Source organism: Mus caroli, unplaced genomic scaffold (assembly GCF_978045245.1).
Source record: "Mus caroli unplaced genomic scaffold, Mus_caroli_1 scaffold_17, whole genome shotgun sequence".
Lineage (NCBI taxonomy): Eukaryota > Metazoa > Chordata > Mammalia > Rodentia > Muridae > Mus > Mus caroli.
The window spans coordinates 33,482,400-33,604,295 of record NW_028227272.1 but is presented as its reverse complement, the minus strand read 5'-3'; the positions used below and the strand labels follow the sequence as shown (position 1 = coordinate 33,604,295).

The 121,896-nt window shown below is 44.3% G+C and overlaps 2 protein-coding genes across 4 annotated transcripts; both read left to right on the top strand.

Annotated features, from left to right (window-relative positions):
* Positions 1-2,645: 2,645 nt before the first annotated feature.
* Positions 2,646-77,714, top strand: Casr (calcium sensing receptor). Of its 3 annotated transcripts, none has more exons than XM_021185270.2 (7): positions 2,646-2,733; positions 47,534-47,960; positions 49,809-50,115; positions 55,306-56,190; positions 67,897-68,127; positions 70,484-70,607; positions 72,347-77,714. In XM_021185270.2, exons 2-7 carry the CDS (start codon positions 47,776-47,778, stop codon positions 73,852-73,854), a joined length of 3,240 nt encoding a protein of 1,079 aa, XP_021040929.1. In that variant the 5' UTR covers positions 2,646-2,733; positions 47,534-47,775; the 3' UTR covers positions 73,855-77,714. The 3 variants fall into 3 exon arrangements, with proteins under 3 accessions (XP_021040929.1, XP_029326637.1, XP_029326636.1); XM_029470777.2 differs by lacking the exon at positions 2,646-2,733 and adding an exon at positions 2,761-3,165; XM_029470776.2 differs by lacking the exon at positions 2,646-2,733 and adding an exon at positions 32,198-32,553.
* A 36,935-nt stretch (positions 77,715-114,649) lies between these two features.
* LOC110311869 (stefin-3) lies at positions 114,650-119,331 on the top strand. Its single transcript, XM_021185441.2, has 3 exons — positions 114,650-114,733; positions 117,790-117,891; positions 119,206-119,331. Exons 1-3 carry the CDS (start codon positions 114,650-114,652, stop codon positions 119,329-119,331), a joined length of 312 nt encoding a protein of 103 aa, XP_021041100.1.
* The last annotated feature ends 2,565 nt before the right edge of the window (positions 119,332-121,896 follow it).

Genomic DNA, 121,896 nt, shown 5'->3' with positions numbered 1-121,896 from the left:
GCAACTGCAGGCACCACTCTGCTAACTATGCAGTGATCACATTGTGATAACTGCAGTTGCAGGAACTCAGATTTCTGGGAACTTTCCTTCCATCTTTGTCCTCAAAGGGAGCTAACATAAGCGACTCTAAAGTCCGTCTTTCTAGAGCCAGGCTCCTGGATAACTCTGCTGCCAAGACTGGGATTCTCCTGGCTGGCAGGAACTTAAAGCCTCGCCCAACATAGCATTATTGAGCAGCATCGGAAACATCTCAGGTGGTAGAGGCAGGTAGATCTCTGTTAGTTTGTGACCAGTCTGGTCTTCAGAGCGGGTGAGTTCCAGGAAAGCCAGGGAAACTCTCTGTCTCAGATAAACAAAACAAAACAAACAAATGAGAGAGAGAGAGAGAGAGAGAGAGAGAGAGAGAGAGAGAGAGAGAGAGGAACATGCGCATGCGCACGCTCCTGTACACAGCAGCCCTTGTTTGAAAATACCATTCACTATGGCTGCTTCAGCCATAGCTTCTGAATACTGGGCTCAGTGGAATGTAGGGCAGTGTTTTCCAAATTTCAAGTAACAGTAATCCTTTCCATAGGTCATTTCAGTGACTCTCCTACTTATGTAAACTTAGCTCAAAATTAACCACAAAAGAAATAGGGTTGAAGAGTGAAGAAAAAGTGATGATATTAAATTCTACTTAGGAGCTGTTGCCTAGCAAAGGCTCTGAGGGAGGAGAGTCAAGCTCTGTTGTTAAATCAAAAGATTAGCAAACCTTAGGGAGGTGTAAAGATAAATAGCACAAAAATCATCCTTCCTCCTTGACCTAATCCACAGGAACAGAATTAGAAAAGATGCAACTTCTATGACTGGTAAGACACTATTCTTAGAGTCATGGTCCCATGCTACTCAAAACCAAGCCCTGTGGAGGATGCATATTCATGCACGCTGTCCAGGTGGCCACGCCCTTCACGTGTTCAAGCTGACTGAGGGTAAGGCTTTACTCTTCAGCTTCATAGCTTCCATCCTCCATACCGTCACCTCCACGGGCTCCAGTCTCCCATGTAAAATGGGCATAGCAATTGCCCCTGGGAGAGTCACTTAACCAAACCCCAATTCAAACATTATTGGAGAGAATTAATACAACCTGATCGATCATCTTGGGGTCTCTTTCTCTCAGCCACTGGGTTGAATTATGCTGTCTGGTCCAAGCAACCATATTGTTGAGATCCCATGGTTAATTTCTCCCTGTTGTGGTTAGGAAATACTATCTCATACCAAGCATCATGGGTCCCTGACTCTTACAATCTTCCTCCCCTTCCCCTATCTTTCATGACTTCCCATGAGCCTTAGGTGCAGTGGTTGTATGGCAGATGTATCAGTTAGGGTTCTCCATAGTCCCTTATTTTCTGTATTGTTTAATGAGCAGTCTCTATCTGTTGGGAAAAAAAAAACTCCCTCCCCCCTTTATTTTTTAAAAAAGAACTACACTTATCTGTAGAAACATGTCTGCCATGACATGAGTTCCCCTCTCAAGCCTATGACTTCTCTAAGCACAAGTAGTTAGGTTTATGGTACCAGGCATGAATTCATCCCTATGGAGGGAGTCTTAGTCGACTTAGACAATTGATGTTTATCCCCATGATAAAAGTACCATTATTGGACTACTGTGGATGTCTGGCTGAAACACTCATTGTGGTTCATAGGAATAAACACTATCTGTTCTAAGAAGACTGGGAGGCACCGAAGTCTCCATGCTTGCATTGTAATGGTTGTGTAGGATTCCATTAAGCCACACTACCTTAAGTTCTTTAACCTATTTCCTATTGGCAGGTTTGGTGTTGTTCACTTGTTGCTTTTATTTTGGTGTGTGTGTGTGTGTGCACATTCATGTGTGCTGACCTTTCACCTTACTCCAGAACAATGTCTGTGGCTTTATAAACATGCTAGCACCTTAAGGTCTTCCATTTTGATGTAGGAGCCCTGGGATTGCAGACACACTATGCAGCAGGTTTTATATGGATCCCAGGAGCTTGAACGTAGCTCTCCTCCATGCTTGATGGGCATAGCTATAACACCATTGTTTAAATATTATTATTTTATGTTAAAAATTTGCATTGCAACATTATTTTATTCTGGAAATTACTACAAATTACTGCAAAAATTGTTTTGACTGTTTCTATTTGTTTAGTTAGTTTGTGTCCGTGTGTTCGCATGTGTGTGTGTGTGTGTTGGCTATCAAATTGCCTACACAAAGGAGTTGATAGGCTTTAGGGCTGAAAAGCAAATGCTGGGTTTCTACCAAATAAATTGATTTTCCATTTCATTCAAGTATTATGATGAGTGGCCAGCGCTGAGCCAGAGCCTGAGCACAACTGTGAGCCAGGCTGGGCTCTCCTGCCTTCAAGAAGCACACCCTGATGCTGGGGCAAAGCTTACCAGATCTCTGGGGCAGTGGAGGGAGGGGGCTGTTTGTGTACAGCCCGCTGAAGCAACGCTGAAGTCTAGCAGAACGCCTAAGCGTATTTATTATACTGTGAGTTCTGGATCTTTACTAGGAAAAAAGTGCCCCATCCTCTGGCACAGTTGCCTTGTGATCCTCTTTCCATCTCCAGGGAGGAGCGGGAAGTGTGTGTGTTGCGGGGAGGAGGGGGTTGTATCTTCCCAGACCAACAGCAGGAGCAGGATCGGAAGCCTGGGATGGCTAGAGCCTAGTCGCAGACAGGAGGACTCCAGCGCTAGACCTCGGTCTCTCAGGTACCAAACCCGACGGGTGTCCTAGGGGGAGGGACGTCGCGCCCGCAGCGCCCGGCTCCGGAGCGCACAGCTCAAAGGCTGACCTGAGAGATCGAGGGAGCCTGGGAGATTCCAGGCGGGCTAGGGCACGGACAGTAAGTGTATTTGGAGGGATTTGGGGGCCGTAGACCCCAGGAAGCACGCAGGCGAAAGCAGGCAAGGGGCGGAGCCCCGAACCGGGCCACAGTGGCCGTCAGAGGGTCTGCTGGGAGGCAGTGGCTTGACCCAAGGCGAACAGGGAACTTTAGAGGGTAGCACGTTACTCAAAACAACTTAACTTGACATCGCAAGCCCGGCAGACTGGTACGGCATCCTGAGCTCAGCATCCATCTGGTCCTGGGGAGACAGGGCCAGCAGGTGTTCCTGTGGAAAGAGCCACGACAAGGACTCCAGGTAGGACTTGGGGACACCAGAAGTGCGGGCATAACGAACCCGAGTAGCAGAGGAGGCTTTGATGAGTTTTGGGGGCAGCGAACAGTAGCAGGTCAGACCTGTGAGCCCTGAATGCTGGGCTTCAGGTACAGCGGATCGGATGCCTACAAGGATGAATAGAGTTCACAGTAAAAAAAAAAAAAAAGGTTGTGGGGTGTGTCTTGTGCCTCCGGTTTATTTATCCCTGTGACAGTCAAAGAGAACTTTTCCCAGTGACAAGGAGAGAGGTAGCTTTCTGGCGCGGGCGCGGGAGTGTTGTGTGTGTGTGTGTGTGTGTGTGTGTCCGCGCGCGCGCGCGCGCGCGCACGCGCGCTACCCTACCAAAGTACTTGCCTCAGTGGCTCCAAATTAGGGTGTCTGGTCACCAGCCTCCATATTCCTTGGAGGTAAAAAAAAAAAAAAAAGTAAGTTGATGGAGTTATTGTTTTGATATTGTAAATTTTTGATTGACAATACACACGGTAAACTTGGAAATAACACCAGTGCATGTCTAGAGACCAGTTTCCTTTCTAACACGAGTTTACTCGTTGTGCTTTCTCTCTTCAGTTCTGAGTCTTTTATTTCCCTCCTTCCTCTCTTTCTCAGTATCCCGAGAAAGAGGCATGCTGGGGAAGAGCCCCTAACAAGTTCCCACCCGTTCTTCTCCAGGATTCCTCAGTGCAGTAAAGGGTACGGTTCACTATTGGGGGAGGTGAAGGAGGGGTGTCTCGCCAAACTCTCTGCCGCCCAGAATTCATTCCCCCTCCTATCTGGACTCCAGGATCCAGGTTCCCAAAGTGGCATGCTTGGGGTGTTCCCTCTGGAGGACCTGGAAAAGTGAGCTTTTAAATTGGCCCTGTGAACAGGGCAAGGCTTTGTGATAGGCAGAGGAAAAAGAAAACACAAAGGAAGAAATCCGGGGAGACCAGGAAACAGTGAGGGAGCAGGAGACCAACATCTTTGAGAGTAGAGGAACCCCGGGCCAGCCCTTGTCATTCAGGAGCTGACCCTGAGGAGTTTTGCTAAGGGAACACATGTGGTCTTCATGCGGATAACTCACGTCATCAACTCTTTTCCATGATCAACAAATCAAACCATGTTTGTAGGTTAAGACAGAGTAATTGGTCTTATTTTTTACCGTATGGGAGGTTCTTTAGGAGCTGTGCAAACTGTTTAAAGGAACCTCCATCTTATGCCAGCCTCCCTTGTTTTCCTCATTTTTCCTTTCTTGAACTGGATCCTGCAAAGTTCAGGCATTGGCGGCTCCCTCTTCTGCAGACTTAAGGATGACGTTGTAACTGGAGAATGGATTGGGCTGGGGGCAAGTGCAAGCCTGATGAGGGGGTAGTGTATGACTTATAAACAGAGACACAAAAATGTAAAAAACATCAGGATTCACTTAACGTGTTTGTAGAGCCTAGCTACACACCAGTTCCTGGGAACAAGATGGTAAATAAGACCTGACAAGGAACCTGCCCTCCTGGTGCTTACAGATGCTTGGGGGAGGGCAGCTGTCAGTAAAATGATTATCGACTATGTGATTGCAAGCTAAAATAAACCCTCTGAGGGAAAGACACAAAGTCCACTGTGGGTGTACATAGATGGGTCTGTGAGACTTGGGAAGGCTTTCCCAAACAGAGCTCACTGATCCTGAGGTTCTAGGGTGATCGGGATGAAGAAATCTGACTTTTGAGGTGAGGTCAGACTGTTTTGGTTAGGAATAGTATTTGGCTGCTGGTCACCAAACAGACTGGCTGCTATGAAACTTTTGTCCCTTGATGTGTGCCCACGTGCTGTTGGTGTTACCGGTGTGAGGGGAAAGAGTGTCTTGTCGTCATAGGCTGGATGTGTTGTCTGTTGGCCGTGGTTTTTCCATTGCTATATATAATTCTTGCTTTTGAATGAAATGTTCAGATTAACTTAATTCCTATGATTTCATTTTATTGTGTACCATAAAATGTACACTGCTGTATAAATGTGAATCATGCACTTTCCCATTGAGAAGGTAAATACGGAGGTAATACTTCTGCTGCTTATGTGGTGACAGTTCGGTGTTATCACTGAATAGCATCCCAGGTAAAAATAGCTGTGGCAGGTGGACTGCAAATATTGCCCCTCTATCCCTAGCTATTGCTCTCATTGGAAGGATGTGTCTCCTACACACACACACACACACACACCCTGGGAACTAATTCCTAGCCTTGTATACTAGAAGCTCCAACTCTGCCCTGAGCCACAGCTTCAGCTTGTGTATTTCAGAAGAGAGGGATATTTTAAAAGATTTAGAGTTTTAGTTAGTATAGATTTTCATAACCAGCTTTTTATTAAAGGCAAATATATTGTAACATATTAACAATTGCGGTGATGCTGTAAATGAATAAAAATCCCACAATGTAAGGTCACAGCACAGATACTCTAAAAAGCAGTGTGCTTCATGTTCGTCCAACACAGGCTTTCATTTATTAAATGTGATCTGCAGTAACATTTCTATGTGCACAGAACCACGCTAACCATTGTGGGTAAGATGGATTAGAAAGCCACAGCCCCAGCATTTAAGGAGTCCATCCCTCCTCTTAGGGACAGAACTCGTATATATAGGTGGAGGTATCACGAGCAGGGAAGAGAGTGATTAGCTCTACCAACCAAGGAGGAAGGTTCAGTTCATAAAGAGGCACCACTTGACTTGAATCTTGAAGGATGAGGTACCCCACCAGTTAAAGAAAGAAGAGAAAGATTTAAAGGGGCGAGAGGCAGGCAGGAAAACAAAACCCATTGCTAGCAAAACCTGAGGTCTGCAATAGCATGTCAATTCTAGGATTTGTCGGTGGTTCTAAACGAGGTAGAGAGAATAAAGGGGTGCTTCCATAGGGATTTACATGAGTCCATTTAAAGATATCAAAACCACCCTGGTTATGATGACTGTATCCCAAACTATGGGGGCTGTGGCAGTGGCACTGAAAACAATCAATATTCAAATGCTTCTTCCATGCAGACCGAGGCACAGTCCTCAGTACTCATTGCGAGTGAGAGCGGAGGGAGAAGGGGACAGAGAGGATGACCCCACTGTGCCGTGCCATCCAAGTCATCTTGCCTTAAACAAAGGGAATGTAGACATCAGGCAGGACTGGGAAACAGGAATCTAGGCAGTGCTTATATCAGAGAACTCCTTGACTGAGCCCCCCAAAGCTGCCTTTCTAACTTAGAAGACCTGGAAACCTCTGTGCCCATGTGTAATATGGTATCGAGGGGCTAGAGGGATGGATGGCTCTGTAGTTGGGAACACTTGCTGCTCTTGCAGAGGAACAGGTTGCATTTCTAGCATCTACACGGAGGCTCACAACTGCCTGTAACTCTACTTCCAGGGTACCCAGGGCTCTCTTCTAGCCCCTGAGGCACCAGGCATGCACATGATACACACATAGGCACTCGTACATATACATAAGATGAAAGTGAATCTTAAATAAAATAAGATCGAGAAGGCCTACTGATCCCCAATAAATAGAATCTCCTCCCCTCCCTGACCCCTGGCTTTAGCTCAAGTGCGTGAACATTTGAGTTCACCTACTGCTCATTGTCATGAATCATATATAACCATCAGTCATGCCTGGACTGTTCCCACACTTACACACCAATCTGACTGCCTTTTCTTCTCCCCTTATGTCTTCTTTTCTTATTTTTTTATTTTAATAAGACAGGGTCTCTCTACATAGCTCTGATTATCTTGGAATTCACTATATAGGCCAGGCTGGCCTCAGACTCCTAGAGGTGTGCCTACCTCTGCTTCCTGAGTGTTGGGGTTAAAGGTGTGCTCCACAACATGCAGCCCCCTTTTTTTCTTAAGTGACTCCACAGTCTAACAAGCACTGACTGAGATACTCATATGAGCTTGCTAAAATCAGTGAGAAGCTGGGGGTGGTGCTCACATCTGTAATCCCAGCACTTGGGAAGCTGCAACAAAAGGATTGTCACTTGTCAGAAGCCAGCCTGGGCTTCAGTGAAAGACAATAGGTAGGTAGGTAGGTAGGTAGGTAGGTAGGTAGGTAGGTAGGTAGGTAGATAGATAGATAGATAGATAGATAGATAGATAGATAGATAGATGGATGGATAGATAGATGATAGATTGATGGATGGATAGATGAGTGATAGATGGATGGGTGGATGGATAGGTGATAGGTAGATAGGTAGATAGATAGATAGATAGATAGATAGATAGATAGATAGATAGATAGATGATAGATGATAGATGATAGATGATAGATAGATAGATAGATAGATAGATAGATAGATAGATAGATAGATAGATAGATAGATAGATAGATAGACAGATAGAGCTGTTGAATTGAGTTGTTACTGTTTGAGCCACAGAAATGAGAAAACATTGTAATCAGGCAGAGCCGACTGAGGGAGGAGGTTAAATGGAAATAAGAAAAAAGCTATGGATGGTCTAGGATAAAAGTAGACTTTCCAGGCTGGAGGTGGGGCTCAGTAGTAGAGTTCTTGCTTATCATGTATGGGATGCTGGGTTCCACTTCCAGTGTAGCACCACTCTCCACAAAATCTATTTTATCGGGTGTAGTGGATCATGAGTTCAATGCCTGGACTGTGCAATGATGTGCTTTTAACTTGGTAAAATATTAACCTAACTGGCGCTGTTTGTACTGGTGACATCCCTTTGGTATCTGAAATGCCACGATAATGTTGTCTCCAAGACTAGATATATGATTTTATAAATTCTTAAAAATATGTACTTTGGTGTGTGTGGGGGAGGGAGAGATTGGTCATATGTGTGTCACAGCACATCTTTCTGAGGTTCAATGTCAACTTCTACATAGCTAAGGCAGAGTCCATTTCAGCTACTTCTCTGCATCGTCCTTCAGTTCAGCTGGTCAGCTAACTTAAGGAAACTCCCTTGCTTGTGCTTCTGACTTCCATCTTGCTATAAAAATGCTGGGATGAGGGAAGTACTGCAGCATTCAGCTTCTGAAGTGCATTCTGGGATGGAAGTTGGGCCCTCAGCTTTATGCGGTAGGGCTTTCACCATGAGGCCCTCTTCTTGGCCCTGGGACTGTAGTAAGCTATACACCTAGAAAGGGTTCAATGCACCCCTATGGCTAAGTGCTTACCTGGCCCTTCCCCTGAACCACATTCTGGCCTTTCATTCATGACTTTCCTTTCATTGAAAAAGCAGGAAGAGTGAAGATTTCTGAAGTTAAATAACCTGCATTAATTTTCCCTTATGTGTCTCAAATCTACAATTAATGCCCCCCACACATACACTCCCACCTCAGGGAACCTGGGTGGAAACCTGTTTTCTTCCAGTGCTTCTCAGGGATGACGGAAGCAAAGGTAATCCGATGCCTGCAGCGAGGAGACTAATTTTAGCTACTCTTCTGTCAACACATCTTTCACACACTAAGCAAAATCGCCACCAAAGAGGAAAATAAAGTCATTTGACTTCTTACTTCCATGTTGCCTGCCTGCCGGTAACGCTCGTCGTGACCCATGTTCCCTGGTGCTTTTTGTGTTTCTCACACAAAAAGAAAAAGCACTCAGGTGCAAGGAGACTGTAGTGCCCCACCCCCATCTCAGTGACTTATTGGCCCTTAGGAAAGTGTCCAGGTTTTCCTCTTCTTACGGCAATCTGGTGGTTGGGAGGATTTTGACTCGTCACATGGTCCTCCCTAATGTTCTGTAACATAAGTTCTTAGCTCAGTTCATCTTTTCTGGGTCTTCCAAGCAGAAACTCACTGCTCTGGAAAAGCAAGGGCAGGGTAAGGAATTTCTGTTCCGTGGTGCAGTGCCACAGCATTAGACCCCCAACCCCAACCCCGAGTCCACGTGATTGAGAACTCCTTCCCATCAGTATCTGAGATTGGGGCTGCCTATGCCCCAAACCGCTGCCCTGGAAGCCCTTTGGTGCTTTTTGTGGATGAGAGAAAAAGTGGTGACAAGAAGACCAGGTGGCTTCCTTCTATAATCCTAAGAGTCACCCATATTCCAACCCACGTTCTGTTCCCTGCAACCAGTCAGTTTTCACCGTCCTCTTTTATAAGGCAGTGTCCTCCGGCAGGTAAAAAACCTGGACTCTGGACGGAGACTGCCGGGGCCCCACAGTACTTGTGTCTCTCTGTGCCCAATTTTCTTCCCTCTGAACCAAGTCTGTTAGTTTTCACCCAGGACGTTGTTTCTCATGATTCTCACTCAGCACTGAAGCTCTAGGAGCCCACATAGTGTCTGGAACCTTGGCGGAGCCAGAGGAGTCAGTTAACCAGAGAGCAAGTGAACGTCTGACTTGCCAATGATTGCATCTCAGTAGGTAGACTTTTATGTTGAGATGTCAGGACGGTGACAAACAGGATTCTGTCAACTCACTGAGCAGCAGAGCAGCAGTGTCCCGGAAGACTGACAAAACGATACCATCATCTATCATCATTTTACATACTAGGACACCGGGGCTCTGGAAGGTAGGATAGCTTGCCAAAACCTGGCTGAGGGGGCTGACTCCATGCCATCCTAAGTGTCTGTCTCCTCACACCTGGTTGCCTCTTCATCTTATACAAATTTGGTGGAGTAGAATATTCATTCAAGAAGGGTGTTTCTGTAGCGTTGAGGACATACGCTTCTTGATGTAAATATACTCAAGTTGCTGATCCAGATTAAAAATAGAATTTGATTGTTTGGAAAGTTACTACCTAATGGAGAGAAGAGCAGCAGACACTGTATAAAGATGACGAAGCTCCCAGAATGAAAGTAATAGAATTTTGAAGGGAACTATTAATGTATTCTATTACATAAATATTTTAGCTACTTACAAATAATAAGTTGTATATTTTTTAAAGAAAAATAAGATTAAACTTTTGTAATGTGTGACCTGAGGATACATACAGCTCAGTTGACAGAAGGCTTGCCTCCCATGCACAAATCCCTGGGTTTGATCCCCAGTACCCCATAAGCCAGACATGCTAAGGCACACTTACAACCCCATGCCTCTGAGAGAGAGATAGGAAGATCAAAAGTTCAGGAGTATCCTTGACTACATCACAAGTTCAAGACCAGCCTGTGGTGTGAGACTGTCTCAAAAACAATTAATGGGTAAGGAATATATAGAATTTAACAAAGAACATTTAAGAACATGATTTTTCAAAGGTAAACAAAGGACATAACAGTTTTCAGAGGGAGAAACACTGGGTGGCAGAATATTAAAAAATATGTTAACTAAGAAGGGAAACAGGAAAGGGTAGAGAGTAATCAGAATAAGCTATATTCATGCATAAAATATAGAAGTATAAAAGTAATTAATTTTAAAAGTCCAGTAAATAAAACTAATAAAAATGTTAAGATCTACTGTTACATATTATTACGCCAATAAAATATAAATTTGGAAGTATTTTTAGGTGAATTAATTTTATTTGGATGAAAATAGTAAATATTCTTAACAATTGATTTTATTTTACGTGTATGGGTGCTTTGCCTGCACCACATGCATGCAGTACCCTCTGAAGCCAGAAGAGGGCACCTGATCCTCTGGAACTGAAGCTGCCATCAGTTGTATGCCATTGTGTGGGTGCTGGGAACTTAACCTGGGGTTCCCCCTGGAAGAGCAGCAAGTGCCCTTAACAGCTGAGCCATCCCTCCGGCCCCAGAAATAAGCAAACATTTTTAAGCGAAGATAGGAGTCAGCTTATCAAGTAAACTAAGATGAAAGACAATGCTGATCAAATGGGACAGACTAACCTCAGAACAGACTGTCTAGAAAGCACCTCCTTGGAAATTCTCTTAGTCTCACCCCAAAGGCTCAGTTCAGGGCTCTCTCAAGGAAGAAGAACAGAGATATAAGAGTGAAGGGAGGTAGAGGGACCACTGTGGACTGCTGACTTCTCGTTAGGCATGCTGCAGCTGTGATTTTCTGCACGTAGCAAAGCTCTGACAAATGAAGGAGGCAGGGGATCATGCGGTCCAAGCTCTCCCTGAGGGTTTGAAAAGGGACATGGTTGAGAGACATGTCTTTAAGTGCTATAGGCACTGGTAAAGTACCCACGCTCCTGGAAGCAGTCCTAATGAAACCCACTGAATAATGAGAAAATTAAAAAAAAAGAAAGATGCAAAAGTAGGAGAAGGATGGGTGTGTAGAGTTGTTCGCTCAGTGGTTAAGAACACCGGCTGCTCTTACAGAGGGCCTGGGTTCGGTTCCCAGCACCTGCTTGGTAATTCACCACTGTCTGTAATACCAGTTCCAGATGATCTGATCCCTTCTTCTGGCCTGCATGGCATTGATGCATGCAGTGCCCAGACACACATGCAGGTAAACTTCCTCTCATACACATAAGATACACATTGTTTTTTAAAAATTATACATATAATACATATTATATATACATATATATTATATATACATATACACATATATATACATATATACATATGAAAGACAGTAGAATGTGGCCAGTTGGACAGGAGATCAGCAACAGTGAGAGGGTACCAAAAAAGGAATAAGGAATGTAATTAAAATACATGATGCACATATATGGAAATATAATGAAATCCACCATATGTAATCAAGATATAGTAACAAAAATCTCAAAAATATTCATCACTTTTAACCAAGGCTTTATTTCTGAGACTCTACTGTAGAGAAATCATCAGAATTTTCCTTAGTCTCATGCCCAGAGGTTCTCTCCACAGGATGTTATGTGAAAGGGAAACACTGCAGGTGACCTGTGCTCTCAGAGTTGATGCGACGACTGACTGTGTTATAGTGGGTTGCAAAAGAACATTAACTAGCAACTAAAGTCATGGATTCCGGTGTCAGCCTCTGACTCACATTAGCCTGTAACCAGAGCGATCTCTCTATGCAGACTTCACTTTCCTTATAACCTGGGCATGCCAAGCATATTCTTTATGTGGGATTGCTATGTAAGTTTAATGGGTCAGCGTAAGTCTACAACTTAAAATTCTAAAAGCTCTAAAAATGTAAAGAATGTTTTGCAACTTAGCCCCCAAATAGATGGGACTTGCACAATTGCCCTGTGGCTAGACTCAGAGTCTGGAATCAACTGTGATTATGTTTCGTGCTGTTGCATGGAGACCCCCCAAAGCTTCTTTCGTAAATTGATAACTTTTCTCGTACAGGTGTGAAAATGGATTTTGCACTCACAGATGAGTGGAGAGTACCTATTTGGGATTAATCTCTTTACCAAGAAACTTTCTAAATCCTCTCTCCCAGTGCTTTCTAATTTTAAGGTGACATGGTCCGGTTATTCTAACAAGTAGATTACTGATTTCCACCCCTAGAAATGTTGATTGAGGCAGCCTGGGGTGGGGCCAAATGTCTGTTGTCCCTACGGCTCACAGGAGAAGCTGGTGATGCTGGTCCATGGGCCACCCACTCACAATCCTGCTCCGTCTCATCCTTTAGTGGCTCTAATACTGTCCCTTGTTTATTTCAACATTTTCATCCCTGAAATTTTTAATTTTTCAGGGTTCTCATTTCCTGTCGTCCAATTTCTAGCCAGTGCCTTTAGAGCTATAAGAGCTATAATTAACACCTGGGCTCCGGGCATTTATTACATATTAGGTACCTTTTTAAAAAGTTTATTTTGCTCATCCCTTCAACTGCCTTGAAGGGGAGGAGTTACGATAAGAGATTTGGATTCTGGCGCATCCCATGTGCAGGTGACATCAGACACACGTCCTTCTGGCCCCAGAGCCCAAACTCCTTATCTTCTGTCCTTCCTGTTTAAGTGGTGGCAGTGTCTCCACATCTGCACTCTGCAAGCCTTCCCAGCCTGGCTCCTCCCCTCCTGCCTCATTCACACTCTGGAACCTCTGCTCACTACACCGTTTGTCCAGAGGCGTCACAACCCACCTTCAACCAGGAAGCTGTCCGAGCAACACCTGCTCATCCCGCGCGCGCTCCAGCTGCGCTGTTTTTCCTACAAGGCAATTCATCACGTTTGTGTTTTTCAGGATGAGGGACTCTGTTTTCATAATTGGATTAGAGCTGCTCCAAGGCAGGGCTCATCTCCAGCATCTGCAGGTCTCCTTGGAGGAGCCATGGTGGAGTTTCTCCATTTTCCCTTCACTCTCAGCCCTCACTTCCTCTTCTCCCTTTCCTCCCATCTACCCCCATCTTGGTGCAATCAAGACACAGGAAAGAAGGACCAGGTTTCTCCTTGATGAGCCCCTCCTTGTGTTCAGCCATGTTTTGTTTCTTGGTATGTGCCCTGTTGTTCCGCAGTGTCATGGGGAGAACTCTTCCTTTCGATCCCCAGAACGTAACCATCTTACACAGGAAGTGTATAACGCAGCACCCTTCCTTCTGGATACGGCGTCTTTGGAACTCCATCTTGGTCATTCTCACAGTCTTTTGCAACAGCAATTCCACCGCCTTGCAGATTCTCTTTGCCACTGCCCTAGCAGGCAGAGCTTGGGAAATAATAATTTATGCTGAAAATATTTGCACAAAGCTAAGCTGTGGTGTGTCCTTGCCTCACTGGTTAGATCAAAATCCTTTTCATGATCTAACCGGTCCTCTCTACCTCCTCCCGCTAGCTAGCATGATCTGGCCCAGCAGGTCTCATCTTTTCCTCTCGAGTAGTAGCTATTTTTCCATGCTCTTAATTACACATTTTAAAGCAGTCATGATAGTATACAATCAAGTAAGTGCTTGCAGCCAGCCTGGGCTATGATGAAAGTAAGCTCTGACCAGCCGAGGATACACATCAAGAGCTTGTAACAATAAACAGTGAGAGAGAGAGGGGGGGGGGGAGGGAGAACATAGCTAGTGTAGGTCTTTGTACACTGTTCCTATTCACCTGGCCTCCCATTTTACCCCCATGAGGTTCCCACAACCAACCAAGCTCATATCTAGACACCGAGTGCCAGTCCCTCTGTGTCCTTAGGGCCCTTCTGTTTTCCTAATAAAGGCTTGCATAGTTTTGCCCTGTTGTCCCTGTGCTCTGTCACTTCCTAACCACCTCATGTCCTTGACTCAGGATCTCCACTTACACGCCACCTCTGGCGAGATCTTTGGGAAGTATCCCCTCCTCCACTTTCTCTGGCTTTACCTTCTCTCTTCACTTTGAGTGCATCTCTGATTGCTTCCTTCACAGATCTCGCTTCTGCCATTTCTGAATCTAAAAGTCCACTTCTGTGCCCCCTCTCTGACCATTTCCTCTGTGACTGCTTCTCTCAGCAAGCTTTTGTCCAGTCGTTCAAGCCTTTGATTCATACTTCCCTAAAGTCTTTTTTCCCCCTGTTCTCTTTATAACAAGCCTCACCACTCAGCCCCCTGGGGAGATGGCTGAGCAGTTGGGAGTACTTGCTCTTCTTGCAGAGGACCTGAGTTGGGTTCCCAGCACTCACCCTGGGTGGTTCACAGTTGCTTTAGACTCCAGCTTTAGAGGAACCAAGTCCTTTGACATTTGAGGGCACCTGTATTTTCCTAGCATAGATGCACACACCATGATTTTTAAAATAATTTAAAACTCAAGTAGTTAAGTTGTGTACACTTACACACAGAAAGGAACACGCAACGCACAGGCCTGTCAAGATTTCTTATTAGAAATTAGATAACTTATAGCTGAATTGGGAGGGGAACTGGAACACTAACCATGTTGATTCTAATGGTTCCTCAACCCAGGGGATCGCTCCATTTATTTAGACTTCTGTCCTATCTGTCCATACTTTCTGAATTTTTCTCCATTAAGTTCTTACATTTCTTTCATTTCTCTCATACCTTGGGATATTTACTTTTGTTACTATTACAAACAGTATCTTTTTGAATAATATATTTTTGTTACTGATGATTAATAAAAATTTAGGTGATTTTTTAAAAAATATACTATATACCTGACAACTTGGCTGAATTCTCTTATTAATTCTACTTACCTAATTCTAAGACTATTTCCTGTACTTATAATAATGATCACTTCTTTCCTACATGGCACTTCTGAGATCATTGGTCTACGACTAAACTGACTAAAACCTCGGAGGGCAAATACTAAAGAGCCTCGAGTGCGCTGAGGTGTACTGCTCTTGCTCCTGATTTTAAAGGAGGAGGTTTTGAAAGTTCAACATTGTTTAGCATAGACACTCCATAGACATTAAGATAGCCTATTAGGCTCCCAGCTTGCAAAGGTACTACCATGAGTGGATTTAAAATGTTGTCAAAATGAGTTTCTGCCCTGGCAGCTGGTGTCCTAGACAACAGAAAGGCCGCAAACACATACAGAGTCCATTCTCTCTGCTCCTCTGCCTCTAGTGCTGAAGGAGAGGAAACTGGGAGCATGCCTTTCTCATGCTTGATTGGAAAGAGGGAACCTCAAATTAACCTTGGGAAAGAGGGATGGCCTCAGGTATGTGCTCTGAACTGACTAGGTTAAAATAGCGGAGAGAAAGGGTTTTCTGTGTGGGCTGACCTCAGTCACTAGAGTTTGGCATTGTGGTTTGGAATCCATTAATATTCTCAGAAAATGCATTTTTTTCTCAGAAACTCTCAGTGCAGGACCTGGTAGTTCTCGGTAGCTCCAAACCACCTCTTAATGATGCAGTAGTTCAGTTTAGGGGGTTGTCAAAGTCTGTGTTGTCGAGCCTTGCCCTAGAGTTTATGGTTCAGAAAGTCTGAAGAAAACTGTTATTTCTAGAGAATTCCAGGCCCAGATAGTTTAATAGTTAAATCACTGGCAGCTCTTCTACAAGACCCAGGTTCAGTTCCCAGCACCCATGTGGGGTGGCTCCCGACTGTCTGTAACTCCAGTTCTAAAGGATCCAAGCCCTCCTCTGGACTCGGCAGACACTGAGTGCACATGGTGCACAGACATACACCCAAATAAATACATAAATAAATAAATAAATAAATAAATTTAAAGATAAATTCCAGGTGATTCCCATGCTGTGAAGCCTTGATGTCACCCTTTGAAAGACATTGTCCAGTTGCTATCTCCGTAGAGAATCACTGTGGTGTACAGTTCAGAGTCAAGGAACCAAAATGATTCCAGTGACTGAGAAAGAAGGGGAGTTACACAGAGTGACCATAAGTCCCACCCTCCCAGGATGACAGGTGACTATCTAGCATGGTAGAGGAAAGAGGGGGGAGCCGAGAAACCCCAGGAGAAGAAGGTAGGATAATGGAAGATACACATGAGAAAATATAAATGCAATCAGAGAGAAACCAAAGGCATCAGGAGAGCGGACTATGCAGTCTACATTCCACCACGGTCTGCAAGAGAAGAATGCCAGGGAGGCCTGTGTGACCCCTGGGAAGGGGAGGGTGGGATGAAGCAATCCTGTGAGGACTCCTCCCACACAGAGATGGTCTTCTTTTAAGAAAGACACTAAGGGCTGGACATGCCAGAAACCCATACTCCAGAAAGCAAAAGACAAGTTCCTCCTTAAGTGGATCGACTAGATTTGTTCTTAAAGAAAGGTTCTGTGAGCTAGAGAGTTATACTGCCTGGTTTCGTGTGACACAAGCTGGAGTTATCACAGAGAAAGGAGCCTCCCTTGAGGAAATGGCTCCATGAGATTCAGCTGGAAGGCATTTTCTCAATTAGCGAACAAGGGTGGGAGGGCAGGGCCCATTGTCGGTGGTGCCATCCCTGGGCTGATAGTCTTGGGTTCTATAAGAAAGCAAGCTGAGCAAGCCTGTTAAGTAACACCCCTCCATGGCCTCTGCCTCAACTGCTTCCTGACCTGCTTGAGTTCCAGTCAATAAAGAGTTCTTGGAGCTGCAGCTTCTTCTCCGGGATAGGTGAATCCATACTTTCTCTAGGCAGTTGCCTCCAGCCCCCATCACACCAGATCATCCAGCCCCTTTGTGAACATGACGACACCCCCACGGGTATCTCCACTATTGCCTGCTCCTAATGATTGTCCTAGGAATTTCTCTCATGCTGTAACTGAAGACTGGTGCATTAATGGACATTTAAAACAATGCTTTTGAGAATTTGATTCAGGGCTCCTGTATTTATATCACTCCCCTTTTCCCCACTTCAACTCCTCCCGTGATCCCAACTCCCTTTCAAATTCATGACCTCTCCTTCTATAATTATTGCTGTTGCATGTGTACATATACATATGGGCACCACAACAGAATCTATCATCCTGAAAGTTCTGCCTTTTGTTTCTGTTGCTGTTTTTGAGACAGGGTCTTACTATGCAGACCCATATAGCCCAAACTGGCCTCAAATTCTTAATCCTTCTGAGCCCTCCTGCTGGCTAGCCATGATTCCAGGCCTGCATCACCACGGCCGGCTTCCAGTGGGCAACACTGTCTACACTCACCTGGAAAAGAATCAAAGCCTCCTCCAGCATTCTGAAGCTTCCAGGGATGCCCCAACACAGCTTGTTTCTCCAGGCAAATGGCCAGGTTGGCTCTACAATGGAGCCCTTCTGCTGACTTCATTTCTGAGCTTTCACTGTCCTGTTTGTCTGGAAGACAATACCCCACATGCAATCTGGGCCAAGTCTGACCATTCTGTAGATCGTGGTCTTCCTAGACTTTTGGAATAGCATCATCTGTGGTCCCCTGACCCAGTGGCTCACATATCACCTATAAGCAATCCAGGCCTTACTATCTATTTGCTTGCAGTTTAGCTACAGTTGATTAAACATGTGTTTGGAATGCTGAAATAAGAACTCATTTCCATCAGATATTATTGTGATCACAGCATGAAGGAGTGATGGGTGACCTGGGGTAACTGCTCAGATTCAGGCTGGCTCTACCCTAGGGTTAGTTCTAAGAAGTAAAGTCCTTCTTGCTTCTTCCCTGTGGTAATTTGTCCTGACCAGGGCTGGCCTATTTCTGAAACTCCTATCAATGCCTTGTTCCACACCATTAGCTCAACACTTGATCCTGAGGCCTGTTTTCTTGGAAAGGGCTGGTGATTTTTGTTGTTTTATCCTGCTTTCCCGGTCCTTCATTTTGCTCCATGTGCCAAATTCTAATGCTTTGTCCGTTGAGATTTCATTCTACTTTATGACTCTGTTTCCCGCATCCATTTAAAGACTTGTTAATGGAGACTGTTAATTTATCATTAAAGCCTCTTATCTGTGATAGCTTCTAACAGCAATAATAAAAGGTTTTCAGAACAAGCACACAGATTAGCTAGCTAGCAAATAAATAGATAGACATCATATACATATTCATAGACATGACACATACACATATACAAACATATATTTGAATGGCTCAGGGTTTAGACAAGAGGATAAAGACAAACAGAATCACAGTCTCTTCTAATGCAAATGTTAGCAAGGCTCAGGGAGCTGGTGGGAGGTGTGGTGGATGCAGAGGACAGATCACTGGAAGTCATATAACATCGTAAATTGAATAGAACCAAGTTCCAACTCTGACCCCAGGGGAAAGTATGACTGCCATAGAGATGGATTCTGTTACCGCTCACTTTATACTCAGCATATACAGAAACTCTAATGACTAGAACTTAGTTAAATAAATCTTGAGTTTCTGCAGAGAAGACCATAGGATAAAGCTACTAAGAATAGTTTGTGTCCTCTGACTGGACAGGTGGCAGTGCTGTAGTGGAGCAAATTCCTGTTCTAAAGCTAACAGAGCACGGTATTGTTTTTCATTGACTGGACTAAGGGTCACACAAAGCCCATGATAAATGACTTGCTTTCTCTGGTCATTCATTAACTTTGAGGGTGTGAAATGGCTCACCGAGAGACTAGCCCAAGCCACACACTCGACAGCTAGAATTTTCTGGACTGGAACTTAAAGGGATGGAAGAAAAGTAGCAGGCTTAAGCTATAGCTAGAGTTTTCTGGATTGGTATGTGGGAGAATAGGTTTGTCTTTGATGCTATTAAAATCATGTCCACCTCAAGCATCTTGGATGGCCTATTAATCAGCTTTCTGTAACTATAACAACACATTTGAGAACATCAGCTTACAAAGAGGTAGAGTTTATGTCTATATCAGGTGTTAATATTTATTATTTTTAATTAGTCATAGAAAGCAATGAGCTTCCTTAACATTGTTTGTATTTGCCTCCATCATCCCCCCAAGTAATGCCCTTTCTGAGGCCTACCATACCTCCCCTCAAATAGTGCTCCATCTGCTTCCATAGTGCAGACATACCCAACCCATGGCCCATAGGCTTCAAACATCTGAAGATAGCTAAGTGTGGCCCAATACAACATCCAAAACTTACCTGAAACACTGGGGGTTTTTTATTTAAGAAAATTCATTCTTTCCTAACATTCATTACACATTCATTTAATGTCCTTTGATGACATCTTCTTTATTAAGTATCTTATTCCCTCCCCCGCTCCTGCAAAATTTATCGCCTTCCCAACAAGTGTATGTATGAGTGTGTATGTGTGCCTGAGAGTGTATGTGCCTGAGTGTGAGTGTCTGTGTGTGAGTATGTGTGTGAGTATGTGTGTATGTGTAAGACTGTGTGTGAGTGTGTGTACATGTGCATGTGTGAGTATATGTGTGAGTTTGTATGTGAATGTGTGAGTGTGTGTGTAACCTGATTGCATGGTTCTTGAGTATAAACTTAGACATGGCATGGCAAGTCTCAATGTCAGAAGGATGAGGTGCCTGGTTGTAGTTTTGGGGGGTTTTTGCTCATGACTTTGGAGGTTCCCACTCATAATCAATTGACCCTGTGACTTTACACCCAGTGAGAGACAGCACATCGTGGTGAAGGTATGTGACAGTGCAAACCACTAGGAAGCAACAAAGAGGAAGAAAGGACCCCGGGGTAAGATAAACCTCCAAAGACCTAAAGCCATCTTCACGCTCCACCATTTCCCGATAGTGCCACAGTGACAGTCTTTTCCTATGAGTCTTTGGGAGAGACTCAAGATTTAAACTATAGCAGATTCATAACGAGATGTCACCTACAGAGTTGGGGAAGTGATGCCCTGTATGCACTCTCTGACTTCAGGAGCCAGGAGCATGGCTGGGTCACTGGCCATAGGTGAGAAGCTACTTTATCTTAAACCAACATGACACCTGAGAGCAGCTTCCTTTTCAGAGAGAGAGAGCCCTTGAGTTTCTTTCTTACCCCATGACACATGGACAGGGCTCAAAAGATCATCTGGTAGCCTAGCAAAGAAAAATGTAAGAAAAAAGTGAGTGTCATATATATCCTCAACTCAGAATTGCCTGCTCTCAATAATCTGATGCTTCTGGTTTCAATGTTTTTCTTTAAGAAATCTCTCTGCTGGGTATGGTGGGGCAAGCCTTTAATCCCAGCACTCAGGAGGCAGAGGCAGGAGTATCTTTGTGTGATGGAGGCCAGTCTGGTCTACATAGTGAATTCTAGGCTAGCCAGAGCTACAAAGTGAGACCCTGTCTAAGAAAAACAAACAAACAAACAAACAAACAAAGACAAAGAAAGAAAGAAAGAAAGAAAGAAAGAAAGAAAGAAAGAAAGAAAGAAAGAAAGAAAGGAAGGAAGGAAGGAAGGAAGGAAGGAAGGAAGGAAGGAAGGAAGGAAGGAAGGAAGGAAGAAAGAAAGAAAGAAAGAAAGAAAGAAAGAAAGAAAGAAAGAAAGAAAGAAAGAAAGAAAGGGAAAGGAAAGGAAAGGAAAGGAAAGGAAAGGAAAGGAAAGGAAAGGAAAGGAAAGGAAAGGAAAGGAAAGGAAAGGAAAGGAAAGGAAAGGAAAGGAAAGGAAAGGAAAGGAAAGGAAAGGAAAGGAAAGGAAAGGAAAAATCTTTCTCATTGCTTCTCATTTAAATAATTCAGGATGGATAAGGCATACAATTATGGTGAAAAAGAACAAAGCTCAAAAGGCATTTTTTTGAAGCAGGTAAGAACCCATCACTAAAATTCTGTGGATATTATTCTATACATCCCGTTCTTTTCAAATCATTGCTTTGGGCAAAGCTCTTACTCTGTGGAGGGGATTTGAATTTTTGAAATAGTCCAGGTTGCCAGGAGGCATTTAGGTCTGGTGAATGGGTAATGATTAAGCTGAGCCCCAGGTTTCTAGTGCCAAGTCAGGTATAATTGGTTTTCTTGGACAGCTCAGAGACTATCATGAGGGGACCCATGTCGGAAGTGACCAATGAGTACTGCCCTCAGAGGGACTCTTTGTGAAGGACATGTGTCAGAAGCCATGGGGTCCACAACCTCTGGAATAGAACCAGAGCTGAGTTCCTTGAGGGCTGTGGCCTCTGTCAGACCCCCCCACCCCCGACAGAGCCCCGGCTGTTTACCTATCTCTAATGGGATGTTCATAATGTCCGCTTTCCATAACCTGTTATGAGAGTCAAATTAGGTCAGGGCATGAAAGCTCTTTTGCAAACTGGCAAGCACTATACAAATGCCAGGCTCGATTCTTTAAGCATATTTGTCAAATTAATCTTGTTTCTTGATGGGCACACAGTCCACAGACAGAATCAGTCAGATAGGTCATTGAAGCCTCGCCGGGTGGGGCTGTCCTCTCCCTTTCTGTTCTGTGCAGGTTGCTTTGCCCTTGACCTGACATCAGTTTACCCAGTTTATCCCCAGTCCTGACGTGTGGACAAGAAGGGGTGAGAATAGACTGGCGAACGCAGCGTGAGTTGGAAGGACCACCTCCCATTTCTGGCTTCCTACAGCCTGCGAAGTGAATGTGTTCCACCTGGAGTGTCCACTTTGCAATGTTGGAAGGACTGAGTCATTTTCCGATTTTCCCGGAAGTTCTTTGAGGATGAGAAATTCATCCAGACATTGATCGTGAGCCTGGCTTGGTGGCACGAGCCCATACCAGCCAGCACTCAGGAGGCAACATCAAGCAGGTCAGGGGTCCAAGTTTCACTTAGAAAGTGATAGGAAGGACTGATTTGCTTGCTTGCATTTTTTGTTTTCAATTTTTAAGATTATATATGTTTAATTCAATTTTAAAAATATATTAATATATATTAAAATTATATCTAGTTATAGATCTAGATATCACAGGAGAGTAGAATCTGAAACATAGAAAGTTGTGTTATCTCCATAACAGGATAAAGGATTAACAACCTTAGCAATTCTGGGCCTGAGGCGATGGCTCAGTTGGTAAAGTGCTCGCTTACATGAGGCCCTGAACTTAGATCCACAGCATTCCAGTTTTAAAAAGCCGGGCACTGCAGCATGTAGCTGTAATCCTAGCGCTGGGGAGGCAGGGGCAGGAGGACCCATGGGGCTCACCAGCCAGCCAGTGCAATTTAGCCTGGTGGTTCTCAGCCTCCCTGATGATGCAAACTTTAATCCAGTTTTTGTTGCTACTTTATAACTGTAATTTTGCTACTGTATTCTGAAAGTCTTAGGTGACCCCTGTGAAAGGGTCATTCAACGCCATTGGGGTGAGGACTCACAAGTTTAGAACTTTGGTCTAGCCAAATCAGTGAGCCCCAGCTCAGAGAACCTGCCTCAATAATAATAATAATAATGTGGAGAGCATTTGAGGAAGATACCTACATCGACCTCTTGCGTCTGCATACTTATGTACACATGTGCACTGACACATATATACCACACATATACACACAGACTTATTTAAAATGGTGGTAGTAAGAGAATCATTCTAATGATGTAGTGATGGTTGAAGGAATTAAGCGTCAGGGACTTGGTACAACCTGGCACATTGAAAGAGCTCAGTGGATTCTAGCTGTTATGGAACTTCCAGATTCCTTACGTTAGGAGGATGTCATTGACTAAGCCATTGGAGGCTCTGGACACACAGAAGCACACTTCATCAGCAACAAACCATTGTTACTCAAGTGTAAGCTTTAGGTATGATTTTGCCATTTGGAATATCCATTTTTAAAACTCTACTTGTTGGCCATGTATTTATTGAGCAATTGATATATGCCCAAGTATTCTGTCATGTATTATAAACAGAACAATGAAAAAAGACTTCACTTCATCCTGTGGAGAATCCTGTCTAGTGAAGGATACAGAACCACAGAGGAAAATTCTGTATGTAAGCAGAACTCCCTCTGAGCCGATGAAAGGATATTACTATCCTGTAGCTATATAGACCAATTCTGTATGGGTGGATGGAGAAAAGACACGGAGGATTCTTAGTAGAAGGAGCAGTGTAAGAAGGCATTGCAGCTGGAAGAAGTGAGGCATAGTAACATCTGAAGCAGAGTGGGGTGGGGAACAAAGAAAGGAGGCTGAGGGTGAGGGGGAACTCAGCCAGCCAGAAGTGTAACGATCACTATGAGTCGGGCTCTCTGAACCCTTAGAGCAGAGGGAAACCACTGAGGTGATTTGAATACAGCTGTCTGTATTCAAAAGCGGTGCCACCAGAGAAGAATGGGTTGAGGGAAACTGAGAAGGGGAGCAGGCAGTGACTGTAAAGAGGCTATCAGTGCCAGCGGGACTCATGGGGGAGCAGGCAGTGGTTGTCAGAGGCTATTGGTGCCAGGGGGACTCATGGGCTGATGGTGTTTTAACCTACAGTGCTATGGTAAAGCTAGAAAGAAGTGTGGGTTACGTCAGAGACACCACCTACAGGATCTGTCAGAAGTAAGAGGGGCCAAGGGGGTGGCTCCACGGAAAGAGGCACTTGCAGCAAAGACTGATGACCTCAGTTCAACCCCCAGGACCCACATAGTAGAAGAGAAGAGAATAACTCTAGCAAGTTGTCCTCTAACCTATACATGTACTCTGTAGCACACACACCCATGCATGTGCACACAATAAATAAATAAATGTGAATTTTAAAAACGTTTTTTAAAGAGCTAGAAATGTGAAGAATCGCTTATTCACTCAATGACTATTTATTGACCCCCCCCTACTAAATTCTTAACCTGTAACGAGGATTTAACTGTGGACAAAATGGACAATCCTCCCCACCCCCGACTCCCTTAAGGTCATATTTTGGGTTTGGAACTGGAAATTTGATAACAAACTACTAAATAGAAAATTTAGTTGTCTTCGTTATCAATTACATATTACAGAGCATGTGGTTATTAAAAAATAAAGGGGGTTATACTAGAAATACAATCTTGAGAAAAAAGTGGCACTTAATATAAAACCTGAAGGCTAGGGGAGCAGCCAGAAAAAATCAATGGAAGAGCCTTCCAGGTAGAAGAAAGAACAAGGTTAAAGAAGCCAGTGTGTTTCACAAGCGGGTAGGAAGCCATTGTGACTGGACACAGTGGCACATGAGCAAGAGAGAGTTGTTCCAACCTGGCCTGGCCTGGTGATCACTTGGGTCATAGCACAACGTCTGTAAAGTTCCCTCTTCATGCAGCCCCTGGAATGATCTGACCGATACCTCAAAGACTGCTCTGTTACATGGCGAGGGAGGGGGATGGATTATTTCAGAGTAAGAATCAAAACAGAGACCAGTTAAGAGCCAGCCATTCAAGATAGGACAGCGAGGATAGCTCCCAACTATGGCAGTGAATCAGAGGGTGGGCCGATATCAGGTGTGCTTCGTAGATAAAGTCAAGTGTGCTCCAGGAAGGTCAAGGCAGGAAAGTGGTGGGATGATTCATTTTTAGAGGTTGAGAGCCTGTGTTGTCTGTCTGGAGAAACTGGATCTGTGACGCACCTCATGGGCCCAGGCAAGGGTGTGGCTGTAAGTTTCTGAAGATCCAGAAGATCCATTCTTTAATATTAATGAGACATGAACCGTTCAGGAATCAGTAACTTGGTGCCTGGAGTAATAGATTAGATCATGGGTCACCAAGACTGGGATCATCAAAGTCACATGAGGGAAGGATCTGTGGAGCCACAGAAACTGGTTTACAACCTGGGTCTGGGAGGTGCTGGGCCATTGGAGAGTCACAGTGACAAATGTTAATGTAGAAGATCAAAGTCCTGCAACCTGGGGTGCTGGCTGGAAGAGATCTGTCCATAGAACAGAACACAGTGAAAGCTCAACAACGTTCTTCAGCATTTTGCAGGCTAGGACAAAGGAATCCTTGCCTTGCAGTTTGGCTTGAGTGGCACATTTGGAGGAAGTCTTTTTAGAACCTTGCTGGTTCTTATTCTCATTGTTTCTCTACCGGCTCCACAGTATCCTGCACATGAGGTCAAGCAGGTAGCATCCTATGGGAAATATCAGGCTAGTGCACCTGTGTGTTCATGTAGACGTGAAGGCGTCCTATCTACAATGCGCACTAGACTGTTAAAGACTCTGATAAAGGGGTTAGGGGATACAATTCATGTGAATACGTGTAGAAACTGAGCCATGAACAATGGCTGCCTTTGGGTACAACACGGTAACCGCAACGCAACATGTGCCTCCATGCTACAAGTTACATATGAAGCTAAGGGATTTCCCAATGCTCTCTAAGACCCAAAGGTTGGTAGCAATTGAGGATGTACTTGAGTGTGAGAGCCACTGGGAGGCTTCTAGAATGCTGGAAATGTTCATGGTCTCAATCTGGATCTTTGTAACCTGGATCCATTCTAGACAAAAACAACAACAACAAAAAACCCCAAAACCCCAAAAAAATCAAAAAAAGAGTTGTAACCTTAAGAACAACAAACTTGATTGAAGTGGGTTATTGGTTAATAAAAATCATCTTCAGAAAGACTAGAAACAGAAAGAAGAAATATTTGTCCACTGAGAATCTGTTCATATCTAACCACTCCTTGCTGTTCTTTCTCCAACCTCCATCCCCAGTCAATGCTGTATTCTACCCAGTGGCATCTAGAGGATGTTAGCTGTTCATGACAGCAAGGAGCCATGAAGGGCCAAGGGGTACTGATTCTTTTGGGAATCCAGCGTGACATGAACTGAAATTTTCTAGAAAAATACAGAGCAACATTGCATATCATTGGCATCGTTGGTGATTGTAACTAGCCACAAATGAATCAAGCAAACCACAATATTCCACAGACTTAACACTTTGAGGAGAATAGGAGAAGAGGTGTGTGTGTGTGTGTGTGTGTGTGTGTGTGTAACAGGATGGCACTTGCTTTTCTTGTTAACTCTCTGTTTTGCTTGCTTGAGCTTCTTGGAAATTTTACAGTATGCACTAGACTCTGTTAAAGACTCTGGTAAAGGAGCTGGGGATACAGCTCAGTTGGTAGAGTGACCAGGCATACAGGATTGAGACCTGACTTCCATCCCCAGCCTGCATAAACCAAGCATGATGCCACATGACTGCAATCCTAGCATTTGGGAGGTAGAGAATGAGGATCAGAAGTTCAGGGTTATCTTCAGCTGCATAGTGAATCTGAGGTCAGACTGGGCTGCAAGAAACCCTGTCTCAAAGAAAGAGAAAATCTGATACGTTTAGATTTATTTAATACATGTTGGAATATGTGCTTGACCCAAGGCTGTCACTCACTTTCTCTCCACTTGTTCCCTGCCTGGTTGAACGGTCAATCCCCAGTCTTCTGGCTATCGTGATGCTATCCCCTCACCTCAGCCCAGGCCCCCAGAGCCTGACTCCCAAGCCTCACTGCCCACAGTCTTCACTTGGATGGTCCACAGTGGGGCTGAGTGGAGATCTACAGAGGTTCAGAAGTTCTGAATTCTTCAGACTTGAAAAACCAAACTCAATGGTTGTTGAGCATTAGGGATGTAGAATCTTTAGAGATCTATGGTCAGGAAAGAGAGTGATAAAGATGATATGCACAAAACTCTCCGGTGTGCCTGCCAGGTCTTCTGGGAGCAGCAGCATCTAGTTTAAAACTCTCCAGCGTTCTCAGTGTGCCCAGCTGAGTCTCTTCACCTCTCCGAGTCTCCCCCCAGTTCATCCATTTAAAGCTAGGGATCACTGGAGGCCTTAACCAACAAAGCTAGCAAATACACAGTAGCTTTTAGCTACTGCTTACCCGCTTTGCCTTATTTATCCATTAAACACTCCTCTTCTCCCATGTCCACTTATATCCATTAGGCTAGCACAGTCCATGCAAACACCTGACTCCGCATCTATTGGCTCTGTTCCCTCTCACCTAAGCCCATTCACAGAGAATTCTCCAGAAAGGGAGAGTTGGCTCCAAGCTTTCCTCTGTTTGTGGAATAACTTTTCCAAAACAATAGCCTTATCTCAAATGAGATACTGTAAAAGGAGATCACTGGTCCTGGAAAGAGGCTCTTTCCCGTCTGATTCTTGTTTTTCCCTTCCGCTAAACAGCGGTACCCACCAATATCTCAGTACACAGTGTACAGAGAGGACCTGGCTTTTTATCAGATTGCAAGGTTTAGGAAGGGGGAAGACTGTCCATGACACTTCTTAATGCAGAAGCCATGCACACAATGGCAGCTGAGAGAGTGGGCAGGGACCACTGGAGGCTGCACCTTCCCCCAACACTAGGCAGTAGCTAACAAACACGTTAGCTAAGTGACCTCCAGGTCCTTTTCAGATTTAAAATTCTCTCATCTGGACACATCCTAATATCCCCAGGAGTGGGTGTGTTCCATTGTAGCTTGTTTCCTTCTGTGTAAAGTTTGCTCCGTGGTAATTCGTAATAAGATGGCTTCTATCCGTTACCAGTCATTCTACTCAGAACACTGCCCACCGCCCCCACCCTTCCCCCTATCATCACCACAAGTCTCTTCCCTCTTGGAACCTCAGTCCACCCACTTGTTAAATGGGACACCGACACAGAACTATTCTGAGACAGCTTCCGGGCAGTAACTTGGAACCTAAGCCTTCATTCGGTGCAGAAGTGTCTCCCTGGTCTTGAGGTGTCCAGGAAACAAACATTGAAGCTCAGCCTCTGTGGGCTGAAGAAGACTCAGGTGAGGAGAGGTCCCCTAGCCAGAGGGCCACTGCTACAGAAAGATGCCTTACAAACCAAATGGACCTCTCCTGCTGAAGCCAAGCCGTGTGGGGGTGTGGGGGGGGGGACTGCAAACTGCGCTGAGATCTTTCTGCTCCGGTGAGGCAGGTGCAGGCGGATGGGGGCTGCTGACGTGGGGAAAGGAGCTACGGGGAGAGGAACTGCCGGGCCCAGGGCGAGTGCAGCCCGGAGTGGGCACGGGAAACACGCAGAAGGAAGACCCTCACTTGCAGCAGGTGATCAGAGGGGACAGAAGGCAGCTTCTAACAGCCTCTGCTGAGAATCATCATCCTACCAAGAGACGGAGAGCCCAGAGCCAGCCACTGTCAACCGACCGTTTCTCTTCTGGTTCTTTTATGTCCCTCTAGGCCTTTTCAGCCAAAGGCTCTCTTCTTTAGAAAAGCATGTTTTCAAGGTGTTCCACAGTCCCGTTGAATGGAGAATCATTAAAGGGATGGGAAGACCCACCTTTAGAACCTGGAATTCACCGCCCCCCACCCTGCCTGCCCCCATCCCTACCTCTATCCCCACTCATCTCTCACCCTTGCCCATCCGTACAGCTTCGGACTTTCTCTATTGTCCCACTCCCCTTAAGTTCTCTCTGAGTGGCATCAGCCAGCTGCAGCTATTTTAGAGACATCATAAAATGTTCCTTTGGATCGTGACCCTATGGTAGGGAAGTGTCACATTGCTAGACCTTCCACACACATCTCACAACACTAACAGCACATGTCTCTGACCCAGTGGGTAGTTTGCATGGCTTTCTGTCTTGTCATCACAGAAGTTGGCCCTGCTAGGAGGGAATAAGCCAATAGCATCCTGTAGTCATTGGGGAGATGTTGAGTTGGTCCCCTGACCAGTTAACCCTAGGGACCCATGGGGAAGGTCACTGTCATATTCTCATATTAAGAACTACTGTTTATTGAGTACTTCCTCTGTGTTGGGTCCCATGCTAAATGCTCACAAGCATTATTTTAATGTAACTATTACTCCTGTGTTACAGAATGGGAAAGCAGAGATACAAAGACTGACTGAACAACTAGACCCATGTTCCCAGCGAGTCGTTGCTAAAACAGAGAGTTGAACCCTATCACCTGTGCCTTGTGCCCTGTTGTCCCTCAAGGTGGTACTGACATTTGGTATAAGAGATAAGAAACTTGCCTTCCGTTCTTTACCTTTTGTGTGTATAAGTGTTTTGCCTGCACATATGTCTGTGCATCACGTGAATGTGATGTCTGTGAAAGCAAGAAGAGACAGAGCATCAGATCCCCTGGAACTGGAGTTATAGACTGTTGTGAGCTATCATATGGGTGATGGGAATCGAACCCAGTTCCTCTAGAAGGCAGTCTGTGATACTCACCAGCAAACATCCACCTCATTGTTGCTCTGCCTATGTGACTTTGGGCAAATCACTTCATCTTGTTTTTCAAATACATGAAACACCCAATTGGATCAACTACACATATGAGCATTTTTCTGCCTTAGTTTTCATTAAACTGAAGAGACCACTGTCTGCTTCCACAGGTAGAATTGTGACTGCTCAGGGCTGTATCATCCTCCCACCTTGTTCTGCTGCAAAGCCAACCCTAGATTCTCTTCTAACAGGGGCTTGAGCATACCAGCTGCAGGCTGCTGCTGCCCTGAGCCAGAATCCCCTAGTCATAGCCAGTTCTTCCAGCATGCCCGCATGTCCAGATAGCCATCACAGGAAGGGTGGCCTGGAGATCATCAGATTCTCCCTGTACCTGTAACACCTCAGCATTTTTACGGGGCCTTTTGTGTTCGTTATTCAGTCTACTCTACGATTGATTTTTTTTTAAGTTATACTACGAAAAGGATGGTCCAAGCGCCTCCTTCAGTCTTGGGGTAAGGCTGGTGTGCATTATTACAGGATTGCTAAGAGGACATTGTATAGCTCTAAGACAGACCAGGGTCCTGACTGCAAGGCAAGAGACTCTGAAATAGAAATGCCAGGCAGAGAAAGGCTCAGAGCACTGAGAATTGGGTAGGGCTTTGTGGAGATGTGGATTCTGAGCCGTCCTGAAGGGTGAGGAGAAACTGTGGATCAGAGGGCTGAAAGGGCATTCCCAATCACAGACAAAGCCCTGAGCAGGCCCTTGGTTGTGTATCTCTTGGCTTACTGCTCTGTTGGGCTCTTTTCTGATCTTTTCTATTGCTTTGTTCTGAATAAAGTTATCTTGTTAAAAACAAAACAAAACAAAACAAAAAAACAAAAACCACAACACCAGCTGGTGAGAAGGACCGTGAAGATTTGGGGCTAATTAAGAACTATGTGGGCTGGAGGAAAGAGATAGGAAAGGAGCCCTGATGGAGCCAGGCCCATGCTGGCGGGGGTTCAGGGTTACCAGCCATGAGACTTGCTGGCTGCGTGACATTGGAACTCACATAACATCTCTGACCTTCCATTTCCTTGAACCTGGAGAGTTGGAACCAGATGATTTTCAAAGTCTTTCCTGACTCCATTGTCCTGGGATTTTTCGTACATCAGAGAAAGGGAAGCAGTCAGAGCCAGAAAGGAAAGTTTGGGCAACTTTCTGGGGTCTACCAGTTAGGCCTTCGAACTTTCCTGTAGAACAGGAGTGTGAAGCCAGGTGACCCGGTGTCTGTGATAAAGGCAGAGCCACTCTGTAATCGTGTCTGAGTGCACACAAAAACATTACATCATTAAATCAGCAGAAATCATTTCCCTGGCCTGGTTTCCAGTCAGTTCCAGCCCCAGCCTCACTCTAGCTTGCCTTCCTTCAAGATTGATTGACAACTGTTTCTCACAGCGTGCACAAGTCCAACTTCTGTAAGCCCTCCCACAAATCACCTAGGACAAGCCCAGTCCTTTATCTGGATGTTTGACCTGCAGCCCATAGGCCATATGCATCCCGGAATATCTAGGAATATATTTGTAGATGAGAACATATCTCCATATCAATGAATTGGACTCCCCTGCAAGCTCTTTCTAGAACTTTCTTCATGTGCTACCACCCCACAGTGGTCCTCCTCTGCCGTGAAGAAGAACCTAATTGGTCCAGGCTCAGCAATGGTACAGTGGGTGGCTGAGGGTGTGCCAGCATAGGGCTGGCTGTGCCAAACTGTGCCTCCCTTCATCTCGTCTGAGGGAGGTGTCTCGTCTGAGTCTGTTCCCCATCTGTCTAGGCAGACCCTATTTGAAGGACATTGATTGCTCTCCTCAGTTCTCTCCAAAGGGACCCTGCTCTGCACCTCAGGGTATTACTAAGAAGAAAACGAGGAAGAGAAACACAGGCCTGAGAGGGTTCTCCCCCCTCGCTGTAGACACGGCTTATTTATGTGTTTATCTCCTCCCCCTCACCACCTAGTTTTAGGTCATGCTTGGGCTCCTTGGTAAGTTGCATTTCTACTTAACAGTCAAGCCCCAGCAAGCAAACTATCCCTTAAGGTCATTGCACTGGAAGGCAACCAGTATACTACAGAACTGGCTCTCCCGGCAATCTCTAAGGGGGTAAACGCTGTGCCTGGCTGGTGAATCAGAACCACAGCTTGTTTTCCCTCTTTTTGCTGAAGGTTTTCCAGTGATGGGGTCGGGGAGGTCCCATCTCAGGCCTCTGTTCTGTTCCTGTCAACAGCCCAGCTCCAGGTGCCTGGAGTCAGATGACAGCCAGCAGAAAGAGCTGACCTCTATTCCCAACCCCGGTCAGACCATCACAGTCATTCCTCCTATTGAGAATCCTGGTTAAAAAAAAAATCAACTCCTTTTAAGTAGCAGAAAGTGCAGCTCTCTCCAGGTGCATCTGCTGTCAGAGCTGGGTTGTCTGGTGAGGGGAAAGAGTATGGGGTTTGTGCCTGACCACATGCAGGCCTCCACAGATTATTCTATAACGGGCTAAATTGTAAACATTTTAGACTTGGTGGGTAAATCAGCCTTTGCCATAACTAGCCAAACTACTGTGGCAACACAAAAACAACCATAGGCATTATGCATGGAAGCTGAGCAGCCTGCTTGTGTTTTAATGGAAAGTGTGTTTACACAAACAAGCCACCCAGGAGCTGAATTGGGTCCTGGTTTAATGAAACCAACATAAAGTGACCCAAAACTAGGAAAGTATATGCTGACCTTTGTAATTGACTTTTAGACAGCTTACAGGGAGATTAGGAGGCTAACATGCCTTTGGAAACTTCTGGAAGATAAAAGAGGGACAGAGGAAAGCAAGAGTGAGAAGATCAAATCTTATTTCAAAGGGGAGTGAAATCAAACCGCTGTCGGCAAGGCTTCCAAGTAGCAAGGCCACCTTGTGACTCTGGAGAGCTGGTCATCTGTTTTCAAGCTGGCCAGTTGTGACCAGAAACTGAGCCTCACGGAGGCCAGGTGCAGGCAAGGCAGAGAGACAGGGCACACTGGGTAGACAGAGACCACAGACTGCTAGCAGGTAGCCCTGGAAGGTCCTTAAGAAGGAGTCCTGAGAGACCAGACAGCAATGGACAGGGCTTTGCAAAGGGGACTTCTAAAAGCCCTGCTTAGAGTCTCAGGCCATCCTATTTGGAACCAGTGGATAAACTGTGAACACAAAGAAATGTAGTCATTTTGCATATCAGAGAAAGGGACTAAATAGTGAGATTCACGTTACAAGTAGATCTCATGAAACTTCTTCTGGGAAAGGGTGGAGGACTGTGACAACCCCACAGGTAAGTCCCTTCTCTTCTCCTTGGCTGCAGCTTCCCTTCAGCAGTCTTCGATGGGGGATGGGGGTGGGGGGTAGAGTGGCCTCCTGTGGGTAGTGGCTGTGTTTCCTTAGCACATAGCAATTCATAAGGCTGTACGTCATGTTTCCTGAGTGAGGTCCTGAGTGTCACTATATTCAGCAGCTTGTTGCATGAGAGAGATTAGGGAAATTGTTTTGGGGTTGGCAGGGACAGGAAATTCTTTTGTCTCTTCAAGGTGCGTCTTTTTTGTTTCGTTTTGTTTTGTTTGCCGGTTACATTGGGAAATTATAATGCTGGAAGAAAAAGATTCACTTAAAACAAAAAGAAGTCACTCTCGGTTTCAGGGGGTCTGTTAGAACAGAATATGACCTGGTGCAAAGGCGGAAAGGAGATATTTTGGCTGCAATGCTCAGACTTGAACGTGCATAAGCTACACACAGAGGGCTTGCTAAAGCCCGGGCTTCCTGTTCTGTGGATGGAGGGGACCGGGGACCCACAGTTCTAACCAGTCTCCATGCTCATACTGCTGCAGGCCCAGGAACTACATGTTAAGACTCAGTGACCTGCCCGGCCTGGTGACAGCTGCTCTTTTTAGGTTTCTGAAAGAAGATGCTGCTGACGCTGGAGCCCTGGCTCAGCAGCAGAGGGCTTTACCATTACGGGCTAATGCCCTAGATTAAATTTCTAGTGCTAGGGGGTGGGTGGGGAGGGGATGTTTTTCCATTTGCATTAAAGTTGGCTCTATCTAGGGAAGGGACAGTCATGACTGTCCTCCCTCAGGTACTGTCACTAATGGAGACTCTTCATGGAGGCAACTGATGCACTCCAGGGTTTGGTTTTTTCATTTGGTTTGTTTGCTTTAAAGGGTGACTCCGGGTACTCCTGGGAAAATCTGGAGAGGCCAGCTAATAAATCTATAAATATTTCCTGAGGGGGGTGGCATGTTCCTTTAAAACAGGGAACAACATTCAAAATGAATTTAATCAAGAGACATGGTTCCTCAAAAATACAATCAAGCTCACTTTTACCGGTTGCAGTGTGGTTATATTTGGAGATGAAAACACAGACAAAGATTCCAAAAGGACTTCCCCAAAAGGCACACAAACACACAGCTAGGAGGACCCAGGTGACAGGGATGTGGGAAATGGTCGGCCACATCGTGACATCATTGGGAACAGGCACACGTATGCCCGGAGATTAGCTAGGCTGTTCCTCTCAGACTGAGGTCAGTTGAAAAACCATGACACCCATGATGGTTAGCATGCCCTAAAAGATGACGGACAGGTCTATAGGATATTAATAGAAATCTCTAGAAAAAATATGAAATAATTTAAAGTTTTTGGAAATGAAGTCCCTTGAGTTCTTAGGCATGGAACAAGGAGACTGACCTAATTCTACCTCTACAAGAAATGAACATTTTGGCTGTTGTTTCACTGCAGTGGTGACCAAGCAAGAGAAACACCTTTAATTTTAAAAGACACGTGGTTTTCAGTTAACATTTCAGGCAATTTTTAAATTTATTATTACATAATTTCAAACACATTAAAATGTACTTTGGACCTGTTCCTCGAGTCCTTGAAATTTTGCAAAAAAAAAAAAAAGTTAATAGTATTTATGTTTCATAGAGGTGGTATGTGGAAGTGCTGCTTGAGGTATCTTAAATAGCCCTCAGAGAAAACATGAATGGGTGGGCTACCATCTAGTCACATAGTGAAATATTACACACCAGGCAAAATCAGGACTTAGCGTGGAAACTTACAGGTATTCTTTTATAAAATTTAAAATAATTAAAATGTTCACATGCTTTTAGGAATACAGGAAACACAATATAGAATATAAAAAGAAGGCAAATAAATTAAAAGGAAATCTAGAGGAAAGTGGGTGGAGCTAGAAGACATTATCTGAAGCAAGGTAACCCAGGCTCAGAAAGACAAAGGGAATCTGATACCTTCATCTGACCTCTGAGGGCACCAGGCACACACGCTGTACACAAACATACAGGCAGGCAGCACATCCACACACATAAAATAAGTGAAGAACTGTTTTAAAAGAAGACACATTGAGTGACAAGCCTAAGCCACTGTGACTGTCCTAACTCCCAGCATGAGACCATGCCCCACTGCTGACTGACACATGGTGGCTGTGTTACTCAATGGAGAAGAAAGTTAACAGGTTCCACAATACTGCATGGCTGGGTCCTGCAAACATATTAAAGAAGAAGCCAAGCACAAAAGAACAAAACTTAAAGCTGGAAGAGAGCTTACTGTGACCTTGCTGTGTGTGTGTGTGTGTGTCTGGCCACCACCACCCCCCCCGAGAAGTTAGAATACATAGTTCCATCTGTGTGAAGCACAAGCAGAGAAGCCAATCTGGTGGGCGTCAGCTCTGGTTCCCAGAGGAAACATCATTACTGGGGAGACCTGAGTCAGCCTCTGAGGTTCTGAGCTTGGAAGCCAATTCCATGGCTGTTTTCAGCCTGAGAATTCACTTATGGTTTGTGAGCATGTCTCGATGCCTGCCACATTTCAAATAAAAGTTTACTTTAACGGGGAGTAACAGATAAAGGAGAGAAGTAGGCAATAAGAAAACGGAACCAGATGCTCAATGCATTATCTACAAGCCTAGACCTCCAATATCCAATGCAATATCCATGTAGTTAGATTCCCAAAAACACATCTGAAGGCTGTGCCGTATAACTAGGCACAAGACCCTTTGGCTTTTTTTTTTTTTAAGAGGGAGTCAGATCTCGTTATGGATGGTTGTGAGCCACCATGTGGTTGCTGGGATTTGAACTCCAGACCTTTGGAAGAGCAGTCGGGTGCTCTTACCCACTGAGCCATCTCACCAGCCCAAGATTTTTTTTTTTAAAGATTTATTTATTATATGTAAGTACACTGTAGCTGTCTTCAGACACTCCAGAAGAGGGCATCAGATCTCATTACGGATGGTTGTGAGCCACCATGTGGTTGCTGGGATTTGAACTCTGGACCTTTGGAAGAGCAGTCGGGTGCTCTTACCCACTGAGCCATCTCACCAGCCCCCTTTGGCTTTTCAAGGTTGATATTTGTGTTCATTTATATAGCCATTTTTAATGGGGTGGGGTGGGGTGTAAGACTGTGCCTGCAGAGGCTAGAAGGTGTTGAATCCCAGGGAGCTGCAGCTATGTGTATTCATGAACCACCTATCATGGGTGCTGGGAACCAAACTCAAGGCCTCTGGAAGGGTACTCTTAGTCCCGGAGCCATCTCTCCAGCCCTATAGCCAGTCCTTTAGTAACATTTTACAGAATATCATTTCTGTGTAAAAGTAACACAGGCTGGTGGAGCATTTAGCAGAGAAAAGGCCATTGGTCCAAGCCTTGGCAGCTCACAAAAGGTAATACACATTATTTCTCATAACTTCACAAGCAACAATCAATGCTCATCGCGCAGTTCTATCACCCTTTGAAGTAATAAACTCTTCTTAGAATGTTTTTGAGGGACTTTAAAGGTATTCGTAGCACTGGATGAGAGGGAAGCAAGGTATGGTGAATCTACAGCTCAGGATTCGTGGCCTTCTATTGGGAAGAAGCAAGAGAACTCTTTCTTAAGGGCAGTAGATTCATTATAAAAATAACCAAGAAATACAAACAGGCGGCAGAGATTAGTAATCTCTGATTATTCGTAATCCAATAGTGTATACCTGCAGTCCAATTAAAATGGAAAGTAATCCCATACTGAGTAGATTTTATGCTGCAACAGAAGAGAACTTCTTTTAAGACCCAAACCGGCATTTTTAAGACATGCTACACTGTCAAATATTGCCCTTGGCCACTGTGGTTTTTGACATGATAAGCCAGTTCCCAGAAAGATAGATAAGCTGCCTGTGTCTCTTCTGCATGTAAACTTTTACATCTTATATTGACGATGTGACAAGATCGTCTTCTTAAATCTGTTCCTTCAGCTAATGAGGCCAGGGTGGCTCCTGTAGCCCCTGCCTGCTTAATGACACCGAGGCCAGAAGGCTCCTGTGTCCCCTGCCTGTTAATAACACACAGGTTTCACCTGATGATACTTCTCATTGCCCTTGGCAACACTCCAGATTGGCACAGTGACTTGTGTTTATGTCTCTATCACTGTGTATAAAAAGGAAAGATTTAATGAGGTATGAAAATGGGGGGTCTAACACAGCAGGAAGGATCACTGGGTTTGTTGTGGTCTTGGGTTGTGTTGTGTTGTGTTGGGTTGGGTTGGGTGTTTCTTTGTTTGTTGTTTTGAATCATAGTAAACTCCACAGTGCACCTTTCCATTTCTGTCTGAATGAGAACCGGGTCATAGAGCCAATTTGCAAATTCTTAGTAGGCAAAACAAAGAGAAACCAAGGGGTTTATGGTACCTGTAAAATACTTTGGGCCATTAAAAACAAACAAAACAAAAACAACCCTAGTAATTCCATGAGCTGCCCAGTCTCTGAAAGCCCTTGTATGGTAGAGCCACCAGGTTTCAGAAGATCCTTGCATGGGTGATCCACCAGATCTCTGAAGGCTCTTGCATGGGTGTGCATTCACGAGATGAAGCCCAACTGGACCCAGGACCTCTGTATACCCCTCATCCTGCACTTCCTAAGATCTAATGATGCAATACACAGGAATTTTGCAGTTTGGTAGTATACCATTAGCAGCTTGAAATTGCCCACAGTGGGTCTGCTGCACATACCACCTGGATCCTGTCTAAAAGCTGACCACCATGGGGAATATTTAGCTTAAGTTGTAACTTTTAATTTACTAGGTCTGCAGCATCTTTTATGTCCACCTCCTGATTTTCTCTCCTTTCCTCAGACACCTAGTTGTCTAGGACATCACTCCATGTGGGCCCTGCACAAGGTGCAGATGTGTAGAAGAAAGGCTCCTCGTGCAGGCTTATTGAGTGCAGCAGAGGCACTCTTGGGAAGCAGATGGGAGCTGGAACCTATCCTTGAAATGACAGGAAAGTATGCTGAGATATTCACCCACCCGCTTCCCTCCAGGGCTGCTCTTTGGGATCTCATAGCTGCTTCACAGAACATGTAGGACCCACCAAGGGAGGAGGTGTATCTCATGCAAAACTTGTTCAGAGAGCCCAGGAGAATCTCAGATTCCGGGATCTTAGGTTTTCTACCAGGTCAGCCTTTTCAAGACTGCATTTTACAGCATTGTAGATGGAGGTAAATGTCTATGTGCAAGAGGTAGTGATCTCTTCTGCCAGGGCCTTTTGGAGGTAAATTTACCCAGTGGCAGAGTGCATATCAGTTCCTAAACTTGTTTTACCCAGGACCCTAGAAGGTGGCAAGTGTTGGGACAACTGACTGAACTATGCCATCAACTATGTCAGGGACCGCTGTGGTTTGGAAAGGCAATTCTATGATGCTATTCCACAAAGGCATTTCTGTGTAAGACTGGGAGCTCTGTTATATTTATAAAGACACCTCTTGGGTATCTCTGCAGTTCAAATGAACCATTTCACTAACCCCATGGGTGTGTACACAGCCATCAGCAGAGCTCACTTGGGCATGAAGTGAAGTAGGGCAGGAGAAAAGACTTCCTAACTCTTGACCAGTGCCCCGGGTAATTCACCCTGGAGACTAGTCATCAGCAGGTTCCATGCAGCGGTCCCCATTACATTGTCTACTCTCAAAATTCAGGAGAGTCATGTTTTAGTCTTGAATTTACATACCTCTCACCTCCCAATGCTCTTTTTTTCCCTGTCATCTTGAGAGCATCATCACAAGCTCCACACATAGCACTTGTATTTTGGGCACACTAAGTGTGGTTGTGCACGCAACAGTCACTCATGTAGCCCTGCACCTTGAGCCACCTCTGCCTGTCAGAATGCTCCTACAGCAGAGCGGATGCATGCCAGCATGCTGGCCTGCTCCTCTCCTTCCTTTGCTTCCTCTGGTTCTCTCTATGGTGCTCCTTGTCCTGGGATGTCCCTCCCCACTCCTGGTCATTCATCTCCCTCCTCCTCTCCCTCCAGTCCCCAGCTCAGCTGGTTTTTTATCACGCTCCAGTCCTTGCATTTTTTCCAACTCAATTAAGCCATTACCGGAGCTAAATGAGGCGTGGGCTCTCCAAAAATCACACCTGTTGTCAGGGAGATTTAGAGGAGGGGAGAGCAGAGCCTGAGCAGCTGGCCAGCAGACAAGCCCAACTGGAGGGAGGCAGCAGAGTGTGACCGGAAGTTTGTGCTGAAAGAGGCCTCCATTGTAAGGCAAGAGATGTCACACCTTGAAATAGAAGAAATGGAGTCTGGTCTAGGGCTGGGGACAGTCATGTTGATGGGGGATGGTCACATGGATGATGACAGATAGGCTCTCCTTCCCTAATACGTAGGCAACAAATTTATACAGAACCCCTCACTGTGGATGCATCCACATCGAGAATAAGGAAAGCTGTAGCCAGAGCCAGGTACAGAGCCAGAGTTTGCCGATCATTGCTCGAACTCTCCCAATTACTTTTCCCTGTTCATCCTCGTTAAAGCATACGCCTTTCTCACCTTTCCACGCTAGTGGTTCAAACCCCACAGTCTGACAAAGGGGGCAAAGATTACTGTACAATCAACCAAAGAGACATCGGTGAGCTCAGCCTACAAAGACAGATGACCTCCATTGGAAATCAATTTGGCTTTGTGAACATTTCCTGTTCCGTTTTCTTTCATGGGCAATCTAGAAATGTTATTTCTACCACCCAGAAATTGAGAAATCATAGTTTCTGAGCTTGAATACACATGGGCTCTGTGTCTGGAAGATCTGTGCCTCAGCTTTCTCTAGGTGGACAGAATCATTTGAATGGGGAATTAAACAGTTACTACAAACATCGAAGCCAAAGATAGATAAGGGAGGATTTTACTTTGGTGAAAACTCAGTCAAAATGTCGATTACTAGCCTGTCCTTATCCTCTGGCAACTTGATCTCAACTGGGAATCTTAGATCAGACAAGGATCTCTTATATTTTTGCACAAAGGCAAGTTCAACTGATAGATTTTTTTTTTAAAGTATCCCTTTAGCTTCATTCAGTACCTTGTTCAATGCTATAGATGCAACTGCGATCATGGAGAAGCCCCACCCACAGGAATCTTGAGGTCAAGTGCGGTGACTGTTTCCCTACTCCCTCTGCAAATTGCCCAACCAGACCTGGTCTGTACCAGTCACCCTTTAACAAATATGTGTGTATTATCCACTACATTTCAGATGTGGTAGGCTACAATAATGAAGAAGAGACAGGCACTGCCCCTAAGATGCTGCATGACATTCAAAACCAGGACTCAGTTCATCCCCATGTCTGCTCACATCTCCTTCTCAAATCTCTTGGATAAGAACTTCAAGGAGAAATCACCTGTCTATTCTAAAACACCCCTCATGACATCCTCATCATGGGGAGAACCTTCTAACCAGGGAACCAGCTGCTTCCGATATGTGTCTGCCAGATAGAGGGGGGAAAAAAACAGAACAAATATTAGCATTGGCTTTGTGTGTGGTGCTTTTTGGAGGAAGGCAAACAGGATTGATGTGATTTAAATGGAATAAACTTAGTGCATGGATCACAGATGAGTCTGTAACTCAGGACAGGTACTGTTAGGAATAATTAGTTAAGAAAATAATATAGAAAAACCCTGGCTAAAACCAGTGGGGAATGTCTTCTCTGTCACATGAAGGTTGGGATAGTTCAGGGGTGTGTTTCTGATCCAAGGGATTTTTACCCTACAGAGCCACCATTCCTTAGAATGTTGCTCTGCATTCCAGCTGGGCCTCAGCTGTCAAGTACACCTCTGATCAGCAGAGCAGGGGTGAGGGGCTGGCTCTCCTAAGCAGGTTTCTTAAAAGCCCCCAGGCCTCCACCCTAAATCTTGTTGGCTGGAACATAATGCATGAACACACAGCATCAGAAATGAGGGGGAGAGCAGGGTAGACTTTATTTTAGCCACTTTCCAGAATTTGTTGTGGTAAAAACAAGGGAAGATACAAGATGCAAATATTAAAGCTGAACCCTGGGGCTGAACAGATGGCTCAGTGGTTAAGAGCTTTTACTCCTCTGAGTTTAGGTCCTATAAGCTATGGAGGATAACTCACAGCTGTTTATAATTCTTGCTCCAAGGGATCTGATGCCCTCTTGTGTCCTCCCCAGGAACACCACACACACACACACACACAGAGAGAGAGAGAGAGAGAGAGAGAGAGAGAGAGAGGCCCGTACACATAAATAAAATAAATCTTTTAAAAATACAAAGTGTTGTTAGCGATTATTCACACACTTTTATAGTCTCACTGCTACAAGCTGACATACATAAGCCAAAGTCACAACCATGAAGACCCAAGATTAAGTGGATGGACTTGGTTCTGCCCTCATTGTCATGCCTAGCTATGAGAGCAAGGGCTAGAGAGGAAAGAAGGATGCTCTTTGCAGGGAAGATGAGGGATGTCTAACTAAGGGACCACAGCAGGCAGGAGAAGACAGCGGGATGGATGAGTTCAGAATTGCAGAGGAGGGTCTGTATGCGAGAGGAGCTGGAGGAGAGGACCTAGGATGATTCTCAGCTCTGAAAGTAAACCAGTCACTGGTCATGACCCACAAGGGCTGCACAGAGACTACATTAGGCTGTCAGCCTTCACTGCTGCTACAAACGGACCCCACGTCTTCCAGAGTCTGTTACTTCTCACTGTGAGTTTTCTATTGAGTGAATTATTGAAGTTCATAAACTTCCCTTAGGAGCTAATGTGTTACTGGAAAACCTTAAGAGTTCTTAGTGGTTCCAGCCAGTCACAATGCTCTCACTTCTACCTAATTCAGGACACAGGACTCCTTAAAATTCTGAGTTCTTGAGGCATACTTAATTCAAGCGCCAGCCTTTTCACTTGAGTGAGCCACGTATACCGAGACCTGTTACTCACCTACAAAGTGACTGGGTGTTACCTCCTTTGCCAAATCATTACCCAGTTTAAAAGAGACTGGAGTTTGCAAGAGCTAACACAATAGCTCATCAGCACAGAAGTGTCTGTCTCTCTCCAAACACTTTCCCTTCCTAAGTATTCATCTGACAAACAGTTAGCATTTACTGGTTAAGACATTGTGCTAAGGACAGGGCCTGAGTTATGGTTGGATTTAGTCTGAAGAAAGAAAGGTCAGTTTTTTGTGGGGCAGCTCATTTTTCCCTTCTTTCCATTGAGCTGAAGCTCCTATACAGGAGCTACTGTTCCCACCCATGGACGTTGGACTAAGGACAGAATTATGCATGATTATATAAGTGCTTATTGTCTTTATACTACCAGGTCTCTGTCCACTTTTATATTAAACTGTATAGAAGAGCATACATGGCAGGTCCAAATGATGAAGCCAAATATCCAAAACTAAGATTGGAGTCCAAACACTCGAGTGATCGTGGGTTTTTGGGCATTTCTGGAGTTCATTTCATGGAATTTCATTGTCTCTGATTTCTCTTCCCATGTGAAGTCAAGAGAAACTGGCTAAATGACTGTCAGAGTCTCTTAGGAGGCCTGGGAGTGGAATTTCAGTAGGACTAAAGGCAGGGTTCAAAGCAATCACCAGCAGTCTAGAAAGCAGCTAGTCAGAGGTACAGCTAGGAAGGGTTTCTCCGTTCCCTAGGCTGCCTCTTTGCTCCATTTCCTTCGCTGTGCAGAAATCCCATTGCCCTATTGGTGGTGTGACTAGAGTGCCTGGAGTTGCAGCCACAAAGTTCTTCTCTGTGCCCAGGGGCCTAACAGTGTTTTCTGAACTTCTTCTTCTATCAGCTTTAGACTATTAAGTCTTAGCTTAAGGTCTTTGATCCATTTGGAGTCAATTTTTGTACAGAGTGAGAAATACTGATATAGATCCATTCTGTGTACAGACTATCCAGTTTTGCCAGCACAAATTGATGAAAAAGCTGTATACTTCTGACATCATTGTTAAAAAAAAGAATTAATAACTAGACCTCAAAATATTGAACACCAAACAATTAATAAACAGGCTAATGAGGTGGACTGAGAGTTCTCAAAAGATGAAATACAAATAGCCAATGAGCATATAATTATTTGTCAACAGCGCTAGCCATCAGAGAAGTACATATAAAAACTAAATTGAAAGCCTACCTCATTCCAGTCAGTACATCAGGCATCAAGAAAACAAGGAACAAGTATCAGTCAGGATGTGAAGGCTGGGCCTTTGTAGAGGGGGTGGGACTGCAAAATGGTCCTACCTCTATGGAAATCAGAGTAAAGTTTCCTCTAAATAAATAAATAAATAAATAAATAAATAAATAAATAAATAAAAATTCTGCCATATGGCTCAGCTCTACCACTCCTAGGAATATACCCCAAAGACCCCAGATCAGCATATCACACAAAGACCTGCACATCAGTACTGCAGTAGTATCTACAAGACCAAGGCATGGAGACAACTTCAGTGTACAACTACAAAGGGGTGGACTTAGAAATGTGGTTTGTGTACACAATGGAATTATTTCAGCCACAAAAAGGATGAAGTCGGGGGCTGGAGAGATGATGCAGCAGTTTGGAGTGCCTCCTGATCTTGCAGAGGACCTGAGATTCAGTGGCAAGCTCCCCAGCTGGGCAGCTCATACTGCTTATTGTTCAGTTCCAGGGAAGTCAACGTCCAATTTCTGGCCTTCCTGGGCACGCATTTGCACATGGATACTCACACAAACACACATACACACCACATATACTCACATGCACACACATACGCACCACATACTTTCACACACCACACATATATACACATACACACAGACATAGATACCACATATACTCACATAAACCTACACACACCACATACACTCACACAAACACACACACACATACACTCACACAAACACACACCACATATACACACACAAACACACACCACATATACACACACCACATACACTTACACACACACACACAATCACACAAACAACACATACATTCACAGACATGCTCATTCTCATCAACTTAAAATTTTAAAATCTTTTTAAAGGAACGAAGAGTGAAGTTATGTCATTGGCGGGGAAATGGGTGCAGTTGGACATACACATATTAAGGCACACATAAAATCATGTATGTGCAAGTGACACAGAAGCAGAAGGAAAACTGTCTGGGAACAAAGGGAGCCAATGGGAGAAGGGGGGAGGAGACAAGTATCGAGCAGGGTATAAGGACTGACAGACTGTGCTCAAAGTCCATCCTGTACCTGTATGAACATGGCTGTATGTGACCTTGGATAATACAAAAACTTCCAAGAAAGAGGTTTGTCACAGCTAGCCATGTCTAGAGGTTTACATGTGCTGCTGTGTGTCCATGCATAGTATTACTGGGTTCACAGAGATCCAGCAACTCGCCCAGAGTCCCACACTGGGACTGTAGAAACACAGTCAAAGCCAGGGCTGACTGTGAAAGCCTGCAGTGCTGACACTGAAAGTGGGTCTGAGAGTGGTGGTACATGCCTAGAAACCTTGAGGCTGAGGGAGGCAGGACAATCTCAAGTTTAAGGACAGCCTGGGCTACATAGCAAGTTCTAGGCCAATCTGAACTACCTAGCAAGACCTGTTTCAAAAGCTAAAGAAAGTAAACAATGAAACTAAAGATTCCCTTACGGTGGCAAGGCAAGTCAGGAAGAAATGTGTAAGTTCAGGTTAAAAAAAAAAAAAAAGACTTTAGATGTCCTTGAAAATAGGGAGAATTGGGTGGACTCCCGGGAGTCCCGGGAGACTTAGGAAGAAGACTCTACAGTGATCCTGATGGTGAGAGGGGCAAGGAAAAAGCTTGTTTCGTGGTGGGTCCCAAATAATTTTCTGTAATAGGAAACAATCAGGGAGGAGCAAGTTTTGGAGGGAGGGGCGTTTAGGGCTTGTTAAGATGTAGCATAGATGAAGATATCCAGCTGACAGCGCAGTCCTTGGCCCTAACCTGAACTTGAGAAAGATGTTATGGAGCCAACATAGAAAAGCAATCAGTATTCCCAGGAGGTCTCTGGATGTGGGGTCTGGGATGAACACAGCCCAGGCGTCTTAGCAGGCTGATGAGCTTACAGCAGAAAGGCTTCCCCAAGAGCCAGTGGTTGGTCCAGAATTTACCAGAATCCTCACTCGTCCCCACTCTTTTCTGAAAAAGAAAATTGATATGGCCTTAGATATATGGACATATAAAATAGTCACACAAATAAAATCTTTACTGATAATGAATCGGAAAGGAGGGTATCTAAAGCAATTATTTACTGTTTTTGCTTCATTCTGTTGCTGTGACTTTAAAGAAAAATCTGACTAAAAGCAGCTTAGAGAGGCAGGTTGTGGTAGCACATGTCTTTAGTCCCAGCACTCAGCAAGAGGCAGGTGATCTTTGAGTTTGAGGCCAGCATGGTCTACAGAGTAAGTTCCAGACAGCCAGAGCTATACAGTAAGACCCTGTCTTGAAAGAAAGAGGGAGGGAAGGAGGGAGACAGAGACAGACAGAGACAGAGACTTAAAAGAAGAAAGGGTTTATTTCATCTTACACTTGAAGGTCAAAGTCCTTCAGTGAGGGAGCTCAAGGCCAGGAACCTGGAACAGAAACCAGGAAGGGTGCTGCATACCAGTTCCCTTACAGGCCCATAATTAGCTGACTTTCCTGTACAGCCCAGAACCACCAACCTAGGAACTGTACCATTCACAGGGGGCTGGGCCAGTCCGTTTTCATCAATAAAAGACAGTCTCTCAAAGATATGCCCACAGGAAGACCTTATATAGCCAATTTCTAAAGCAAGGCTTTTTTTTTCCTCAAATAATTCTAGGCTATGTCAAGTTGACAATTTAAAGCTGATTAGGAGCCAGGCATAGTAGTGCACACCTTTGATCCTAGCACTTGGAGTAGAGGTAGGCAGATCTCTGAGAGTTTGAGGCTAGCCTGGTCTACATAGAAAGCTTCAGACCAGCTAGGCCTACAGAAAGACCCTGTAATTTAAAAAAAGAAAAAAAGGTAAAAAAAAAAAAACCACTATAGGACATTTAATATACATATAATTTTAACATTTACTAAAGACAACAGCAAATTTGCATACTGATTTGAATGTACTTGTTTATGTTTACATAAATCAATCTCAGCTAAAAATTATGCTTCATCTTCAACATTGTCGGGAGTTCATTGATGTTGGATTTGTAAATGTCAATGCTAAACATGCCACTTCATATAAATATGTAGTACAAAATGGCAGAAGTATGATCAGAAACATCTCAGAAATTCTTGAAAATCTGCCCCAATCCCACCCAAGCCAAAATCAATTGAATGGTTTTCACTTTTTCAAAGCATTCAAATCAGCAACTCAAATGACAAAGTTTAAAAACAAACCTTCTGACAGAATACAATCTGAAAATACAATGTTTCAACACAGGCCAACAGATGGCAATAGGGAAATAGAAAATGTCTGCTATCTGTAACTAAGCCATTATGGTTGTTTAAGAGCAGAAAACTTTGTGTGTTCAATAAAACACCACAGTTCATACCCACAACTGTCTAGAATCCCAAGCTAAGGCATTTCCGGAAACATCAGTTTGTCACCCAGTGGGATGGCAGGTTAGTGCCAAAGTACATGTGTGCTCAGAAGCAAGGTGGTGGTAAAATCACATGAGGCAGAAACCGGCTAAGCACTGCCAGGAGCACCTCAGATTCATCGTGCATTTGATTTAGAATTAATGTGTAGTCGATGCTTCTTCAGAAAATCTTTAATGTTGCCATTTTCTCCTTTTAAAACTGTATGGGGGGGGCTCAGAGGGGTAGTGTTTGCCACTGTGCACATATTAAGATCAAAGGACAACATTTAAGAGTCCAGCCTCCCCTTTCAGTAACTGAACTCAGATCCCCAGGTCATCAGCTTGTGTAGCAAGCACTTTTACTCAAAGAGCCATCTTGCTGGCCCTTGTCAAAATTTCCAGGATCCCTCACATTTCATTGCAAGTTCTACTATGTTGCAACCCACCATTTAAGGTGCTACATTCATCTTAATGTTCATAAAAGCCTTGTAAACCGTTATATTACAAACTGGAAATACAGACCTTCACTAAAAGGGGACGGGGCTATCAAAATAAATGAAGAATGGATGATCTTTTCTGACATTTTTGCTTGGTTCGAAGTCAGATTTAAACTTAAATGAAATTTGTTCTGTGTTTGCTATAGGAGCATATGGGTAAATAAAGCACCATTGTTTTTTTTTTTTTTTTGACATGGAAGTACTCAGTTATTTACTTGCATATGTCCTGCCAATACCTTACACTCATCTATCTTAAAAAGGCAGTACTGTCAACTTATAAACTTATTATGAGAAACAAATGAAGGACCATCCAATAGATGGGAAGCACATTGGATATCTATAACAGCATTCCAGGAATATACATGATAAATGTGAGCACTATTACCTATGACACTCCCTGTAATCCCCTTGCTCACTGCTGATCTGGAAAAATCAGTTCACGTGGGGAAATGCCCACTGTTTAATCATCTTGATTTCTGCTACTCCTCTGTAACCACACATTGCAGCCTAACTTGGTGACACTACCCTGGTTCTCAGAATGAAGCACTTGAGAGCTCCCAGGGAGAGCCTGCATAGACTTGTGTAGTAAAGAAGCTGTACCCGTACAAGCCAACCTGCACCATTGGTATTGTAACTGAAGGAGCAGCTACTTCTGGGACATTTCCACCCACCGTTCACTCGATGACTGGTTTACAGGCAGCAGCCACAGAGCAAGCTGTGCATGTTGATGGCCTCTTTAGAACGTTGCCTCTCGGAATTGGATACGGTCCTTCTGCAATATGGGCAACTGAAGTTTTCCGTATCTTACATGTGGTGCTGTAAAATTGTGATTCTAAGCCATGCTCCCCAATCTGTCACCCCTGAGCCCCTCTAAATGGAAACTCCGAGCTACCCCTGTCATTGTACTATAATGGAATATAGGTTTAGCTGAATCTACTTTGTCTCTTTTAGAAAACATCTCGGGCAGTCTCTACATGATGTCGCTTCTCAGGACTCAAGGACCAACCATCCTACACCTCTGCAATGGAGAAGGCAGAAATGGACACACAAAGGCCATCACTTCTCTTCTGTCATTAACCACTCTGTAGACATGTATCCCCATCAGAAGGTGTGAACCACACCGAGGGGTGTGGAGTTCTTGGGCCCCCAAACCACTAACACCTTTAACTGTCCCCTGGAGAGAAGGCAGAGCCATGGCATGGTTTGGCTACTGTTTGGCCCTCTTGGCTCTCACCTGGCACTCCTCTGCCTATGGGCCTGACCAGCGAGCCCAAAAGAAGGGAGACATTATCCTAGGAGGTCTCTTTCCTATCCATTTTGGAGTAGCAGCCAAAGATCAAGATCTGAAGTCAAGACCAGAGTCTGTGGAGTGCATTAGGTAAGGAAAGGCTGAATTGAGGGTATCTTCATCTTTGGATGGTTATAGAAAAAGCTGCATGGGACCCAAAGGAACATTAAAAACCATCTCTCTCCTTTTCAAAACCACTGGTTATCATGCTAAGGTTTATTGATCCCTCCTTTTCTTTCCTTAAAGAATGCTTTTCCCGAAAAGCAAAACCCCAAGGGTATAGAAAACACCAGGTCTGTCAAGGGCCAGTACTTTTGTAGCCAGAGCCCTCTCCTGTGTGACTTTTAAACCTCTCACCATTCTGCTTGCCCCCACCTGGAGCTACCTTCTTGATCGTGACCCCTTTAGAACGTGGCATCGAGACACAGACAGCTCCATAACAGGATGTGGTCAGCAGAGTGTCACCTCACTTAGATAGGAGAAGCTCAGAGGCCATGAGCTCATATTACATATGACTCTGCTTCTCTGAGAGTGTCACTTTCCCTCTGCACCCCAAAGCTTCTAGAAGGGACCCAGACTTCACCTTGAGCTTCATGATAGCTGGAAAGTGAAGGTCAACATTATCCCAACAAAACTAGATTTCTGTTCGTAAGGACAGCCAGAGACATTTTTCTCATGAATATGGAAAAAAACTAAGTGTAAGACTGCATCCAAGTTGACCATATCTTCATATGGCCCATGTTGACAAGTGCTGCCCATGTTGCTCCTTATGGAATAGCCTTGTGAATGAACAAAATGCTTGCCCCGAAAATGTGTTAATGAGAGCAGAACCAGTTGAGCAGTGTTTTTATTTTTTAAATAAAAATAACATTTAATGAATATTTTAAAAATAATCTAGTATCTCCCAATAATCTTACAAGTTTGAAGCAACTATATGTTGAAAGAAACATAAAGTGATATGGAAATTTTTACATCCAAGGTTAGACTAAGAGTTTTGGAAACCTGACTAGACAGTAGAATACAATGGAACAGATTTCCCCTCCTGTCGCTAAGTCTGAGTTGGGCCCACAACTCAGAGGAGGAGGAGCCAGCCTCTCTTGATGGCTTTTCTGCTGGACCCCTATTTGCTGAGTCAGCACATTTATCCAGCCTTCACCATCCCAAGCCAGTAAGAAAACTGACACTATTGATTTTATTTGATTTTTTTTCATTTTTACTTAAAATAATGTTCTTTTAAAAGCAGCAATGGTCATATTTTTAAAGCAAAAATTATAAATTAGCCCAACACATAGAATTCTTAGGGCATCTCCTACCCCTTCTGTTTGCAGTTCTTTTAATACCTAATTCTTATCTACAAAAGGGTCATCTCACTTTCTGCTTTAACCTCCAGGAATGTCACAATCTAAATTTGTGACAAATCTGCAAATCTGAGGTTATTTTTAGGTTCCCATATATTAATATCCTCATCTATTTACAGTCCCCTGGTGCTTTTGTGGGGGGGGAGCGGTGGGAGACTTGCTATGTAGCCCAGAACTGGCCTCAAACTCACAACTTTCCCACTCCAGCCTGATAATTATATATGACACAGGCATGTATCACCGCACCTAGCCAAGCCTTCAGTTCACACCTTCACACCCTCACACCAGCTACTGCAAAGTTTATGCTAGAGAATGCAGCAATAAATTATTCAACTAATTACCAATAACAGTCATTTTATTATTGTTCCCTAATTCAAAGGAATGCACTATGCTGAGAATTTTTACCTATCTCCTGACATGTTTAAAGGCAGCCTAATAGGAAAGTGTTTTCCTGTATTTACATGGAGGACCTTGAACCTCAAAGGGTACATCAGAAGGGTAATAGAGTCAAGATTCAAGTCCAGCTCTGACAGTCTTCACTCCAACAGGGTCTTCCACTGAGTCCATGTCTGTCTTCCAGGTATAACTTCCGTGGATTCCGATGGTTACAAGCCATGATCTTTGCCATAGAGGAGATAAACAGCAGCCCCGCCCTTCTCCCCAACATGACGCTGGGATATAGGATATTCGACACCTGTAACACCGTCTCCAAGGCTCTGGAGGCCACCTTGAGTTTTGTTGCCCAGAACAAAATCGATTCTCTGAACCTGGATGAGTTCTGCAACTGCTCCGAGCACATCCCTTCAACCATCGCAGTGGTGGGAGCAACCGGCTCTGGTGTCTCCACAGCGGTAGCCAACCTGCTGGGACTTTTCTATATCCCCCAGGTAATGCTACCTTCCTTCCTAAGACTTATTTTTATTACTTTAAGTTATGTGTGTGTTTAAGTATGTGCACAAGTGCAGATGCCTTCAGAGGCCAGAGGTGTCAGATCTCCTGGAGCTGGAGTTGCATGTGGTTGTGAGCCACCCAGCATAGGTCCTGGGAACCGATCTCAGGTTCTCTGACCTCTGAGCTATCCTCCACCCAAGTGACATCTCCTTAGATGAGCAACAGACTCAGGGAGCAGGAGAAGCAGGCTTGAGGAGTTGCACGCTAGCAGCATCCTCTGAGGTCTCCACAGACACAGAAGTAATCGGGCACTGGATCAGGAGCACTTGGGGTCTCTGCGACCTTTATGCCAATGAGACCGTCACTGTTCTTCCAATATTCTTTTTGTTTGTTTGTTTGTTTTGTTTTTTGTTTTTTTCGAGACAGGGTTTCTCTGTGTAGCCCTGGTTGTCCTGGAACTTACTTTGTAGACCAGGCTGGCCTCGAATTCAGAAATTCGCCTGCCTCTGCCTCCTGAGTGCTGGGATTAAAGGTGTGCACCACCACGCCCGGCTTCCAATATTCTTTTCAAACTAACTCAAGCATATATAACTCCACCTTTTTTCTCACTGTTATTTCCCATTCACTCCTTTAGCAGCTGGCCTTCTATTTTTACCAAAAGAAGTAAGATCCTATGATGTAAGTCTCAAATCAAAATCAAATCAAAAATATCGGCCCCGTATTCTTTTTCCTCAAAGTCTCTTTTTCCCTATTTTCAGCTTTCATTCAGGGGGAAATAAAGCCTGCTTCCCCATACTAGAGGCGTTTAATCACTGTGTCTGCAATGGAGCATACCTTAATATCCCCCAACAAATACTGACAGAGTGTATATGAACAGTCTCCATCCTGCAGGAGCTCAGCCTAGGCGGGAGGTGGGTGCATCTTCAAATACTAATCAATGACCAGAGCAATTCTTTTATAAGCATTGGTTCAACGTTGTATTCCACTTCTCCCACACCAAACTCTAAATGCCATTTTATTGCCTGATTTCTTCCGTTAGCACTATGGCCTATCAAGTCGACCTTTCTTTGGATTAATAACTACAGGTCTATTACATCACTTTGTCACAGCGAACATTGCAAGTAGCTTAAACGTCTCTGGATAAGAAAATAGATAGAAGCCGGGTGTGGTGGCGCACGTTTTTAATCCCAGCACTTGGGAGGCAGAGGCAGGCGGATTTCTGAGTTCGAGGCCAGCCTGGTCCACAAAGTGAGTTCCAGGACAGCCAGGACTATACAGAGAAACCCTGTCTCGAACAAAACAAGAAAATAGATAGAATCAGTTTGGCTGTGATATGGCCTTCAATTGTAAATTAAATTAAGGACCAGAGTTCAAATTTTTTTCAGTGTTTAATATTCAAAACAATATTCATAAATTCATATCAATAAATTTCCATTTCTCTTGTTGCAAAAGGTCTGCTTCTTTGCTGAGAGCCTTAATCCTTTACAGACTCGTAACAACAGAGGCATTCTTGTCTTATACTTCCTGGAAGTAAAGATGTTCCACACAGGAAAGCCGTGGCTTTGTCATGTTTGTACCAAAATGCTCTGAGCCAGTCAGCATTAGTCAATGTGCTAGGCATGTTTAAATCTGGTAGCCTGTGAAACAGTATTTTAAAAGCACTGTGAAGATGAGTCGTCAGCCCAGTGGTAGAGGAAGGAAATGACAACAGGTAAAGAACAGGAGGGGAGAGCTTCACTTCTGCATGGCTAGAAGATAAGAAGGGTATGATTGATCAAAGTGGTAAGGAGGCTGCAGCTGCCTGGGTGTGGTGGAACTCACACCTTTAATCCCTGCAGGTGGAGCTCTGTGATTTTGTGATCAGACTGCTCTACAGCATGGGCGGGCTACAAAGTGATACTCTGCCTCAACTTACCTTCATGATGCATTTAAAATAATGCTGCAGAGTCTGCCCGCCAGATTTAAACTTGCAGCACACTAATCACATAGAGAAACACTGTCTCAAAAACAAAACAAAACAACAACAACAACAACAACAACAACAAAGTTATAGAACTGATGAAGAAGAGGATAATGAGAATGACCAGGATGCAGGTGATGATTATTAGTGAATCTTGAGCAGGAGTTCTTTTCTATTAGAACTTAGAATCACTGAGGGAGCTGCTGGGGTCAACCCAGCAGAGCTCATGACCTAACAGGCTAGGATGCAGCCTATTTGGAACTTTGATCCTTCCCCAGTGGATTGCACTGCAGGGCTAGAAAACACTGCTCTGTTCGTAGGGTCACAAGCCCAGGGATGTTACTTATATGTCCGTCGTGCCACCAAGTGGGTGTAACAAAAAGACAAGCTGGAAGAAACTGGCCAGATGGTGGTCTGAATTTTCCATGTTGTTTTCCCCTCTGTCAAGGAAAGTTTGATATGGTTTTATAGGCTTTTTGTTTGGGGAGGACACTGAGTGACATTTGCTTGACTTTATAGGTTGTCTTTTGAAAACAGGTCAAATATTAAGTACATTAAGAGAATATTATCCACGAGAGATAGTATGAGTTATGAGTTTTAGTTTATATCCTTTTATAAACATTTTTGGTTCATTTTTCAAAAGTAAATAAAGAAGTGAGCAATGATGGTCAAATGTCAGAGCAAATCCCTAACTCTGAAGTCAGTTTCTTTTTCTTTCTTCTTTCTTTCTCTCTCTCTCTCTCTCCCTTCCTTCCTTTTCTTCCTTTCCTTTCCTTTTTCCCTTTCCCTTTCCCTTTCCCTTTCCCTTTCCCTTTCCCTTTTTCCCTTTCCCTTTTTCCCTTTCCCTTTCCTTCCTTCCTTCCTTCCTTCCTTCCTTTCTTTCTTTCTTTCTTTCTTTCTTTCTTTCTTTCTTTCTTTCTTTCTTTCTTTCTTTCTTTCTTTCTCTCCTTCCTTCTTTCTTTCTTTCCTTCTTTCTTTCTTTCCTTCTTTCTTTCTTTCCTCTTTCTCTCTCTCTCTTTTTTTAATCTACAAACAAAACTTTCAAAAATTAATAACGTGGAGCTGGCTAGGACATCTGTCACCCCATTGCTCATGGGGATTGATTCAGCTGCTCTGGCTGGCTAGGCAGGTGTACCCTTCCTCTCCGACCACTCCTGGTACATTCTTCCTGAAGCTGCTCACATGGTCAAGGAGGACCCCCAACCCCCCCTCCCCACACACACACACATGTGCGCGCACTCGAATAGAGGAAGGCCAGTCAGTGGAGTAACTGAGCTCCCCTGCTAGGACCTCCAAACAGATTCTCAAAAATTAGTAACACAAGTCACTTCATTTAATCACCTAGATCCTGAATTTCTATGGAACCAGGAGGGGATTATTCAGATTTTAAAAAAGTTGTCCCTTCATAGTATGGCCTCTAGATCAAAGCCCTTAGCAGAGTGGTTGCCTTTGCAAATCTGATTGAGTCTTTCATAGCCCAGTATCTTGGATATTTTTCATATTAAGACTCTAAATCAATGAAAAAGGTGCCTGTCTGAAAATGTTTATTTTAAAAGATTGCCCAAATGAAACTAATTATTCCCATTAGTAAGAAGTGTGTGAAAAGCATCCCTGTTGATCTCTTGGGCCTGTTTTCTGAAGAAGGTCCAGGGTGCCTTAGGGAACTAGAAAACACTGGCTGTTAAATGCTACTTCAGTTCCCAGAAGGACTCTATTAAGAGGAAAGCTGTCTGTTCATCAGAAGAAATGCTCTGATGCCTTGGGACTCCCAAGCTGGTGAGCTGTGATGACTCCCAGGGGTCCAAACAGGGGCATTGATTCTGTGACCCTTTCAGGCATTAAGTGGATCCTGGGGAGAAGAGAGCCTGAGAATCCTGCTAGTGTTAGTCAGCTAGTCCATTGCCCATCTCCTGTGCAGTGATATATATTTTTTAATGTTGCAGAGTAAACAGTGATCTCTGAACATCAAAAAAAATCTGTCTTTGATGGACAACCATGGCCACAAATGTGGAGCTGCCTACAGTGCAGAGCGGGGACCTATTTTTTTTTTCTTTTCTTATTTATTTTTTTATTAGATATTTTCTTTATATACATTTCAAATGCTATCCCGAAAGTTCCCTATACCCTCCCTCCGCCCTGCTCCCCTACCCACCCACTCCTGCTTCTTGGCCCTGGCATTCCCCTGTATTGGGGCATATAAAGTTTGCAATACCAAGGGGCCTCTCTTAACGAACTTCCTCCAGGCCTCCCTTTAAGCCTCTCTGAGACTCACATCAGAGTCTGGGCAAGTCTTAGTCATCACCTGCAGTTGAGTAAACAAAGGGGGTTTAGGTGGTAGTTGAAGCCCCGAGAAGAAGCCGGGAGAAAGAAAGGTGTTTTTCTGGTGATATTTAGTGAGGTTCGTTATTGCTATTGAACTGTGGGATAAACAAGCTTTACATTACTAAGCTTGATCGACTTAACTGAGCCTAGAAGCTAAACAGCTCTGGGAGTATACTGTAACTGGTGTTAGTTTTATCTAAAGAGCAAGGAAGGTAGAAGAGGAATGTTGGGAAATGGGAAGAGATAAAATGAGCAGAGTTGGAGGAGGAACCTCCTTGGGAGTCCTCGGAAGAGCCTAAAGTTTATAACTATAGGGAAGTTGATTCTCCCAGACATTGGATCATGGTCAAAGCATCCATAACAGAAAGCTGGAAGCTATAACGTTCATATTGGAACCTGAGCCCAACAGGCAAAACATGCGTCGAGTGAGCACATGGATCTAGTATAACCAAAGAGCTACCTCAAAGGAAGCTGGAAGGCACAAGACTCCTTTAGAGAGAAGCACACTCCCTCTCCCTCTCCCCCTCCCCCTCCCCTCTTCCTCCCCTCCCCCTCCCCTCTCTGCAGGATGGCTGACATTATCTTTGGAACTGGGTGAGCACAATTGCAGGTGATGACGACTATGGCAGGCCTGGCATTGAGACTTTCCGAGAGGGGTTAAGTCTATTGCTAGTCACAGTTTTGAGAGCATCGCCGTTAAGAATCACGCACTAGGAATTAGGAAGTTCGCCAAATAAACTAATAGGTGCTTGGGGGTTTGTGTTGGAGTGGAAGTGCCTGATTGTTCTAACACCTCCATCCTGCCCACATTGAACACATTTGATAAGTGACATTACTTTAATCCTTGAGACTGGCCCAGCACCACACTCTCACTCACTCATTCTGAGTTCTTGGTTTTTCCCAGGTGAGCTACGCCTCCTCTAGCAGGCTTCTCAGCAATAAGAACCAGTTCAAGTCCTTCCTCCGCACCATCCCCAACGACGAACACCAGGCCACCGCGATGGCTGACATTATCGAGTATTTCCGTTGGAACTGGGTGGGCACAATTGCAGCCGACGACGACTATGGCAGGCCTGGCATTGAGAAGTTCCGAGAGGAAGCCGAGGAGAGGGATATCTGCATTGACTTCAGCGAGCTCATCTCCCAGTACTCTGATGAGGAAGAGATCCAGCAGGTGGTGGAAGTGATCCAGAACTCTACAGCCAAGGTCATTGTCGTTTTCTCCAGCGGCCCAGACCTAGAACCCCTCATCAAGGAGATTGTGCGCCGTAACATCACAGGCAGGATCTGGCTGGCCAGCGAGGCCTGGGCCAGTTCCTCCCTGATTGCTATGCCTGAGTACTTCCATGTAGTCGGGGGCACCATTGGGTTTGGTCTGAAGGCTGGGCAGATTCCAGGCTTCCGAGAATTCCTACAGAAAGTCCATCCCAGGAAGTCTGTCCACAATGGTTTTGCCAAAGAGTTTTGGGAAGAAACATTTAATTGCCACCTGCAAGACGGCGCAAAAGGACCTTTACCTGTGGACACCTTCGTGAGAAGTCACGAGGAAGGCGGCAACAGGTTACTCAATAGCTCCACTGCCTTCCGACCCCTCTGCACAGGGGATGAAAACATCAATAGTGTCGAGACCCCTTACATGGACTACGAACATTTACGGATATCCTACAACGTGTACTTAGCCGTCTACTCCATTGCACACGCCCTGCAAGATATATACACCTGCTTACCGGGAAGAGGGCTTTTCACCAACGGGTCCTGTGCAGACATCAAGAAGGTTGAGGCCTGGCAGGTAAGTCTCTCACTTAGCTAGTAGTTTTCTGTGTGTTTTAAAGCAGAATTGGGGTGGCGCAGAAAAGAAACATGATGACTACATTATTTGCTTTTGTGGCACGGTGACCCCAAAGTACCTGAGAGACCAACTTCAAAAAGGATTCATTTGGACTCATGGTTTCCAAAGGTCTAGCCTATGGAACATTTGGTCCCATGTGCTTGGGAAGGGCATCATAGCCGTAATGGTATGTGGCATAAGAGAACTATTCACTTCTTGGCCAACCAGGAAGCAGAAACCAGAGAGAAAGGCCTACTAGCCATTCCTCATCTTCTTCTCCTTCATTCTCTTCCTCCTCCTGCTTCTCCTCCTCCTGCTGCTTCTCCTCCTCTTCCTTCTTCTCCTCCTCCTCCTTCTCCCCTCCTCTCCCCTCCCCCTCCCCCTCCCCCTCCTCCTCCTCCTCCTCCTCCTCCTCCTCCTTCTCTTCCCCTTCTTCCTTTCTCTCCTGGCCCTCAGGCAGGGGGATGGTGCCAGCATCAGAGTGAATCTTTCCCCCTCACCTAGTCCTCTCTGAAGGCACATTCATGTTCACACCCAGGAGTAGGCTGCCATCATCCGAGTGATTACGAAAATTGCAATATCAAAATGAGAGCAAAGTAGGACATTAGATTCATGAAACCTTTTCAAACGTCTGAGAACCCAACTGCTGCAAAACTGGTGGTGTTTGATTACCCGTCCCTGGAAAGCTGCAGTTCAACTGTCAATTAGCCCCACATCCAGAACACCTAAAGCATTGCTCCTAAAAGTCCTCAAGTGTCTGGGGACTGCTTTAGTGTGGCTTGAATAACATCCGAGTAAAAGATATTTTCCCTTGTGAATAACCAGCATTTGTCCAATATCTACTGCATTCCATGTGCTTACAGGGAGGAAAGTGGTGCTGTGTGCAGACACTGGGTTTGCTGTAGGTCACTCTACCTGTACTGGACTGGCTGACTGGCCAGCTCAGTACGAACTTGAGGCACAAGCATACAAAAGGCATGCCAAACCTAAAACAGTAAATGTTTCAAAGGGAAACACTAGCCATAACTACAAAAAAACAAAACAAACAAAAAAACCGCCAAACAACAACAACAACAAAACAGGACTTAAGTGAAGGTCTTACAGGTGTTTTATGGGTTATTCATTTAAGTGTCCAGGAGTTTTTAATTATACATAGAAGTGACATCACAATGTTTGTCATCTCATGAATTTCTGAAGGGAACAATCAAGTCTGGATTATATCCTGTGTGGCTGCTCATGCCTTGCATGTCAACTCTGGTTTTTCAATCAGACTGTCTGTGATGGTTTGTATATCCTTGGACCAGGGAGTGGCACCATCTGAAGGTGTGGCCTTGTTGGAATAGGTGTGACCTGGTTGGAATGGGTGTGTCACTGTGGGTGTGGGTATAAGATCCTCACCCTAGTTGCCTGGAAGTCAGTCTTCCACTAGCAGCCTTTGGATGAAGACATAGAACTCTCAGCTCCTCCTGCACCATGCCTGCCTGGATACTGCCATGCTCCCACCTTGATGATAATGGACTGAACCTCTGAACCTGTAAGCCAGCCCCAATTAAATGTTGTTTTTTTTTTTATAAGACTTGCCTTGGTCATAGTGTCTGTTCACAGCAGTAAAACCCTAACTAATACAGAAGTTGGTACCAGGAGTGGGGTTTTGCTGTGATAGGCCTGACCATGCTTTTATTTGAAAGAATGTGGATTTTGGGACTTTGGATTTGGAAAGCAGTGGAATGCTTTAAATGGGGCTTAATGGGTCATCCTAGTAGGAATATGGAAGATTTTGTTGCTGGGAGTGATTTGAACTGTGTTGACCTGGCCCAAGAGATTTCAAAGGAGAAGAATTTCAGAATGTGGCATAAAGACTGGTTTTGTGGTATTTTGGTGAAGAATGTGGCTACTTTTTGCCCTTGTCTGAAAAGTTTGCCTGAGGCTAAGGTAAAGAGACTTGGATTAATTGCTTTGACAAAAGAAGTTTCAAAAAAGCCCGGCAGAGACTTTGTTCTCTGGTTAAGTCTTATGAAGAAAAGTTTGAACAAGCATAGCAAGCTTAGAAAGGAAAAATATAAAATATACGGTTTGAGTATTAAAGGAGTACCAGGAAGTGAAATGGAGCAAAATCTTGTGTTCTAAGAGATAAAGATTAAGGGAGTGGGACCTTGGGGCAAGATCCTACCCAGCTAAATTAGATCCAGGCATGGTGGTACACACCTTTAATCCCATGACACAAGCATGCTGATCTCTACATTCAAGGTCAATCTACAGAGCAAGAACCAGGATAGCCAAGCTTAGGCAGTGAAGGATTTAGAAAACATAAAGCTAGTGATAATGTAATAATACAAGGGGATCATGTTCTAGTTCCTGTAAGCAGCAGAACTCGGCAGCTTCAGCCATGTGCCTCTGGCTCTAGAGTTAAGAATGGAAGGAACTACTGGGAAAATTGATGCTGGTTAGCTGGAGCTAAGGAATTAGCGGTGATTAAGAAGAGACCAGCATCGTTGAGATGAAATCTTTTGGAAATTGTTTTCTGGGATCACAAAGAAGCTGTGTTCCAGAGATACCCAAGGTTGTACCTCATGCTTCGGCTGGACTTGGTAATGTGTAAGAGTCACTCAGGTGGTACTGCTTGTGAAGGAATGCAGGGATCATGGAGAGAAGCTGAGGCTTAGCACTGTGAGAGGCCAGGGAAGCCCATTGGAGAAGGTGAAGCCTCAGCTGTAGTTGATGGCTCAGGATTGAAGGGGTCATGCAAAGGATTTGAGGCTTGGCACCCTGAAGAGAGCCTATGAGAGGCTATTGGTGAAGCCTAGTTGGAGTGGAACACCCCAGTGTATTGAAGATGTCAGTACCATGGGATGATCACCAAGAACAGCAGCCGTAATAGAGTGGATCAACCTGAGCATAGAGTGCTACAGAGGACAGAGATGGAGAAGTGATGCCAGCCCTTAGCATCAAGTGGAATCCCAGACACTGAAAGAAGAAGATGTAACATTGAAATTGCCTTGGAGACTCAAAGATGTTAAAAATGCCAGAGCCATGGGATACATGCTGAGGAAAGCTGCTAACAGGGAGTGGAACCAGCCCAGGAGGAAGCAGTTTGTTGCAGTCAAAAAAGATGAAAAAGGAGTGGAGATCTGAAGACCACTTTGACATCAGCCATGGAGATGCAGAGTTTGGAGTTTGCCCAGCTGGTTTCCTGCCTTGCTTTGGGGATTACAGATAATTAAGTTGAATGAATCCCAGAAGAGACCTTGAACTTTGGACTTTTAACATTGTTGCAACTGCTATAGACTATGAGGACTTTGAAAGTTGCACTAAATGCATTTTGCATTATGCTATGTTTAAGTATGGCCCCCATAGACTCATGTTTTTGAACAAGTCTATGGGGACCAGGGAGTGGAATGTGATGGTTTGTATATCCTTGGACCAGGGAGTGGCACCATCTGAAGGTGTGGCCTTGTTGGAATAGGTGTGACCTGGTTGGAATGGGTGTGTCACTGTGGGTGTGGGTATAAGATCCTCACCCTAGTTGCCTGGAAGTCAGTCTTCCACTAGCAGCCTTTGGATGAAGACATAGAACTCTCAGCTCCTCCTGCACCATGCCTGCCTGGATACTGCCATGCTCCCACCTTGATGATAATGGACTGAACCTCTGAACCTGTAAGCCAGCCCCAATTAAATGTTGTTTTTTTTTTTATAAGACTTGCCTTGGTCATAGTGTCTGTTCACAGCAGTAAAACCCTAACTAATACACTGTCTTATACCTTTTGTATGTTTTTCTCAGCTCCAGAATGGAGTAGAGAAACTGCGTAAGAATGGAATGAGGTGTCTCTTGACTCCAAATCAAATGACCCAGCTTCAGCATCTCAAGGCTAGCTGTGATCTTAGGCAAGCCAAGACTCTAAGTGATAGCCAGTTCCTTGTAACATGAACTTATGTCTAACTGGCTGTCCACACAAGTCTCTTTTAAAAAATGAAATGAGATACGAAAGCAAGTCACAAACTTGCAAGCTATAAACAAATATGTGACTATCCCAGTAATAATTTGTGTGCGGGGTGTACGTTCATGTATGGGTGTGGCCATGTGTGTACATGCATGCAGACATCAGCGATCAACTCTTGGGTGTCTTCAGTAGCTCTCCACCTAATTTTTGAAACAAGTTCTCTCCCTAAACCTGCAGCTCATTGACAGTCAATGAGCTTCCTGTCTCTGTCTCTTCCTCCTTCCCTCCAATGCTATGATCACAGAGATGTACCATCATGTCTGGCCTTTTACGTAAGTGCTGGGAACTGAACCCAGGTCTTCATGCAAGCATTTTAATGGCTGAGCTATTTTGGCAGCCCTTGTTGTGTGGGTATCTTAATATACTCATAATCAATCTGTGGACAAAAAATAGAAGTAAAACAACTTTGTATTCAGATCCCCCCCACCACAGACCTTTCAGGGAAAGATACTACGAAAAAGAGCATGTAACGTATGTGTGTTAATGTAACACCTCCCGAGCACTTGTAAGGAGAACTGTCTAGACTCATAAAATAAGTCAGGATTCACGGAGCCCTCCTTGAATGAGAAAATCTCCCTCCGACAGCACTGCCAACAGAAGTTTCTAATCTTTGTGGGTTGCCCTGAGCTTCCTCTTCACATTGAACCTCTACCAAAAGCCTTAAGCTACAGTGAAGACCTCAGGAGTTATGCTTCAAATGCAACATTTTAAATAAGATGAATTAAACACCAATATCTGGGTCATAAATATCTCCTCACACCTATAGCCCATGAAAGGAAGACCTTGGCTCTTGAAAATGCTACAGGAGCAGGGTGAGGTGGGAGGGAAAGAAGTTTTCTGTGGGAAACTTGACTTTCCAGTAACTCTTCTCCCAGACTAGGAAGTAAGATGACCAGGGCTAAATTTGAGTCAGGGGAGGGACTACAGTTATGATTCAAGCTCATTAGTAATATAGTAGAAAACCCAAGCCAAATTGACCTGTGCAGAAAGGGGGAAAGGAAATTTTGTGGCTAGTCTTGCTGCATAGCTCAGAAGTGTTCCCACCACAGGTGATTCCATCTCCGTCTTTCTGTTCCTTATTCCCTGGTGTCGATGTTTGCAGCTTCTACAGTAGCTTTAAGTTCAAAAAGGTTACAGAGGAGGGGTGGGTGAGGACTGGAACGTGGCTCCCGAGTGCTGAGGATGGCAGGCACGGGCACTTAGCTGACATGTCTTCCGGGATCATTACAGTCTCCATTGAGCCCCAGAAGCCTCCAGACTCTCTAAGATCTTGGCCGTGTCCCTCACTATAAGGAGATGTACCAGCAAGTAGTGACATCATCATGAGGGCCTAAATAGGTAGGAACCTGACACCTATATTCAGTCTCATCCAAGAATTAGCTTGCAGCCCAGTGTCTGCCATCTCTCAACTCTTTGCTTCTAAGCCACTTGCCCAGCACCATTCTTCAAATCCCGGATTAATTTTTGATGCAGAAATCTCGTTTCTCATTAGCTGTTGACATATCTTTGTTCCTCATCTCAAGTCGTCTATGTCCCATGAGAGGTACACCCAAGGAGGATCCTGTTTTATTTCTTAAGCACTATCCACCATGAACTTTTTTTTTTATCAGAATTCAGTTTCTCGTGTAAATCTTTTCTAGTCAGACTCTCACGTACTTCCATTCTGTTAATTTTTCTTCCTCATTTTTGCTGCCAACCATAAACTTCTTTCGTTAATGGAAAGTCCTACCTGTGCATGGACCATTCCTGGCTTCTTGACTCTGGCTAAATTCTACTGCCTTTTAGAATGTATGTAGATAGGGGCTTCCCACTGGTGCCTACAAGGCACACATGTTAGCTCTAGAGTCCTGTAGTGGGAATACCCTCAAAGACCACAAGATGGAAATATCACCGCACAAAAGAAAGTGGAATTCTCAGAACCTGCGTTCATTTACCTTTCTCTGAAATATGTGTGTCCTTCTCAGAGGGTTGCAAATGCACCGGGGATCCTGCTATGTCTCCATCCCCCCAAGCCCCTGATTTACTCATTCTGTTTTCCTCCCACCACTTGACAGAGAAAACAAGAAGCAACATGTTATGCTGATGTACAACCTAAAGAAGAACCGCACATCTTCTTTTTCAGTGGAATTATCATCTTTAGCATTCTAAAAACAAAAGGGTGCCTTCTCTGGGAGAAATACCTAAATACTTTTTTATGTTAATTGCTTCTTATTGACATATTCATTGCACATAGTGATGAGCTTCATAAAGACATTTTTATTCAAATAGGGCATGAATTTTGACCACATTCGCCCTCCCTTACCTTCCCCTTTCTCTCTTCTCCTGATCCCCATTCTTTCCCAGACAGTCTCACTTCTCTTTTATAGATGAGATTTATGTATCTGTATAAAATCTAGGATTCACAAATAAGAAAAAAACATCAAGACATGATAGTTGTCAAGCTGATTTTGCCTAATCAGATCATCTTTGTTTATATCCATTTTTCAGCCAATGACATAATTTCGTTCTTACCTGTGGCTGATTAAAACTCCATTGCATCCACAGGCAGGGTCATATGGAGGTTCTTCTTGCAGCTCTCTGGGGGAAATTCCATACTGGCAGTCATAGTGGCTAGTCTAATTTACATTCTCACCAGGAGCCTACAAAGGTTCCCTTTTCCCCACACCCTCACTAGCTGTAGCTCAGTGGGCGAGAACTTACCTAGCAGTCATGAGGTTTGTGGCTTCAAATCCCAGTGCCAAAAAAAAATGTTTTTGTGTGTGCCAGGAACAATCAATGTAAAGACTCTTAAATGTGAAATGATTTTCACTTCTTTCTTAAAGGTGAAGTATTATGCAGGATATAAAGTGCTCTAATATAAAACTTACAAGGCCGCATGCCAAAAGAGCGACTAAGGATGCTTAAAGAGATGAGCTTGGGCCTGGAGTGATGGATGGCTCAGTGTTTAAGAGCACCAGTTTTCTTCCAGAGAACTGGGTTTCAATTCCCAATACCCACATAGCTCACAACTGTCCCTAACTCCAGTTCCGGGGAATTTAATGTCCTCTTCCTGCCCCTGCACATGGTACCCAGACATGCATTCAGACAAAGCATCCATACACATACATTTAATTCATTGGTTATTTAAAATGAGAGATGGGACTCAGATGGGTGTAGAGATGACTCACACATGCCTATATACCACATTCACACACACACAAAAAAATTCTGGCTGCTCCGATCTACAGGACCTAGGTTTGATCCCCAACACATAGATAGTAGCTCTCACTAGTCTGTGGCTCCAGTTCCAAGGGATCAAATGTCCTCTTCTGGCCTCCTGGAGGAACCAGGCCTACACATGGTGCGCAGACATGGATGCAGGAAAAATATCAATACGCTCAAAACAAAAATAAAAATTGTTAAGAGAATAGTGGGTTCATCTCCGGCAGAATGTACCTGATTATCTCAGACTAATTTAAGGCTCGGCAGGCATTTTTCTTACATCGGTGTCGGCAGGATCAGGGTTTTAAACTCCGTGGTGCAATCTAAAGGTTCTGTGTACTTAGAAAGCTATGTGGGGGTGGAACAGGATTTCAGGGGCAATTGCAGGACAAATGAGAAAGCCACAGTGCAGAAGGCTGCAGTCAGATCCAACCAAACCCCTAGTATAAAAATCCAGCATGGCAGGTTCTTTAGTGGAAGCTTGAAAACTTTGAGGATATGATTTGGGGGTGCATCCTTCTTCCACGTTAGGAACATGGTTGAAATCACCAGCCAGAACCAACAATGACCCACCTGAAGCCAGTGATGTTCGTTTGTTTGTGTTATCTGTCTATGTGAAAGGTAATCAGCTAGTTATGAAATAATATCATTCCAGCTCTTATCCCCATCTTTGTCCCTACTCCTGGACACTGTTGAGGGTAGTGGACCTAAGAGAGAAGAGACGCTATCTGTTGCTTGCTGTGTGTCTTAGTCATTGTTTGATTTCCCGCACAAAACATCATGACCAAGAAGCAAGTTGGGGAGGAAAGGGTTTATTCAGCTTACACTTCCATACTGCTGTTCATCACCAAAAGAAGTCAGGAAGGGAATTCACACAGAGCAGGAACTTTGAGGCAAGGAGTGGATACAGAGGCCATTAAGGGGTGCTGCTTACTGGCTTGCTCCCTCTGGCTTGCTCAGCTTGCTCTCTTGTAGAACCCAAGACTAACAGCCCAGAGATGGCACCACCCACAATGGACCCTTCCCCCTTGATCACTAATTGAGAAAATGCCTTACAGTTGGATCTCATGGAGGCATTTCCTCAAGGGAGGCTCCTTTTTCTGTGATAAATCCAGCTTGTGTCAAGTTGACACACAAAACCAGCCAGTACAGTGTGTTAAGACCCACAAAACCTAAACAAGAGGAAAGAAATTGATGGCTCTAGTTTTCCTATTACATATGATATTATTCAGAGTTCTCAAAGAAACAGGACAATGGGCTATGGATATTCATACATGTATTTATGGAAGATGAGAAGTCCTTAGTCTACAGGCTAGGGACACAGGATGTCGGAAGACCTTATAACTAGAGAAGTCAAAAGTTCAACTCTCAGCTGGAAGATAAAATCCTGAGATCCTGGGAACACAGCTGTTGGTGAAGCTCTAGGGTCCAGAGCATGAACTGACATCCAACAAAAGACAAATGTATCCTCAGTCTTGGGGAGAGAGGCCATGTTACTGTCTGTATTTGTTTTCTATGATCTTGCTAAGGTTACATGGTGTCCACTGAAAGCAGGTGTGGCTCTTTCCCACCAGGCTAACTGGACTCACATGCTAGCCCCCTCTGAAGCACACTAGGTGTCTCATCCAAATAGCACTTTATCAGGTTTGTAGGTAATCAGCAACCCAGTCAACTCACACACACACACACACACACACACACACACAAAGGATTCTTCAAATAAGAATGAAGGGTTTTTAAAAATTCATTTAATAAGGAAATTGTATTGACCCCTTCACCTTGGACACTGCACCAGTTCTATTGGGGGCAGCGTGGAGCAGCAGAAAGGCATGTTTATATCCCAGCCCTAACCTTTATCAACTGACTTCTGCAAGGTACTTAGCCTTCTATGTTCAGTTTCATTGAGTATTAAAGGAATCCACAGGGTTGTGAGACATCAGTAGAGCTATATTCATAGACACTTTCTAATCTCCTTTAATGGCAAAGCCAGAGCTGGTATGGCAAGTGGAAAAGGCAGTAGCAACCATAGCATCTTCCATGATAAAGTGATCACATGCATAGGAGATTAAGGAAAGGGGCTTCTGGAAGCTTCCTAGAGAAGTTTGAAGAATGTTCATCTGAGCCATGGAAGGTCTTCAGCCAGAAGTGGGAGGAGCTAGGTAGCCTCAGCCAGAAGTAGGAGGAGCCAAGTGTCCTCAGCCAGAAGTGGGAGGAGCTAGGTAGCCTCAGCCAGAAGTGGGAGGAACCAACTAGACTTAGCCAGAAGTGGGAGGAGCCAAGTGTATTCAGCCAGAAGTGGGAGGAGCTATGGCCATAACACAGAGGTCTCAGAGTCAGAAGAGGGAAGCTCTGAGAGCTGCAGGCGGAGACTGTTAAAGAGCTGGGAGCTGTGTGCTCCAGAGGGAACGATGAAGGTGAGCACACAGAGATGCCTTTTGTAAAGGAAAGTAGGAAAGGCAGGTGCACTCTTTAAAGGGGGCACATGTGGCTCCTTTCTAGTTAAGACTGATTGAAGAAATAAGTAAAAATAAAGACAAAGATGATGAAGACAAAGACTGACGTCCACTAGGGAAGTCTCAGAAGAAAATGAGAGGTACAACACCTTGGTGGGATTCATTCCCCACTAGGTTTGAGGATGGTTCTGTCTGGTTGTAGAACTGGCTGGTGTGAAAGAAACAGGTTCCTGTTGCTCAAGGTCCTGGAACAAAAGCCAAGACATCCATAGGAGCAGTAAGGACACACACACACACACACACACAGAGAGAGGACCATTAAAAAGCAGGCCTGGCGAAGCAGCCAGGAACATGCCTGAAGGTGAGCAGGTTTCCACCGTGGACTTCTGCCTCCAAACGTCTCTGAGTTCTTATGAGTAAATGCAGGCCATTCCTGGTCTCTGTCCTTACAACAGATGCAAATTTTAAAATTCAATCAATGCAAGAATATGTTAAGGAGCAGCATCAGCTCTGTGAGGTTCTCCTGGGGCCCTGGCCAGGCCAGCAAGGCTTGACATAGTTTGTGACACACATCAGATATCTGTGAAGAACTGGTATTGGTCTGGGCCTCAGCATGGCCGAGGAAGCCCATGGCCATATGAACTTACACTAAAATTTTTCCCGATATCTAATTAGATGCTGGATTTTTAAGTACTTTTAAAATAATGATAGGCTGGGCATGGTATTGCGTGCCTGTAACCCCAGCACTCAGAAGACAGAGGCAGGGAGACTGTGATTTCAAAGCCAGTCTGGGCTATGTGGCAAAACCATATGACTCCTCCCACCAAAACAAAAGAAAAAAAATCTATGAAAGTGGATGTTGCCTCTAGATGTTCTCTAATACACGGACCAGAGGACTCAGTGCTCAAGCTGAGATACTTTAGCCAACCCAACCAGGCCTCACCACACCTCAGGCAGGAAAGTGGGACCTGCAAGGGACAGGGGTTCCTGAGGTACTGTGGGAATGAGTGCGTCATATTCCTGACTGGGCCTGTCTGCTCACTTGGTGCCTCCATAGCATAGAACAGGAGCTGCATCAGACTGTGGTGTTTACAAGCATAGGCTTGTGATTCAGGACAAAGTGCTTCAATTTTCTGTACCACAATTAATAAAATGGGGAGTGGAGCCAGGCACGGTGGCACATGCCTTTAATCCCTGCCCTCAGGAGGCAGAGGTGGTCGTATCTCTTAAGTTCAAGACCAGCACAATCTACAAAGTGAGTTCCAGAGCTACACAGTGAATAAGACCCAGTCTCAAACAAACAAACAGGGGCAGTGGAACGGGCGTTCATGTTATTTTTGTGACTAAATAACATGAAACACTATGGACCGTGCCTCAAAGGCAGTAAAACAATATTTAAAACTTTAGATGACTCATATGTAATAGTAATTACTACGGCAATTACTTGCTTTTTTTGTCTGTGCAAGGCCTCTGTTGACCCCTAAGATCTTGAATAAATTCAAGGATATGTCCTGACGGTCAACAGTGGTGCCCAGGGCTCCACCCACAGTATCTCTGTTCCTTCTACTCCACACTGAATTTTGGCAGCAAGACATCTCTAGAGACTCAAAGCCATAGGGAAAGAAGGTGCAAGGATGAAGAACTCCCAGTCTTCCCTCCTCTCCTTTCCCAACATCCAACTCAGGAGATACCAGGAAGGGCCTGGCCCTGCTGGTCAAGGTTTGACAAAGTCATGATGAACCTAAAGAGGCTTTCATTTGATGTGATCAGGGAAGATGTAGTCTTTTCTCCTCCCTATCTTCAAAAAAGTGTTTCCTACACCACTTACATTGTGGGTAATCAATAAAGCATGGCTTACCAGAGCTACCACAGGCACAGTAAAGAAAAGTAGAGGAAGACCACTTCTTCAGTTTCATGTTTCTTTCCTTGATGGAATGAGATATTCACAGCACACAACCAACATAGCCACAAGTAGCTATCCACAGCTCTTATTCATTCATCTCTGTCCTCTTTAGGTCCTGAAACACCTACGGCACCTAAATTTCACCAACAACATGGGGGAGCAGGTGACCTTCGATGAGTGTGGTGACCTGGTGGGGAACTACTCCATCATCAACTGGCACCTCTCCCCAGAGGACGGCTCCATTGTGTTCAAGGAAGTTGGATACTACAATGTGTATGCCAAGAAGGGAGAAAGACTCTTCATCAATGAGGGGAAGATCTTGTGGAGTGGGTTCTCCAGAGAGGTATGAGTAAAACACACCATGTCAGCACTACAGACAGGGAACTGTTGGCTTAGGAGGGTGTTGGGATTTATCGCAGGCCCCCTAGGATAATATCTTTTAAAAATTTATTTATTTATTTTGTGTATGTGAGTATACTGTTGCTCTCTTCATGCATACCAGAAGAGGGCATTAAATTCCATTATAGATGGTTGTGAGTCACCATGTGGTTGCTGAGAATTGAACTCAGGACCTCTGGAAGAGCAGCCAGTGCTCTTAACCACTGAGCCATCTCTCCAGCCCCATGGATAATGTCTTTTCCTAAGTTCCCCAGCTCTGGCTATCCAGAGTTGCCATGAACTATAAGAGTGTTTTAGTGATGAGAGGAAGCCCAGGAGTCTGAGCTTCATGACTGACCACTAGTCATAAAGTTTCCCAGGCATTACTTCCCCCAACCAGAACAAAATGTTTAAGCAAATATTTCTCAGGTCAGTGGCTGTCAAATGGCACTGAAAGAGACATCCTACCAACCTTGCATAGGGGATTCAAGTTTGAGATGGAAAGGGTAGCTTTTTAGGTTGTCACAATGACCTGGAAGTAATAATGGCTTTCAACACTTGGGGTTCAGGGATGCTAAATGCCCAGCATGCATGAGATAATCTTTGATAGCATTTACCATCCACCCCAATCTCCATTAGCCATGTAGGGATGTGAGTCCAAAATAGACATGGGTGCTTTAGAAGAAGGATATTCAAATAGCTCCAAGCTGACCCATACAAAAATCAAAAGGGTCATTCATTCTACTTTGGAAGCCCCCCTAACCAAGAGGAAGATGCTTGTGACTCTAGCCAAGATGTCCTGTCCATATGTGAAAGCCTGACAAAGGATATGCTGAGCATTCTGGATGGCTGTATATTAATGTACTGCTTAGATTTTTTTTTGTCAAGTTGACACAGCTAGTATCATCTGGAAAAAAGGAAACCTTAATTGGGAAAAGGAAATGCCCCATCAGATTCACTTGTGTTTAAGTCTATGATGCATTTTCTTGATTTAGTGATTAATGAGAGAATGCCCAGCCCAATGTGGCTGTTGCCACCTTTGGGAAGGTAGACTTGAGTGGCATAAAAAGCAAGCTGAGCAAGCCAGGGTGGGGCAAGCCAATGAGCAGCACCCCTCTATGGCCTCTGCTTCAGTTCCTACCTCAAGTTCCTGTCCTGGCTTTCCCTGATGATGAACTGCAGCCTAAAGGAAGGAAACCATTTCCTCCCCAGGTTGTTTTTGGTCCTGGTGTTTCTCACAGCAACAAAAGCATAATGAGGCTGCTAGAATAGAGCAAGATGCGGAGCCCTAGCCCCTCTTCAGAAGCAGCCTCAGGACCAGGCATCCTCTACAACATCCCGGGATTCTGAGATCCACTACCTTGCTCTTTGTAGTGCCTTTCTGCTGAGCATTGTGAACTACTTTTCATGATATGACCAAGGAAGAGTCAGCTTGTTCTTATTGCCAAATTGCTATTATTTTGCTGTTTCCTGGTCGGTGGGATGGCTTCACCATGGGGAGGTCTCCTGGGACAGTGAATCTCATCCACAAGGGGCAAGTCCTCACCTCATTTACAGCCTGTGTCATGATCTTCTCAGAATGGAGGTGTTGGGATTCCACAGGTTAAACTCTTATGCCCACTAATTACATTGTTGTCTGCTTTTCAAATGACTGGAGCCGCTATTGTGTTATCAGCTTATCATGTGTCCTCATTACCTGTCATTGGGGCGTGACCCATCTCCCCTTCTCCTTGGAAGCTATTTCCTGTACAGTTCTCTGTAGTCCTAATGTCCTCTATTAGGCTATGGGCATAGCAGGCTTAAACATTAGTAAATGTGTAACAGAAATAATCCTTATAAAACAGTCATCTATGTCCCTGACTAGTTGACAGAATTATAAATTAAATTTCATTTTTTTTAATCGAAACATGATCTAAAAGCTAGCATACAATAGGCATCCAACAAATCTTGGAGTCAAAGTCACTTCTGAAAAAATTGTAGAAGCAACTACAAAAATACCATGTATGTTTAATTCTGAGTTATATATTAATAGTTTCTTTACACATCTCCTGAAGTTGCTACTGAGATCAAGTGAAATCTAGGACTTTGCATGTGAATTTGAAACAAACCATCAAGTATGTCCACACTTGGCCTTACCACCTTTTGCTTTTACAAGAAACAGGATCAAGGAGCCCGGCTCTATCTCTATCTGGAATGGCCCAGAGTTGGCCACACCAGTCCTTATACCCAAACTCCTCACTTGGTCCATGTCAAAGGAGTTGTAAGACTGACCCTTGACACCCCAGTTCCAAACCTCCATCTTTTATGTTCTCTGCCACCAGGTGCCCTTCTCCAACTGCAGCCGGGACTGTCAGGCAGGGACCAGGAAGGGCATCATTGAGGGAGAGCCCACCTGCTGTTTTGAGTGTGTGGAGTGTCCTGACGGCGAGTACAGTGGTGAGACAGGTAAGGGATCAGCCCCTCACACACCCTGGGCAGGACTTGGGCTGCCTTGGGGGTCAGCAAAGCCCATGGGAAAGCTGGACAGAGCTGGTGCTTAGAGCCACTGGCCTTCTAGGAAAGCACTCTTAAGCATTGCATCCGCTGGGCAGGAGGTGAAGAGAAAGGCCTCATGGGTATTGTTTTAATATCCCAGGTGTCTCTCCACCTCCAATCCTGCCATCCAATAGTGTGTTCCTTTTCTTAAGGCTCCGTGGCCCTAAGTGGACATAGTGCCATCTGCTCCAGCTTCAGAGTCAAGGCTGTGGCAGATTGCCTCTGGGTCTATGTGCACCACATGCATGCCTGGCGGCTACAGGTGTCAGAAGAGAATATTAGGTCTCCTAGAACTGGAGTTAAAGATGGCTCTGAGCTGCCATGTCAAGTGCTGGACTCAAACACGAGTTCTCTGCAAGAGCAACAAATGCTCTTTACCACTGAGTCATCTCTCCAGCCCAGGCTCAACTTCTTCTGAAAGAGAATCACAATTAGACCCCTTATGGGGCTGTGAGAGTTAAACAAATTAATATTAAGATACATATATATATATATATATATATATATATATATATATATATACTGTGCAAAGGTCAAAGATATATATATATATATATATATCTTTGATATATATATATATACATATCTTTGATATATATATATATATATATATCTTTGACCTTTGCACAGTAGAAGTACTAGATACATATTGGCTATAATTCCTTCTCTTTCAGCCTGACCACAATGATGGCCTCATCCTTCCCTCCATCTTAGGAGTGAGGAAACTGGGGCTTGGAGAACTAACCATGACCAAAGTTAAGCAGCTAGCAAATAGCATGGCCAGGATCCCATCTCAATCTCTAACTGAAAACATTCATGCTCCAAACTGCCTACTGCCTGGCAGGCCAGAACAACTTAGTAAATATTCATCACCTAGAGCAATGGTTCTCAACCTGTGGGTTGTGACCCCTTTGGGGTGGCATGTCAGATATCCTGTGTAACAGATACTGACATTATGATTCATAACAGTAGCAAAATTACAGTTATGGAGTAGCAACAAAATAATTTTATGGCTGAGGGTCACCACAACATGAGGAACTGTATTAAAGGGTTGCAGCATTAGGAAGGTGGAGAGCCACTGATCTAGATAAATATGTGATCTCTCTCATTGGCAAGTTCAGAACATAGATATGACTGGCCACATGCAAGGAACACTATGCCTTCATCTAAAAGGACATCTTTTCTGGCATGGTAACAAAGCCTATCACATATCCAAAATAAGCCAGGCGGTGTGAGAGATAGTAGCAGTGTTAATAAAACTCACTATTACAGCCATGTTACTATCCGTTTGCATCCCACAACTCCATCCTGAAAACCTCAAACATGAACAACTTAATTCGGTTTTTATTTTTATTTATTTATTCATTTATTTGTTTTGTATAAGTCAGACAGAACTTAAAACAGAGTGTAGGGCCTTGTTTGACCTCTGGGTGCAAGGTACTATCTGTTACAAATGGTTGCAGACCGTGGTAAAAGAAATGGACTATTCCACAATTGTTGGGAAAGGGAACAGTTTATTCTTGATAGATGTAAAACATAGCAATAATACTATCGATAAGTAAAATACGAAGTGAGCACATCTCCCCTCCACATGCACACTTACATTGACTGTGCCACATGGTAACTGAGTCTGCACTGGTCATTTTCAGATGCGAGTGCCTGTGACAAGTGCCCGGATGACTTCTGGTCCAATGAGAACCACACTTCCTGCATTGCCAAGGAGATTGAGTTCCTGGCGTGGACTGAGCCCTTTGGAATCGCTCTCACTCTCTTTGCTGTGCTGGGCATTTTCCTGACCGCCTTTGTGCTGGGCGTCTTCATCAAGTTCCGAAACACGCCCATCGTCAAGGCCACCAACCGAGAGCTGTCCTACCTCCTGCTCTTCTCCCTCCTCTGCTGCTTCTCCAGCTCCCTGTTCTTCATTGGGGAGCCCCAGGACTGGACCTGCCGCCTGCGACAGCCCGCCTTCGGCATCAGCTTCGTGCTTTGTATCTCGTGCATCTTGGTGAAGACCAATCGAGTCCTCCTGGTATTTGAGGCCAAAATACCCACCAGCTTCCACCGGAAGTGGTGGGGACTCAACCTGCAGTTTCTGCTGGTTTTCCTCTGCACCTTCATGCAGATTGTCATCTGCATCATCTGGCTCTACACGGCGCCCCCCTCCAGCTTCCGCAACCACGAGCTGGAAGACGAAATCATCTTCATCACGTGCCATGAGGGCTCACTAATGGCGCTCGGCTCCCTGATCGGCTACACCTGCCTGCTGGCTGCCATCTGCTTCTTCTTTGCCTTCAAGTCCCGGAAGCTGCCAGAGAACTTCAACGAAGCCAAGTTCATTACCTTCAGCATGCTCATCTTCTTCATCGTCTGGATCTCCTTCATTCCAGCCTACGCCAGCACCTACGGCAAGTTTGTCTCTGCCGTGGAGGTGATCGCCATCCTGGCAGCCAGCTTTGGCTTGCTAGCCTGCATCTTCTTCAACAAGGTCTACATCATCCTCTTCAAGCCTTCACGGAACACCATCGAGGAGGTGCGCTCCAGCACTGCGGCTCATGCTTTCAAAGTGGCAGCCCGCGCCACTCTACGCCGCCCCAACATCTCCCGGAAGCGGTCCAGCAGCCTCGGGGGCTCCACTGGGTCGATTCCCTCCTCCTCCATCAGCAGCAAAAGCAACAGTGAAGACCGGTTCCCGCAGCCAGAAAGGCAGAAGCAACAGCAACCGCTGGCCCTGACCCAGCAAGAACAGCAGCAGCAGCCCCTGACTCTCCAGCCACAGCCACAGCAGCAGCCACAGCCGCCGAGATGCAAACAGAAGGTCATCTTCGGCAGCGGCACGGTCACCTTCTCTCTGAGCTTTGATGAGCCTCAGAAGAATGCTATGGCCCACAGGAACTCCATGCGCCAGAACTCCCTGGAGGCCCAGAAGAGCAATGACACCTTGAACAGACACCAGGCCCTGCTTCCCCTACAGTGTGCGGAGGCGGACTCAGAAATGACCATTCAGGAGACGGGCTTGCAAGGTCCAATGGTGGGGGACCACCAGCCTGAAATAGAAAGCTCAGATGAAATGTCCTCAGCGCTGGTCATGTCCACCTCTCGGAGCTTCGTCATTAGCGGTGGAGGTAGCTCTGTGACGGAAAACATACTGCACTCCTAATGGAGGGAAAGGTTATCCAGTTGAGAGTTTTTCTTAGAGTCCCAGGAAAAAGGATGGGTCTTCCCAGGAAGCCAGGGATAGTAGGTGCATCAAAGCCTGTACTCAGTTGCACTGCTTTGAATGACAGTGAACTGACTGGTGGGCTCTTTACAAGTTAGAAGAGCCATGTTTTGGGTATTGTTTTCCAGAGCTCAGTATCATACCTGGATTTGCTGAAATTTTTTCCTCTGCTCCATCCACCACCAGCTCAGATGAAAGCAAGGCTATAAGCTACCCACCTGCTTCCCTCTAAAAATGCTTATATCCAGAAATCCCTACCCCGAGGCACAGTCCAGATACAGATGGATGGGACATCAGATCTGCCACCATTAAAGTTGAGTCTAAAAGCCAGATAGTCACCGGGACTGTCTATCACATTGACAGTGGACAGAACTATACATTTGCAAGACATCAGGCAGACATGTCCTCTCCTATTTATAAAGACCTTAAGAAGTGTGGCCTCCCTGTTGCTGCTATTGTGTGACATCTGTTCCATCTGCATCCTTCCTGTGACATCATGCATGGGTGTGTCCAGCACCTGAAGGCAATGCCACATTTAGATCTCAGGATCATAAGCATCACCTCTAAGCACCAGGAAAGGACTGACTCAACCCAACGAGCTGTCTCTGTAACTAATATTGATGTACATAGCGTAATCCTTAAGAAACTGCTTCTGTTGTAATAGTCCATGGGCGATTATAAACTGAAAAATGTCGCAGTCTAGATTCTATAAGGCAGTATTATTGAGTTCTGTTTTCCTTTCCCATCCTGTACCCTCATCCTGGTGAGCAGAGCCCATGCAGTCCCTACATAGACCCCATGGCTCTAATCACGCCCCAAGCCCCATCCCTGAGCTAAAGGTTTTATGAAGCCAAATCCTGACCCTGGCTCTATGGAGAATAAGCTCCCAGAAGAAAGTGTGGTTCCCAGTGAGTGCCACTGTTCCCTCAGCAATGAAATTAACGTGCCCACTGCTAGGAACTCAGACTCTGGACGACAGAGACCAAGGTTCAGGCTCTGGCTTGGTCACTGACAAGATGGGTGGTTATAAGGTAGAAACCACAGCCTCTTTAAGCCCCAGCTTCTTTGAGTGTATAGTAGGGAATTACAGTTCTTTTCGGATGAGTTAAGCATGTGTACATCACACCTTAGCACAGTGTCTAACACATCATACACATTTAGGGTTGGTAAATACGATTAGCGATATAGTAACTACTAGTTTCCACTTGCTCAGACTATGCCATAGCTTGGACTATGACACTAAAGGTCCTTATGTTAACAGATCTGTCCCTGGGGTGCCCCTCTTTGAAGGTCATGGTGCCTTCAGGAGGTGGGACTTAGTAGGACATCATTCAGTCATGGGAGGTGTGCCTTTGAAGGGGGTTATGGGACTCTGGCCCCATTCCCTTTTTCTTCTCTTTCCTGGCCATACGATGAACAGTTTTCTCTGACACAGGCTGACACACCATTGCCATCCAGCATCCCACTAAAGAGCATGGACCAGAACCTGCATAAACAAAGCATCAAGATAAACCTTTTCTCTCTCCAGTTATCTGAAGTATTTGATTACAGTGAGAGAAAGCTGACTACAGAAGATAAAGCAAAAAGGCTTACTAAGAATCCAGATTTTAATGTCTAATCCACTGATTACAATAACTTTCTTCAGAGTAAGTCCCAGGTCAAGGTGTCAGCAGAAGCCAAATGCTACCCCCAGCAAACCCAGTGTTTGGCTTCTGTGGCAACAGTACCAACTCGAGCACCATCGCTGGTTAATAATTTATCAGGGCAGGTTTCACCAAGCCAAGCCACACTGTGCCAAGACCAAGCCATAGAACGTAAATTCATCAGTGGTCAAGATTTACAGTCCATGGCGAGTCTTCCTCTGGCCACTTCCTTCTGAGGATTTTTAAAGTAATGGGTTGGCATTATGACCATAAAGACAATGAGTGTGCAGTAGAGAGCACAATCCTGTCCCAGAACACAAAACTGTCCCCATGAGCCACCAACACACCAACCAGAAAGGGCGCAGCCTGTCAGAGCCTGCTGCCTTCTGTTGTCAGCCTCTGAGCAAGGCAGCATGCTGAGTAAAGATTTACTTCTAAAATTTCACTTGGCAAATAAATAAATAAATAAATAAATAAATAACACAACTGCAGCCAAAAGTTTAATGACTTCAAAAACCTGTCACAAAACTGTGCAAACAACTTCAGTAAAATGTCACACATTCATCCTTACTAGTCTGATTTCAATGCATGCCTTCTGCAAATAATCTCCTCGTTCCATGATTTTTTTTTTTTAAAAAAGAAAGAAAACTGAGAATCATCAGGAAAAGCATTGCACAAAGTGTTCATTTTGCCGGGGGCTTACACATCAAGTAATGTCTTTGAACATCCTCATCAGAAAGGTAGATAGGAATTCTCATTATGTCTCTATAGCAACCTAACATTTATCTCAAATTCCTATTTGGCCAGCAACCAAAGCTATAGTTAAGTCAAATTAGGGGTTTTCCCTGGAAATCCAGAGTTTTCTGATTCACATTATATTTTTAAGTTCAGTTCAGAAGTTGTTGGGTTTTTTTTTTCTTCCTCTTTCCAGGTGAGTTGTAGCATAAAGGAGGTGAGGGTCTTCAATCAGGGGCATGTCCTCTTAGCGTTCCTGAAGCCATCTTGTCTGGCTCTCAGTAACTGTGTCTCCAAGCTGGCTTCCTGTAATGTATTTGTGGCAGTTCACTTTTTGTTACTGTAACAGAATAATCAAGCAGGCTAACTGTATAGAGAAAAGAGGTTTATTGAACTCATACTTATGCCCACTCAAGGGCCAAGACTATACAATTACCCACTGGTCACCACAATGACAGGAAAACACTGGTAGGGACAATTTCACCTCAGGATAGGAAGTGAGAGGGTGATTCAGGAGTCAGCTTTACTCTTATAACAACTTAGTCTTAAGACTCCACAGTCCCCATAAGAACACTTCAATTCCTCAAAAAGAAGATGACCTATTGACCGAAAGTCCTTCCACAAGGCTACAACTCTCAGTGCGACCACACTGGGGCCAAGTTCCTAACGTGTGGAACCCCTCCCCCTTCAGAAATTATATCTAAACCACAGAAACAACATCTCTCCATCCAGTTCCCACAGCAGCATCTATGGTGGTGTTCATGGATGGATCACTGTCTCAGACAACTGGCCCTTCCTAGGCCTGCAAGTGCTTTCAGCTCCCTCCAGGTCCATCCCACGGACCAGGAATCCCTCTGAGCTCTCACAGAGGTTACCCCTTATTGCTGCTGCCCAACCATGCCAATGCAGAGACTTCCTGTACTTTAGCGGGTATACAGCGCACACGTGAGTGAGAAACGGGGTAAAATGCTGACAAACCTGTGTGGACCTGGGCGCCTAGACAGAATAACGTTCAGCCAAAGATGCTGAGAGTTATGTATGACACCCAGAGCCTGTGATTGTGTCAAAGTAACACTGGTCTAAGATGCTCATTCAATTAAGATTCCTTCCGATTCGCCACAAAGTAAGAAACCGCAGAACCATCAGTGTCAGGAAGATTCCGGACAGCATCCCTCCTCCATCGCTTTGTGTGTGGAAGCGCAGGAGAGGCAAAGGGATGCAGACTGTTTCTAGAAGCTGGACAAACTAAGGACACTGATTTTTTTCCCCTGGGAGTCTCCAGGAAGGAATGCAGAACTAGAGTACCTTGGTTTCAGCCCAGTGAGACCTTTGGAGGGCTTCTGACCTCTGGAGCTGTAAGATAATAATAAATTTGTGTTGTTTTAAGCCACTGAGTTTGTGGTCCTTTGCTTTAGCAACTATAGGAATCAACTGTTTTTCTGTGACAGGAAATAAACTCAGGGCCTTTTTCACGAAAAGCAGGCATTCTGCCCCTGAGTTAGGCTTTCAAGCCAAAGGTTACGACTTTTCTTGAACGTTTCTGCTTCAAGACATCAGACCTTCTCACACCTCCCTTCCTGCTCTCACCGTGACCACCCTTCCTTCCAGCTAGCTCACTCTTCCCCAGGAACAGGTCTTAGCCAGTGTTCTCCTCTCCAGCTCTGCGTACAAACTGTAAACCCTGAGCTCTGACTCAGGTTGCCCTGTGGCTACTGAAAACTAGTAGCTAAGCTGGCCCAACCCATCTGTTGGCAGCAGAAACTTGACAGTAGCTTCAACACACTGGTGTTCAATTTCTCTTACATAAAAGATTTTAAGAGATAAATATTTAATCACTGTCTTAGACACTGTTCTAGTGTTATAAAGAGACACCATGACCAAGGCAGGAAGAACACATTTAATTGAGGGGCTTACTTACAATCTCAGGAGCTTAGTCCATTATCACTCATTACTGTGTCAAACTTGGGGAAAGCTGGGCTATCCTGATACTATCTCTCTAAAAGACATAGTTTGGGGTAATATTGTCTTTTGACCTGAATAAAGCACACGGCTGTGGCTGTTTCTGCCTAGAGCCTGAGTTTCTTTTCTCTTATCATCCATCATTAACGCTAAACTGGATGTGGCGGTATATTGTCTGTAACACCAAAACTCTGAAGGCAGAGGCTGGAAGATTGGCCAGCCTGAGCTACATAGCAAGACCCTGTGAAAGGGGGACTTAGAATAAAAATCAGACCTGGAGGGACAGAGTACCAACAAGGGTTCGGTGTTAATCACCAGATGAGGCAATGAGCATTAGCTGGTCACTCTGGAATTCATTAAGGACAAAGGCAGATACCAAACGTGCATAGAATTTGAATGCTTTGGAGGCAGTCGTAGTAAAATCTCTGGTTTCCAGAAGAGCCTGGGTTCCTGGCCCAGACAGAGGAAAAACGTCAAGGGTTGCCTGAGACTGCTGATGTCGTGGCTGTTCAGCAGAGTGAGATGGGGCCACCGGCATGCAAGCACAGGATGGGACCAGTCTTGGAATATGTACATTTTGAAGATAGACAAAAGAGTATTTCACTGGACAGCAGGTAGCTCAAGAGGCAGGGAACTAATAAAGGCCCATAGGGACAGCTGGCCTGAGCCAGCCTGAAGACATCCACACCTAGGGGCTGAAGAAAAACCCCATCTCAAATATCAAATGAGTTCCCTTTGGCCAGGGACTACTATCATAATCCTGTTCTCCCCTAAGCCCAGAAGGAATTTGGTGTGGAAGAAAACGAGGCCATCTGTTTATATTAAGAGCTGTTGGGGCTGGAGAGATGTTTCATTGGTTAAGGGCACTGACTGATCTTACAGAGTAGCAGAGTTTGATCCCAAACACCCACATGATGCCTCACAATCTGTACCTCCACTCCCAAGGGTTCCAACACCCTCTTATGACCTCCCAAGGCACCAAGCACCACAGTGTACAGACATACATGCAGACAAAACACCCAAACAGAAAATGATAAAATAAAATAGCAATATTTTAAAAATAAATAAAAAGAGCTCCTAACAGACGAGTGGGTAAGGGGTACAGATGAGGACGGAGCGCTAGTGACGAATCAGCGGTTGCCTCTGGACCGAGGACGAGCCACCTGGGTGACTGACTACACAGGGGGCTGGAAGCTGTAAAAGCCTCTAACTCTATCTGAAGTTCTCAAACTTGAAAGACAAATGCCTGCCTGTGTGGTCACTGAACACAAAGAAGAGAGGAAATCCCAGGGAGAGCCCTTGGGATTCCTACAAGGCTTGAAGGCTGGCAAAGGCGCCTGGAAACGTTGTAGAAAGGAAATAGAACCCAAGCCTGCAGCTGTTGTTCAAAATGCCCCGATTCTCTTCTCTTTGAATGTTTCCTTCCCCGTGACCGCTGGCAGCATTCACATTATACACAGAGTTTGTTGAAAGGCTGGTATCACGTCTGTCTTGGATTTTGTTTTGCCTCTTGTTTTTATTTCAGGACAGGGTCTCATGCAGCCCAGGCTGGCCACAAACTCACTACATAGTTAAGATGACCTTGACCTTGAACTCCTGGTTCCCATGCTTGTGCCTTCCAAGTGCTAGGATTACAGGTGTGCACCACTATGCCTGGTTTGTTTTGTTTGTTTTTGGTTTGGTGTTTGTTTTGTTTTGTTTCTAGAATGCTCTAAGTATTTAGAAAGATGAATGAGTCTAGAAAGTTATGTCCAGCACTAGCATACCACAATGTCTGGGATTCCTGTTAAGTGAATTTATTTTGGCTGCTCTTGCTAAAAAGGGAGAGGGGGAGAGAAAGAGAGAGAGAGAGAGAGAGACAGAGAGAGAGAGAGAGAGAGAGAGAGATCGATCCATATCTTAAATATGTCTGCCCAAGTTCACATGGTAAAAATTCACACCCAGAGGAAACACTGTTTAGGAGGTAGAACCTGTAGGAGGTTCTAAGGGCTGGTTGTGGTGGCACACATCTTTAATTCCAACACTCTGGGGCAGAAGTGGGTAGATCTCGGTGAGTTCGAGGCCAGCTTGGTCTAGATCTCGGTGAGCTCTAGGCCTGTGGGAGTTACATAACAAAAGCCTTTTTAAAAAAGAAAAAGAAACAAACTGAAACAGGTAAAGTCAGTTCCTGGTGAGGCTTTAGTGCTACTACCTTTGAAGTGAGCCTGGTTCCTACCAAACAGATGAGTTTTGGCCAATCTTCTCTCTTCCTTCCTGTCCCGACTCCACCCTCCCTGTTCATTTGTACACCTGTGTAAGCATAGATACACTCCCTTATCTGAGCTCTCACCTCCCACTTCAAGGCGACAGGATAAAAAGGCCCTCATCAGGTATGGGTCCTTTGACTCTGGACTTCTCAGACCCCAGAACTGTAGGACATAAATCTCAGCTCTTTTAAATCACCCAGTCCCCAGTATTCTGTTACCATAGCACACAATAGATTAAGGGGGCCTTGTGAAACAATGACTATGTTTATTTGATTCATGCTAATAACCGTCTCGCTGTTGACATCCATCCTATAGCATCGTGCTGCAGACCCGGTATAGACACAACAGACTTTATTTAAAAATAAAAAGAATTTAAAGGAGACGTGTAGCTGAATTTTAAACACACACATACACATATTGTTTAAGATAAGAATCACTCTGTTTGAGCAGTCATCCCTGGCCCCCTAAAGTTTTTCTGTACTCTGAATGGCTCCTGAATGGTCTATGAAATCCTTTGTTTTATTTATTCATGGACACATTAACTGTGTACATTGTTGGAAAGTCTAGAGCAGGGTTCCAACAAGTAAAACAGTCTTTCTTTGTCTCAGTTTCCTATGAGAACCAGATACAACACCTCCTACTGAAGCTGCAAACTATGCTTATGTATCAAGTAAAGTAACTGGTGTGAAATTATCTGTATATATGGGCCCTGAGTTCAATGCTTAGCACTGGAAAAAGAAACAACAACAACAAACCCTTAGTGACAGTTAAATGTTAAAAGGCAGTTGTACGGCCAGAGAGACATCTCCGTGTTTAAGAGCTCTTGCTGCTCTCCTGAGGACCAGAGTTCAGTTCCTAGCACCCATACTGGAAAGCTCATAACTCCAGATATAGGCAATTTCATGCCCTCTTCTGGCCCCCTTGGACCCTTCTCCCCCTCCCTCCCCCTCCCCCACTCCTCTCTCTCTCTCTCACACACATTTTAAAACATAACAAATCTTAAAAAAAATTAATAAATTAATTAAAGACCGGTATGGTACCACCTGCCTATAATCCCAGCATTTCAGAAGGGAGGCAGAGAGTCATCAAAACTACGGAGGGAAGTCCCTGCCTCAGAAAAGAAAGGAAAAAAAAAAAAAGAAAGAAAAATATCACCTTCAAGAATGTGTATAAAATATAGATAAGCATTAAACCCTCGGGGTTTACGTTTAAATACTCGGCAAGTATGGCATTCAGTGGACTCTTCTATCAGCTTTCCTGACTGGAAACAACAGCACCCAGTCTGCACAGCTTAAGCAGAGGGGGATCCATTCTAAGGCACGGGGACACATTTTATGTTGGGGAACCAGGGATTCAGGCTTGGATGGGACCCAACCGGGAGCAATCAGTACTTTCCCCATCTCCGGGTTGTTAGGCAAAATATTCACAACATACCCCACCTTCCCTTAGCGACCAGGACCCAGAACCTGCCCTGTAGCTGTCACAGTTGGTCACAGGCAGACCTGTAGCCCACCATCTGCCTGGAAAGGTAATGTGGGCTTCTGAGGTTTCTCTCAAGGGGCATGCTGGACAATCATGATCTGAGATGAATAGGCCAGGCTGTCACCTGGCAAGTCAAACCACATCTTCTAAGATCAAACAAAATGAAACCCATACCTTCTTGAAGGGAGGGGGGAGCAGGAGGGGGGAGTATGATTCCCTTTCATGGCGGCAGACATGATGCTCAGATGACCCCTGCAAGGAGACAAAGATGAACTAGTGTTTGGCCAGGAGGAGCAACCTGCTGACAGATAAGACAGAGCAGGCAGGGGGAGTTCCGCAGAGAGTGTGAGGTCTGGCGGGGTCTGTTACAGGCCATTAGCTGTGGCTTTTAAGTGATGTGTGTTTGTGTACGTGCATCTTCACACACGTGGCTGTATCTGGTGTATGGAAAAAGTACACACACAGTCTTCTAACAGTGATTGTATCTGTGTCTTAGAATTGTGGGGGATCTCATGTCCTATTTTTAAATTTAATTTTTATTTTTACTTATTCACTTTACATTCCACTCACTGCCCCTCACTCCCTGGTCACCCCTCCCAAATCCTTCCCCCACACCCCATCCCCCATCTTCTTCTCCTCTGAGCAGGTGGGGGGCCCTTCTGTGTATCCGCCAACCCTGGTACATCAAGACTCTGCAAGACTAGGCACTTTCTTCTTACTAAGGCCAGACAAGGCAGCCCAGCTAGAAGAATGTATCTCACAGACCGGCAACAGCTTGTTCAGGACCCACATGAAAATCAAGCTGTAGATCTGCTACATATGTGCCAGGGAGTGGGGGCAGGGGGCTAGGTCCAGCCCGTGTATGCTTAGTCTTAGCTTCTTCCCATAAGGAGAAAACAAAGATGGGTTCCTCGCTCCCCACTCCACCCAGATATATATACACACATATATAAAAGCAAAGCTGGAGGTGTCAGTGTGTGACAGTGTGTGCCAGTGTGTGACACTGTTTGTCCGGCACTCACAAACTCTAGGTTTGAGTCCCAGCACCACAAAATAAATAAAGACAATGACAAAAAAAAAAAAAAAGCAAAACAAAAACAAACAATGCTCTAGAAGGGTAGGTTTATTATAAACCAGGAAGAAACCTGCCACCAGGGTTATTAGATACAATGATGCCGTGGTTTTCCTTTGCTCCTTGTTTTTTATTTAGAAGTAAATTCAAAATTACAGGAAATTGGAAAAGTAGAAACAGTGCAAAGAACTCCCGACCCCTCTGCCAGAGTCACTCGTTGTTGAGGTCAGTTTTCCCCCACTTCCTCTACTCTTGTGTCATGGTCATTTAACAATGCGTGAGAAGCATGCAGGCACATGAACTGACCATCTCTGGGTTCTCCTTAAAACACTGCATCGAGGTGCTGGAGAGAGGACTCAGCAGGCAGGAGCGCTGCTGCTGCTTCTGCAGAGGACCGAAGTTTTCTTCCCACTTCCGCTCACTACCACCTGTAACTCCATCTCCAGGAAATCTAACTCCCTCGTCTGGTCTCCAAGGCCATTCACAGGCTCATACCCACAAACATACAAACATACATACATACATACGTACATACATATATACATAAAATAAATCTAACTAAATATAATACAAGCAGCTGAGAAGTGACAGCACAAACCTTTAATCCCAGCATTGGGAGGCAGAGACAGGCTGATGTGTGTGTGTGTGTGTGTGTGTGTGTGTGTTTGTGCGCGCATGCGTGTGCCTACATGCGACTGTGTATGTGTATATGTATGTACCTTGCAGGGATAGATGTGTAGTAAAAGGAAAGAGCTATGGAAGGTCATGGCTGTTAAAGCTCATCAAGAAAGGGGCTGGCGAGATGGCTCAGTGGTTAAGAGCACTGACTGCTCTTCCAGAGGTCCTGAGTTCAATTCCCAGCAACCACATGGTAGCTCACAATTATCTGTAATAAGATCTGGTGCCCTCTCCTGGACTGCCGACCTACACGCATGCAGAACACTGTATACATAATAAATAAATACATCTTTTTTTAAAAAAAAAATGTCAAGCACATAGGATTCTGTCTGTTTCTTTGTCTCTGCAGGGTTTAAATTCTTTTCTGCAATAAAAAAAAATTATCACAAAACAGCCAAAGGATTTTTAAAAATTTCAACAGCTTAAAAGTCACTCTGAAGAATTCCCCTGACTTGACTGGAGATTAATCACTGTAGAGATTAGTCAGTCAGATGATCACAGCAAAAAGAACCTGAAAGTCTGCTGTGGAGTCAACATTTTAACTAAGTAGAAAGGCTTGGAAGGCATTGGCAGCGTGCGTAGCTTGGTAGTTGGGTGCATGCTTAGCGTATGCTGAGGTCCTGGCTTTAATCTCCAAAACTAAATAAATAAATAAATAAATAAATAACTGGAGATCTTTACCACCAAACCCAAGGTGACTCTGGAGCATACCAGGGCATTCTCCCTGGAGCCTGATGGATCCAGTTATGACCTCTGACCTTATAATCCTCATGAACCAACTATTAGATGGTTCAATTCTTTTCCTTTTTTCTTTCGTTTTCTTCTCTCTCTCTCTCTCTCTCTCTCTCTCTTTCTTTCATTCTTTCTGGACTGTCCTCCCACAAAATGAAAAACAAGACAAAAACAAAACAAAACAAAACAAACAAACAAACAATCAGTGAAAACCACAAGGTGACCCTGGTTCCTTTTGCATGTCCTAGACTAAGCTTTGCTCATACGACGCTAAACTCCCCACCCAGAGGCAGTCCCTATGTTTTTTGGAACAGGTGATCTATGACATCAAACAGAGCAGGCTCAGCAGCATGTGCCCCCGCTGTACATGGCAGAGAGTCGTTCCTGTGTAAGTGTGTGTGTTCTCCCAATCCAAGCCCCTTGCCATCCTCGTTTGAGGGGGCACCACTTGAACTTGCTATACTGAGCCTGTCTCATTCTTTGAACTCCTGGCTTTTCCTATGAGGTTTGTTCTCATCAAGAGGGCAAGCCTGCTGTGCTCAGGTATGGAAGCTCTGAGCCTTCCTCCTCTACTATGCTCAAAAACAGAATTACAGACCAGTAAGATGGCTCGGAGGTTGAGGCTGACTCACTGCCAAACTGAGGGCCCAAATGGATTTTCAGGCCTCACGTGGTTGAAGGAGAGAGCTGACGTCTATAGATAGTCCCCCCGATTTCCACAGGCATGTCCATGGCATGTCCATGTGTGTGTGCATGTGTGCGCAAGCAGACAGACACACACACACACCTAAAAATGTGACTCGAGAAAGGAACACAGTTACAGTAATTTAAAGATCTAAGTTGGTTTTATTTTGTGCTTCTAGAATCAGATAACACTCCATTCTGTAAAGTAGATTTAAAAACAAAAGAAACCCTGTGGGCTAGCAGAAAAGGTTGGTTTTATAGAAGAAAGGAGATGAAAAAAGAAAAAGAAACCAAACAAAACAAATGGATTAGTTATTTCAATGTTACTTTCCTTGTACAGCTATGACAAAGAGACACCAGTGGATTGGTTACCAGGTTAGTTCAGGCTGGCCTGTGTGTGTAAAGATTAAGGCAGAGGAAACTTAAATATACCACTGGTCTGTTTGGAAACTTGGATGGTCTCTGATTTTTTTCCCCCATTAGTTTTGGTTGGTGAAGTAGAACTAAGCACAGGGAAGTCGCTTCCCATTTCTAGTCTGGTCTGTTGAGACCTAGTGCTGGAGCTTATTCAAATCAATGCTGTCTTGTTTCAATTCTTCAAAATATCCTGCAATGTCTGGTTCATTTGCCTCTCCTGAACAGGACCTAGGAATAGGAACATACAAAAGAATAAACTCTAAATGAGCTTTTCTCAACCTGTGGGTTGTAACCCTTTCACAGGGGTCACCTAAGGCCATCTGCAGATCAGATATTTACATTATGATTCATAACAGTAGCAAAATCACAGTTATAAGGCAGCAGTGAAAATAATTTTGTTTGGGGGTCACCACCACACGAGGTATTTAGAAGTCACAGCATGAGAAAGGTTGCGAATCACTGCTCTAAATCCTCTCAGCCTGGAGGCCAGCTCTCTCCCAAGTAGCAATAGCTACCAGAGAGGTTAAATCACCTAATATGGGCACGCAATGATGCTCAATGTTCTTCCCCTGATGCAACCACTTCAGTGGGAGACTCAGCGCATCTCAAGTGCCCAAGCTGTTCTTGCTCTCACAGACTGGGAGAATCACTATGAAAGAGACTGTACTTTGACCCAAATGTTGTCAGGTTTCTCCTCTTGACCTCAGCACTAACCTCCATCCTTGCTGGATGGGCTCACTGTAGGGAAGTCTTCCTCCCTTGCTACTGGGAACAAAAGTCCTCTGATGGACTTCAGCACAGATGTCGAAGACCCTGAAGACGGGCTGACTAGTACTTTGTGCTTGTGAGGAGATGAGCAGTTGCAGATTAAAGGCCAACATGTTCATGGGTTGCCTTCTGTTCCTTTATTCACCGCCAACCCCTGAAGCTGACCCAATATCCCTGAGGCGACTTTTGGAATGTGTTAGTGAACTTAGTCAGCTCACTACCAGGTTCCACTCCAACCCTAAAACTAAGACATTTGAGACCCCGTTCTACTGTAGCCCCTCTCATGACGCCCCCTAATGTGATGTTATCAAGTGAGCTGCTTTGTAAAATTTGTACTATACAATTTTATGTAGACTATTCCATGGCAGAACATGTCACTCAGAGTCATCTGAACCTGTGTTCCCAGGCCATGATCACTCACATGGCTCACAATAAGCCAGCCCCTATTCTCTTTGAAACAGGAGCTATTTTATGTGAACAATATACAACCGCCTTCAAATGATGACCACCATGATCTGCCCTCAACAATGACCCTACCAGCTCACTTTAGCCTTTGAAATCCCCTTTTAGTAATTTTCTACTAATACCACAACCAATGGTTTAGAATCTCTACTGCTATTTGTTGGAGTTGAGTCCAAATTGGCAAAGTTTCCTTGAGGCTGTCCCTCTATCTATCACCAAGCCCCTAATACCTTGAAACTCCAAGATGAGACCCCGACATCCATGACAGAGTTCATGGAGCTTCCATAGAAGTTAACCAGAAAGAACGGATTGCATAATAGTTTGCTTTGAATTCTTTGAGACTATCATACATGTGTGATGTAATGGGAACACATCCACCCCCACCCCCCACTAACTATCCCTGGATTCCCACCAATATGTTTCCCTCCCAGCACCATGCCCTCTCCCTCCTCTTCCTCTCTTGAGAATGCCATGCTAGCTAGTTTTATGTCAACCTGACACAAGCTATAGGGAGGAGAGAGTCTCAGTTGAGAAAATGCCTCCTTAAGATCCAGTTGTAGGCAAGATGAAGGGCATTTTCTTAACTAGTACTTGATGGGGGATGCCCTAGCCTATTGTGGGTGGTGCCAGGCCTGGACTGCTGGTCCTGGGTTCTATAAGAAAGCAGGGGAGCAAGCCATGAGGAGCACACCAGTAAGCAGCTCCCTCCATGTCCTTTGCATCAGCTCTTGGCTCCAGGTCCCTGCCTTGCTTGAATTCCTGTTCTGATTTCTGTTGCTGGTGAACAGCAATGTAGAAGTGTAATCTGAACAAACCCTTTCCTCCCCAAGTTGGTCAAAGTGTTTTGTTGCAGTAATAGAACTCTAACTAAGATAACTGTCATGCCTGAGTACTGTATTTGCAAGCTTTTCACCCCTTCCTTCCCTCCCTCGCTCCCTCCCTCCGTGTGTGTGTGTGTGTGTGTGTGTGTGTGTGTATTTAAAAAAAAAACTAATGGACTCACAGAAGCTGTGGTTAACTGCATAAGACCTGTACAAAATCAAATAAAGCCAGCCAAGATTCCAGCATGGATAAGGACCTCGAATCCTCACCTGTAACTAAGGAGCAATTGATAGTTGGTTCCTGCTGGGAGAGTGAAAGTCCTTTTTCTTAGGGCGTGTGGACACTGGTAGGTTGCCCATGCTCCAGAGAATGGATCTACATTTCCATACACAGCTGCATCACTTAGTATTCATTGTGAAAACATCTAACGGATTGAAAGGATGGAGTAAGAATTGGAGGTGTGAATCCAGTTGGAGGTGTGCCTTCCTGGAGGTGTGAGTCCAGGTGGAGGTGTGCCTTCCCTGAAAGTGTGAGTCCAGTTGGAGGTGTGCCTTCCCTGGAGGTGTGAATCCAGTTAGAGGTGTGCCTTCCCTGGAGGTGTGAGTCCAGTGGGAAACATGCCCTCTTACCTTGTGCAAGAGCTCAGGTCGAACTCTGGGAAAGCAAAAGAGGAAGGAAAAACAAAAGCTCTATCATGAACCTTTGAAACAAGAAGGCATGAGGTGTTACATCGAACCTACATTGCAAACAGGATTATGTCACAGGGGAAGCTTTGGGATAAATGGCAGCCCAGAGGACAATAATCCCAGCACTAAGAGGGCTGAAAGGGGATAATTTAAGTTCAAGACCAGTAGGGGCTACAGGGTAAAGCCCTGTCTCAAAAAAAAAAAAAAAGGACTGGAAAGATAGCTGCTCTTCCAGAGGACCCTCGTTCAGTTCCCAGCATCCACACGGTGGCTCAAAACCATCTGTAACTCCACTTCCAGAGAACCTGACTGCCTCTTCCAGCCTCTGTGCCCCCCACACACATGATACACAGGCATACATGCAGGCAAATACTCACACACATGAAATAAAAATAAATATATTTAAAAGTCCAACTGTCTTTAGGTGAACAGTTTACTGCTAGCCTTCAGATGTCTCCCCTTGGATGTCTGAATTTAAAGTTACCATACGATCCTTGCAATGCCTCTTCACTAAGCCTTGGATAGAGCTCAGCTCTTCCCACCCTTTCCAGTACAAGGCAAACACCTGAGATTACCGTGTGCTAAAGAAGTGGCTCTTACCCTTCCTAACGCTGTGACCCTCTGATACAGTCTGTCATGCTGTGCTGACCCCCAGCCATAGCATTATTTTCATTGCTACTTCATAACTGCAGTTTTGCTACTGTTGTAAATTGTAATGTGACTAAATTCCTGTGTTTTCTGATGAGCTGAGGCGATGCTTTAAACAGGTCAGTGGACGCTCCCAAAGGTTGAGAGAACCACAGTGTTAAAGTCCTAGTAAGAAGCTCCTAATTATTGAGTGGCTCGCAAAATGGCTCCCAACAGTATCCATGTCCTAGCCCGCAGAGCCTGTTATGTTAATGGTCAGTAATGAGGTTGTATGTCGAATTTAGGTTGTTAATCAGACAACCCTGAGCTCAGAAGAGTGTCCTAGGTTCTTCGGGTGGGGCCCAATGTTATCTCCAGAGTCCTTTCACATAAAAGAGGGAGGCAGGGAAGCCAAAGCCAGAATTAGAGAGACTTTGCAGGTGAAAGTGGCCATAAACCAAGGAAAGCAGAAGCCGGGAACGAGGCCGGTTTGCCTGTCTCCAGTCTGCAGGCACGATGATGTAATCAAGCCGACCTCCAGATATGTGAAAGGATGCTTCCGGGTCATGTGAAGTCTGGGTCTCTGGGTCTGCGGTAACACACTACAGCAACAACAGGAAACCATGACACTTACCCTTTCAGGGACTCGGCTTCCTACTGTGTGGGAGGAGGTTCCCCGATCTGACAGTGTATGGTCACAAGTCTTCCTGAGCCATGAAAGATTTGTTCAAACCAAAAGACTGTGGGTTCAAACCACGGCCACTTCTGAAAAACCTCACATGCTACTGGGAACTGGCAGTCACAAAACTAAACACTACAAAGGTATATCAGATAAATCCAAGGTGCCAACACGTTAAAAGGACCACTGGCAGGCCTCCTTTAGAAGAGATACACACCTACATAGACATACAATCGCCTACCCTCTGAGTGCCAGAGTTAGAGGAATGGACCACCATGCTTCTCTCTCTCTCTCTCTCTCTCTCTCTGTGTATGTGTGTGTGTGTAATTCCTAGTCCCCACATCTACATCTTTAAGTGCAGGGAATTTGATGCCCTTTTCTGACCTCCTCAGGTTCCTGCACGTGTGTGGTACACATCATGCACTCAGGTGCACACACACACATATTAAATATTTCCTTAAGATTACATATTAAGGCTATGACTATTTTAGTGTGGTAGCACACTTGACTATCAAGTGTTATGCCTTGGTTTAATCTCCAGCACTGCCAATTTTTTTTTTCAAAAGTAAATAAAATAAAAGCTATTTCTAGGTGACATGCATCTAAAGGGACTCAGTGTCACCAAATGTGACATGTTGTACTAGAAATGCAAATGTGGTCTTAAAAGGGCTTTTTTGAGATTTTTATATATTTTATTTTAATTTATGTATAGGGTTTTTTTTTTTTTTGCCTGTATGTCTGTGCAGTGTGTGTATATAGTGCCCTCAGAGATCATAAGAAGGTTATAGATAGCCTGTTAGAGAATTAGAGAGTTGTGAGCCGCTATGAGGGTTCTGGGAATTGAGCCTGTGTCCTCTGAAAGAGCAGAAAGTGCACTTAATGGTTGAGCCAACACGCCTACCCATGAGCAGAGTTTTATAAGAGGTTTAGGAAGTGTCGTGAATTCTCTCATGGTTTCAGAAAACTGATTGTGTGGAGGAATGGCTTTGTCCTTAAGAAATGCTTTATGAGCAGTTTCAGAAAGAGCTGAATAAATGCTAAAATGTATATCACAAATAATATTAATAATTGTTTGATCTGCACGGTGGTTCAGAGGTCTTTGTTGCACAGTCTGCCTGGGTGTTTGGAAATTCTACAATAAAAACTAGAGAGAAGAGAATGGAGGAGTGGCTCAGGGGATAGGAGGTCAGAGGTTAGGAGGTCAGAGGTTAGGAAGTTTATGACTCTTGCAGAGGACCAGGGTTTAGTTCCCATCACAAGTGTCTGGCAGGTTACAACCACCGTAACTCAAGCTCCAGGGCAGCTGACACCCTCTTCTGGCCTTCTCAGACACCCATGTGCACACACGCACACAAATGAAAGTAAAATAAATCTTAAGAAAAAAACCTGTGGAATATGAAACATATAAACTAGACTTATATGAAAACTTAAAAAGTTAAATTTTTAAAAAGCTAAGGGAATTTGTTTCTAAAACTATTCATAGGTACTTATTCAGCTCTTATTCCAAATTTTACATTTTAGTTTTAAATTCCTTCTACAGAGTTTTCTTTCTAAAATTAATGGCATCCCCAACAGTGTAAAAAATTAGTAAATAAAATTAATAGTATTGTTGGTGACAGTGGTAGAGAACCTGCCTAGTACATCTAAGGCCCTAAGTTCTAACGCCAGCCCTTCTCCCACCAAAAGAAGAAGAAGAAGAAGAAGAAGAAGAAGAAGAAGAAGAAGAAGAAGAAGAAGAAGAAGAAGAAGAAGAAGAAGAAGAGAAAGAAAGAAAGAAAGAAAGAAAGAAAGAAAGAAAGAAAGAAAGAAAGAAAGAAAGAAAGAAAGAAAGAAAGAAAGAAAGAAAGAAAGAAAGAGAAAACTTAATTGTAGTAGTTCAGATTTTGGCAAATGTGATCACATGTAAACCAGCTTTAGTGCATTTCCAGTTAGAAAGCTCACAGCATAGGATGACGTCACTCTGTGAATCAAGGGAAATGGTTTCCCTCCAGATGAAGCCCAGTTTGGTAGAGGGGGGATTTTTGGTCTCAGCAACTCATAGATTTCATTTCTTGATTTTGCCAACAAAACAGATAGAAATGAAACTCTAAAAATAAAAAATGGAAACTTATGGACAAGCGATAAAGGCAATCAGGACCACTATTACCTATACCTCAACATCCCATACACCACAGGAGACAAGAAGTTAGTCATCACTCTAAAGGCCCAGAGCTAAGCCACCTCCTTCTTACTAACATAGCTACAAGAGGCTGTAACAGGGAATAAAGGAAAAACATTCTAATTAGTCTAAGATTAAGAACTGGTTAAAATATATAATATAAGACAGATAGACACAAGTTTCTTTCTAAGCTTTTTTAAATATCTGATTTCTATTTGTATTAAAACAACAGCCAGATGTGGTGGCACACTGGGCTGGAGAGTTGGCTCAGCTTTTAAGGACATGCAAACACCCCAGTGCAAACACCTCATCTGTCACTCCAGTTCCAGGAACTCCCACACCCTCCTCCCATCTCTACAGAGCTGAGTGCTTATGTAGCGTGCATATATATATATAGGCAAAACACATATACACATAAGATAATAAAGTAAATATATCTAAAAAAACAAGTTTGAGTTTCCGTGCCTGGGTTCAAATAATAGTTAATAGTTTAATGTTTAAAATGTTCAATCAGTGTTTTAAGTTAAAATACAGTTAAAATCTGCACTGTCACTGGCGATGGGCAAAAAGAAACCTTTGGTGATGTTCTTCTATCAGTCAGGGGCAGAGCAGATGGCAGTCCTTTGTTCATCCTAGCTTGATGCCTGGCTTGGTGGCCAAAACTGTCATATGCCTAGGACTCATAAAATCCAATCCAATCCAATCCAATCCAATCCAATCCAATCCAATCCAATCCAATCCAATCCAATCCAATCCAATCCAGGCAGCCCAGCGTAGGAGGAGAAAGACAGACAGAGACCTCTGGTCCTCCATGCCACCCATGGACCTGCCCTGCAGCACTCAGCAAAGGAGGGCCATGGACCCCAGCTTGCTGCCCCGCAGCGGGAGCCATCACACTGTGCCAGCATGTGGTGGTCAGACAAGAGAGAGAGAAGTGGAGCAGCTTGGGCAGTATGAAGGGAGATGGAACTGGAGACTCAAGGATGGAGAGGAGTAGCCTGTTGTGATTGGCCAGCCCTGTCACCTGAGACTACAGTGAGGTCCCAGCTCGAGCTGCCTCTGAGAGCCATGTCTGAGTCCATGACTATATAGCAGCAGGGGTCGGGATCAATGTCTGTGTGTCTGTGGCTCATATTAACAACTAGAGACGTGGGGGATGTTCCTGGTAGGGGCAGCTGCCAGGAAACACATGGATGTCTAGGGGCTGTGCAAAACTCCCACCCCAACCCGCACCCACCACTGGATGTGACACTCTGGGGAACTTGCCCCATCTTTAACTGGTGGCAGCACTCAGGAGAACAGATCCTGCACCTCACCCAGACAGCACAGTGGAGCTGACCCTGGAAGCGTGGATGAGGCTGGGCTGGCCTCAGGGCATGAGGTGGCCTAGCCTCAGTAGTGCAGGGGAGTTCCCCCTAGTGGTTCAGTAAGGAAGAGCTGGTGGGCTGAGCAGCTCAGCTACCACCCAGGCCCAGATCCAGGCCTCTGAGTTTGCAAAATTCATAGTATCTGAGAACAGATGGCACACATGAAAGGACCAGTCTCGATGATCCAAAGCCTCAGCATCTCCATGATGCAAGGCAACAACTGCATAATCAGGAGGGGACTGGTGAGGGCTCAATATTGATGGTGCCACAGAAGCCAGTGATCTGGAACCAGACCAATGACTCATGGCAGTGAACATTTCCGAGTGAAGATGTGTGGACAGAGGGATAAACTGTGGGGCACACTGACACATTACAACTTCCACGATGAGATGTTTTCTATGCTTTGTTTTTGTTTTGGTGTGTATATGTGTGTATGTTATTTTGGGTAGGATTTGCAAGGCTGAAGGGCAGATATGAGGGAATGGAGGAGATGAGCAAGACTGGGGTGCATGTTGTGAAACAAAGAATCAGTAAAAAGTTTTTTTAAAAATCTGTACTGTCATTGACACAAAAAATTAATTTAAATGGGCGGTAGAAACCATAGCCAGGAGCTCTGTTGCCACCTCGTGGAGCTTATGTTAATTGCAGGAGAAGTCTGAGAAGAGTGGAAAAATTCCTTCAGTTTTCCTTTCAGAATTTTTATTTTGTACTAATACATTAAAAAATTTATTTTTCTTGTTAGGATAAGAGTAAATGTGTAGGAGAGGGAGGGACTGGTAAAGAATGGGAACAAGAAGAGACAAAGAACAAACCTAATAAAAATACACAAAAGGCATGAACAATAATTTGTCATTCCATGAGAGAAGAAACATCTGTTTAATGAGCAGGTTCCTGTCCAGATGGGCTGCAAGCAGACTGCTACAGTCACTGCTCTGATTTTTTTTTAAGACAGGGTCTCTCTCTATGTAACCCTGGCTGTCCTGGAACTTAATGTGTAGAAGAGGCTAGCCTGGAACTCAGAGGTCATCCTGTCTCTGCCTTCCAAGCACTGGGGTTAAAGGTGTGTGCCACTACTGCCTGACTTCACTATACTACTTTTAACAAAAAGATTTAAAGTGGCTGGGTAGATGGCTCAGTAGGTAAAGCGGTTTCTGCGCAAGCGTGAAGAAGACCTGCTTTTAAATCGCCAAAACTTTTGTAAAGGCTGGGTATGGTAGCACATATATAATCCCAATGCTTCAGCAGGGACGTGGGAGCTCGCTGGGCAGCTGGATCCCCATGCTCAGAAATAAAACAACAGACACCTGACTCAGAACAGTGTAAAAATCAAGAACTATGAGTCACGGTTTTCCTCCGACCTCCACACCCACGCTGCCGGGACTTCTGGAGAGTCGTCAGGGCCTGAAGAAAGAAACAATAGCAAGCTTCAAGACCTTCTGATGCGGGCTGTTTTAAACCATCCCTGTGGTGTACCTGGCAAAAAATGGAATAGGTAGGAAGATTGGGAGACTCCAACATGTAGCAAAGTCAGACTACAGCTTTCTAAGATAAAGCCGTTGAAATGGAGGAGACACACCCCACCCCCACCCTCCCTCCCCCGCGCTGCAATTTTCCAGCTTGTGCTTTGGCTTTGTACATAATAAAGTAAGTATATGGGCTTATCTTTGGGGAGAAAAATATCTGCTTTTGCATTTTGTGATCCCTTGATAATTCTATGGTAGCCCAGTTTGGTAAGGATAAGCCATGTGCCAACTACCCCTTTGCGACAATGCTGACTGTCTATCCAAGCTCTGTGGAAGATTCTCGAGTGGTAAAACAGCCTATTGATAGATTCGGACATTAAGATTAGAAGACGCTTCTTTGGACAGCTCAGAAAACGACTGAATGGCTGTCGGTCTGCATCCATCCACTGCTCAGAACGCAGGGAGTCTGACTGCACTTATCCCACTTGCCGCCGAGCTCCAGGGGTGAGAAAGCATCCACTGATAGGTGGGAAAGCCGGAACTGGTGCGGGGCATCCCTGGCACTGTGACGAGGCTGGGCCCTGGGGTTCGTAGACTCTTGGATATCCAGGTGTCGCTGGAAGTCACAGAACAGTGTCAGGGGCCTGTGGTCTGGGGACAACATCAAGCCTGTGTCTGAGGGAAAGGGGAGTTCAGGTTTGTCCCAGTGGTGATTGTCCTTAGCTTGGTAGAGGCAGGCTTGGTGGCAGCTGTGGCTGGGAGCGTAGAGAGGTTTTTATGAGAGAATTAAGCTGTGGCTCAATAGTTGAACGCCTGCTCCATGGCTGCCCATGACGGACCTTGATGAAAGAGACAGTCCATGGTTCTAAACAGTTTAATTGATTGTTCATGGTGGAAAATGGATGTATAATGTACCATATCCCCGTATCAGGGTAGACCTGAGATTAAATACATTTTTCAGGGAGAAATGTCTGGGAAGGAAAGGTTATTGGCTAAGCCTTCCGGGTCTCTAGGTATCTCATTAGCATGGAGAACTCTGTTCTGGGCCACAGGTCATGTTCCCATATTTGAGAAAGCCTGGCACGTGTTCTAGACCAGGAATCCGGCAGCGGGCGGGGAGTCACCTAAGCCTCAGGTGTGTGCCCACCTAGTGTCTGGGTCTCAACCTGCTCTACCTTACCAAACCTCCTGCCATTGCATCCCATAATTTCTCTTTTTTTCTTTTTCGTTTTTATAAAAGAGAGGTGTCACTGGAATGACTGTGTCATTTGTAGTGAAAATTTGGGGTGGGGTGGAAGTATCAAAATAAAAACACAACACATGCCAGAGGGGTAGCTCAGTGTAAGCCAGAGGGGTAACAAGGGGTGAGCATGGTCTGCTTTTTGGCCTATAGTGGGCATCAGGCTAGGCCAGCAGGTTCCTGGTCTGGAACACGTGCTGCAGATGGCCTTAAACGCCAAAAAAAAAAAAAAAAAAAAAAAAAAAAAAAAAAAAAAAAAAGTATTAGAAGTAAAAAGTACCTGGTTTTGTCCAAAAACAGCTGCAAAAACAAACTAGAAAATTCGATTAGGAAAGCTCTTTGGAGCTAGAAAGTGTTCTGAGGAGGAGGAGAATTGCTGACATGGTAACAAGAACTAACGTTACATAGTCTGGAAAGCATGAAGTACCTTTGACTGTCTAGCCATAGACTAAATGTAGCCTGGGAAGGGCTTTATCTGAAAACACCTCTCACCTTCAGGGTCTGAGCTTCTGTCAGACCTGCAGCCAATTTAATAATGTGCCTTGAGACCACGTCTACCTACAGACTGCACCTGTGTCCCTAGTGTGTGCTGGTGTCTTCAGACACACCAGAAGAGGGCATCAGCTTTCATTACAGATGGTTGCCACCATGGGGTTGCTGGGATTTGAACACAGGACCTTCAGAAGAGCAGTCAGTGCTCTTAACCGCTGAGCCACGCTCCAGCCTGGTCAAAAGCAATCTTAAAGGAAACAAATATCCACCCTAATATTGGAAGCAACATGCGAATACAAGGGGATCGCATCTGTCTGTGATTTGGGGTACCATTCTGGGTCTCTTGGGGTCAGTAACTTCCTCTCTTATAAAATTCTATTAATATTTTTTGTAGAAATTTTCTCATTTCTTTCCCATACCACATTTTCTGTGCTGCTTAAGAAATACAGAACAAAAAGCCCTTTGTTAAGGGCAGACAGATATCAGACATACACAACAGATGGCCACAGATGGTAGACAGACAGAAGACAGAAGGAAAGAAATGGATAGTTTAAATTTAGGCTTGCTCTTTGTCTAAACTACTCCAAAAGGAAGAATTGCTTTTATTCCTATTGTGATATCAGAGCACAGTTGTACCTGGAGGGATTTTCTTTGTCTGAACTTTGAGCTACGTGGAGATAAGTAGCTTTTGTTTTTCCTAGAAAGAACCAGATAACAAATACATTAAGCTTTATATACACTGTTCCAACTGCCCAACTTGGCCGAGGAGTACAAAGGCAGCGGCTGCCAATACATAAGCAAACTGCGTGGCTGCTTCCATGAAACTTCAATTACGGATGCTGAAAGTTTACATCTTTTTCATGTTTCATAAAATACTATTCTTCATTGGACTTCTCCCCTGCCACTTAAAAATGCCAACACTGGGGCCTGGAGAACCTGTTTTGTGGTTATGTATCTAAAACTCTTACAGAGGACCCAAGCTTCATTGCAAGAACCCTGCCAAACAGCTCACAACTGCCTAACTCCATCTCCAAGGAATCCAAACGCCCTCTCCTGGACTCCACATGCACTGCACTCACCTACACACACACACACACACACACACACACACACACACACACACACACACACATTATTAAAAATAGTCTTAGCCAGTGGAGGCACATGCCTTTAATCCCAGTACTCAGGAGGTGAAAATAGGTGAGTCTATGAGACTGAGACCAGCCTGATCTACAGAGTGAGTTCTAGGGCAGCCAGGGTTACACAGAGAAACCCTGTCTCAAAAAAAAAATTAAATTAAAAAGTCTTTAAAATACAAAGCCTCTTCTTAGCTCAAGGGGTATTTAAAAATAAACACCTGAACTAGATTTAGCGTGTGATGCCCCAGGGCTGGCAGTTCTCTAAGCTCTTCTCCATCCTGCTGTGTCTGTGGCTTAATTGCTATAGTTTTCACTGTTTAAGAACATGCGGATTGGACTCCGCATGCAGTAAAACTGCATCTGCACCTTATTTTCCATCTCATTTTTAAGTGCCTATTAGATAAGAATTAAAAAGACAGCACATAGCTGCTATTATTCTTAGAGGGTTACCTTAATTCCCACCCAGGACATCTGAGAGTCTGAACATCTTGTAGGTGTTTAGGATTGAAAATCTCCAGTGGTAAAACCCTTCTTTGTACTGTTGAAGAATATATGTTTTCTAGGAACTGTGTAGATGAGAAGGACTAATTAACAGACTTCTCAGAACAATAAGTTCCAGGTAAGATCTCTGGCTCACTTCCCCTCAGGTCTGTCTTTCTACATCAGTAGTTCTCAGCCTGCGGTTTGCAATTGCTCTGGGGGGGGGGGGGGGGGGTTGAGTGGCCCTTTCACAGGGTCACCTGAGGCCATCTTCATATCAGACATGGACTGTAATGTATTATAATTTGTAGCAGTATGGATTAGCAACAAAAACAATTTTAGGACTGGAGGGTCACCACAATATGAGGACTGTATTGAAGGGTTGCGACATTAGGAAGGTTGAGAACGACCATTCTATATGATCAATATGCAAACTATGAAAAGGATCATGATCCATATCTTGCTCTTCACTCTTGTTTGTCAGAGACCACGAGATCCCCACCTTTCAACAGAAAGCTGAGGTGTCACACAGTACACAGTACACGTGGTTAGAACAGACACAATAACAAGATGGTGGGAGCTTACACTTCCCATGAGAGTGTACATTATAGGCAGGTGGAAGCTAGCAGTGATTAGGGACATGGTACAGTTCCTAAGAGGACAGAGGGACTGTAAATGTCCCATCTCCACCGAGCATCTTTCACTGTTAAGGGGCCCTTGTTAGGAAAAAGGAGTCCTGTGGTTGTGAGCACTGAATGCCCCTAATGAGAGGGCCTTGAAGCTTCTGGCCACAGTGCCTCTCCCCTGGGCCAGCCGACCCAGATTCTCTGGTTTAGCTAGGACCTTGGTTCCCTCCAGCCCTCAGAGATTTTTGTACATTTGGCCATTTCTTTCCCCTAAGCTGAGGGAAATATTTTCAAATTCCATTGTCATTTCAAGCAGACCTCTTGAATGTGACTTCCTCTCTATTCTAGATCTAATCTCTCTCCTTTTTAATGTGTACTTGTGTTTTATCTGCATGTATGTCTTTGTACAGATGTTTTGTCCTGAAGTTACAGACAGTTGTGAGCTGCCATGTGGATGCTGGGAATTAAACCTGTGTCCTCTGGAAGAGCAGTCAGTGCTCCTAACCACTGAGCCAGGTCTCCAGCCCCTAGACTCTTACGTGGAATCAGAATCTCTGTCTTACGCAGAAACCAGAACATCTGTCTAACTGCTGTCTGATACACAAATCCCTCTCCTCAAACAATGAGGACGAGCTGAACACAAATGTGAAAAGAGAAGATGCCACAGAAAAGTCAAAGGATAAAATGTCAAGTTGTGAAAGAATACGTCAAGAACACTGCCAATCAAAACAATAAAGACAATATGAACCACGCAATCATAATTTCATGCTAGCCTGACACCAGACCCTCAGTCTTTAGAGGGGGTTGACCCCAAGACTTCTGAGCATTCCATAAAATTTAGCTGCTCAAGACATTTATATGAAATGACCTAGTATTCGTATGTTTCACACAAACCCTCCCATAGACATTTAATCATCTCCAGATTATGTTACTATCTAATACAGTATAGGTGTTATGTAAATCATTCTTATAATATTTGCAGGAACATAATTTTTTAAAAATCTCAGCATGCTCAGTACAGTGCTGCTTTTCCAAATATTTGATTTTATTTTTATTTATGTGTGTGCCCATGTACCAAATTCATGCAATACCCAGAGAGGCCAGAAGAGGGCAACGAATCTCCTCAATTTGCCAGGACAGGTTTTTGTGTGATACCCTGGAATCCAAACCCAGGTCCTCTGCAAGAGCAACAAGTCCTCTTAACTACTGAGCCCTCTCTCCAGCTCCACTTCCCAAATCTTTTTTATCTAAAGTTTGTTGAATCTATCTATGTAGAACCTGAAGACATGAAGGGTCAGTAGTACTTGGATGCATTAAAAAAAAAAAAAAAAAGGCTGGAAATCTCCCAGCAGAATTTAGAAGGTATGTCAATGTTTCTTTCTCTTCATTTTTAAAAAATATATATCTCTGCAATGTTCATGATATCTTTATAGTCTGAGAAATAAAGTCATTGGGTGGAGTTGTTATTGTTGCTGTTGTTTGGTTTTTTAAGACATTTCATGTAGCCCAGGCTGGCCTTGAATTTACTCCGTAGTAATCTTGAGCTTTTGGTCCTTCCGACTGTCTCCCAAGCAGTGGAATCACAGGTCTACCACAGTTGGTTTTGTGCTGGGCTGGAGAAGAGACCTATGGCTTTCTGCATGCCAAGCAAGCACTCTGCCAACTGGGCCACAGTACTAGCTCCTAAACAATTGCTATTTCATATTTTATTGTATTGTACCAGAGAGAGGGAGGGAGGCATTCCTGTGTCATGACACATGTGTGGAGCAGGGCAAGCTCTTTCACCTGTTAATCCATGGCTCTGACCCAAAAGTACTGTTATTTAAACAGCTGATATGACTCAGCAGAGAAAGGCACTCGAAGCCAAGCCTGATGACCTTAGTGACCTGAACTTAGTGGAAAGGGAGAATCAAACTGTTCAAGGTATCCTCTGCCCTCCCCATGGATGCCACGGTGAGTTAGTGTGTGCATGCTTGCTTGTACATACACACAAATACACACAGATAGATAAGTATAAACTTAAAAATAAATAAATACAAGGCTAAACATAGTTGGTCAAGGCGGCTCATGCCTACAATCCCAGCCCTTGGGAAGCTGAAAGAGGAGACTCACGAGTTTGAGACCAGGCTATGGAGCAAGTTCAGAGTAGCCTGTGCTACACAGCCATAACTGTCTCAAAACAAACAAATGGGGGCTGGAGAGGTTTGCCAGCAGTCAAGTGTTCTTGCAGAGGGCCCAAGGTTCAGTTCCCAGAACCCACCTGGAGGGTCATCACGGTCTGTAACTCCAATTCCAAGGAATCTGGCGCCCTCCTGTGGCCTTCACGGGCATCACACATGTGATGTACTTACAGACATGCAAGCAAAGCACTCATGCATCTAAAATATAAATGAAGATATCTTCAAAAATAACTAAGCAAATAACAAACTAGTCGAAAGGACTTGCTGAGGTTTTAATTTGTGTAGTATAATTTAATCAAGAGGTTTTAAAGCACAGACCATCATTAGGAACAGCAACCACGCTAGAGACCCTCTCGGACTGTGGCTGGACATCCTTGTTCATCAAATAAACCTTCATCACACTTCAATTTCCTGGCTGTCCTGTGGAAAATTAACATAAGCTGTAAGTCACTGACACATTCATTTCAGACCCAAAGGACACTACTGTTTTCTCTTCTCCCACAAAACAACAGACTGAGTCATGATCTGTGTTTGACTGATGGGTCGGTGGTTGGATGTTTGGGTTTGTTGTTGTTTCTTTGTTTTGCTTTTGGTTTGTGTTGTTTAGTTTTAAGACAAGCTCTTACTACACAGCTCAGGCTAATCTCACTATACGCCCCAGGCTGGCCTCAAACTCAAGTGCCGGCATTACAGACCGTGCCACCATGCCTGGCTCTAGGTTTGTCATGTAGGCTGGCTGCCTGAGAGGCTGAGTCATCAATCGTCTGGTGTGACTGCCTACAGATTTTATCCTGCCTGGCACCACCCCACACCTCCAGGCTTTGCTCACACTCCCCACCCCGACCTCCCTGGAAAGTCAACAGATGCCCTGTCTTGCTCAGTCTTGTAGATAAGATAAAGTGGTGTCACTGTGCCCAGAGGGAGACATGGCAATTGATACCCAACATAACCAGAAAACTATGAGTTATGAGTACTCTCCTATCACTGATGAATCTGGCCTTCGGCAGCTTGTTAATTATCTGCATATGTCAGCATTTTCCACTGGCCCTGGAGTTAAAGTGTGATCTTCGCCAGGCATCTCTCTGTCTCTGTCTCTGTCTCTGTCTCTGTCTCTGTCTCTGTCTCTCTCTCTCTCTCCCTCTCCCTCTCTCTCTCTTTGCCTACTGTGATTCAACCAAGAACTGTAACCTGGTTGAGGTTCTTTTTAGACAGACCCCCTCCCACTCCGAATTGCCCCCAATCCTCAACGTCGCTCGAGGGGGCTCTATCCATAGCTGACTTTTGGTTAACCTTAACTTAACCTCCCAGATTTTAACCACTCATGTCTTACATCCATTCATTCAACTATTGACTGTCTGAAATATGTGAGATGTTTTCTGAACCCTGAGTATGAAATGTGAACAAAACAGATGCATTCTATCTGTGGGTTAGACAAAAGGAAAGACAAAGGTCGAGGGGAGCAGAATGGGGTTGGGATGGCAAAGAGTTAGTCCAGTTGACTATGAAAAGAATTGCTACATATCAGCAATCACAGGAGTCTACTTCAGAGACAAACAGACAGTGGAGAGAAGGGGATGTGACCTGAGGAGATGGCATTTTAGCCTAAATGGGGGCCACCAGAACAAAGAGCCACAGACCAGTGCCTGAGCCACCAAGGCACACCACCCAGAAGTTCTAGAATCTGAAATCAGGGCGTCTCCTCTCTTACTGCTTTTCTCTTAGGTTTGACTCATCTACTTCTTGATACCTCTATGTGGTTTTCCCTTCCCTGTATATATGAAGGTGCTGGTTATATTGGATTAGGACTCACCCTAATGACTTCCTTTTAATTTAATTGCCTCTTCTCCAAATAGAGCCACCTTCAGAGATTCTGGTGATCCCCTGCAAGGACTCAATTCAGGCCATAGCAGACCAGAAGGATAAAAAGGTTATCAGCCAGGTATACAGAAGTACAGCCAAGGGTGTCCAGCATATGCAGAGGGCAAGACAAAAGGCCTCTAGGAAGCTGCACAGATGTCAAAGCAGCTTTAACTGTCTGTCACTCTGGACCATTAGATGAGCTCCATTCTCAGGCCAGGGCCAGCAGGTCAGCCACCAATGCACCATCTCTTAGCTCGCCTGGTGCTACCCTCAGCAGCCAGTCGCCCGTGTGGCTGTGAACTCCAAGGAGGGGCACACCCTGGGTCACAACATCACTAAAGGCTTCAGTGGAGCCCACAAAGCTTGACACCACTTCCCAGAAGACATAGGGAGCTCCACTGGTGGAGAAGCCTGCTGACAGCATTTCTGGAGTGTGTCCAGAACTGGGGTGATGTTAGGCTCTTTGAGGGTCTCAGTGAATTTCTGAAGTAGTACAGACTCAGAAATGGAGTAACCTCATAAGGAAATCGGCTCTGGCAGCCGGGTTAGTTTAGCATAAAATCATAACTGACCACATGAGAATACTCAGTAAAACTCTTAGTATTAGCAGCTGTCTATCAGTGCCCAGGGAAGAGCTTTTCTCACTGGGTAGTTTAGAGATGTGTGGAGTTTAGTTTTATCTAGTGTTTACTTAGTGTCCTTAAACTAGCTCCATGATGTTTTTATTTGTGAGTGATTTTATCCTTCAAGTACCTGGAAGGTCACAGTTTGCCAGGAGAATTGTGTTGACTATGAGTCCAGCCTAGATTGCTTAGCAGCTAGGTGAGTCCCTGAGCTAAAGTGAGACCTTGTTACAAAAAAAAAAAAAAAACCCAAACAAACAAAAAACAAAAAACAAAAAACAAAAAAAACCCCAAAACAAACCAAAACAAAAAAAAAAGTGAGACTTTCATCTTAAAAGAGTTGTGGAAGCCTATCGAAGGGTGTTAGTTTAGACAGTGGTTGACCTGTGAACTTGCTCACATGTTTGATAAGCAACGGTGATGTTGATAGTCTAGGAGCTTGGCTGGAGTCACAGTCCAGACAACAAACTGCATGGAAGAGATTACAGTCAGTTCCTAGAAAGGACAGAAAATTATAGGGGATGAATGAGGTAATAGAACATGCATGGTGTAAGCCCAAGATCTAGGGAAACCAGAGAATGTATGGAAAGTGTTGGATTTGAAAGAAAGCAGAATTGTAAATTGATGGGAGAGGAAGGATGCTATCCTCGGGTGGGGGGCAGAGGAACGGAGATGATATGATGGGGGTGAGGTGTTGGGGACAAAGGTGGAACCAAGGAAGAGGTGAGATACCACATGAGCTGGGAAGGATTTCTGAGGGATCGCTGGGTCAAAACGACCCTTGAGTACTTGAACAGTACTCTCAGAATTTGAAATAGATTTGATAGGCAGCAGAGGCACCCATCCCATAGAGAAATATGTTTTTAAGTTTATGGGAAATTGTGGGCTTTGGGGGGAATTAGATAGATGGGATACAGCCAGGAGGTGTGAGTAAGGATGAGTAGGGAGTGGCAAATGCTTTGATGAAGAAAGCAGAGACCGGTGAAGTAGAAAGACCTTGTGAAACCGGGGATGAGTTTGAGCCATGCCTGACAACACTGCCCTGGGATATTTGTGCAACAGCTTTGAAGTTGGAGGTTTCTAGACTTTCCACAGCTGCACCCTTGTGCAAGCTCTCATCCGCTGTTGATCACAGGGCAAGGCTAAGATCACCCACTCTCTATAAGGATGAAGTATGGGTCCAAGGAGAGAGAAGTTTGGATATTTAACGCTGCCTTTCTTTCTTCCCACTGCCTGGGTCAGGGCAAGGGAAAAGGACCATTCAAGGTTAAGTTGGATATGACACGGATATTACATTTGATCTTAGGCAGAAAAGTGATTAGAAATGACCCAGAAGGTAACAGCAGGCCATGGGTATAGAGATATATGAAGTAGATTAGCTCTTTTTATTTTATTTTTAATTAACACATCCCATTGCACAAATGTATGGAAACAGATTGGCTTCAGGATGACAATGTGGCAATCCTTACATCTAATCTTTTACACCCTGTTGATGGCAGACTTCTACCTGCGTAGGCATGGAATCCTCCGTTGGAGTTGATCCTGCAACACTGGGCTAGGACAATCACTGGAAGGACTAGCCCATTACATGAACCCAGAACTGACCTATGACCTCCTGGTATGACTGGCACACACTGCCAACATCTGCTTTAGCTCATCCCTTGGGCTTCTCTCCTGTGTTTTCTCTTTTTAGGAACCGTGTCTCTCTAGTAATAGACCATTTCTGATTTGTACATCTTCATGCCACATACACACCTACCACCATAGGCTTAGGCTACCAAACTGTGAGTTGCTGTGTTTCAAAGCGTAATGTGCCTAAGAATCACAAGGTCACATGTTTGAAATACACACTCTGAATACAATAACATAGCAGATGCTTGCACCAGCATCTTAGCTTACTCTGATGCAGGTGGTCCCCACCCAGGAACATATTGATCCATATGAAAGCCAAACTCATACATTAACATTTATGAAGAAGCCTTTGGGCTGCTGAGATGGCTTAGTGGGTATCGGGTATTTGCCTCAAAGCCTGGTGAGCTGAATTTGATCCCTGGGAACCGCACACTGGACGGAGAGAATTGACTTCTGCAGTTGTCCTGTGACCTCCACATGCACTTGGTGGCACACATGCACACACATATACAAAATAAAAATACTTTAAAAAATAAGAAGCCTTTTGAGAACGTTTTCTCTATACTCATGTGTAAATCAGAATGTTTTCTCTGTATTCATCTTTAGGCCCGTTTTTCCTAAGGTATAAACTGACATAGTTATTTTGGGAAGCGCCTACACCTGGAAGATTTACAGTCTTCTTCCAGTGATTGATCCAGCAATGTGGGTTGCATCACTCCACTCCACCCTGGCATTTCCAATTAGTCATAAAAATTGGCTAAGTCGACTTCAGTATGTCAGGGCACTTGATGAATATCCATTATGGATTAGCTCATTTCCTTTCCTCATCTACTGGCAAAAACACAACTCAACTCATCGGTCAGGCTGCTGAGCCAATGTCTAAATGATCCCTGGCTTATAGATGCTTCTGTGGATTATTTGGGAAGCCCCCAGCAATCAGTGGGATTATTGGAAATACTGACTCTATTGTCCCATGGAAAGGAGAAAGAAACTCATTTCTATTGCACTCACATTAACCTAAATTATAAACAGGGAGGCTATTCAAAGCTAGCTGAGGGTGGAGTAGAGCAATGGACATCCCAGGCTATAGAGTAAACCCCAAGCACTCAAGGTGGAGGCAAGAGGGAGTTTTTTTAAAAGACAAAGTAGACAGGGTTTTATAAGTTGTTTTGAAATGTTAATTCTTGGTTGTGAGAATCAATGACATGGGTGGTAATCAGTCTGTCTCACTTAGGGTTTCTATTGCTGCAATGAAGCAGAGTGACCAAAAAAGCAAGTTGGGGAGGAAAGGGTTTATTCAGCTTACACTTCCACAGCACTGTCCATCACTGAATGAAGTCAGGACAGGAACTCACACGGGACAGGACCCTGGAGGCAAGAGCTGATGCAGAGGCCATGGAGGGATGCTGCTTACTGGCTTGCTTCTCCTAGCTCATTCAGCCTGCTTTCTTGTAGAACCCAGGACCACCAGCCCAGGATGACCCTGCCCACCATGACCCTGCTCACCATGACCCTGCCCACCATGACCCTGCCCACCATGACCCTGCCCACCATGACCCTGCCCCATCAATCACCAAATAAAAAATGCCTCACAGATGGATTTTATGGAGACACTTTCTCAACTGAAGTTCCCTCCTTTCGGTTTGTGTCTCAGGTTGACATAAGACTAGCCAGCACACAGTCAGAATGGCAGTTAACAGATTGTCCTTATAGAAGGAAGCTTTGTGGTAGCCACTGTACAAGGTTACAGTTCTAGCATAGTATTGTAGACTTGGATTCCTTCATCCAGTGCCTCCCAGCTTCTGTTGTGTATTTATCTGTTTAGGGTTTAACCAAAGTGACTCCAGTTTGATTTTTACCACTTTTGCACTCTGAATCAAGAAAAGCTATGGGTTGCTGAAAATTTGATGATTGAAAAGGTTAGAGATGATGAGATGACTCGCCTGCCACCAAGCCAGAGGACCTGAGTTCAATTCCTGAACCCGCATAGTGGAAAGAAAGAACCTACACCCATGAATTATCCTCTGATCTACACACATGTGCGCGCGCGCGCGCACGCACACACACACACTATGGCACAGGCATGCATGTACACACACAATAAGCACATGTAAAAATATGTATTTCAGAAACAAAATGCTTGACACCATAATGCAAATGGTGCACCTGCAGACAGAATCACAGACTTGTTGGCTTTGGCTGCATCATTTACAAGCACGTCAGTCATGGTAGCCAGTTCAGAGCACAGCACACTCTAGTCCCTTCTTGCCTTGGTGCTAACCCTTGATAAACTCTGAACCTCTTTGGTTTTTTTGTTTGTTTGTTTGTTTGTTTGATTTGTTTTGTTTTGTTTATTTAAGATATTTTTATTTTATATAAGTATACTGTGGCTGTCTTCAGACACTCCAGAAGAGGGCATCGGATCCCATTACAGATAATTGTGAGCCACCATGTGGATGCTGGGAATTGAACTCAGGAATTCTCTCCTCTAGGGAGAAGAGCAGTGAGTGCTCTTAACTGCCCAGCCATCTCTCCAGCACAAGCGTTAGCCTTGTTAACTTAGCCTTCTATGGAGTACCTTCGAGCCTCACCTCTCGCCTGTTACAAATGATGAGTTTTAAGAAAAAGCCAGAGCCCTCTATAGAAGATCGTGCCTCATCTTGCCTAGAATCTTTGTTACTTCTTGCAATATAAAAGTTTTTCTTGCCGTTTCAGAAATTTTTGGTGGCCAAAAAAGTCAGGAAAAAAATTTTTTTTCAAGGAAATTTTAAGTGCTCAGAACGCCATGATCCTGGTTATGGAGCTATAAATTCCATCTGGACTTCATATGGCGGGGGTGGGGTGGGGGGGGCTGTCTTCTGCAAATATCAGTCTCTAAACTGAGCATAGTCTAGAGACATTTTAATATAAATACGAGTAATAATTAGATGCAACTTTTAGGTTTTCAACTCTTCTACAGAATTAACTAACCCAGCCCTATTTTCTCCATATTATAAATCTGCTTCTCTACAGCAAGTCATGGTCCTTGTCAACCTCGGGCTTTGGGAATGGGTAGGGGTGGATGCCTCAAGGCACGTAGGAAGAGTGATGCTTGCGGTTTAACGAGTTTTTAAATCAAGAAAATACTGCTTCTGCGTGCGAAAAGAAGAGATGATTGCTTAAGTGCCAGAATAGTCACGAAGCCTAAGGCTGTTATCAATCACACAGCGTGCGTGCCATGCCGCCACATTTCTGCATCCCTCAGCACTTATTCCAGCCAAGCCACACAAATCTCATAGGGGTTTTCCCCTCACCTCCGGTATCTGACATTGAGGGTGTGTGGTGGATTCTCCCCTCCACCACAGTTTAGCAGCTAGGATGGGAAAGCAGGTGAGCACAAACGCCTTAGGGAAGTGGGGAAATCACAGATCTCACAACTTGGTCCTGGCAGCCCCCACATCTACCCTGGTGAGAAGTTTGCCATTTACGCCTTTGTCTGGAGCCCAGTGGAGCTGTGGGGGAGATCTCCTTCCACTTGCCTTACTCCAGAACACTCCAGATCTAGAGACTTTCTGCAAAGTTGTTTTCTTTTTCTCTTCTGGGGGTCCTCAGGTCCTGGAAGGTGAATAGGGAGGAGAGTGCCACCCACGTCATAGACCCACCAATCTGTTCTTGAGGAAGGCATTGATGAAACGCAATGCCAAAGAAAGGGTTCGTTTCTGTGGTTCCTTCCTTTTCAGTAAGCAACACTGGAGCATCAGCTGTCCGTAAAGAAAGACTAAAGAAAAATTCTACACTCCTCTCTGCATCACATCATACACACATGAAAATAAATTCAATTGAGCTATACATTTAATGTAAAGGCTTAAAGTCCACAAAGCAAGTATAGGAAGCCGTAGGAAGATATGTTCCTGAACCTTATGGAAGGCAAATATTTTTAAAATACGACATAGACAATAACCATGAAGGGATGGAAATGTACGTCTTTAGGCTTAGAAATCCCTGCTCACCCAAAGCACCCATTACAAGAATAAGAAAGTAAGGTGTGACCAGAAGGGACATATTGGTCACACACACAGGTACTCAGCTTTCCATCTGTCACTGTGACAAAGTACCTGAGATAATCAAGTTAAAGGGAGGAGACACTTAGTTCAGCCCATAATCACTTAATCCTGTTACTTTGGGTCAGTGGCTGTGCATGGATCAAAGCAGGAGTAGTTAGGTCGTCAAAGCCAGGAAGACCATGGCTCCTCACACTCAACTTCCTCTCACTAGGCCCCAACATGAATGTTTCCACCACTCCCAATAGTGCCACAAACTGAACCAGGCCTTTAACAAGTGGCCTTTGGGGGACATTCAAAATCACACTGTAGGGGGTAGTGGAATGAGAATCTGACAAAACATTTTTATAAGTGGGCCTTTAAGAAACAGTCAAAGTCTAGAAACAGAAAGAGAGAGAGAGACACACACACACACAGACAGAAAGAGCTCGTTCATATCCAGAATTTTCCAATAGTACAACTGGCCCTTCAGGGCAGCAAGGGAAGGCTTCTAAGACCTCCACAATACACACATTTAGACTAGATGACACAGAATCTGCATATAACCCATGCAGTCCCTGTAAGCACTCCCAGAACACTTACAATGCCTTGTACATTGCAAACACTGTGCAAAACGTTGTTGTGCTGTGCTTACAGAATAAACATAAAACTCTTCCAAAGAAAGGAAGTTGTTATGAACATATAGGGAGCTTGTTAGAGGGAAAGAATTAAAAGCTTTGAGTTTCTGTCTGTTCCCTTTACTATTAGTGTGTTTTCATTAGCCAAGATGCAGAGACACTAGAACTCTCACACCTTGGTGAGAAAGTAAAGTTGATGGGACCACTGGAAAATATGGTTTAAGTAACTGAGACTGTAAACACGTAGGGATGAATAAGAACAACATACAATTCCATAGGTATAGAAACTGGCACTATGGAACCCATGATTCCACAGGATAACTGAAAAATAAATATCACAGAGCAGCCATGCGCTTCAGCCTTACTACTCCTAGGTATTCACCTAAGAAATAAGGCTAGAGTAAGTACCACGAGCACTCACAGCAGCGAAATATTTAAAGGTGAAAACAACATCCATGTCCCTTGGCAGGTCAACAAACTGAGGCATATCCATTCCATAAAATATTGCAGGGATAAAGGAGGTGTTATACGGTACAACATGAGTGAACCTCCAAACAGATAAAGTAAAGGAAGACTCATTCATAGGAGGATACACACGTGAGTCCATTTGTGTGAGATGGACAGAATGACAGTGATTGATTGCTGATTGCTTGGGGACTGGGACTGTGGAGACACATGAAGGGAACTTTTAACAGGACATGAGGGTTACTTCACTCAGGATGATATTTCATAGCTCCATCCATTTGCCTAAGAATTTCATGATGTCATTATTTTTAATAGCTGAGTAGTACTCCATTGTGTAAATGTATCACATTTTCTGTATCCATTCCTCTGTTGAGGAACAACATCTGGGTTCTTTCTAGCTTCTGACTACCATAAATAAGGCTGCTATGAACATAGTGGAGCATGTGTCCTTATTACATGTTGGAGCATCTTCTGGTTATATGCCCAGGAGTGGTATAGCTGAGTCCTTAGGTAGTACTATGTCCAATTTTTCTGATTTCCAGAGTGGTTGTACCAGCTTGCAATCCCACCAGTAATGGAGGAGTGTTCCTTTTTCTCCACATCCTTGCCAGCATCTGCTGTCATCTGAGTTTTTGATCTTAGCCATTCTGACTGTGAGAGGTGGAATCTCAGGGTTGTTTTGATTTGCATTTCCCTGATGACTAAGGATGTTAAACATTTCTTTAGGTGCTTCTCAGCCATTCGGTATTCCTCAGTTGAGAATTCTTTGTTTAGCTCTGTACCCCATTTTTAATAGGGTTATTTGGTTCTTTGGAGTCTAACTTCTTGAGTTCTTTGTATATATTGGATATTAGCTCTCTAACTGATGTAGGATTGGTAAAGATCTTTTCCCAATCTGTTGGTAACCGTTTTGTCCTATTGGCAGTGTCCTTTACCTTACAGAAGCTTTGCAATTTTATGAGGTCCCACTTGTCAATTATTGATCTTAGAGCATAAGCTATTGGTGTTCTGTTTAGGAAAATGTCCCCTGTGCCCATGTGTTTGAGGCTCTTCCCCACTTTCTCCTCTACAAGTTTCAGTGTATCTGGTTTTATGTGGAGGTCCTTGATCCACTTGAACTTGAATTATGTACAAGGAGATAAGAATGAATTGATTTGCATTCTCCTACATGCTAACCTCCAGTTGAACCAGCACCATTTGTTGAAAATGCTGTCTTTTCCCATCAGCAGAGGAAGATTGTTCCTCTTTCTCCACATCCTGGACAGCATCTGCTGTCACCTGAATTTTTGATCTTAGCCATTCGCTGGGAAAATTAGAATACTCAAGATACAATTTGCAAAACATGTGGAACTCAAAAAGAAGGAAGACCAAAGTGCAGATACTTGGCTCCTTCTTAGAATGGGGAACAAAATACCCATGGATGGAGTTACAGAGACAATGTTCGTAGTTGAGACGGAAGAAAGGACCATCCAGAGACTGCTCCACTCGAGGATCCATCTCATAAACAACCACCAAACCCAGACACTATTGCATATGCCAGCAAGATTTTGCTGACAGGACCCTGATATAGCTATCTCTTGTGAGGCTATGCCAGTACCTGGCAAATACAGAAGTGGATACTCACAGTCATCTATTGGATGGAACACAGGGCACCCAATGGAGGAGCTAGAGAAAGTACCCAAGGAGCTAAAGGGGTCTGCAACCCTATAGGAGGAACAACAATATGAACTAACCAGTACACCCCCCCCTCCCCTGAGCTCATGTCTCTAGCTGCATATGTATCAGAGGATGGACTAGTCGGCCATCAATGGGAGGAGAGGCCCTTAGTATTGCAAACTTTATATGCCCCAGTACAGGGGAACGCCAGAGCCAAGAAGCGGGAGTGGGTGGATTGGTGAGCAGGGGAGGGGGAGGAGAAGGGGATAGGGGATTTTTGGAGGGGAAACCAGGAAAGGAGATAACATTTGAAATGTAAATAAAGAAAATATCTAGTAAAAAAAAATAAAAGTACATGAGAACCAGCGAGATGGCTCAGTCCACTGACCAAGAAAACCAGACAACTCATGTTTGATCTTCGATCCCAGAGTGGAAGTAGAGCATCGGCTCCCCAGAGTTGTCCTCTGACCTCATCTGCATGCCCACCCGTTTCTCATACACAGTAATAATAAACAAATATGTTTAAAGCAGCAAATGGAGACACCTTTAGCAAACTGCAGTATATACAGGAATATATTGAAATGTCAAAGTTACCAAGATGAACATTTTCTTGTAAGTCAGCTCCAGCTCAAGAACACAGCTGTTCATTTAAAAAAATAAAAACCTTCAAGGTGACATTTAGAAGTGGAAACTAAGTTGTTGTCCTCCAAGGCTCAGCTCAGCCATCTCTTCCTGGCAAGGGTTTTTTTTTTTTTTTTTCCCTAAGCCATTTCTCATGCTGGGTTGGTAGAGACTTTCCATGCCTTCATCTTCTTCTCTGAACTGTGAGGTCCTTCCACAAGAACAGCAGCTGCCCTTTTTTAACGTTTTTATTTTACCCAAAATTGGACAGCTAACTGCAAATGGGACTGGACAGGGAAGTTTATGGTCTACCAGCGATGCTGGTAGGTTCAGATTCTTGTCTGTCTGGGAAGAGATCCATCCATATGACACTGGGCAAAACCCCTCCTAGAATGAAGATCGCATGACCTACTACCAGGCAAGGCAGGTTAAACACCCTGCTCTGGATCAAGACCTACAGGAAATGGCGGGGGAAGTTTTGAACAAGGTTTCTAGGTTTTATGTCTGTCTTCAAGGGAAGGGTTCTAGGATCCACCTTGGGGAAGACTATTTTCTTCTTGGTCATACAAGGGATTAACCTAGTGCCTTGAGCAAGCTTGGCAAAGAGCTCCACCACTGAGCCACATCCCCAGTGTGTCATTTTCTGAGTCTGAACGTGAGCAAGGAAAATGACAACAACAAGCCATTTCAAGTTGGCAGATGTTAGCACTAGACACAGAGGCACATGCTTATAATCCCAGACTTTGAGAGACAGATTCACAAGTTCAAGATCAAGGTGGACTACAAGAGGAGTTCAAGGAAAGCCTGCAACGCACTACATAATGGCACAGTTCTGTCTTCAATTAAATCAATTATTAGAACTCTGGTTGACCATTGTGTTTGTTAATCCTGCCAACTTGAGAGGATTTGGTTAGAAAGACCTCGGATACGAACCTCTGTACCTCACTGAAAAGTGCCCAACAGCGACCTCTCAACCCAAGTCCCCTTTCCTTCTTTCTACAAAGCCGTATTTCTTTTCTGTAAGTCAAACCCCACAGAAATGTACAAAACTGATACAGGCTAAGTCGATTGATGCACAGCATTAAAAGAAGTCTAAGATTCTGATGTTATATAAAGATTGCCAGACACTCTGAGCTCTGTACATCTAAAGAAAGGTGATTTAACAGGTTTTGTTTTGTTTTGTTTTTATAGACAAAAATCTCAGGCTCCTAGTAAAAGGGATTTTGGCTGTTTTTAGATATGTGTATTTCATATTTATCTTGATTTCTAGGATTATTTCAAATACAGGATAACACAATAAAATAAATGCTTATGTTTCTGTCACTCAGAACTGAACATGTCTACCCCTCTTTCTCTCTAAAGAAATCACCCCAGTGAGCAGGGATGGGTGAGCAGCAAGCCTCTGTCCCTCTGCTGTGCCTCGTTCCCTGTTATCCCTAGCACTTCCCTCTCGACACCCAGCAATTCTTCTAATGAGAAGCTTTACCTCTTATACAGGTGAGATATTACCTGATAAGTTGCCTACTGACTGTAAACCCATTACTTAGGAAACAGAGGCAGAAGCATCAGACATTCAAGGCCAGGCCGATAATCTCAGCACTCTGAAGGAGGAGGCAGAAGAGGCAGAAGTCCAGGGTTCATAGTGAGTTCCAGGACAGCCTGGGCTACATGAAATCCCTTCTTAAAAATTAGGATCACTGGACATGATGATGCATATCCTAAATCCCAGCACTTGGGAAGCAGAAGCAGGCAGATATTGGTGACTATAAGGCCAGCCTGTTAAGTTTCAAGACAGCCAGTAGCTATTACACAGAGAAATTATGTCTCACAAAAGAGAGAGAGAGACAGAGACACAGAGAGATAGAGAGAGACAACAGCAGTAGAAAAAATTAAGATGTTTGTGATTTTATTCTTCATGTTTGGGGACAAACATTTTTGAAACTGCAAGTAAAAACCCACTATAGACAGCTTTATTATCTTTATGAAGTTGGTTAGATCCTAAGCAAACAGCCTGACATTATTGACTATTCTCTTTAAAGAAGTCTTCAAGCATTAACATGTTTAGAAACTCTGGTTATGCATGGCCTTCCTCCTATGACACAACAGGATGACATTATTGGCACAGAGAGTGCAGGAAGGAGCCATGCTCACCACACCTGAGTCCTGGGCACACACTCCTTTTCATTCCCTTCAACTCATTTTCTCCCAACTCCACTCAGCATTTCCTCTCAGGGGTGCAGTAAGACTTGCCTGAGGCCACACTCATTTCCCCTGTCCCTCAGATATTGCGGAGATAAGACATTAGAGGAGGAGTTTGCAGATACCTTTAAAAACCCGAGTCTCAGTGCTTGCAGGATCATTTCTTCTCAGCACCCTGCCCAGCAATGAGTCAAAAAAACTTAAAAATAAAGGGAGGCCTGTCAGAGGCCAGACCTGCCACACCAGAAATCCAGGAGGTTGCTGACAAGGTGAGTCAATGCATTTCAGAAAAAACTTAATCCCCAAACAAACTTTCATAATTTGATTCCTAATTTGGCATGGCATTAAGACTGTGGGAAAACACAGAAACCGAACTATACAGGTTTGGGTCAGCCTTTTATACAACTGGAAGTGAAACGTTAAGGCCTTCAGAAAAATTTTAAAACCCCCAAAGTAAAATGGGCCAAGCCACACTCTTTGTTGCAGCCTCAGTTTCCCCAGTAGCTGAAGGTGAATTCATGTTGGATGGTCTCTGTGCCTCACATGTCTGATCCCAGGAGCTCTAATGACTGATGAGATTTTCCAGTCACTCTAGTTGAAGCTGATATATGGAGGCTCCTAAGGTTGTTAAGGATCCCTGAACTGATTCCAGGATGCTACACCCACCAAACCATCACAGGCAAAATAGAACTCAATGTTTCTAGCAGGCTAATGCATGCTGCTTAACTATCATCTATATAAAAAGATGTGTCGTGTTACCTGTTTTTGAAAGGAGAATTATGAAGGTAGGTTTGCAATCTGTCACTTTATTTTCTTACATCATGTTGTTTTCATCACTGAAACGGAAACATCATGGAGGACCAGATCAGTGTAGTTTGTTATTTGATCATGTGTCTGTGTGTTTGTTTGAGACTTGGTCTTGCTAGATGGTCTAGTGTGCAGGTAACTCAGGCTAGCCTCAAACTCAAAGCATTCCTGCTGCCTCAACCTCTCAAGTGCTGAGATTACAGGCATGTGCTGCCATGCTAGGCACCATCAGATTTTATGTGAGTAGAACAGATGGGAGCCTTCATGTTAGGGCACTGAACATTCTACAGGGGGTCACAGGCTAAAATTCAGTGACCAAATAATTAAGTCTAAATAGTTCTCACGCATAGGATTATTTCAATAAATATTGTGGAACATTTTATTTTTGAGGAATATTAAATCTTTAAATCTTCATTTAATCCTTACATCAAGTTGGTGTTCTTAACCTTAAATGTTCACATGAGTCACTCTAGATTAAATGCAGATCTCACTGAAGAGGGCTAGACAGGCCTGCTTGTCCATATTTCTTCCAAGGTCTCTGGGAGAGTGAGTACTTCTACCCATGATTTCACTTTCCTGTAGGACCTGATATAAAAATTGGAAGCGATGGAGCCTTAAAGTAGGATACCAACGGAAAGCCCTCCATTCCACCTGTAAGAAGAAAGAGCTAAAAGGACTAAAATAACTTCCATAAAAATTATTTTAAAAACAATTATATACACCGATGAGTCATAGTTGGAATTTATGCCGACTGAAATAAAAAGCCCCCCTGAGATGTTCCAGGAACCAGCACTGTAGGAGGATAGACAGGGAAATAGAATTATTTGAAAAAAAAAAACAAGGTACAGCAGATTTTCATGAGTTCCAATAGCTGACCATTTGGTTATCTAGAACTACTGTTTTGTTTTTTTTTTTTTAAAGAGTTTCTTGCTCTTTCTCAGAATGATCCAAATATCACAAATTCAAGCAATCCTCTTTCCTCTAGCTTCCCAAGTAATAAGGGCTACAGGGGTGTGTTATCCTGCCTGGTTGGATCAACATGATAGTCTCATTAGTTCTTTGAAGAATTTATACATACATAAAATATATTTTGATCATATAATTGTTAGGGTAGGAAGCTACTGGAAGGGCCTATCTTGCTAATGACACCATGTGTAGATGACTTCTTCAATAATAAAATGAATTTAGAAATGTTTTCTTGCAGCTACAGAGTAGCAGAATGAGACACAGATATTAACAAGGCCACCACACCCCAGGAAGGAGCTTCTCTGTCTTAAAAGCCTTGATTTCAGTCCCACCTCTCAGTTGCTCTTCATGCCCTCAGACAGGCAAGGATGCGTTCCATCCTATTTTTCGATAATGAAACCAAGACACAAAAATGTTTAAGAGTCACCCAGATAAGAAACTAAGCAACCTGTCTTTTTCCATAACCCAGCATCTGCACCTTGGGGAGCTCTGCAGGAATCAGGGGATGGAATGAGGCAAACTTCCTGTGTCTTTCGAAGCCAGGGTCTCAGACTTAAATCACTATAAGAGATGCATAGCCATGAACCATTTCACAGGGGAATTTCCTGAGTCTCCCCTAGGTGTTCAGCATCTGGCTACAAACTGTAGAAGCTACATAAAGGGTTGAAAAAAAGAGCCACTTCTCCCTCAAATTTAACAGTGCAGAGGAAATCATGATATCTAGGGAAAACTATAAAATACACCTTAATTAAGCACTGTTTCATGATCACAGGTTTAAGACCAAAAAGGACATTTGGCACTGCTGCCAACCCTTTTACTGTCAGGTGAGCAGGTATAGGGTGGTGGCTCGGCTCCCAGGTGTCACTCATCTGTCCTTTGTTGCAGGAGAAAGCCTGAGGGGACAACGTCCACTAAAGCATTGGGAGGCAGAGAAACAGGCAGTAAACTGTGTATTTTTAGGAAGCATTTTCTCAATCGCAGCAATCTTTCCCCCTTCAAAGAACACCATGGGTCAGATACTACTGAGAGTCCTTGTTAAGTCTTAAAATTCAGTCTACTCCTCCAAGATTATGGACAATTGGGTCCCCACACATCTTCAGGCCCTAGGACGCTACTGTATCCTAGGATGATCTGAGGGGGCCCATAGAAAATTTCATTACAAGCCCTTTACTGTGTATTGATCAAACACAGATGTACCTACTGGTACCTATTGAGGCCCTTCATTGCAAATCATAAATATATTGTTTTTTTTTTTTACTTTGTTTTCTGTGTGTGTGTGTGTGTGTGTGTGTGTGTGCGGGTGTGTGTTGATATTTGAGGCAGGATTCAATCAGTATCCCCAATAACCTGGATCTTTCTATATAACCCACCCTGCTCTTGAATGACATTCTCCTGTTTCAGTTTTCCAAGTTCAGGATTAGAGACTTGAGTGGCCAGCCCAGGCTCATCAGCATCTCTGAGGACTCTCAGCAGGATGAGGTTCCCAGATTTGTAAATCAGGTAAACTGAGTCAACATAGCCCTAACATCATCTCTTTCTTTCTCCTCATAAGGTCAGACCTCTGCTTGAAGAACAAACCCATGAGAAATATGAAAAATTCAAGGCCGTTGAGTATAAATCTCAAGTCGTTGCTGGACAAAATTTGTTCATTAAGGTTAGACAACATCCTCCTACAAGCACTTTTGTGATTGTTTCCTGTTGCCCCAACTCTAGTTTCATTTCTACCACTGGTCTTTAATTAAGACACATCCCCACCCAATCCATTGGATGACAGGATAGTTACCTTGTTTTACCTTATGAATGCAGAAAGCTTTCTCCTGACCTACAATAAGAAGTCAGTGTGATCACACACACACACACACACACACACACATGTGCATGCACATATACACACTTTGTATAGTGCCATATATAATGGTATACTTTGGTTAGTAGAATTTGAAAGTTAAGGTAGGAATGGCACAATGTCTATTGTAGAACACAAAACTTTAATTGTTCCGTTAAAGAACAAAGTGGCAACTCTTATCCTGATGGTCATTGTCCCAAGTTCAGGTTGAAAAAAAACCAAAACATTGGGAATGTTACCCTCAGGGTACCTAGGCCTCTTTATTTTTACTTTACAAAGGAGGCAGCCTGGTGGGCTTTCACAAAGTAGGTTGTAACACAGCAGAGGTGTGGAGACCATACAGTCCATATATTCTAAGCAAATCTGAGTTTCTTTTCCCTTATCAAAGTATATGCCAATTTTTCTCCCAACTTAGAAGTCAGAAAACAGAATCACCAAAAACACAGGCTGATTTCTAGGCATCATGAAAATAAAATGTAACTCTAGAATGTAATCTGTGCCAAGATTTTAATGAAAAGTATAATAAATTAAACCCAGATGGAAAAATGAGTTAGTAGGTTCTGGCTGTTCTTGCAGAGGACCTGGGTTTGGTTCTCAGCACTCACATGGCAGGCAGCTCACAACCATCTGAGTCCAGTTTGAGGGGATGTAACATTCTCTTCTGGTGTCTTCAGGAATTGGATTTCACATGATGTGCCGAAGTGCAAATAATTAGAATAAAATACTTTTCTAAAAGGCATTAAAAATATGTCTAAGAAATATATTTTTTTGCCATACAGTTAGCTGTTCTTTCTCTTAACTCGAAGGTAGATATAAGTTCAGTTCATGGATGCTGTCTTGGGCCAGAAGTGTTGTTTTAGGAGAGATTGACACATCAAGTCTTAAAAAAAGAAAAATAAGGTTTGTAATACCATGGAGACCCATGTAAATAATCTGCTTTTTCTTCTTTTTTCCTTCCTCCCTCCCTCCTTCCCTCCCTCCCTCTCCCCTCCTCCTTCCCCCTCTTTCTTTCTTTCTTTCTTTCTTTCTTTCTTTCTTTCTTTCTTTCTTTCTTTCTTTCTTTCTTTCTTTCTTTCTTTCTTTCTTTCTCCCTTTCTTCTTTTCTTCTTTCATGTCTTTCAGATGGATGTAGGGAATGGTTGCTTCCTTCACATGAAAGTCTTCAGAGGCCTTTCTAGAGAAGATGATTTGAAACTTAAGGGTTACCAGACTAACAAAACCAAGACTGATGAGCTGACCTCCATGTGAGCAGCCAATTCTAAAGTGGTCTGATTCTTCTCCTTGTAAAGAGATGCAGCCGTCAATAAAGAAGCAATCTTCAAATAACTGTTTTCCTCTATCATTACTCAGTATTGTGTTGACTTTTACTTCCTAGATAATTACTATTTTTAAATTTAATTTTTTTGTAATTCATTTTTTAACACTCCATATTCCATTCCCCGCCCTTCCCCTCCCACCCTCCAACTGCTCCATATCCAACACCTCCTCCCCACCACACTCCTCCACTCCACATGGATACCCCCACCCTCTACCCCATCTGACCTCTAAACTCCCTGGGGTCTCCAGTCTCTTGAGGGTTAGGGGCATCATCTCTGAGTGAATAAAAACCTGAAAGTCCTCTACTATATGTGTGTTGGGGGCATTATATCAGCTGGTGTATGCTGTCTGTTTGGTGGTCCAGTGTTTGAAAGATCTCAGGGGCCCAGATTAATTGAGACTGCTGGTCCTCCTAAAGGATTGCTCTTCTCAGCTTCTTTCAGCCTTCCCCAATTCAACAACAGGGGTCAGCTGCTTCTGTCCATTGGTTGGGTGCAAATATCTGCATCTGACTCTTTCAGCTGCTTGTTGAGTCTTTCAGAGGGCAGTCATGATAGATCCCTTTTTGTGAGTACTCCATAGCCTCAGTAATAAAGTCAGGTCTTGGGACCTCCCCTTGTCCTGAATCCCATGTTGGGCCTATCACTGGACATTCTTTTCCTCAGGCTCCTCTCCATTTCCATCCCTGTAATTCTTTCAGACAGAAACAATTATGGGTCAGAGGTGTGACTGTGGGATGGCAACCCCATCCCTCACTTGCTGTCCTGTCTTCCTGCTGGAGGTGGGCTAGCTTTATAAGTTTCCTCTCCCTACAGTCAAGCATTTCATTAAAGGTCCCTCCCTGTGAGTCCTGAAAGAATCTAACCTCCCAGGTCTCTGGTGCACTCAGTGGGGGGTGGGGGGGTCCCCAACCTCCTATTTCCTGAGGTTGCCTGTTTACATTCTTTCTGCAGGCCCTCAGGGTTTCAGTCCTTTTCCCTCACCCAATACCAGATCAGGTCCCCTGCCACCAAGTCCCTCCCTCCCCAATTATGGTTGCTTTCTTCTCTCTCTCCCAAGTGGGACTGAGGTGTCCTCACTTGGGCACTTTAGCTTGTTGAGCCTTTTGAATTCTGTGGACTGTATCTTGTGTATTCTGTATGGGTGTTTGTTTGTTTGTTTGCTTGTTTTTGGCTAATATCCACTTATTAGTGCGTACATACCATGCATGTCCTTCTGCACCTGAGTTACCTCACTCAGGATGATATTTTCTAGTTCTATCCATTTGCCTGCAAAAGGCAGGTTGTCCTCCTTTTTAATAGCTGAGTAGTATTCCTTTGTGTAAATGAACCACATTTTCTGTATCCATTTTTCTGTCTTGGGACATATAGGTTGTTTCCACCTTCTGGCTATCACAAATAAGGCCACTATGAACATAGTGGAACACATGACCCTGTGGTATGGTGGGCCATCTTTTGGGTATATTCCCAAGGGTGATATAGCTGGGTCTTCAGGTAGATCTATTTCCAATTTTTAGAGGAATCTCCAGATTGATTTCCAGAGTGGTTGTACCAGTTTGCAATCCCACCAGCAATGGAGGAGTGTTCCTCTTTCTCCATGTCCTCGCCAAAATGTGTTGTTACCTGAGGTTTTGATCTTACCCATTCTGACTGGTGTAAGCTGACGATCTCAGGGTCGTTTTGATTTCCATTTCTCTGATCACTAAGAACTTTGAACATTTCTTTAGATACTTCTCAGAAACTTAAGATTCCTCAGTTGTGAATTCCCAGTTTAGTTCTATACCCCATTTTTGGATTGGGTTGTTTGGTGTTTTGGTGATTAGCTTCTTGAGTTCTTTATATATTTTAGATATTAGCCCTCTATCTAATGTGGGGTTAGTGAAGATTTTTTCCCAATCTGTCGGTTGCCCATTTGTCTTATTGACTATGTCCTTTGCCTTACAGAAGCTTTCTAGTTTTATGAGGTCCCATTTATCAGTTCTATTTTTGTTTTTAATTAGGTATTTTCTTCATTTACATTTCAAGTCCCCCATACCCCCCCACCCACTCCCACTTCTTGGCCCTGGCGTTCCCCTGTAATGAGGTATATAAAGTTTGTACGACCAATGGGCCTCTCTTTCCACTAATAGCCGACTAAGCCATCTTCTGATATATATGTAGCTAGAGACACGAGCTCCGGGGGTACAGGTTAGTTCATATTGTTGTTCCACCTATAGGGTTGCAGATCCCTTTAGCTCCTTGGGTACTTTCTCTAGCTCCTCCATTGGGGACCCTGAGATCCATCCAATAGCTGACTGTGAGCATCCACTTCTGTGTTTGCTAGGCCCCGGCATAATCTCACAAGAGACAGCTATATCAGGGTCCTTTCAGCAAAATCTTGCTAGTGTATGCAATGGTGTCAGTGTTTCAACGCTGATTATGGGATGGATCCCGGATATGGCAGTCTCTAGATGGTCCATCACTTCGTCTCAGCTCTAATCTTTGTCTCTTTAACTCC

What these genes read in the sequence shown, in the direction of transcription:
- Casr (XM_021185270.2), top strand. Translation starts at nt 47,776, where the DNA reads ATGGCATGGTTTGGCTACTGTTTGGCCCTCTTGGCTCTCACCTGGCAC. An exon ending in GACTTTTCTATATCCCCCAG is followed by an intron (nt 50,116 to 55,305) that starts GTAATGCTACCT and finishes GGTTTTTCCCAG; the next exon opens with GTGAGCTACGCCTCCTCTAG. An exon ending in GGAGTGGGTTCTCCAGAGAG is followed by an intron (nt 68,128 to 70,483) that starts GTATGAGTAAAA and finishes CTCTGCCACCAG; the next exon opens with GTGCCCTTCTCCAACTGCAG.
- LOC110311869 (XM_021185441.2), top strand. Translation starts at nt 114,650, where the DNA reads ATGAGTCAAAAAAACTTAAAAATAAAGGGAGGCCTGTCAGAGGCCAGA. An exon ending in TCCAGGAGGTTGCTGACAAG is followed by an intron (nt 114,734 to 117,789) that starts GTGAGTCAATGC and finishes TCTCCTCATAAG; the next exon opens with GTCAGACCTCTGCTTGAAGA. An exon ending in GACAAAATTTGTTCATTAAG is followed by an intron (nt 117,892 to 119,205) that starts GTTAGACAACAT and finishes CATGTCTTTCAG; the next exon opens with ATGGATGTAGGGAATGGTTG.